General features: G+C 46.7%; 1 protein-coding gene across 1 annotated transcript; it reads left to right on the top strand.

Annotated features, from left to right (window-relative positions):
- Positions 1-42,152: 42,152 nt before the first annotated feature.
- LOC144604296 (platelet-derived growth factor subunit A-like) lies at positions 42,153-103,633 on the top strand. The gene is made up of 6 exons (XM_078418543.1): positions 42,153-42,386; positions 44,522-44,618; positions 59,136-59,234; positions 72,208-72,395; positions 96,299-96,422; positions 102,726-103,633. The coding sequence occupies exons 1-6, from the start codon at positions 42,327-42,329 to the stop codon at positions 102,734-102,736; spliced, it is 579 nt and encodes a 192-aa protein (XP_078274669.1). The 5' UTR covers positions 42,153-42,326; the 3' UTR covers positions 102,737-103,633.
- Positions 103,634-144,179: the final 40,546 nt, after the last annotated feature.

The following is a 144,179-nucleotide window of genomic DNA, read 5'->3' as shown; positions in this document are numbered from 1 at the left end:
ATTTGGTGTCTATGTGAGGTACAAATATTGCAAGCTACTTTGGGAAATCAGATCCATAATCTCACGTTTTTAAGTATGATGAGTCAACTGTGCATTTATTAAAATTGTGCCCGTAATTTGATGCTTTGTTGTTAGCCAAAACCTGCTGAATGTCTTTACTTTGTACAGTGTATGGGTATACTCAATGATAAAATAACATAGGTAGGCACAAAATGCTGGAGTAACTCAGCAGGTCAGGCAGCATGTCTGGAGAACTTGGATAGGTGATGTTTTGGGTCAGGACCCTTCTTCAGATTGATTGATAAAATAACATGTTCGTTTACAACAGAATGGTCTTTAAGGATCTCGACCTGAAACGTCACCCATTCCTTCCCTCCAAGATCCTGCTGAGTTACTCCAGCATTTTGTGTCTATCTTCAGTCTAAACCAGCATCTGTAGTTCCTTCCTACATATTATATAAAATTTGTTTGGGTTTGCAGACTGAAGATACTACATGAAGTATCTTTTGTAATGACATTTCAGCCCTCTTTGGGGTTTGTTTTGCATTCTGTATTTTTCAAAGTCCTTATTGCACACAAAATGTCCTATCTTTTTTCATTTTATCATTTTTTCATCATATCTTCTACAAGATGAATAAAATTTTCATTTTCTTTGCTCATGGTATGTTTCAGATCCAAGAGGTTGCATTTATTTTAGCTTGTAGAAAATTTCTTACTGGATCCAAAGTATGTGGCCTCACATGATATCTCATTTGCCACAGTTTTGCCCACTCATTCCGTTTAAGTGTCTCCAGTCAGCTAAGATGGAGGCAGGCTTTTGTAAGTGACAGTAAGTGTGGCATTGCTGGGAAAGTTTGATCATGTATGAATATTCCTGTACAAGAGTATAACAACACAGTGGCGTAGCGTAGCTGGCTGAGCCAATGCTTCACAGCACCAGAGACCCAGGTTCGATCCTGACCTCAGGTGTCGTGTGTGTAGAGTTTGCACGTTCTCCCTGTGACCTCGTGGGTTTGCTCCCGTTTCCTCCCACGTCCCAAAGACGTGCAGGTTTGTAGGTTGATTGGCCTCTGTAAATTGCCCCTAGCTTGTAGGGAGTAGATGAGAAAGTGGTATAATACAGAACTAGGGTGAGAAAGTGATCAATGGTCGGCGTAGACTCGGTGGGCTGAAAGGCCAAGGGCCTTTCCATGCTATATCTTTAAACTAAACTGAAGAGCGATAGCAAGATGAGATGGTTAACTATGATTAAATGGTACCTGATCCCATTTAGTATATGTTAAACTTGTTCCCCTGCAATGCATGGCAAAGCTTCAGAACATGGAGTAATGGAAGTGATTGGGGAAGGCAGCTACATGTTTGTAGCTCGAAGAGCAAGGGAGGATGAACACGGGACAATAATTACTTGTGATGGGAAATGTTGAAGAGGAGTGCTTCAATTGCAGTAAAGTGCTTTAGGTCACTCTGCAGTTGTGAAAGGTGATATGCTTGTGCAAGTCTTCCTTTGTATTTGAAAAGTATGTTGTTTTATGTTGGTGGTCTCGGATGATAGTTCAAAAATCCTGTTCCTGGGAATAAAAGGCTTAAAATTCTCTGGCACTGTTCCCTTGAAGTACAATATATGCAATTTAAAGATGTTCTCTACCACCGGAGGTCTAAAGCTGCAGATTTTTTAAGTTACATTTTAAATATCAAAACCTGAAAATTAAGCCTAAATAAATATTCAGTAGAAGCTTAAGGTACAATAAATTCCGCATACACCAAATGTATTTATAAAAATGAATTACAATTTTACATTGTTACAATTTCTCTTAACAATTTTTGTTTGTCAGTGAAGAGTGTTGTGGATAATTTAAGGCCCCTCGAGTTCAAGGATAACTTTCCTTCATGGGGCAGCACAGTGGTGCAGCCGGTTGAGTGGCTGCCTCACAGCGTCAGAGACCTGGGTTTAATCTGATATTGAGTGCTCTCTGTGGAGTTTGTATGTTCTCCATATGACCGCGAGGGTTTCCTCCCGGTGCTCCAGTTTCCTCCAGGTGCGGATTCATCCCACAGACATGCAGGTTTGGAGGGTAATTGGCCTCTGTAAATTCCCCCTAATATGCAAGGAGTAGATATGAAGTGGGATAATGTAGAACTAGCGTGACCGGGTGATCAATGTTCAACATGGACTTGGTGGGCCAAAGGGCCTGTTTACATGGCAGTGGAACAGACAGCAGTGGTGAGCCGTTGTGGCGGTGGGGCCTCGGCAGCGGTGAAGCCTTGGCTGCGGTGAAACAGTGGCAGCGGTGAAGTCTCACGGCGGTGGGGCCTCTGGTGGTGAAACAGTGGCAGCAGCAGCGGTGGGGCCTCGGCAGTGGTAAAGCAGTCGATGAGAGGTTGGGAAACTGCCTTGGGGGGGGGGGGGGGGGGGGGTGGGTGGAAGAACAATGGAGGACCTGGCGAGGGGGACCCACCATGAGGAAGTGGGAGAACAAAGGGGGACCCAGCATTGGGGAGGGGGTTGGAGAACAAAAGAGGAGCCAGCGTACTTTGCAACTTTGTCAGCGCCATAGGTGGTCGCTATTTGCATACCTTGGTATGCAAGCAAAGAATTTCACCGCCTTGTCACCTGTGACAAGTATTCCATTCCATGCAGTATCTCCAAACTAAACTACAGTGAAGACTAGAAAATACCTAGGCATAATTTCTTTAAGGTGATGTTTGCACAAGCAGTGTCAAATAGTCAGAACAGCACCAGGTCTTGGTCAAACAGTAAGAAGGTCCAAGATAATTGAAGAACAAGAACATTGGGCTGCATAGTGGTAGAGTTGCTGCCTTACCGCGCCAGAGACCCGGGTTTGATCCTGACTGTGGGTGCTGTCTGTACAGAGTTCATGCGTTCTCCCTGTGACTGCGTGGGTTTTCTCCGAATGCTCCGGTTTCCTTCCACATCCCAAAGACGTACAGGTGTGTAGGTTAATTGGCTTCTGTAAATTGCCCCTATTGTGAAGGATGCGAAACAGGAACATGGAACGTGTACAGGTGATTGTTGCTTGGCGCGGACTCAGTGGGCCGAAAGGCCTATTTCCATGCTGACTATCAAGCTCTATTTCATGCTTAAATGACATCTGCGCACATGTGCTTACCCAGACTCTGATCACATGCACTCTTCACAGAATCACTCTCTTGTCCACATCTTCCTCAACCATTCCCTTTCTCAGCTCCAACTGATGTGCACCCAACCTCTGTTCAGCCATGGATTTCACCCTTTGTCCTTCTCTAGTCAGAACTGTAACTTATCGTCTCCCCAGTCACTCCCCCCCCACCACCCCCTTAACTACTTTAGTGCCTGATGCCAGTGTTGACTCTCCTTCCTCACTTTAGAGATACAACGTGGAAACAGGCCCTTCAGCCCACTGACCAGCGATCACCCTGTACACTAGCACCATCCTACACACTAGGGGCAATTTACAATTTCATCAAAGCCAATTAACCTACAAACCTTCACCTGTGGAATGTAGGATGAAACCCATGTGGTTTCTCTCGGACAAAACCCATGTGGTCACAGGGTGAACGTAAAACGCTGTACAGACAGCACTAGTAGGATTGAACCCGAGTTTCTGGTGTTGTAAGGCAGCAACACCACCGCTGCGCCACTGTGCTGCCTCCCATTGTCTTCTCACCACAAGCTTAGCCCCAAAATCCTTGGGAAGACTCCAACGACCCACGGTTGTTTTTTGCCGGCAGTCTCAAGATGATGAGATTTAGGATGGTGTGTCTGACCGACAAGTTGGACAGTAAGTGACATTAGGACCTCTCCACACTCTGCATTGTCCTATTCCCTGCCTCCTTTGATTCCACCGTCTCTTGTGAAATTCCTCTCTCCTCGCCTGCGAGCACAATTTTACCAATAATCACACCTTGCAAAACAATTATTTAGCAAGCGCCGGATAGATCAGCTACAGAAACGGGCAGAGAAATGGCAGATGGAGTTTGATCCAAGCATGTGTGAGGTGTTGCACCTTGGGAGATAGCAAAATAAAGGGAAAGTATACAGTTAATGGCAAGACTCTTAACAGCATTGCTTTCTGGTGGGATCTTGGGCCCAAGTCCATAGTTCCCTGAATGTGGCAACACAGATAGGGTGGTAAAGGAGGTGCATGGTTTACTTGCCTTTGTAAGGCAGGGCATTGAGTATGTGTCAGGAGGTCATGTTGCAGCTTTATAGGGCTTTGGCTAGGCCACATTTAGAGTATTGCATGCAGTTCTGTTCGTTCCATTATAGGAAGGATGTGGAGGCTTAGATAATGCAGAAGAGGTTTACCAGAATGCTACACGGTGAAATTCTGACAGACAGACTTGCATTATTTTCTCTGGAACACACAATGTTTGAAGGAGACCTGGTCGAAGTATTTAAAATTCTGAGAGGTATAGATAGGATGGACACTGAAACCTTTCCCCAGGGTGGTAATGTCAAAGACTAAAGGGCATAGCTTTAAGGTGAGAGAGGAAAAGTTTAAAGAAGATGAGCAGAGCATGTTTTTTTACACAAGCTACCAGGGGTGGTGGTGGAAGCAGATACTATTGTGGAGTGTAAGAAGCTGCTTAAATAGATAGGAATGCAGGGTTATGTATGACATGAAGGCAGAGGAGATTAATTTAGTTTATTGTCATGTGTACCAAGGAACCATGAAAAGCTTTTTGATGCATGCTACAAACCTGTCAGTGGAAAGACTATGCATTATTACAATTTAGCTGTCCACGGAGTAGATACAGCATAAAATAAATGACGTTTGGTGCAAGGTAAAGTCCAATTAAAGATGGTCTGAGGGTCTCCAATGAGGTAGATGGGTCAGGACCGCTCTCTAGTTGTTGATAGTATGGTTCAGTTGCCTGATAAGAGTTAGGAAGAAACTGTCCCTGAATCTGGAGGTATGTGTTTTAAAACCTCTGTGCCTCTTGCCTGATGGGAGAGGGAAGAAGAGGGAGTGACCGGGCTCCTTGATTATGCTGGTGGCCTTGCCGAGGCAGCGCGTTCCTGTTTAACTCGGCACTACGTTTGGCACGGACATTGTGGGCCGAGTGGCCTGTTCCTGTGCTGTACTGTTCCATGCATATGTAATGTATTGCCCTTGTGTAATGTAGAGCAGCAGAGCCCTACTGCTTGCTCCAAGCCATGCAGACAGGGAGGTGAGACCACCTTTTTAGCTCTCTCCTATTGTTATGTAACCTGGTCGCTGTGACATTTCTTAGCCCTGGCCATGACTTCTATTAATTTTTCCCAGAGATCAAGTGAAACAAAGCTTGGTGAAATCCACATTGCCATCCTACGTGGCAGATCCATGCTGAGAGTTGGGGGTGTGCATAATTAATCTTAATAAACCCTTTGTACTTACTTAAGAGTTTTATGCGGCCAATTCATTTGATGTCTCCTAAACATAGTTCCCTCCTGGAGGCCCGGATAGAGTGGACGTGGAGAGGACATTTCAACTAGTAGGAGAGTCTAGGATCAGAGGGCTCAGAATAAAAGGACGTAACTTTAGAAAGGAGATGAGGAGGAATCTCTTTATCCAGAGGGTAGTGAATCTGTAGAATTCATTGCCACAGACGCTGTGAAGGCGAAGTCAATGGATATTTTTAAGGTGGAGATTGACAGATTCTCGGCATTGGAAGGAACCGCAGGTGCTGGTTTATACCGAAGATAGACGCAAAATGCTGGAGTAACGCAGCAGGTTCTTGGTTCTTGGTCCTCCGAAATATTCCAAATGGAATTTAAACTGGAGGTCAGGCAGCGAAGAAAGATCTCGATCCGAAATGTCACCTATTCCTTTCTCCAGAGATGTTGCCTGTCCCGCTGAGTTACTCAAGCATTTTGTGTCTATTGACAGATTCTTGATTGGTAAGGGTGTCAGGGATTATGAGGAGAAGACAGGCGAATTGGGTTGAGAGGGAAAGATAGATCAGCCATGATTGAATTGCAGAGTAGACTTGATGGGCCGAATATCCTAATTCTGCTTATGAACTTATTATGAACTGCTGCCTCTATTTGTAAACATTGTGTATGCAATATGACAATAAAGTATTCCTCTTGTGTAAAACAAGAAGATAACTGCAAAAAGAGCAGCAATTGATTGAGCGAGTCGGAATACCGTGAAGATTGTGATTGATTGGTCTCTCGAGTTGCATCTTTCCAGCAAAGATGCTTCTAAATCTTTCCTCTAAGTTGTTTTTACTCTGCTGGGCTTTGGAGAAGAACATGGCCAGATAGCGTGGTCACTTCCACACTGAAACTATTCTCCAGAGACGGATGAAGTAATCAGATCCTAATTCGATTCTTTTGTGTGTAAATGTTCAATGGGGGTTTCTGTTGAATACACTCAAACGGATTTTGTTCCAGGCTGTTTCATTGCAACATGCAAGTTTTCAGTGGAAAGGGCTGCATAATTAGGTGGTGAAGTGCTGAATAATGACAATAGTGTATTTTGCAGATGAGATTAATGTAGATTCAATGCTATGGCAACATTGCTGCCAGAAAAGGCAACTCAACAGTGTGAGGCCCTTTACTAAACTTACCTTTTAGGGTCATAGTCATAGATAGGTTTGCCAACTTCCTCACTCCCCAATAAGGGACAAGGTGACCTCACCCAGCCAGTGGCCACGTTCTCCCGCTCCACAATGGTGGCTGCCCGGGACGGAAGGCGGGTTGCTACGCAACCTCCGTTAGGCGGTGCCTAGGCCTACACTGTCAGAGATTGCAACGGCACCCGGGCTATAGTGTCCGGGCCTGCAGTGTCCAGGCCTACTGTGTCCAGGCCTACAGTGTCCAGGCCTACAGTGCCGTCCGGACCTAATACGGGACAAGGGCGGTCCCATACGAGACAAAACAATTTAGCCCAAAATACGGGATGTCCCGGCTAATAAGGGACAGTTGTCAACCCTAGTCATAGAGTCATACAGCGTGAATACAGGCCCTTCGGCCCAACTTGCCCACACCGACCAACAAGTCCCATCTACACTAGTCCCACCTGCCTGTGTTTGGCCCACATCCCTCTAAACCTATTCTATCCATGCACCTGTCTAAATGAAAGAATTTCATTGTTCCATTGTTGGTGCACATGACAGTTAAACACCGAAGATACACACAAAATGCTGGAGTAACTCGGAGGGGCAGGCAGCATCTCTGGAGAAAAGGAATAGGTGACGTTCGGGTTGAGATGCTTCTTCAGACTGAGAGTCAGTGAAGAGAGAAATGAGAGATATAGGTACATAAAATAAATCAATGAAAGATAAACAAAAAGCAACAAAGGTGCAGCCCATAATGGTCCATTGTTGGCTGTGGGGAAGGTGATCATCATTGTTTCATGCTTATCTTTCATTCAGTTGTTCTCTGTACCTTCTATATCTCTCGTATCTCTCTCCCCTGACTTTCAGTCTGAAGAAGGGTCTCAACCCGAAAAATCACCTATTACTTTTCTCCAGAGATGCTGCCTGACCCGCTGAATTACTCCAGCATTTTGTGTCTATCTTCAGTGTAAACCAACATCTGCAGTTCCTTACTGACAATTAAACACGATTGATTCTCTCGACTCTTTTAGTTTGGTTTACAGATACAGCATGGAAACAGACCCTTCTGGCCCAGCGATCGCCCGTATGCTAACAAATCTGCACTTCTTTGCGATGTGAACGGAAACTGGAGCACCCGGAGAAAACCCACGTGGTCACGAGGAGCAGCTAACTCCTGATGTCTGGATCGAACCCGGGTCTTTGGTGCTGTAAGGCAACAATTCTACCATTGCACCACTCTGCCATTGGTCTTAACCAATACTCTGCCCAAATGTAGCTGTGAAAAGTTTGGGTAGCTTATAACCCAAAGATATAAACATTGAGTCCCGACGAGAAACATCACCTATCCATGTTCTCCAGGAATGCTGCCTGACCTGCCTTGTTACTCTAGCACCTTGTGTCATTTTTTGATATAAACATTGAATTGTCCAATTTAGCAACCAAGTTGATCCAGCGTTCGGTGAAACAGTTGCCTAGTCTACGCTTGGTTTCATCGACGTAAAGGAGACCACATCACCGGATGCAGTAGATGAGGTTGGACGAGGTGAACGTGAACCACTGTCTCAACTTGAAGGGCGAGGGAGGAAGCGTAGGGGCAGGTGCGACATCTGTTAACTTCTTTCTATAGACAAAAGGGCACTGGGATCCTCATCAAAGCTCTGCAGCCGAGCTGAGATACAGCAGACGGATAAAGAAGCAGGAAATGGTAACAGCAAACGAGAAAGACATGAGAGGATTTCCGGATAGAAGGAACCATAAAGGATTTGGCAGTGATTACTGATCATACCCCGAAAGCATCTGGTGAGTGTGAAGCACTTATCAGCTGTAAATCAGTGCTCAGATACCTCTGGAGGGCATTGGATTACAAGTCAGAACAAATTATATTGACAGCGTACAGATGGATGGCAACGTTTTGTCTGAAGTATTGTACAGGGTTTGGTTTCGCTACGTGAGGGTGGAAAGAAGGAGCCATGAAAAACGAAGCTTTGAGGTCTTTGTGGAGAGAATCTCAAGCTACCCATTATCACCAAAGGAAACATACCAAGAGGTAGCGTGCCCTCACATCGGGGACCTGGGGTGGGGGTAAAGCATCGAGGAATCCCCTGCAACCTGTTTCTCTCACGGTTCACAGACTCGTCAGCCGCCTGCCACTGTTGCGGGCTGGAAGAGTCTGTGTACCACGTGTACATGAAGTGTGTGAGTCTGTGTACCACGTGTATATGAAGTGTGTGAGTCTGTGTACCACGTGGATATGACGTGTGTGAGTCTGTGTACCACGTGTATATGAATGTGAGTGTGTACCACGTGGATATGACGTGTGTGAGTCTGTACCACGTGTATATGAAGTGTGAGTCTGTACCACGTGTATATGAATGTGAGTGTGTACCACGTGGATATGACGTGTGTGAGTCTGTGTACCACATGTATATGAAGTGTGTGAGTCTGTGTACCACGTGTACATGAAATGTGTGAGATTGAAGCCCCTGGTCCATTATCTAAAGGGGCTGCTCTTTGCCTTCTGGCTGCATTTCTTACCCACCATCCTCATCTTTGGACACCTTGTGCTTTGGGGACAGGGTAGGGCCGAAGATGTCCTGGTTGGGTTGCTCCTGGGCCTGGCCAAGCTGGCCATCCGCGAGTCACGACGCCAGGCGGAAGAGGGCTCTGCCCGAGCCAGCTGCCTGCTTTTCCAGAGTCACATCCGCGCCCGGGTGGTGTTGGAGATAGACTGTGCGCTGTCCACAGCCACCCTGGGGGATTTCCGGGACCGCTGGGCACCATGGGGGGTTGAATGCATCCTCGACAAGGAGTGTAAGATAGTTGTATAATAGTTTATTGTTTGTCTTGTATTATGGTGGTGGGTTCTGTTTTGGTTTTATTGTAATGTACATAGTATTTTAATATTTTAATAAATATTTTTTATTTTTTAAAAAAGAGGTAAAGTGCCCAACGCCAATCCTTGTGGAGGAAGGAACTGCAGATGCTGGTTTACACCAAAGATAGACACTAAATGCTGGAGTAACTCAACGGGACAGGCAGCATCTCTGGAGAAAAATAATAGGTGACATTTCAGGTCAGGACCTTTCTTCAGTCTGAAAGTAGTGATGGGGTGGGGTGGGGGAGGGGGGGCTTGAGGACTGCAGATAAAATTCTAGTGCAGTGTGGAAGCAAAGAATTGCAGGTGTTGAGTTACAACAAAAGGACACAAAGTGCTGGAGTAACTCAACGAGTCAGGCAGTATCTCTGGAGTGCCGACCTGAAACGTCGCCTGTCCATGTCCTCCAATGATGCTGCCTGACCCGCTGAGTTACTCCAGCACTTTGGTACTGCCCGAGAGAAAGACACATTGTTCTTGGTGCTGCCTTTTGAGGTCCAAGACCTTGTTTGTTTTGTAGATATTTGTAAAAAAGGACTGGAACTCCAGCAAAGAGTTGTCCTGGCCAATGTCGACACTTCAAAGTCTGACATAATTCTCCCATTGTGACACCATGCTTGATTAGATTACCATGTTTCCAAATGCGGCATTCTCCATCTTCCAACCTACCTCATTGTGGTACTGACATTTTTCTAAATCTGCACTTTCTCTGTAGCTGTAACACAATATTCTACACTGTGCTTGTTATCTCCTTTGCACTACCTGATGTACTCATATCTGGTATAATTTGCCCGGATTGCCCATAAAACAAAGTTTTTCACTGCATCCCAGTACAGGTGACAATAATAAACCGATAACAATACCAATTAATTCTAACAATTCCCACATGTCATGTGGTGGTGGTGGTGGTGCAAGCAGATACGATATGGGCAAAGGCGTTTAATCGACTTTTAGATAGGTACATGGGTATACAGGGAATAAAGGGATATGGACCATGGACAGGCAGAGGAGATTAGTTTAACTTGGCAAGACACAAAATGCTGGAGTAATTCAATAGGTCAGGCAGCATTCCTGGAGAACATGGATGGGGGACATTTGCAATAGACAATAGACAATAGACAATAGGTGCAGGAGTAGGCCATTCAGCCCTTCGAGCCAGCACCGCCATTCAATGCGATCATGGCTGATCACTCTCAATCAGTACCCCGTTCCTGCCTTCTCCCCATACCCCCTCACTCCGCTATCCTTAAGAGCTCTATCCAGCTCTCTCTTGAAAGCATCCAACGAACTGGCCTCCACTGCCCTCTGAGGCAGAGAATTCCACACCTTCACCACTCTCTGACTGAAAAAGTTCTTCCTCATCTCCGTTCTAAATGGCCTACCCCTTATTCTCAAACTGTGGCCCCTTGTTCTGGACTCCCCCAACATTGGGAACATGTTATCTGCCTCTAATGTGTCCAATCCCCTAATTATCTTATATGTTTCAATAAGATCCCCCCTCATCCTTCTAAATTCCAGTGTATACAAGCCCAATCGCTCCAGCCTTTCAACATACGACAGTCCCGCCATTCCGGGAATTAACCTAGTGAACCTACGCTGCACGCCCTCCATAGCAAGAACATCCTTCCTCAAATTTGGAGACCAAAACTGCACACAGTACTCCAGGTGCGGTCTCACCAGGGCCCGGTACAACTGTAGAAGGACCTCTTTGCTCCTATACTCAACCCCTCTTGTTACGAAGGCCAACATTCCATTGGCTTTCTTCACTGCCTGCTGAACCTGCATGCTTCCTTTCATTGACTGATGCACTAGGACACCCAGATCTCGTTGAACTCCCCCTCCTCCTAACTTGACACCATTCAGATAATAATCTGCCTTTCTATTCTTACTTCCAAAGTGAATAACCTCACACTTATCTACATTAAACTGCATCTGCCATGTATCCGCCCACTCACACAACCTGTCCAAGTCACCCTGCAGCCTTATTGCATCTTCCTCACAATTCACACTACCCCCCAACTTAGTATCATCTGCAAATTTGCTAATGGTACTTTTAATCCCTTCGTCTAAGTCATTAATGTATATCGTAAATAGCTGGGGTCCCAGCACCGAACCTTGCGGTACCCCACTGGTCACTGCCTGCCATTCCGAAAGGGACCCATTTATCCCCACTCTTTGCTTTCTGTCTGTCAACCAATTTTCTATCCATGTCAGTACCCTACCCCCAATACCATGTGCCCTAATTTTGCCCACTAATCTCCTATGTGGGACCTTGTCGAAGGCTTTCTGAAAGTCGAGGTACACCACATCCACTGACTCTCCCTTGTCAATTTTCCTAGTTACATCCTCAAAAAATTCCAGTAGATTTGTCAAGCATGATTTCCCCTTCGTAAATCCATGCTGACTCGGAATGATCCCGTTACTGCTATCCAAATGCTCAGCAATTTCGTCTTTTATAATTGACTCCAGCATCTTCCCCACCACTGATGTCAGACTAACTGGTCTATAATTACCCGTTTTCTCTCTCCCTCCTTTCTTAAAAAGTGGGATAACATTTGCTATCCTCCAATCCACAGGAACTGATCCTGAATCTATAGAACATTGAAAAATGATCTCCAATGCTTCCACTATTTCTAGAGCCACCTCCTTAAGTACTCTGGGATGCAGACCATCAGGCCCTGGGGATTTATCAGCCTTCAGTCCCATCAGTCTACCCAAAACCATTTCCTGCCTAATGTGGATTTCCTTCAGTTCCTCCATCACCCTAGGTTCTCCGGCCCCTAGAACATTTGGGAGATTGTGTGTATCTTCCTCAGTGAAGACAGATCCAAAGTAACGGTTTAACTCGTCTGCCATTTCTTTGTTCCCCATAATAAATTCCCCTGCTTCTGTCTTCAAGGGACCCACATTTGCCTTGACTATTTTTTTCCTCTTCACGTACCTAAAAAAACTTTTGCTATCCTCCTTTATATTATTGGCTAGTTTACCCTCGTACCTCATCTTTTCTCCCCGTATTGCCTTTTTAGTTAACTTTTGTTGCTCTTTAAAAGAGTCCCAATCCTCTGTCTTCCCACTCTTCTTTGCTATGTTATACTTCCTCTCCTTAATTTTTATGCTGTCCCTGACTTCCCTCGTCAGCCACAGGTGTCTCTTACTCCCCTTAGAGTCTTTCCACCTCTTTGGAATAAATTGATCCTGCAACCTCTGCATTATTCCCAGGAATACCTGCCATTGCTGTTCTACCGTCTTCCCTGCTAGGGCCTCCTTCCAATCAATTTTGGCCAGCTCCCGCCTCATGCCTCTGTAATCCCCTTTGCTATACTGTAATACCGACACTTCCGATTTTCCCTTCTGCCTTTCCATTTGCAGAGTAAAACTTATCATGTTGTGATCACTGCCTCCTAATGGCTCTTTTACCTCTAGTCCCCTTATCAGATCAGGATCATTACACAACACTAAATCCAGAATTGCCTTCTCCCTGGTAGGCTCCAGTACAAGCTGTTCTAAGAATCCATCTCGAAGGCACTCTACAAACTCTCTTTCCTGGGGTCCATTTCCAACCTGATTTTCCCAGTCTACCTGCATGTTGAAATCTCCCATAACCACAGTAGCATCACATTTTTGACACGCCAATTTTATCTCCTGATTCAACTTGCACCCTATGTCGAGGCTACTGTTTGGGGGCCTATAGATAACTCCCATTAGGGTCTTTTTACCCTTACAATTTCTCATTTCTATCCATACTGATTCAACATCTCCTGATTCTATGTCACCCCTTGCAAGGGAATGAATATCATTCCTTACCATCAGAGCAACCCCACCCCCTCTGCCCACCTGTCTGTCTTTTCTATACGTTGTGTACCCCTGGATATTCAGTTCCCAGCCCTGGTCCTCTTGTAACCATGTCTCAGTGATCCCTACAACATCATACTTGCCCATGACTAACTGAGCCTCAAGCTCATCCACTTTATTTTTTATACTACGCGCATTTAAGTACAACACTTTAACTTCTGTATTTACCTCCTCTCTCACATCGTTCACAATTGGCCCTGCCCTTAATTTCTTTTCCGCTCTAGAACTTCTGTTCCCATTCTTCCGAGAGTCTTTTGCAATATCTCCTGTATTCCCTTTTACCTCATCTTCATATTCACAATTTGTTAACCCCTCCCCCCCACTACTTAGTTTAAAGCCACAGGTGTCACACTAGCAAACCTGCCTGCCAGAATGTTTGTCCCCCTGCTGTTAAGATGCAACCCGTCCCTTTTGTACAAGTCACCCCGAGCCCAGAAGAGATCCCAGTGGTCCAGAAATCGAAATCCCTGCTCTCTGCACCAGCCCCTCAGCCATAAATTCATACCCTCTATCTCTCTGTTCCTGGCCTCACCAGCACGAGGTACCGGTAGCAGTCCAGAGATAACCACCTTCGACGTCCTACTTCTCAGTGCTTTTCCCAACTCTCTAAACTCCCGCTGTAGCACCTCCTTCCTCTTCCGCCCGACGTCATTCGTGCCCACGTGCACAACGACTTCAGGTTGATCGCCTTCCCTCACTAGGATTTTCTGAAGCCGGTCTGTGATGTGTTGAACCCTGGCACCAGGGAGGCAACAGACCATCCTCAAGTCCCTCCTGCTGCCACAGAATCTTCTGTCCGTCCCTCGGACTATGGAGTCACCGACCACTACGGCTCTTCCAGACTTCGGTCTCCCCTGTCGAGTATCCTTGCCAACAGGTCCGCCACTCGGACTGGAAACGTCTTCTGCCCCGACAGTTCCCAAGAGGGTATACCTATTTGCAATAGGCACAGCCACCGGGGTCTCCTGTAGTCCACGTCCACTCCCCCCTGAAACAGTCTCCCACCTTCGCTCGACCTGGACCCTTGGCGTGACAGCCTCACAATAGGTCCTGTCGAGGAAACTCTCGCATTCTCGGATGGCCCTGAGGTCATCCAACTGCCTCTGCAACTCCACCACACGTCCCTTCAGGAGCTGCACCTGGACACAGTTCTTGCAGGTGTAGCTCCCAGAAGCTCCAGCGACGTCCCTGTCTTCCCACATCCTGCAGGAAACACACCGCACCAACTTTTCCGCCATCACCTTGTGCCTATAACCAGCTCTGGCTTAAAACAATGGTATCCTCCTCACCTCAGCCTCCTCGCCGAAGACTCGCAGCCAAAGACTCGCACTTCCCTCACTGGGCTGCACCTGAACAGGGCTGCACCCTTTTGCAAGTATTGCTTATATTACCAATTAAATTGCCTGGTCGGGACCCTTCTTTAAATTAGTCCCGAAGAATGCTGACTTGAAACGTCACCCATCCATGTTTGTCAGGAGTGCTGCCTGACCCGCTTACTCCAGCATTTTGTGTCCGTCTTCAGATGGGTAGGTAAATTGGCTTCTGTAAATTGCTCCTTGTGTATAGGACACACAACTAGTGTGAATGGGTGAACAATTGTCAGCATGGACTCAATGGGTCGAAGGGCCTGCTCCACGCTGTATCTCTAAACTAAACTAAAATTAAAACTAAGGTGTCACATTGGCAGTTTTGCAATTCTCCAAAGCCTAAGGTTTTCTTTTTGAAGATTGCAACCGATTGCACCCACTCACTACATTACGCAGCGTGGTGACACTGTGTAAGATTCTGAGGGAGCTAGACAGGCTTAGTGTTGAGAGAATCTCTCCCTGATGGAGGAGTTCAGTACAAAGAGACATTGTCTCGGAATAATGAGTTGCCCATTTAAAACAGAAAAAAGACGAAGGAATTTCTTCTCATTGTGTATCTTTGAAATTCTCTGCTCCAAAGAGCTGTGGGTGCTGACTCACTGAATATATCCTGGGCCAAGCTAGTTTTGGACTGTGGGGAGGGGGCTTCAAGAGTCCCAAGAAAGAAGGGAGAGTTCAGGTCAAGATCAGATTAGCCTTAAGGGACTGTTCTTGTTTTTTATTATGTTCTTATAAAAGTTGTGTTCTTGATGCTGTGGCATGAATGAATTTCCATAGTGATTTGCCATACCCACTTCTGAGTAATTCAAAGTGTACTTTCTGCACGGTTTGCTTCTTATGTTGGGCCTTTGTTTTTGGATAGTACATAAGAATGCTGTATGGTAAAGTTTAGTGTCTTGAAAATGATAAGTTGCCTGGCAGGTTGCCTGCCAGAAGTCAGGTCCAGCAGTGTAATAGTGTTATTAATTTGCTACTAGATAAACAAGTTTAGTTTGGTTTAGATAGACACAAGGTGCTGCAGTAACTCAACGGGTCAGGTGGCATCTCTAGAGAATAAGGATGGGTGACGTTTCGGGTTGGTTAGTTTGGTTTAGTTTATTGTCACGTGTACCGAGATCCAATGAAAAGCTTTTTTGATACGAGCTAGCCAGTCAGGGGAAAGACAATACATTGATTGCAATCGAGCCGTCCACAGTGTACAGATAGATACATGATAAAGGGAATTAACGTCTAAATGCGGCCTCACCAACGCCTTATACAACTGTAACATGACTTCCCAATGTCTATATTCAATGATCTGACTGATGAAGGCCAATGTACCAAAAGCCTTTTTGACCACCCTATCTACCTGTCAACAAGCTATGTAGCTGTACTCCTAAATCCCTCTGCTCTACAACTGCTCCCAAAATGGAACGCCTCACATTTCTCTGTATTCAATTCCATCAATTATTCCTCAGCCCATCGGGCCAAGATCCTGCTGCAATTTCTGACAAATCATCTTCAGGCTGAAGAAGGCTCTCAATCCGAAACATCGCCCATTCCTTCTCTCCAGAGATGCTGCCTGACCCGTTGAGTTACTCCAGCATTTTGTGCCCACCTTCACTATCTAAAATACCACCCACTTTTGTGTCATCTGCAAACTTGCTAACCATGCCATGTACGTTCTCATCCAAATCTTTGATATAGATGACAAACGGTAATGGGCCCAGCACCGAACCCTGGGGCACACCACTAGTCACAGGCCTCCAGTCCAAAAAGCAAACTTTCACCATCACCCTCTGCTTCCTTCCATGAAGCCAATTTTCTATCCATTCAGTATTTCTCCTTGAATCCCATGGGATCTAACCTTCCAGAGCAGCCTACCATGCAGAGCCTTGTCAAATGCCTTACTAAAATCCATGTATACAACATTTACTCGTCTGCCTTCATCGGTCTTTTTGGTCACATCCTCAAAAAACTCAATCAGATTCATGGGACACAAACTCTCACATACAAAACCATATTGACTATCCCGAATCAGCCACTGTCCAACTAAATGCCTGTATATTCTTTCCCTCAGAATACTCTCTAGTAACTTTCCAACCATAGACATTAAGCTCACTGGCCTGTATTTCCCAGGCTTTTCCCTACAAACTCTTCTTGAATATGGTACAACATTTGCATCCCTCCAGTCTTCCGTCACCTCACTTATATTTAACGACCACTCATGAATCTCCATGAGGGCTCCTGCAATTTCCTCTCTAACTTCCCACAGTGTCCTTGGATATATTTGATCAGGCCCAGGAGCTTTGTCTATCTTCATACGTCAGCACCTCTGCGACCATAATACTGACTGCTCTCAAGGCACTTCCAGTGACTACCTCAAGATCCCCCATCCTCCTGTCTTTCTCCACGGTAAACACCGAGCAGAATTACTCGTTGAGGACATTACCCTTTTCCCTTTATGTGTTTATAAAATCTCAGTATTATCCTTAATACTCTTGGGATTTTCCTTAATATCTCTTAGGATTATCCTTAATTTAGTAGAGTTATTTGTACTGTACCGTTCTATGTTCTAATTCAAACAAATGGGGCTAGTGTAGATGGGCAAATACGTTAGCATAGTTGCAGTGGGTGGAAGGCCTGTTTCTGTGCTGTACGACTCAATTTCTTACTTTCCAGTGGTAACGAGAGACCATAGTCCCTTCTTGGGAAGACCTGACGTTTGGTTTAGTTTAGAAATACAGCATGGAAAGAAGCTCTTCAACCCTACCGAGTCCACGCCAACCATCGATCACCCGTTCACACTGGTTCCTACACTCCCTCCACTCTCACCCACTCCCGACACACTGGGTGCTCTGACAGAGGCTGATTAACCTACAATAAAGGGACAATTTACAATTTTACCAAAGCCAATTAACCTACAAACCTGTAGGTCTTTGGAGTGTGGGAGGAAACAGGAGCAACCGGAGAAAACCCATGCGGTCACAGGATGAACATGCAAACTCCACTCAGACAGCGCCCAAGGTCAGGATTGAACCCTGGGTCTCCGGCGCTGTGAGGCAGCGGCTCTACCTGCTGCGCCAATGTACCGCTGTTGAAAAGAATGCTTTCTTTATCTCTTCAAAGCAAAGACATTTGAGAGAACCCACCCAACTAAATGAGATTTCAATTACTTGTTGGTGCACAAGATGATTGTGTTTTCCTATCAGCTAAAAAAGATAAACAAATACTTCAATCAGTCCTGCTGTGGCCTCTGAGTCAGTAAATCATGGGTTCAAGTTCTTTTCTAGAAAATTAGCCGCAAAACCAAAGGTTACATTCCGGAGAAGGACTGTAGGAGTGTTGCAATGCCTTTCAGATAAGCCATGGAGTCCTACAGCACAGATACATACCCTTCGGCCTAAGACAACTCAACCAAACCATTCGTCCATCTACACTAGTCCAAAGTCAGTCTAAAGAAGGGTTCTGACCCAAAGCGTCACCTATTCTTTTTCTCCAGAGATGCTGCCAGTCCCACTGAGTTACGCTAGCATTTTGTGTCTATCTTTGGTATAAACCAGCATCTGCAGTTCCTTCCTACACACTAGTCCCATTTGTTTGCATTAGAACAAAGAACTGTACAGCACAGGAACAGGCCCTTCGGCCCACAACGCCTGTCCCAAACATGAAGCCAAGCTAAACTAATCTCCTCAGCCTTGTTGTGATCAATTCCTTGCATACCCACAGGGAGAACATACAAACTCTGTACAGACAACACCCATAGTCAGGATCAACCCTATTTATGCTTTTCATAATTTTATGAACGTCCCCTCAAGCACTAATACACCAGAGAAAAGCATCTAGATGAAACCCACGCGGTTACAGGGAGATCATGCAAACTCCACATAGACAGCACTCAAGGTCTATGCTCTGGCACTATGAGGGTACGGCTTTTCTTCCTGTGCTACACGCTAAAATGATTCAATGTTAGAATGTAACGGGCAGCACAGTGGCAGCTATTAGAGCCGCCTTCTCAGAGCACCAGAGACCCGGGTTCAATCCTGACATCAGATGCTGTCTGTGTGGAGTTTGCACGTTCTCCCTGTGACTGCGTGGGTTTTCTTCGGGTCCTCTAGTTTCCTCCCGCACTCCAAAGACGTAAAGTTTCGTAGGTTATTGGCTTCATTAAAATTGTAAATTGTCTTTTCTGCAGCATAGTGCTCGTGCATGGGGATCGCTGGTCGGCACGGACTCGGCGGGCTGAAGGGCCTGTTTCCATGCTGTAACTTTTAATTCAATTAATAAATCATTAAAAAAGATTAAACGTCCTGTGGGGGAGAGGGTTCTGAAAATTCTGAAAATGTGAAGAGGGCGTCACGGTGGCACAGCGGTAGAGTTGCTGCCTCACAGCGCTAGAGACACAGGTTCGATCCTGACTATGGGGGGCAGTCTTTACGGAGTTTGTACATTCCCCCCATGACTGCGTGGGTTTTCTCCGGGTCCTCTGCTTTCCTCCCACACTCCAAAGGCGTAAAGTCTTGTTGGTTATCAGCGTCATTAAAATTGTAAATTGTCTCTTTTCTGCAGCATAATGCTAGCGTATGGAAATCGCTGTTCGGCATGGACTCAGTGGGCCGAAGGGCCTGTTTCCGTGCTGTATCTCTAAACTAAACTAAACTAAACTTCCCTCTGGTCTCAGTGTTAAATGGGAAGTGCGTGACAAAGTGTGGTTTTGCTTCCATATCGGCGGGGTTATGTTTGCGAAATAATGATCCTTGTTACTGTAGATGTAACAAAATCACCTTGGGAGAAGTTCAAAAGATGCTTTCAAGTTTTAATCAAAACAGGATTTGTGTCTCGGGAGCTTGGCTGCCTTACAACTCTAGAGACCTTGGTTCCATCCTGACTAAGGGTGCTGTCTGCACGGAGTTTGTACGTTCTCCCCGTGACTGCATGGGTTTTTTCAGGGTTTCTCCCACACTCCAAAGACATACAGATTAGCAGTTTAATTGGCTTGGTAAAATTGTAAATTGTCCTTAGTGTGTGTAGGGATAGTGTTAGTGTGCAGAGATCACTGGTCACGCACTGAGTCGGTGGGCCGAATGGCCTATTTCCATGCTGTATCTCTAAAACTTTAAAAAAACGAAACCTAAAACTGTTGAGAGAGGAATGAGGGAGTGTTGCATCGCACAGCGCTCACGACCTCATACCTTCCCATCCCTGCTCAAAGGAGGTTCTGAGACAAAGGACAGACACAAAAAGCTGGAGTAACTCAGCAGGTCAGGCAGCATCTCTGGAGAGAAGGAATGGGTGACGTTTCGGGTCGAGACCCTTCTTCAGACTGATGTCAGGGGAGTGGGCGGGACAGAGGTAGAATGTAGTTGGAGACAGTAAAGGGACTGTCCCACTTAGGCGATTTTAAGGCGACTGCCGACGACTAGGTTGTCGCCGACAGTTCGCCGGGTGTCGCGGGCACGATCGTGAGGAGTCTTCAAAGAATCGTAGTGGATCTCGGCGCGTCGCTGAGAAATCAACCGGATTGAAATTTCTCGGCGACAGCTGGCTTGTCGCCAGGTATCGTTGCTTATTGTGGGCGCTGTCGCCTGCTGTCCCCAGGTTTGCTAGATGCATTTAGAAGCACGTAATATTAAATTAAGTAAAGTCATGTGAAGATACCATAAAATAAATGTGTTTAACCAATTTATTTACCGTCAGGACATTTGACAGGTTGATTGGAGGCGAGAGTTTGACGGTCAGGTAAGCGTGGGAATTTGCGCGATGTTTATGGTCATCAGCGATCACATTTAAAGTGGGCTCCCAACCCAGATATGCAACCCAGAAACCAGATATGCATCTCCCGTACATTTTCAAAGAATGCTCACACTGCACAAAAATCCATTTAACCACTTTTAAAATTAAATTTCTTAATACTGCTAATAGTAAACTGGAAGTCAATCCAGTTTACGCCTTGTTACTGTGAAGCTTGGTTTTCAAGTAACCCGGGCAAGATGTTATATTTCAAAACTCTCAAGTAATTACAAACTTGTCAGTGATTTCAGCGAAGATTAGGACGCCGGAGAAGCATTGTAACGGTGTAATCTCAACCTGACTCGGCATTGTCGTGGTCATTGTCGTAGGGTAAAAGAAAATGTCGGCGATCTGCTCCGACTTTGACAGTCGCCGGCAGTCGCCTAAAAAATCACCTAAGTGGCACAGGCCCTTTAGACTAGTGGGAGAACTGGGAAGGGGGAGGGGATGGAGAGAGGGGGAAAGCAAGGGCTATTTGAAGTTAGAGAAGTCAATGTTCATACCTCTGGGGTGTAAGCTATCCAAGCAAAATATGAGGTGATGTTTCTCCAATTTGCGCTGGGCTTCACTCTGACAATGGGGGAGGCCCAGGACAGAAAGGTCAGTATGGGAATTGGAGGGGGAGTTAAAGTGCTGTGCAACCGGGAGATCAGATAGGTTGAGGCGGATTGAGCGGAGGTGTTCAGTGAAATGATACCTGGAACAGCAGATACCGCAGATGAGGTTGGAGGACGTGCAGGTGAACCTCTGCCTCACCTGAAAGGACTGTCGGGGTCCTTGGATGAAATCGAGGGGGGAGGTAAAGGGACAGGTGTTGCATCTCCTGCGGTTGCAGAGGAAAGTACCTGAGGAGGGGGTGATTTCGGTGGGGACGAGTTGACCAGGGAGTTGCAGAGGGAATGGTCTCTGCGGAAAGCAGAAAGGGGTGGAGATGGGAAGATGTGGCCTGTAGTGGGATCCCCTTGGAGGCGGCGAAAATGTTGGAGGATTATATGCTGTATGCGACTGCTGATGGGGTGGAAGGTGAGGACAAGGGGGACTCTGTCCTTGTTGCGAATGGGGGGAGGGGAGCAAAAGCGGAGCTGCGTGATATCGAGGAGACCCTAGTGAGAGCTTCATCTATAATGGAAGATGGGAACCCCCGTTTCCTAAAGAATGAGGACATCTCCAATGATCTTGCTTGCTTGCTTCTTGCTTGCTTGTTGCAGCGTAACAGGCAGGGTAAACAAAATAACATGTGGATAATATATAATAATAAAAAATTATGGCGGCACAGTGGCGCAACTGGTAGAGCTACTGCTTCGCAGCGCCCGAGACCCGGGTTCGATCCTGACCTCTACTATCTGTGTGGAGTTTGCACGTTCTCCCCCTGACTGCATGGGTTTCTTTAATTTAGTCTACTTTGGCTTATTATTGTTACACGTACCGAGTTACAGTGAACAGCTTTCACTATAAATGAATTCCTCCGGGTGCTCCAGTTTCCTCCCACAGCCCAAAGACTTGCGTGTTTGTAGGTCAATTGGCCTCTGTAAATTGCCCCTGGTGTGTTGGGAGTGGAAATACATAGAACTGGTGTGAACGGGTGATCGATGGTCGGCGTGGGCTAGGTGGGCCGAAGGGCCTGTTTCCAGGCGGTATCCCCAAAACAATAAAAATACAATAACCACAATCCTTGGTAACCATAATAATGCAAAATCCCATCTGCAGTGTAACCAAGGATGGGTCACACTGATTACAATAAAGTACGTTTGAACTATTGAAAGTTGGTTAAAGGAGCAGGAAGATAGGGAGAAGTGAACTGGCAGCTTACATTGTGTCTGAGTCATGACAGTACAGCTGTTAAGTGACCTGGAATGATCTCATCAGGATACAGATATTAAATTCATTTAACAAATTCTGGAATTAAAATGTTAGTTTAGTTTAGAGATACAGCGTGGAAACAGGCCCTTTGGCCCACCGAGTCCGCGCAGATCAACGATCACCCGTTCAATAGTTCTATCTTACTCACTCGGGCCAATTTACAGAAGCCAGTTTAGCTACAAACCTGCACATCTTTGGAGTGTGGGAGGAAACCATAGCACCCGGAGGAAACCCACGCAGTCGCATGGAGAATGTGCAAACTCCATACAGACAGCACACGAGATCAGGATCAAAATGGGGTCTCTGGCACTGTGAGGCAGCAATTCTACTGCTGCACCACAGTGCTACCCTCTGCTATGGTGACCATGAAACAACCAGGTTTCTATAATCCAGCTGGTTTGTGTTCTTTCGGTGGGTCCCCCTCTCCCATCAGGCAAGAGGTACTGACGTGTGAAAACGCACACCTCCAGATTCAGGGGACAGTTTCTTCCCAACTGTGATCAGGCAACTGAACCGTCCTCTCACCAACTAGAGAGCGGTCCTGAGCTACTATCTACCTCATTGGAGATCCTTGGACTATCTTTAATTGGACTTCACCTTGTATTAAACGTTATTCCCTTTATCATGTTTCTGTACACTGTGGATGGCTCAATTGTAATCATGTGTTGTCTTTCCACTATCTGGCACACGTGTACCTCGGCACACATGACAATAAACTAAACTAAACAAAATTAAAAATATAAATCCTGTTGTCTTTAATGGGCAGGGCCGACAGTGACCCTTCAACACCTCTGAAATGGCCTCATTCAGATCGAGGGCAATTAGCACTGGGAATTAAATACCAGCCTTGCTATTGACACCCACATCCTATGAATGAATAAAGGAAAACACATTGCAATTAGTATGGGAACTGAAGCCAAAATAGGGTGTGTTGTTAAACAGACTGTTGTTGTCTGCTCTGTGGTACCTCCCAAGATGAATTTCACCACACCGTTTCTTGCAGGCATGATATTTCTTAATCATTAATCAGTAACATCTGCCATCGTTGCAAAAGCAGCTTTTATTCCCGATTGCTAATAGTCCTTGAAAGGGTGGCCTTCTTCACTCTTTAGTTTTAGCTTTGGAGATGCAGCACAGAAACAGTGCTGACCTGCGATCACCCCGTACACTAGCTCTATCCTACACACCAGGGACAATTTGCAATTTTTACCTGAGGCAATTAACCTACAAACCTGTGCGTCTTTGGAGTGTGGGAGGAAACCGTAGCACCCGGTGAAAAACCATGCTGTCACATGGAGAACGTACAAACTCCGTACAGACAGCACCCGTAGTCAGGATGGAACCTGGGTCTCTGGCGCTGTAAGGCAGCAACTCTACCACTGCGCCACCGTGCCGCACTGACTACATGACTCTTGCAAGACTCGCGATTCAAGTGCACAGGGTTCTGCTGAGAAGGGAGCAGCCTGCCTGTGTCTAAGTCTGGATGGTGTGCGTGAGGAACAGCGGATGCTGGAATCTTTAATGATTCAATACTTTATTGTCACAGGTACCTAGGTACAGTGAAATTCTTAATTTTGTATACAATTCACAAAGTACGTAAAGAGTCAATAGACAATAGGTGCAGGAGTAGGCCATTCGTCCCTTCGAGCCAGTACCGCCATTCACCATGATCATGGCTGATCATCCACAATTAGTACCCCGTTCCTGCCTTCTCCCCATATCCCTTGACTCCGCTATCATTAAGAGCTCTATCTAACTCTCTCTTGAAAGCATCCAGGGAATTGGCCTCCACTGCCTTCTGAGGCAAAGAGTTCCACAGCTTCACAACTCTCGGTGAAAACATTTTCCTCATCTCCGTTCTAAATGGCCTACCCCTTATTCTTAAACTATGGCCCCTGGTTCGGGACTCCCACCAAATCGGGAACATGTTTCCTGCCTCCAGCGTGTCCAATCCCTTAATAATCTTATATGTTTCAATAAGATCCCCTCTCATCCTTCTAAATTCCAGAGTATACAAGACCAGTAACTCCAATCTTTCAACGTACGACAGTCCTACCATTCCGGAAATTAACCTCGTGAACCTACGCTGCACTACCTCAATAGCAAGAATGTCCTTCCTCAAGTTTGGAGAGGAAACCTGCACACAATACGCCAGGTGTGGTCTCACTAGGGCCCTGTACAACTGTAGAAAGACCTCTTTGCTCTTATACTCAACTCCTCTTGTTATGAAGGCCAACATTCCATTGGCTTTCTTCACTGCCTGCTGTACCTGCATGCTTCCTTTCAGTGACTGATGAACTAGGACACCCGGATCTCGTTGTACTTCCTCTTTTCCTACTTTTAATGTCACTTTTAATCCCTTCATCCAAGTCATTAATGTATATTGTAAACAGCTGCGGTCCCAGCACCGAGCCTTGCGGTACCCCACTAGTCACTGCCTGTCGTTGCTTATCTGGTGCTGACAAAGTTACTCAGTACTCATTATTACCCGATGGTCCCTATTTGGTCCCGCACCTCCCCCCATCGCTGCCCCCCACTTTGTTCTTGGCTGCCTGTCCACCTCTCCATGGCCTATCCTTCCCCCCCCCCCCACCGTCTCTCCCCCTCAAACGGTTCACCAGCGAGCTGCCCCTCTCCTCTCCGGCCCTTCAGCTTTGTGCTCCAGAGGCACCTCCCTCAGCCCACCTTGAAGGCGCAGGAGGTTTTCAGTTTAGAGATACAGCGTAGAAACAGGCCTTTCAGCCCACCGTGTCCTCACTGACCAGCGATCACCCCGTACACTAGCACTATCATACACACCAGGGAGAATTTACAATTTTTACCAATGCCAATTAACCTACAAACCTGTGCGTCTTTGGAGTGTGGGAGGAAATCGGAGCACCCGGAGAAAACCCACATAGTCACAGGGAGAACGTGCAAACTCCATACAGATAGCACCCGTAGTCAGGATCGAACCCAGGTCTCTGGCGCTGTAAGGCAGCAGCTCTACCGCTGCGCCACCGAGCCACACTGGGGTTAGACCACTGGACCTACTCCTACCGGCCCTTTGTCCAGCGTCTGCCGGTGTCACCGACTCTCTTCTCCTCCCAGTTCCCGTTTTGGGTTCCTCAGACTGATGTAAACCAGCATTTTGCATCTATCTTCAATATAAACCAGCATCTGCAGTTCATTCCTACACTCCAGGAATGCTGCCAGGCCCACTAAGTTACTCCAGCATATTGTGTCTGTTGTACTTCGTGGTCCGGTATCTGTTATACCTTTGGTGAGACTCTGGACGGACCAGGAGTACACATGTTTAAATGGTTATAATGCTGGAGCTTAACTCCAGGCTGTTTATTCCGTGGCCACCAGGAACCAGAGTGCCCACCTAATCACACCAATCTCTTATATACACATTACTACAAAGGCAAACAAAGTAGTCCTTGTGATACAACAAAGTAGTCCCAGCAATATCACAACAGTGTCTATCTTCAGTGTAAACCAGCATCTGCAGTACCTTCCTGCACATACCACTAAACAAAAGAAAAATGGACTGAATGGGCTTTATTGTGGGTGGAGGCAACGGATGTTAAAGACGATGGATGCGGAGTCAGGCTACAGGAAGGCTGCAACACCTTGTACTGTGCTCATCCACGCAAGCAGAGAGCACTGCATCACACTGCCCACCCGTGCCGAGAACTTCAGCCAGTGAGCTCATTGCTGCAGGATGTGCCGAGTCTTACCTACTGTAGTTCTGGTTTGATGATGATGATATTTTATTGTCACTTGTACCTAACTAGGTGCAGTTAAATTCTTTGTTTTTGTACACAAAGTACACTAAATAATCGCCACAAAGATGCCGACAAAGTTACAAAAGGTCCTCAATCCCTTCTTCGTTTCCCCCCCCCCACCCCCTTACCAAGCTAGGTCCCCCTTAGTTCTCGGCAGCCCCTCCACACAGGGTCCCCCTTAGTGCCTCCCCCCCCCCCGAAGGACCCCCATTAGTTCTCGGTGGCTCCCCCACGCAGGGTCCCCCTTAGTTCTCGGCAGCCCCCCCACGCAGGGTCCCCCTTATTGCCTCCCCCCCCCGCAAGACCCCCCTTAGTTCTCGGTGCCCCCCCCCCCCCCCACACAGGGCCCCAATTAGTTCTCAGCGGCCCCCCAACGTCGTGTCCCCCATAGTTCTCAGTGCCCCCCCTCCCCCCGCAGGACCCCCCTTAGATCTTGGCGCCCCCCCCCCCACGCCCCCCCCCCTTAGTGCCCCTCCCAGGCGAGCCCCCCCTTTCTATGGTGCACTGAGCATGAAGACACTTGCAACAGCTTTGTAACTCTCCAACGTACTGTGGGGCTGCCAAATTTCAGGTGCATCATTGGAGTCTAGCACACTGTTAAAACTGGCCAACAACCTCGCTTTGGTGTGAATCCAACGCAGGGCACAGCAGATATCCTAAATGAACACAGTGCTGTATGATGACGAGAGGTTGGAGTTAATGTAAAGTGAGAGCGCATTCTCCGATCCGGAGAGTCCAGAAGCATCTCTGAAGACAAACATCAACGTGCGTCTGCAGAGAGGTCCCAACTCGAAACACCACCTATCCATCATCTCCAGAGGTGCTGCCTGATCCGCTGAGTCACTCCGGCACTTTTCGTCGTTTTTTTGCAAACCAATGTCTGCAGTTTCTTCTTTCTACATAAGATCATAGCAGCACGGTGGTGCAGCAGGAGAGTTGCTGCCTCACAGCCCCAGAGACCCTGGTTCATTCCTGACTGCAGGTGCTGTCTGTACAGAGTTTGCAAGATCTCCTGGTTCCACATTCCAAACATGTGCAGGTTTGTAGGTTAAGTAGCTTTTGTAAATTGTCCCTAGTTTTTAGAGATACATTGCGGAAACATGCCCTTCGGCCCACCGAGTCCGCGCCGACCAGCGATCCCCGCACATTAACACTAAACTACACCCACTAAGGGCAATTTTTACATTTAACCGAAGATCTCGGAGGATAGAACTAGTGTACGCATGATTACAGGTCGGCGCGGACTCAGTGGGCTGAAGGGCCTGTTTCCACGCTGTATCTTTAAAACTAAAGTCAAACTAAACACAGAAGATCACAAGACATTGGAGCAGAATTAGGCAATTCAGCCCATCAAATCTGCTCCGCCATTCGAACATGGGTAATTTATTTTTCCTGTTCAACCTCATTATCCTGTCTTCTCCCCATAACCTTCTCCCGGTAGCCCTTATTAATCAAGACCCTCAATCTCCGCTTTAAAAATGCCCATTAACTTAGCCTCCACTGAATTCCACAGATTCACCACCACCCTCTGACTAAAATAAATTCCTCCTCATCATCCAAAAGGTATGTCCCTTTATTCTGAGGCTGTGCCCTCTGGTCCTAGACTCTCCCACTGGTGGAAATAACATTGACATGTGTTTCCTGAGTTTGCAGGAAACTTGGATATGAATACTGAGTAAAAGTCTGTATTCAACTCAAGGGGACTTGAATTATTTCAGAAGCTATTTCCATTCCATCTGGACTGGTGATTTCAACCATGAGCATGTTCTTCTTGGTTTGTGGTAACAACATGATTTTTGGTGAAAGTATTAAACAAGATTTACTATGGGATTTACGAGGATATTGCTAGGATTTGATGGCCTGATCTATAAGGAGAAGTTGGAAAGGCTAGGACTTTATTCCTTGGAGCACAGGAGGCTGAGGGGTAATCTTATAGAGTTGAATAAGCTCATGAGGGGAATAGATAGGGTAAATGCACAGTCTTTTACCCAGAGTGGGGGAATCAAAAACAGAGAATAGAGGTATAAGGTGAGAAGGAAAATATTTTATAGGAACCTGAGGGGCAACCATTTCACATGGATGGCAGTGGGTATATGGTACGAGTGGCCCTAGAAGGTAGTTGTGGCAGGTACTATAACAACATTTAAAAAATACTTGGACAGAAACATGGATAGGAAAGTGTAGGAAGGAACTGTGGATGCTGGTTTACACCGAAGACAGACACAAAATGCTGGGATAAATCAGTGGGTCAGGCAGCATGTCAGGAGAAAAGGAAAAGGTGACATTTTGGGCCGAGACCCTTCCTTGGACTGGGAAAGGTCTGGAAGGATATGGGCCAAACACGGGCAGTGGGACTAGCGTAGAGAGAACATCTTGGTTGGCATGGACTAGCGTAGAGGGGGCATCTTGGTTGGCAATGACAAGTTGGGCCAAAGGGCCTGTTTCACTTCCCTATGGTTTTATTACTCAACGAGTCGATGACTCTGTGACATTGGAGGCTGAAGAGCCTGTGTCTGTGCTGCACTGTTCTGTCTTTTGTGATAATCTGACCTTGGACAATAGCTCGATAAAGCAGAGCTAATGGATTATTCAGGTTGCTTGCTGTGGTGGCGGGATGCTTGCCCTTCACATTGCAACTGGCTGTAAAGTTCTTTGGGTGAGGAAAAGATGCCCCAATAGTGCAAGGTTTTTATTTAAGAATTTAATTATTATTTAGAAATATGTCAAGGGTGAGTATATGCCTCATCTCCTGATTTAGCCCTGCATGTAAGTTGGCTGTGTAGGCAAGGGAAGCTGAGGTAATGTTACAGGATCACAATGCATAACTATTCAGCTGTAATGTTGTCTAATGCTGTATATACAATATCTACCGCTGGGAAATGTAATAACTTTGTCGACTTGGTGTCATATTCCCAAGGCTCTGTGTCTCGTCATTGTTGAGGTTGAGTTCACGGAAAGTACTTCTTGTATTATTTTCTTGTTTGATGTCTTCATGGTTGTTAGAGAATGCCGAGTTTATGCCTCACGTGACAGGAAAAGGGGCATGATGTGTGAACTATGATGGGAGCCCTCAGCTGTCACAACATTAGGAGGGGTGGGGATGGAGGCAGGCGGGGTGGGAGGGGGGGTAGGGGAGGAATGGGAGGGGGTGCAATGCGAGCTTTGTGGCATGTTTCAATGGTACGCCAAGTTGCTTGTACACTCGTGGGACTTGATGTGAAATGGAAGGGTTGTCAAGGTGATCTGACCCGACCATCTGAAGGCTTTGGAGACACAAGGAACTGCAGATGCTGGAATCTTGAGCAAAGTGCAAAGTGCTGGAGTAACCCATTCCAACATGGCAGGAGAAGGCAGGGGTGGGGTTGAGAGAGAAACATAGATCACCCCTGATTGAATGACAGTGGACTCGATGGGCCGAATGGCCTGATTCTGCTCCTGACACGTATGACCTTCTATGTAGAAACATAGAATTGCAAATGCTGGTTAATGCACAAAAGGACACAAAGTGCTGGAGTAACTCAGCGGGTCAGGCAGCATCGTTGGAGCACATGGATAGATGGCGTTCCGGGTTGAGACACTGCTTCAGACTGATTGTTGGGGGTGCGGGCGGGGGAGGTAAGCTGGAAAAGGGGAGAGGCAGTCTGAAGAAGGATCTCGACCCGAGACGTCACCTGTCCACGTTCTCCAGAGATGCTGCCTGACCCGCTGAGTTGTGCCAGCACTTTGTGTCCTTTTCAGCAGTTTCTTGTCTTGCCAGCATAAATCGAATGGGCTGAATATCCACCTGTGCCATTGTGAGAGGCAATGGGGTAATTCAACAGAATACTTTAACTTTCAGAATCAACACTAAATTCAACAATTTTAGATAGATAACAGCCCAGCCCCCTATCACAAACTTCCAGCATTCAATTTTTTTCCTCACTGTCCTCTTCTGGTATTGTGCGATATTATTTATCTCCTTATATTCACACCTTCCTCTTTTGTTTTTCACCACCCTTTGTTAACTGTCAGTTTTACAACTTGTGGCTTCACCCTTTATTATTCATTCCTTTTCCCCTCTCTGCTTCTCCAGCCTTTTCTACAACTCAAGTTCCATTTCAAACTTTCCCCAGTTTTGATGAACCATCGACCTGAACTGTCAGCACTGATCCCTTCTCCACAGATGCTGCCTGACCTGCTGAATATTTGGTGGCACAACTGGTCATGTTGCTGGCTCACAGCGCCAGAGACCTGGGTTCGATCCAGACCTCGAGGTGCTGTCTGTACGGTTTGTGCGTTCTCCCTGCGACCGCGTGGGTTTCCTCCGGGTGCTCCGGTTTTCTCCCACATCTCAAAAGACGTGCAGCACTGTAGGTTAATTGGTCTCTGTAAATTGCCCCTAGAGAGTGGATGCGAAAGTGGGATAACATAGAACTAGCGTGAACAGGTGGTTGGTAAGGTAATTGTAAATTACCCCTCGTGTGTAGCAGAGTGCTAGTGTACGGGGTGATCCTTGGTCGGCGTGGACTCAGAGGGCCGTAGGGCCTGTTTCTGCACTGTATCTCTAAAGCAACGTAAACCGTAGAGAGAGTTAGCCAAACCATTGAATACAGTGTAGAATGGCCTCCTTCAGTGTTTAGTTTAGTTTAGTTTAGTTTAGTTTAGAGATACAGCACGGAAACAGGCCATTTGGCCTGCTGAGTTTGCACCGACCATTACCACTACCCTACACAAACTAGGGACAATTTACACTTATACTAAGCCAATTAAGCTACAAACCTGTATGTATTTGGAGTGTGGGAGGAAACCGAAGAACTCAGAGAAAACCCACGTGCTAACGGGGATAACGTAAAACTCCGTACAGACCGCACCCGTAGTCGAGATCGAACCCGGGTCACTGGTCCTGTAAGGCAACAACTCAACCACTGTGCCACCTTGCCACTCAACCACTGTGCCACCTTGCCACTCAACCACTGTGCCACCTTGCCACTCAACCACTGTGCCATCTTGCCACTCAACCACTGTGCCACCTTGCCACTCAACCACTGTGCCACCTTGCCACTCTACCACTGTGCCACCTTGCCACTCAACCACTGTGCCACCTTGCCACTCTACCACTGTGCCACCTTGCCACTCAACCACTGTGCCACCTTGCCACTCAACCACTGTGCCACCTTGCCACTCTACCACTGTGCCACCTTGCCACTCAACCACTGTGCCACCTTGCCATTCAACCACTGTGCCACCTTGCCATTCAACCACTGTGCCACCTTGCCACTCAACCACTGTGCCACCTTGCCACTCAACCACTGTGCCACCTTGCCACTCAACCACTGTGCCACCTTGCCGCCCCTGAATTTTGAAGACACACGCCTCCAGATTCAGAGACTGTTTCTTCCCAGTGTCATAAGAAATACAGTAAAATGTGAATTACTGTAATCTAAAGATAAACCCAAGGCCAAAAGACTAGGGGAACTCCCTGCTTTTCACTGGAATAATTCAGTGGGACTATTTAGACTTTAGAAATACAGCGGGAATAAAGGCCCTATGGCCCACCGAATCTGCGCCGACCAGCGATCACCCCGTACACTAACACTATCCTACACACTGGGGACAATGTACAATTTTTACCGAAGCCAATTAACCTACAAACCTGTACATCTTCGGAGTGTGGAAGGAAACTAGAGCACCCGGAGAAAACCCATGCGGTCACAGGAAGAACGTGCAAACTCCGTACGGATAGCACCCATAGTTGGGGTCGAACCTGGGTCTCTGGCACTGTAAAGCAACAACTCTATTGTTGCGCCACCGTGCCGTCCTGAATTTTGAATACACACGCCTCTGGATTCAGAGACTGTTTCCTCCCAGCCGTTATCAGGCAACTGAACCATCCTCTCACCAACTAAATTCACCAAGTGAATTTATATTCACAGATGAGAACAACATTGGATATGGTCCAAATGATGACACAGCAGACAGTGAACCACTCCCTCGGTGGTTTTCTGTGCGGCTCAGCCTTGATTCCGTGTAGCAGTCTCTTGAGGGGGTCTACAAACCACAACCCAATGACTCAAAGGGAAGGGGATTTCCGACTGAAGAACTGCTGCAGTCATCGCTACATCCTGGATGGGGAGAGTTCACTATTAATTTAGATTCTATTGTCACGTGTACGGCGGCACAATTAACCTGCACGTCGTTGGAATGTGGGAGGAAACTGGAGCACCCGGAGAAAACCCACGCGGTCACGGGGAGAAGGTACAAACTCCGAACAGACAGCACCCGCAGTCAGGATCAAACCCGGGCCTCTGGCGCTGTAAGGCAGCAACTCTACCACTGTCCCACCGCCCTTTCTCATATAAGAGTCAAGGAGTCATGTTACAGCTTTGTGGGACATTGCTGAGGCCACATTTAGAGATTTGTGTGCAGTTCTGGTCACCCCATTGCAGGTAGGATATAAAGTTTTGGAGAGGGCACAGAAGAAGTTTGCCAAATGCTACCAATTAGAGAGTATTTGCTACAAAGAGAGATCAGACTGGGATTGTTTTCTCTGGAGTGGCGTATTAAATTAAGAGAGGCTTAGACAAAGTAGACAGTCAGAACCTTTTTTTCACAGGTGGAAATGTTCAAGTCTAGTGGGCATTGCCTTAAGGTGAGAGGGGAAAAGTTTAAAGTAGATGTGTGGGTCAACATTTTTTATATAGAAGGCCTGGAATGTGCTGCCAGGGATGGTGGAGGAGGCTGACATGATAGTGGTGTTTCTCAGGCTTTTGGATAGGCGCGTGCATATGCAGGGAATGGAGGGATATGGATCACATGCAGGCAGAGATTAATTTAACTTGGCATTATGTTCGGCATGGACTCTGTGGGTCAACGGGCCTGTTCCCGTGCTGTACTGTTCTACGTTCATATGTTTCAGGGCAATAGTTTTCACGACGGCTGAGCTGACTGCTCTCAGCTAGATCGGTAGCTGACTGGAGCTTAAGAACTGTCGATGTTTCAATCAAGTTTCAATTTAAGGAAAAGATCACCAAGGAATGAATTTTGGGTCAAGTTATTCGATGCAGTTCTTGGTGGAGCTCTGCCTTGTTGGCCTGTATAAAAATACATACCTTCAGAGAGGAGATGAGGAGATGGGCCTGAGCTATAGGGAGAGCAGGTTGGGACTTTATTCCTTGGTGCGCAGGAGGATGAGGGGTGATCTTAAAGAGGTATATAAAATCATGAGAGGAATAGGTCGGGTAGATGCACAGTCTCTAGCCCAGAGAAGGGGAATCGAGAACCAGAGAACTTGGGTTTAAGGTTAGCGGGGAAAGATTTGATAGAAATCTGAGGGGTCACTTTTTTACCTAAAGGGTGGTGGATGTAGGGAATGAGCTGCCAGAGGATGTAATCGATGCAGGTACTATCGCAATGTTTGAGAAAAGTTTGAATAGGTACATGGATAGGGTAGGTTTAGATGGATATGGGCCAAATGTAGGCAGATGGGGCTAGTGTAGACGGGGCATGTTGGTCTGTGTGGGCAAGTTGTGCCGAAATCCTGTTTTCACTCTATGACTCTATGAGGACAAACTCCTTTGGCCAGAGTGTGGTGATTCTGTGGTACTCATTGTCACAGACTGCTGTGGAGGCCAAGACTTTGGGTATTTTTAAAAGCCGAGACTGATAGGTTCTTGATTAGTAAGGGCGCCAAAGGTTCCGGAGGGAAGGCAGGAGAATAGGGTAGAGAGGGAAAGATAGATTAGCCATGATTGAATGGTGGAGTAGCCTTAATGGGCCAAATGGCCTAATTCTGCTCCTTTGACTTCCAAATGTATAATCCTCAAATGGCACTCCCAGCGCATTGTACAACAATGCAGTTAAGTCACGCTGACTAATATTATCGTGGTTGCTCCTAACAGGGTCAAATGTGTGGGACATGTGTCCTGAGATTGGGTTGGCTCCAGGGCACCTTGTTTTAATAACCTCATGAGCCAAAGGAATAAGTTGTTCAAAATAAAAAGTAGGTCGGGATGCGCTTAGTAATTAGTGGGTTTGCTGGGAAGGCATTGGATTATGTTACACCCTAATCCAAGAAACATGTCACACGTACACATCTCAATAACCACGAGAAGTGATCTATATGAGACACTGCAGAAAGTGGTTCCAACAAGCATGCAGTCTAACCTCATCAAAGAGATCGCACAAGCACAATGATTGTTCACCAAGACTGGAGAAATTCAGGCTTTATTTTAGTTTCGTTTATTGTCACGTGCACCGAGGTACAATGAAAAGCTTTTGCTGCACGCTAACCAGTCAGCGGAAAGATAATACATGATTACAATCAAGCCATCCACAGTGTACAGATACATGATAAAGGGAAGAATGTTTAATGCAAGATAAAGTGCACTAAAGTCTGATAGTCCAAGGTATTTATTCACAAAATGCTGGAGTAACTCAGCAGGTCAGGCAGCATCTCAGGAGAGAAGGAATGGGTGACGTTTCGGGTTGAGACCCTTCTTCTGAAGGAGGGTCTCGACCTGAAACGTCACCCATTCCTTCTCTCCTGAGATGCTGCCTGACCTGCTGAGTTACTCCAGCATTTTGTGAATAAATACCTTCGATTTGTACCAGATTCTGCAGTTATTTTCTTACACTGATAGTCCAAGGTTTTCCCAATGAGGTAGATGATAGCTCAGGACCGCTCTCCAGTTGTTGATAGGATGGTTCAGTGGCCTGTTAACAGCTGGAAGGAAACTGTCCCTGAATCTGGAGGTGTGCATTTTCACACTTCTGTACCTCTCGCCTGATGGGAGAGGGAAGAAGAGGGAGTGACCTGGGTGAGACATGTCCTTGATTATACTGGTGGCCTTGCCGAGGCAGCGTGAAGTGTAGATGGAGTCGATGGAAGGAAGGTTGGTTTGCGTGATGGTCTGGGCTGCGTCCACATCTCTCTGCAATTTCTTGCGGTCTTGGATGGAACTGTTCCTAAAGCATGTTGTGATACAATCCATTTAAATGCTTTCCACTGCATTTTTGTTCTCTTTTTAATGCATAAACCATGCTACTAAGCAGTTTTGCATGGGCTTTAATGTAACAGCAACAATATACAGTGGAAATTTCACCCAACGGAGATTGGACTGGGGTCTTCTGTACATCACCAATGCACTGCCATCTTTACAGGTAAATGTAATTGTAATGTCGATAAAGATCAATTCTCCCAATCTGGCATTTTTTGGAGTTATCTAAATGCAGGTTAGAACATCAAAGTAGAACGAAACCCAAGTTTTTGGTCAGATGTATATAATGTTGGAAAATCTAAACTGGCACAGATTTTACAAGACTATCCAACGTTGCTACTAAATATAAGTCAAAGATAGACAGAGTGCTGGAATAACCCAATGGGTCAGGCAGCATCTCCGGAGAAAAGGAATAGGTGACGTTTTGGTCAGAATCCTTCTTCAAAGTCTTCGATTGCACTCACTCCAAAGCTTCCACATCCTTCCTGTAACAGGATGACCAGAAACGCACACAATACTCCAAATGTGGCCAAACCAATGTTTTGCAAAGCTGCAACATGATTTCCTGAGCCCATACGCAATACCCAACTGACAAAGGGACCCATCCCAAAATGTCACCTAACCCTGTTCTCCAGAGATACTGCCTGACCCGTTGAGTTACTCCAGCATTTTGTGCCAATCTTTGGTATAAACTGGCATCTGCAGTTCCTTCTTACAAATATGTCAATCCATTTGTGCCATTTATTTTGATTTAAAAAAAATCTGCAACCATTATGACAAAAAATATTCATGGGGTTACCATCTGAGTGTTGCCACTGTGCTTTTAAAAATGCTTCTCCCCCATGCATTATCCATTCATCAGATGGACTGTGTATGGAATGAATCTCGAATTGAAACAATATATTTGTTGAACTGATGCCTGGGATTCTTATCCAGATATCCTGGGATCTCTGGTGCCGGAATTCTGCTTCTGTGCCAGGACCATCCTGTCTTGGACCTTCTCCAGGAAGCCCTGGCTTCTGGTGATCCCGTTGAGTGACTTGGGCCACTTGAGGAATGACTAGCCTGTGAAACAGCCAAGTGTTTCTTTGCTGCTATTTGTGGGTCCTTCCCGGAGGCCAGTGGCGCAGCGGTACAGTTGCTGCCTTACCGTGCCAGAGACCTGGGTTCGATCCTGACTATGGGTGCTGTCAGGGGAAACAGGCACTGCACGTTCTCCCTGCGACCGTGTGGGCTTCCTTCCAAATCCCAAAAGACTGTAAGTCACCCCCGCTTTGTGTGGAGACTGGCGGAAGCTGGAGGGAATGTGTGAGGCAGAAAAATATGTGGCTCAGTAAAATGTGGACACCGGGGACTGCAGATACTGGTTTATACCGAAGATGGACACAAAGTGCTGGAGTGACTCAGCAGATCAGTCAGCATCTCTGGTGGACATGATTTGGCGCTATTTTGGGTTGGGAACCTTCAGATTAGCTCACGTAGGGTTAATGAGGAATGTAGGAATAGGAAGAACACGTAGGAATATGTGGCTTAGTGTAAATGGATTCTTGGTTTAATTCAATGGTTCATTGGTGCTTTATTTGTGACATAAGCACATGCACGGTGAAATATTTTTTGCATATTTACACATCATGGGTGCCGTCATTTTTGCTGCCATTATCCAGTCCAAAGACTGGTCGGCCCGCTCGCTCAGTTGTACTGGAGCAGTTACCACAAACTGACATCCCTCTCCTCTCCTCACCCGGCCACCTTTGTGTCCCGGGGACATCTTCTGCTTTAGCTCGAGGGTGATGGGCCGAAGGGGCCTGTTTCTGCGCCGTCTAACTCTTACGATAATTGGTTCTTGCGTGAGAAGGTACAATTTGCGTGCGTGCTTCCTGGGATAGAAGGATCAAGAAGTTCCGACCTTGGAGACAATGTTACTTGAAAGATCAATGTTGCAGAAACTACTGTAGCCTGATACATATTTTGTCATCTGGGCCTTACGCAAAATTTCAACACTTGTTGTTACTATATATAGCCACAGATACAAATGACTACTGGCTAACTTTCCTACTGCTGTAATACGGTGCACATGTGACATGGTTTTTCTCTGGCAGACTGCTTGAAAGTAGCCTCAAGGGGAAAGTGAATGTAGATCCTGCACTGAGTCATTCTTCATAAGCTGCGTTCCGACCTGTATCCCATAATAGGAAATTGATGGATGCTGAGTTTAATTGACCTTGTTCTTAGCTTGCTATCCTTTTTGACAGGAAGTGTATCACGTCACTTATCCATTTTCCCCAGAGATGATACTTGACCCGCCGGGCTACTCCAGCACTTTGTGTCTATCTTTAATATTTGCCGTGACATTTCCCATTAAGAGTCATCAAGAGCCAAGAGTGTTTTATTTATTGTCATATGTCCTGAAACGGAACAATGAAATTCTTACAGCAGCAGTTGACATGAGTGCAAGGGTCTGTTTCCATGCTGTATCTCCAAAACTAAAAACTTTAAAAACTAATTCCAGTGAGGAGTCATTCTCAAAGGAAGTAGAAACAGATTTATGTGCATTTTTTATTTTCAACACTTACAATGGAAATAATGTTAGTATTGCCAGTTATGCTGTTGGGTGCAATACTACCCTAGGAAAATTGCGATGTAGCTTTCTATCTGCTGAAATTCCTGGAGTCAGATCCACAACATCTTTTGGGCTATTTACTCAATTGGCATGAATGTCAGTGGCAAAGACTGAGCCAGGAACAACTTAGTTTTGAGATGCACATATTGAGGATAGAAGTTGGGAGGTCATGTTGCAGTTAGATAAGATGTTGGTGAGGATTGTGTTCAGTTTTGGTCACTCTGTTAAGGGAAAGATGTTGTCAAGTTGGAAAGGGTGCAGAGAAGATTTACGGGGATGTTGCCAGGATTCGAGGGCCTAGGCTACAGGGAGAGGTTGAGCAGGCTCGGACTTTATTCCTTGGAGCACAGGAGGATGGGGGGTGACCTTATGGAGGTGTACAAAATGATGAGAGGAATAGATCGGGTAAACGCACAGAGTCTCTTGCCCGGAGTAGGGGAATCGAGAACCAGAGGACATAGGTTTAACGTGAGGGGGGAAAGATTTAATAGGAACCAGAAGGATGACTTCTTTACACAAAGGGTAGTTTGTATATGGAAATGTGCAGCCAGAGGAGGTAGTTGAGTCAGGTACTATCGCAAAGTTTAAGAAACATTTAGACAGGTACATGGATGGGATAGATTTAGAGGGATATGGGCCAAGCGCAGGCAGGTGGGACTATAGATGGGACATGTTGGTCAGTAAGGGCAAGTTGGGCCAAACAGCCTGTTTCCACGCTGTATGACTCTACGTACATGGGAGCTACAGAAAGCACAGAGTGGCAATATAAGATAGTAGGGGGCAGAGTTACTGAGGGAAGCATTGAAGCATGGTGCAGCCAAAGCCAAGACTCTGTGGGGGGAGGACCACAGTGCAGGGTCCTTCCACTGCTGGACATTGAGGGGCAGACTCACCGTGGCTCAGTAGTCGAGCGGATGCCTCACAACGCCAGAGACCCAGGTTCGATCCTGACCTCAGGTGCTATTTGTACGGAGTTTGCACGTTCTCCACGTGATCGCAAGGGTTTTCTCCGGGTGCTTCGGTTTCGTCCCACATCCCAAAGACGTACAGGTTTGTAGGTTAATTGGCCTCTGTAAATACCCCCTGGTGTCGGATACGAAAGTGAGATAACATAGAACTAGAGTATGGGTGATCGATAGGTGGCAGAAGGGGGGGCAACATAAGTGGCAATGATATTGTGTAAAGACAGTTGCCAACACTCCTGAGTATGACACTATCCAATGTACAGACACTTCGGTAGACACAAAATGCTGGAGTAACTGGAGTAACCCGAAACGTCACCTATTCCTTCTCTCCCAAGATGCTGCCTTTCCCGCCGAGTTACTCCAGCATTTTGTGTCTACCTTCGATTTAAACCAGCATCTGCAGTTTTTTTTCGTACAGACACTTAGAATGTATTTAGAGTTTTTGCACAGTTTTTTGCTTGTATATATATTTGTGAATAAAGTTTATTTTTGAAATGTAATAAAACTTTTTTTTCTGCGTTTGCAAATACTATTTGAAGTTGCAATCTACTCTTTTTCAGAACTCGTTTGACGCTGTTGTGGTTTCCAGCTAGATAAAATATATATTTAAAAAAATTAGACAACAAAGACAGCATTACATAAAAGCTCAATTAGCCTTATGTCCCATGTGCAGAGAGGAGCAGTTCCTGGTTTAACCTTTGCCGCCGAGACACATGCCAAAGGGGTAGGGGGTGACTTTTGTGACAGATTGAATGTACTTTGCAAAGTGCTTCCTCCGCTAGGTATCAAAGTGCCGGTTCTTGGCGCCACACCACGGAATTATAATATCAATTATTTGTGTGCACCTTGCAGAGCGAGGTGTGCTCGTTTCGTTTCGTTGGGGAACTGATCCCCTTGTTGCAAAAATGAGCTGCAAACACTGAAGAGACTTGCACGGCGGCATCCACGGCTGCAAATGCAGCCCGGTGTCTCAGCGCGCGTCTCGGCGCAACACCGACCCCCCGGTGCAAGTCTGGCCCCACGGGGCTCACTCCAGCCCGGATCCCCGGGCCGGCCGCGGCCGTACAGCATGGAGCCACGTGGGAGGACAAGGAGGTCCAGGACCGGGCAAGGTGTTGGGTGGACATCACCCAGAGCAACAAAGAGGCTCCATCTCCTCCCACACACCAGCCTTCCCCCCACCTCCTCACTCCCCATCCCTCCTTACCCACCTCCTCATTCCTCACTCCTCCCAACTCCTCACCCCCTCCCCATCTCCTCACTCCTCCCAACTCCTCACCCCCTCCCCATCTCCTCACCCCCTCCCCATCTCCTCACTCCTCCCAACTCCTCACCCCCTCCCCATCTCCTCACCCCCTCCCCATCTCCTCACCCCCTCCCCATCTCCTCACCCCCTCCCCATCTCCTCACCCCCTCCCCATCTCCTCACCCCCTCCCCACCTCCTCACCCCCTCCCCATCTCCTCACCCCCTCCCCATCTCCGCACCCCCTCCCCACCTCCTCACCCCCTCCCCATCTCCTCACCCCCTCCCCATCTCCTCACCCCCTCCCCATCTCACCCCCTCCCATCTCCTCACCCCCTCCCCATCTCATCACCCCCTCCCCATCTCCTCACCCCCTCCCCATCTCCTCACCCCCTCCCCATCTCCTCACCCCTTCCCCATCTCATCACCCCCTCCCCATCTCCTCACCCCCTCCCCACCCCCTCCCCATCTCCTCACCCCCTCCCCATCTCCTCACTCCTCCCCATCTCCTCATTCCTCACTCCTCCCACCACCTCACCCCCTCCCCATCTCCTCATTCCTCACTCCTCCCACCACCTCACCCCCTCCCCATCTCCTCACTCCTCCCCATCTCCTCATCCTCACTCCTCCCACCACCTCACCCCCTCCCCATCTCTCACCCCTCCCCATCTCCTCACCCCTCCCCATCTCCTTACCCCCTCCCCACCTCCTCATTCCTCACTCCTCCCACCTCACCTCCTCCCCATCTCCTCACCCCCTCCCCATCTCTCACCCCACTCCCCATCTCCTCACCCCTCCCCATCTCCTCACCCCTCCCCATCTCCTCACCCCCTCCCCACCTCCTCACCCCCTCCCCATCTCCTCACCCCTTCCCCATCTCCTCACCCCCTCCCCATCTACTCAACCCTCCCCATCTCCTCAACCTCCCCCCATCACCTTCCTCATCTCCTCAGTCTTTCCTCATCTTCATGGGGAGAGGTCCTCAACCTCTCCCCATCTCACTCCTCCCCATCTCCATCTTCCTTATCTCCTCACTCCTTTCTCATCTCACCCCCTCCCCATCTCAGCTTACCATCCCCTCGCCCTCTTCCCACCTTCTCCCCGTCTTCTCATCCTGCTCACCCACTCTACCGTCTCCGCCATCACTTACTTCCCCACCCTCACCCTTATCCTCTCCCGTCTCCACTGTCCCCACGTCCTTCTCCCATCACCCCATCTTCTCTCTTCTTCCCTCCACTTACCCTCCCGTCCTCGACTTCTCCTCCCCTGTGCTTGTGTCCAGCTGTTTGGGCGAGGGGAGGCTACAGGGTTAACTACAATACATTAAAAAACATTACTTAAGAAAAGACAATCGACCCCCTTCATTCCCAGGGCCAAGACACAACATACAGCCCGCCAGCAGGTTCCCTCGATCCCTCTCCCTCCCTCCCTACTCGCTCGACGTGATGTGAAGCCCAATTTCTTTTAAACAGCCGCTTCAGTTCGCAGCTTCTCGAGTTTGCAACCGGGAGCTTAAACAAAAAACAAAAAAACCCTAGACCACTCAATCAGTCTCTGTTCCTTTGTGACCCACGGCGTCTCAAACCCTCTCTGTGATCAAGCCCCAAGAAGTTATTCCTCTAACAGGGTTCCAACCACAGCCGACACCTCCAGGGAGAAAGAGAAGGAGCAGGCGTTTAAAAATAAAACAAACGCTGGAGGTGTAAAAACACACATGCAAACAAACAAAAGAAATAAAAAAGTTTAGGACTCTTTCAACTAATGAACCCGTTCTTTAGATAAAGAGAACAAGTTGAGGTTTATAAATCCAGCCCTCTTTTTTCCCCCCTTCCCATCCTTTCCCATAGACAGGTGATAGGCGGTGCACTCACTGTTGGTTCATGGTTTTTTTTCCCCCTGTTGGGTCTAATCGAAACAAATATGTAGATTTACCGGCTGGTGGACTCCTGGTGCCAGAGAGAGGGAGAGAGGGAGGGAGGGGAGAGAGGAGAGAGAGAGAGAGAGAGAGAGAGAGAGAGAGAGAGAGAGAAAAGAGAGAGAGAGAGAGAGGGAGAGAGAGAGAGAGAGAGAGTGCGAGGGGGCAGGCAAACAGAGAGAGGGAGTGAGAAAGAGTGAGTGAGACAGTGAGCGAGAGAGAGAGAGGGAGGGAGGGAGAGAGAGGGAGGGAGGGAGAGAGAGGGAGGGAGGGAGAGAGAGGGAGGGAGGGGGGGAGAGAGAGGGAGGGAGGGAGAGAGAGGGAGGGAGGGAGGAAGAGAGAGGGAGGGAGGGAGGAAGAGGAAGAGAGAAAGAGAGAGGGAGAGAGGCAGGGAGAGAGACAGAGAGACTTCGATGAGGAAACTTACAAGCCCAATGTGAAACAAGGACTGCTCTCTATACTCGTTACTTTTCGCGAGGGATGGTACTGAATTTGACTGCTGGTGGGGCATTACGGAGGCTCCCGAAGGATCGCTGCCTTTACTTGGAACAGACTAAACTCCAGCGAAATGAGCGGCACGTTTTACTTACTGGTCGCACTCTGGTACCTGGCTGGTGGGCATGCTGAGGTAAGCAGTGTTTCTTCCCCCCGCGGACAGGCATTGAGGCAATCTCTCGCAATGTGCCTTTCTCTCTCCCCTCTCCTCCCTCCCTCCCTCCCTCCCTTCCTCTCCCACCCCCTGAAAGTTTTAAAGGGAGGATTTTACTTTGCATTTCACCAAGAATATTGACACGGAGCCTGTTTGTGTTTGTATGTATACACTGAATCCCTGTTGGTTCCTTACTAAATTCGCTGCCAATGTTCATTTTATCCCCCACACTACCTTTCTCTCACTTAGCCGGGAGTCGGAGTGCGTTTCATCGCCCGGGGAAAGGGATATTTTGGCGTTAGACGTTACACTGTCGGTGCTTGACACCACATTTTTCGCGGCAGGTTTCGACTTGCGAAGCGCCACGATGTGCACTTAACAGTCAAATTTTTTTTAAAAACCCCACACACACACACACACACAGGCAAATAGACAGTGGAGGGAGATAATAGAGACGTAGATGGGGAAGGTGGTGGGGGAGAGAAGTTAGGGACACTGCAAATTATCACCGTCTCCAAATCTTTGTGGGTGGAGGGTGGGTGGAGTTGTGTTACTTGGAGGTTGTGGGGGTCCTTGTAGGTTTGTCAGGATTAGGTGTTCGTCTCACCCCCTCCCTTTCACTTTCTCTGTTGCGGTCTGTGCTCGGCATTGGGGGGCTTGCGTGGCTGTGTGTGTGTGTGTGTGTGTGTGTGTGTGTGGGTATGTGTCTCGGTTTGTGTTGGGGACGGTGCGTGGGTATTGTGAGCAGGGTAGTGTTGCATTCAAGTGAGTCTGTGTGTCTGTCTTAGTGTGTCTGTCTCAGTGTGTGTGTGTGTGTGTGTGTCTGTCTGTCTCAGTGTGTCTGTCTGTCTCAGTGTGTGTGTGTGTATCTGTCTCAGTGTGTCTGTCTGTCTCAGTGTGTGTCTGTCTGTCTCAGTGTGTGTGTGTGTGTCTCAGTGTGTGTGTGTGTGTGTGTGTGTGTGTGTGTGACAGTGTGTGTTGGAATAGATGGGATCTGTGTGTGTGTGTGTTGTCAGTGGATGGTCCTGTATTAATGTGTGTGTGTTAGAAGGGTGAGCTCAATATCTGTAAGTGTGTCTGTGCTTGTGTTAAAGGTTGGAGTGGTTCTGTGTGGATCTGTATTCAAGTGAGCCTAAGTGTGTGTGTGTTAGAAGTGTAAGCTCTATGTGTGTAAGTGTGCGTTACAATTGTGAGCACCATGTGTGTAAGTGTATGTGTGCATGTGTTAAAGGCAGTGGTAGTTCTGTCTGGATCTGTATTCAAGTGAGCCTGGTATGTATGTATGTGTGTGTGTGATAGAAAGTGTGTGCGAGTCTGTGTCGCGGTGTGTGTTGGAAGGACAAGGCTGAGGATAAGGGCAGGGGTACTTCAGTGGGGGGGTTTATTCCTGTGTGTGTGTGTGTGTGAGGATCTGTGTCTCAGTGTGTGTGTGTGTTGGAGGGGCTGGACTGGAGTTGGTGGGGCGAGACAGGGGTAATTCAGTGGGGTTTTATTACTGTGTGTGTCTCAGTGTGTGTGTGTGTGTATGTTGAGGGATTGGTCTGTATATAAAGTCAGGGGTAGTTCAGCGTGGTGTTTTATTCCTGTGTGTGTGTGTGTGTTTTGGGGAAATGGGTAGAAATTGCTTCTCCCCGGCACAATCCTTTCAGTTTGAGCGAGTCTTCCAATATCAGTCAAGTAACAAGTTGCACAAAAGTCATAAGGAAACAAAAGCGCCGAGTGCTCACAATTAGCAGAGTGACTGAGTGCCCACTGCACCACTCGGAGTCTTTATTCGACGACTGTTTATGAACGAGAGGGAGTCGAGTGCAGGCCACTGCAGGACAGGGGGAAAGCTTTTTCTTGCATGCGGGTAACAGCAGAGGTGCCGGGCGTACGAAGTTTAGGCTGGGCATAAAGAGGAAAAAAGAACCTCAAACCCACGCCACTTCATTCCCCATTTCAACCTCACCACGAGTTCTGGATTGCCCTGGACTAATAAACCTGGCGTTTGATTGCATGTGCGTCAAATTTAAAAAAAAATAACCCTCACAAGCACAGTAGAAGCTTTCAAAAGAGTTCACCGTCGATGACTTTCAAGTTACTGCACGCTAATTTGTCCATTTTATTTGAAGGAAACAGAATTTCCCCCAGAATTGTTGGAGAAATTGGCGCACAGCGACATCACAAGTATCCGTGATCTTCAGCGCCTCCTAGAGATTGAATCCGTAGGTAAATTATATTTCAATGCTTATTATATAGAGATTGTGTGCATTCTAGTTTCTCCTACCCTTCGGCTGGAACCGAGTTATTAGCTACATAACAGCACAAGGCACATTTCGCAATGGCCATCTGTCTTCGTCTTTGTGTAATGAAAAACTTGCCTGTACCAAAAGGTCAGATTCCAGTCATAAAACAAAACAAGGCACACAACAGACACAGAGACTGATAGTGGCTCTGGGAAGAAATGCCCGATAACCTTGCCTTCCACTCACACTCGTGAATGGGTTATTTGGAGAAGAATTCTCGATTTTACCCCATAGGAAAGTTTATTGTTGGGTACACCGAGATACAGTGAAAAGCTTTTATTGGTTGCTAACCAGTCAGCGGAAAGACAATCCATGTCTGTATCGGGCAACTGAGCCATCCGACCAACAACTAGAGGCCAGTCCTGATCGACATCATGAGAGACCCTGGGACTATCTTTGATCGGACGTTATTGGCTTTATCTTGCACTCAACGTTATTCACATCATTCCCTTTACCATTTATCTGTACACTGTGGATGGCTCAATTGCAATCATCTACAGTCTTTCTGCTGACTGGTTACCACACAACAAAAGCCTTTCGCTGTACCTCGGTACACGTGACAATAAATTAAACTCAAATTCAAACTAAACTGAAACTCAAACATGATTACCATTGGATAACAGCTGGGAAGAAGCTGTCCCTGAATCTGGGGGGTGTGCTTTGTCAAACTTCTCTTCCTTTTGCCTGATGGGAGAGGGGGAGGAGGGACTGGTCCTTGATTATACTGATGCCTTTACCGAGGCAATGTGGTGTAGATGGCGTCAATGGAAGGAGGTTGGTTTGTGTGATGGTCTGGGAGAAAATGTAATGTCTTTGGAAGATATAATGTCTTGGGCCAAGGCCATTGTCAAAGACACTTTCCCACAGTGAGTCAGAACTGGGATGATAATCTGGCATGTTTGCTGTGTGATCGTTGATTAGAGTCTGTATTCAAATAGACGGATGCTGTCTGTTAGACCACCCCTTCCCAAGACCCTTAGAATAACCAAAATCAGCATGAGGTAAAAAAAAAATAACCAGAGAAAAACGAGTGTTGGTTGATTCAAAATATCTTTTGGAGTCATAGAACTGTACAGCATGGAAATAGGTCCTTCAGCCTATCTTATCCATGCCAACCAAGTTGCCTAATGGACCTAGCCCCACTTGCACCTGGCCTGTATCCCTCCATTCCCAAACTTCCCCGTCCCTAAGTGTCTTACCCACCTCTACCACCACTACTACCACCAGGGGTGGCACGGTGGTACAGCAGTCGAGTTGCTGCCTTACAGCGCCTGAGACCCACATTTGATCCTGACTATGGGTGCTGTCTGTACGGAGTTTGTATGTTTTCCCTGTGACTGCATGGGTTTCTCTGGGTGCTCCGGTTTCCTCCCACATTCCAAAGATGACCAGGGTTGTACGTTACTTCGGTAAGAATTGTAAATTGTCCCTGGTGTGTAGGATAGCATTAGGGTAAGAGGTGGTCGCTGGTCGGAGTGGCTCCGCTGGGCTGATGAGCCTGTTTCCGCGCTGTATCTCTAAAACTAAACTACTAGTTCCATATACGCATGATTCTGAAGACAGGTTCTGACCTGAAACATCACCTAATCCACAAATAATTAATGTCATTATAATGGTTGCAGATTTAAAAAAAATCAAAATAAGTGGCACAAACGGATTGACTTATATTTGTAAGAAGGAAATGCAGATACTGGTTTATACCAAAGATAGACACAAACTTCTGGAGTAACTCAGTGGATCAAGCAGCATCTCTGGCGAACATGGATAGGCGATGTTTTGACCCTGGCCATCACCTATTCATGTTCTCCAGAGATAGTCCCTGACCCATTGAGTTAGTCCAGCACTTTGTGTCTTTCGTCCATTTACGCACCATGCTCAGTGTGAAAAAGTTGCCTCTCAGGTTCCTTTTAAATCATCCTCTCTCACCTTAGGCCCTTTCCTTCAAGTTTCCGACCACCCTACCCTGGGGGAAAAAAAATATTTGTATTTTATATGTTAAACACAGAGCTCCCATCTCCAGCAGCGATTCAGTGGATTACAGTAATAATAAATGTTATAACAGGCAGATGACTTAAAAAGTAGTTTCTAGTTAAAACATTTTATATAAATGCTAATAAAGAGCATAATCTAGTGAAATACAAAATGGTGAAATTACCTCATTACTATGTTCTCCAGAGATGCTGCCCGACCTGCAGAGTTACTCCAGCACTTTATATTCTCTTCAGTACCACACAGCTTTTTAATGATTTAGTGAAATACAGATGTAGTTATTTAAATCCAGTGTTAGTTCAGTTTATTCCAATAATATCGTTTCTCCATCCATAACTGGGGCAGCAGAAGTTAAAACGACCACAGAACTATTAATTTTACAGCTTTTGTCTGTAATTACGTAAATGGATTTAAGCCCAAACAGGTACTTAGAGGGCAATCTCGAAAATACTCCCATAAGCGCAAAGAACTTGCAACTTTACGGCATGTTTCGCACTTCGTAGCAATGCGGTGTTTTTGTCACTGTTGTGTGGAAATATAAAGGTGAGGTTTAGGTTTGTTATTATCATGTACAATGAGATACTGTGAAAAGCCTCGTTTTGCAGGCTGTCGAATTAAATGAAATAACACATAAAAACAATGGAGTCGAAATCAAGCACAATATGTTGAGTGGAGGGAAAGGTACAGAATGTGGAATATAGTTCTCAACATTATTATGCAACATTTGCAGAGATGAAGTCTAATGGCACAAACTGCAATAAAAGAAAATTTCTGAGCATGGAACTTGGGAGATCATGTTGCTGTTAAATACGACATTGGTGAGGCCACATTTAGAGCATTGTGTTCAGTTTTGGGCACCATTTTATAAGGAAGATATTGTCAAGCTGGAAAGTGTGCAGAAAAGATTTACAAGGATGTTGCCAGGACTCGAGAGCCTGAGCTGTAGGGACATGTTGAACAGACCAGGACTCTATTCCTTCCAGCGCAGGAGAATGAGGGATGACCTTATAGAGGTGAACAAAATCACGAGAGGAATAGATCAGGTAGATGTACGGAGCCTCTTGTCCAGAGTAAGGGAATCGAGACATAGGTTTAAGGTGAGGGGGGAGAGATTTAATATGAACCTGAGGGATAACTTTTTCACACAAAGGGTGGTGGGTGTATGGAACGAGCTGCTGGAGGAGATAGTTGAGGCAAGTACTACAGCAATGTTCAAGAAACATTTAGACAGGGTATGTGGATAGGACAGGTTGAGAGGGATATGGGCCAGACACACGCAGGTGGGACTAGTGTAGATGGGACATGTTTGTCGGTGTGGGCAAGTTGGGCAGAAGGGCCTGTTTCCACACTGTAAGACTCTGACTCTGTGACGAAAAGACAAATTGTTTTGTTTGAGTGGAGATTCTGTAAGTAGGAAAATCTCTTTCAGTGCAACGGAGAGAGAATTGCTGGGATGCTCCCGTGCAGTGCTAGAATAGACTTGATTGGCTGAATGGCATCTTCCATGTTGTAATGTGTCATAGCCATAGAGTGATAGAGCGTGGAAACAGGCCCTTCAGCCTAACTTGTCCACTCCGACCAACATGTCCCATCTACATTAGTCGCACCTGTCTGTGTTTGGCCCGTACCCCTCTAAACCTGTTCTACCCATGTAGCTGTCTAGATGTTTCTTCAGATCAGTTCAGCACAGGAACAGGCCCAAGGGCCACAATGTCTGTGCCGAATTTAATAGAATTAAGTAAAAATAGAAAAAAACTCAATGACATCAGGAGCATTTCCATTCATTCCACATACAAAGAAAATGGCTGAATGCATTCACATTTCTCGAGTGTGTTGAGGTATGGCAAGTTAAACTGAACTCATCTGCCTGCACATGGTCCATATCCCTCCATTTCCTGCATCTGCACGTGCCTATCCAACAGCCTCTTAAACACCATTATCCTATTTGCCTCTACCACAACAACTGTCAGCATGTTCCAGTCTCCTGCCATCCTCTGTGTAAAAAAAACTTGCCACGCTCATGTCCTTTAAACTTTGTCCCTCTCACTTTAAGGGCGGCACCATGGTTTTGTTTCTCCGTGAAAAGATATTTGGACAGGTACATGGACAGGAAAGGTTTAAGGGGTGGAAGAAGGGTCCCAACCCACTGTTACTTCAGCATTTTGTATTTGGTTATGGTTTAGGGAGATACGGGCCAGAAGCGGGCAAGTGGGACTAGCGATGGTGCTAATGTACAGGGATCGCTGGTTGGCGCGGACTCGGTGGGCCAGCACAACTGTTTCTGTGCTGTTTCTCTAAACTAAACTAAATGAAGCCATCCACAGTGTATAGATACAGGGTAAAGTTTCTGGTCACAGTGGTTAATGCTGAGTGGTATTCAAGAGTATGGGAAGAAGCTGTTCTTGGACATGCTGGTCAGGTTTTCAAGCTCCAGCACCTTCTTCCTGATGGGAGGAGCGAAATGAGAGTGTGGCCTAGGTTGTGTGCGTCTTTGATGAGGCAGCAACTCCTGTAGATCCCCATAGATTTACACATGGGTCAATTGGGCTTTTATTATCACATGTGCAAAGAGCAAACACATAGTGAAATTCTTTTCTTACCAGCCGTCCAATTGTGTTTTTGTGGACTGCCCCGGGCAGGCTGGAGTCCGCTGAGGCTCATTCACCTTCAGTATGGTTGAGTGCCCTGCCAATTGTACTGGCAAAGGTCACATCCGAAGAATGATACTTGGGCAAGGTTTGACTTACAGCCAATTGCCATCCCCAAGCACATCCCCGATCAGCAAGTGTACAGAAATACCCCACGGATCCCGCATGCAAGAGGCGCCATATTTTGGTGCCATTTTCAAAGTCTAGTCTGTGCTCTTGTTGTTATGAGCGGTGCCCGTTCCAGACAAGCCCCAGGCTGCAGCAAGACTCCAGCCGTCGCCTTCCTTGGACGTGCGGGTCGACCTGCAAACCGACGTCTCTCTCCTCGCCCGTCCACCTTGGGGCCCCTCCCGCAGCTGACCTTGACCACCCCGTACACTAACACTATCCTACACACCAGTGACTATTTACAATTTAACCAAAGGCAGTTAACCCAATTAACCTACAAACCTGTACGTCTTTGGAGGAAACCGAATCACCCGGAGAAAACCCACGCAGCCACAGGGGGAACGTACAAACTCCGTACAGACAGCACCCGCAGTCAGGATCGAACCTGGGTCCCTGGCGCTGTAAGGCAGCAACTCTACCGCTGCGCCACTGTGCCGCCCCTGTGTTGCTGATCGAATTGTGTGACATTAAGATAGAGATAGTGAGATACAATCTGGAAACAGGCCTCTTCAGTCCACCGAATCCACACTGGCCTTTGATCATTCTGTTATCCCATTCCCTCATCCACACCCTACACACCAGGGGTCAATTTACAGATCCAGGATAAAGGGAATAACGTTTAGTGCAAAATAAAGTCTAGCAAAGTCTGATTAAAGATAGTCCGAGGGACTCCAATGAGGTAGATGGTAGGCCAAGACTGCTCTCTAGTTGTTGATAGGTCGGTTCAGTTGTCTGATAATAGCTGGGAAAAAGTGGAATTCTCTGCCTCTGAGGGCAGTGGAGGCCAATTCTCTGAATACATTCAAGAGAGAGCTAGATAGAGCTCTTAAGGATAGCGGAGTCAGGGGGTATGGGGAGAAAGCAGGAACGGGGTACTGATTGAGAATGATCAGCCATGATCACATTGAATGGCGGTGCTGGCTCGAAGGGCCGAATGGCCTACTCCTGCACCTATTGTCTATAAGAAACTGTCTCCGAATGTGGATAATAATCTAGTGTGACAATCATCCCGGCCGATTGTTCCAAGTTTGAACACTGCACTTTGTAAGGAGACTGTATGTTTATGTGCGTTATCAATATATGTATACATAATTTATACAGCGGTATGAACATTGATTTCCCTAATTTCAAGTAACCATTGCATTCCCTCTCCTCCGTCTGTCCCCCACCCTAGTCATCTTGCTCGTTTCCCTTCGTTATCACCTCTTCCACAGCCAACAGTGGTCCTGGATACACGTAGCTGCCGGCTCCGATCTGCTTTGTACCTTTTCACACCTCTACTTTCCCTCTCCCCTATAACTCTCAGCCTGAAGAAGGGTCACGACCTGAAACGTCACCTGTTCCTTCTCTCCAGAGATGCTGCCTGATCCGCTGAGTTACTCCAGCTTTTTGTGTCTACCTTCGGTGTAAACCAGCATCTGCAGTTCCTCCCCACACATGCTTTTGTGTGTTTTTGTGGACTGTCCCGGGCAGGCTGGAGTCCGCTGAGGCTCGTTCACCTTCAGTATGGTCGAGTGCCCTGCCAATTGTACTGGCAAAGGTCACATCGAAGAATGATACTTGGGCAAGGTTTGACTTGCAGCCAAGCAGGTGAATCAGAGCCCAGTTACAATGGGTGCAACAGTGCGGGAGGGGAGGGATTTTCCTAATCTCATTCACCGGCCTGTTCCTTAGCCTTCTTTATTTTCACAATGTATATTCTTTGGGCTTTCAAACGCCGATTTGCTTGTCAGTAATTTATTCACGTTCGGCTTCTGAAGTCTGCCTCCAATTCTTCTGTCATACAGTTTCCGTAACTCTATCTGGTTCAGCGTTGCTCTGTACCAAAGCCGCCTGCAGCCATGATTTCAAAACAATTGTACACATAATTTCATGTCAAAAGCATTTGATTGATTGACATTGATTAATTGAATGATATAGCATAGAAACAGGCCCTTCGGCTCACCGAGTCCACACCGACCATCGATCACCCATTTCCCTGTTATTCCACTTTCTTATCTACTCCCTACGTACTAGGGGGCAATTTACAGAGAGCCAATTAACCTACAAACTCACGCATGTTTGGGATGTGGGAAGAAACCGGAGCACCCGGAGGAAATCTGCGAAGTCACAGGGAGAACGTGCAAACTCCGTACAGACAGCACCCAAGTTCAGGATCGAACTTAGGTCTCTTGTGCTGTGAGGCAGCAGCTCTACCAGCTGTGCCACATTTATTTAGGCAATTTCTGATGTGAAAACTCAAAGAGGTCTGTGGCATTGGGATTAGTTCATGCTGTATCTGTAAAAGCCCCTTTAATTGGATTTGCTGGGAATGACAAAACAAAAAATACTATCTTTAGTAAGATAGACACACAAAGCTGGAGCAACTCAGCTTGCCAGACTCTGATCTGGTGAGTTATTCCAGCTTTTGGTGTCTATCTTTGGTTTAAACCAACATCAGCAGTTCCTTCCGACACAAATCCTGTTGTGCACACTCCAAATACTGATGCTACTAGACTTTAACAAGGCACTGCTAGTGGTTATAATTAGGCAATATAACAATTGATCTCAGTATCACTTTCTGTCAGCAGTTGAAACATGGAACATAGAACACAGTGTGTTTTTAAGCATACAGCACAACAATAGGCCATTTAGCCCATTGTGTCTGTGCTGAACACGAGCGCAGGATGATGAGGGGTGATCTTATGGAGGTGTATGTCCATGTGAGGAATAAATAGAGTGAATACACACAGTCGTTTACCCAGAGTGGAGGAATCAAGAACCAGAGGACAAAGGATTAAAGTGAAGCGGGAAATATTTAATAGGAACCTGAGGGGCAAATTTTTTACAGAAAGGGTGGTAGGCACATGGAATGAGCTGCCGGAGGAGTTAGTTGAGGCAGGTGCTATCACAATCTTTAAAATCATTTGAACAGGTACATAGATAGGATAAGTTTGGACAAACGCAGGAAGGTAGGACTAGTGTAGATGGAACATGTTGGTCGGCATGGCCAAATTGAACCGAAGGGCCTTTTCCACACTATTTCTCTGAGTCTATGATACCAAGACCAACTCTCATCTGAAGATAGACAAAAAATGCTTGAGTAGCTCAGCGGGACAGGTATCATCTCTGGATAGAAGGAAGGGGTGATGTTTTGGGTCGAGACCCTTCTTCAGACTGAGAGTCAGGGGAGAGGGAGACACAAAGATAAGGAAGGGGAAGGTGTCAAAATGAGACATTGAAAGAGATGGAGATCAAGGCGAACGTTTCGCTGAACACCTCCGCTCAGTCTGCCTAAACTCACTTGATCTCCTGGTTGCTAAACACTTTAACAACCCCTCCCATTCCCACAATGACCTTTCTGTCCTGGGCCTCCTCCATTGTCAGAGAGAGGCCCAACGCAAATTGGAGGACCAGTACCTCATATTTTGCTTGGGCAGCTTACACCCCAGCGGTAGAAATGTTGACTTCTCTAACTTCAAGTAACCCTTGCTGTCCCTCTATCTCCATCCCTCCCCCTTCCCAGTTCTCTGACCAGTTTGACTGTCTCCCTGATTACATTTAATCTCTGTTTGCTTTGTTGGCACCTTCTCCAGGCCAACAATGACCTATTCTACATTTTCCTTAATCCCCATCTCTTTTGATGGCTCGCTTTGACACCTTCCCCTTCCTTATCTGTGCCTCCCTCTACCCTGGCCATCAGTCTGAAGAAGGATCTCGAGCCGAAACGTCACCCATTCCTTCTATCCAGAGATGCTGCCTGCCCCGCTGATTTACTGCAGCATTGTTTTGCCTATCTTCGGTGTAAACCAGCATCTGCAGTTCCTCCCGACACCATCTCTTATCTGCCTGGACATCATCCATGCCCCTCTATTCCCTGCACATCCATATGCCTGTCCAAAGGCCTCTTAACTGCCACTATCGTATCTGCCTCCACTGCCGACCTTGGCAGAGCGTTCCAGGCACCCACCACCCACTCTGTGCGAAGGAACATGGTCTGCACATCTCCTTTAAACGTTGTCCCTCTCACCCTAATACTACGCCCTCTAGTCTTGGACATTTCCATCCTGGGAATAAGATTGAAAGGGTGTAGATTTCTTTGTTTTGCACAATTGAGAATTTGAGTGGGGGATTATTGCAGGTCTGATTTTAATCTGATTTTCCTTTGGGTTTTATTCCCTCCTGTTCTCTGCCTCAAATTCTCTAAGGAAAAGATAACATCTGGTGTTTTTACACATTGAATGAATTGTGTTGCACCTTATTAATAGAATATATGATATGTGAGGAAACAAGGCACTGCAGATGATGGTTTACCAAGGAAAGAAACTAAAAAGATTAGTAAGCGTGTCAAAGGTTACAGGGGGGGGGGCAGGGGAATGGGGTTGAAGGGGAAAGATAGATCGGCCATGATTGAATGGCGGAGTAGGCTCGATGGGCCAAAAGGCATGGTTCTGCTCCTATGACTTATGGACATGCTGGAGTAACTCAGGGGGTCAGGCAGAATCCCTGGAGAACATGGGTAGGTGACCTTTCTTGATCCTGACCCGAAACGTCACCTATCCATAATCTTCAGGGATGCTGCCTGACCCGCTGTGTTACTCCAGCACTTGATGTCTTTCCATATCATTTATGAGGGTTTGTGAAGGTTAATATTCAGTATTGTATTAGTTACAATAGATTGCATTGTTTATTTCATTTTAGTAAAATGTGAGGTATTGTTTTATTGTTTACCTTTTGATGTGATACTGTGGGTCATTGTTAGTTCGGTGCTACACTTAGTGAAGAAATCATAAAATAAGCTCCCACACGCGTATGGAAGTGTGGTGACAAATGTCGCTTGGTTTGCTTGGCTATTCGCTTGGGTAGCTTACAACCCAACAGTATGAACATTGAATCCTACAGTTTTAGGTGGCTTTCCATCACCCCTCTCTCTCCTACGCACCAGCCTAGTATGCACCCATTTCTCCCACTATCCCGCCCCACCCCCCCCATTTTCCTCTTCCATCCCGTCCCTTTCCACCTATATCCTTCCCTTCCCGTTTTGAATTTCATTCCTCTTCTTTCCTTTTTGTCGCCTTTTCATCTCTAGCCTTTGTCTACCCATCTGTCAATCAAACCCTCCCTCACCTGTACCCACCTATCACTTGCCAGGCTTTGTTTCGAACCCCATCTCTTTTCCAGCTTTCTCCCCCTTACTACAATCAGTCTGTAGAAGGGCTCTGACCTGAGATATCAGAACCTGTTCCCCAGCATGGCAAAATCAAATACTCTCGGTAGAAAGTGGGATAAAGTAGAATTGTTCCTGTGCAGCACTGGTCTAGTTATGTTCCCAGGATGGAAATGTCAAATACTAGAGGGCGTGGCGTTCAGGTGTGAGGGGCAAAGTTTAAAGCAGATGTACGGGGCTTCTTTTTTACACAGAGGGTAGTGAGTGCCTGGAATGTGCTGCTAGGGGTGGTGGTGGATGTAGATACAATAGTAGTGTGTGAGACGTTTGGATAAGCACATAGATATGTAGGGGATGAGGGATATGGGTTATGTGCAGATGATAGACACAAAGTGCTGGAGTGATTCAGCGGGCCAGGCAGAATCTCTGGAGAAAAAGAATCATTGACGTTTTTGGTGGGGATATTTCCTCAGACAGAAAGTGGAGGTGTGGTGGGGGGGGGGGGGGGGGGGGGAGACACTGAAGGCAAGAACTGGCCAGAACAAATCATGGCCGGAAACAGATGTCCTCAGGAAGGGTCGAGCCCATAATGGCCCATTGTTGGCTGGGAAGGTGTGATTACAAGGATGCAAACAGTGGAACTGGTAGGACGACTGAGGTGGGGGACGGGGGAAAGAGGGAAGGGGAGGGAATGCAGGAGTTACTTGAAACTGGAGAAATCAACATAGATTATGTGCAGGTAGATAAGAGTTGGTCCATGTTCTTCAGAACTCGCTGCCTAACTCGCTGAGTTATTCCTGCACTTTGTGTGTTTTTTTCTCCATAAACCAGCACCTGCAGTTCCTTCCTTGTGCCTCCAAGTTGTGACGTTTTGCCCCTTAGCTTTTTGCTGAGTTAACCAATCTCACAGATGGGTAGCAGACTGGAATATTAGAGATGACCATAACAATTGTACATCAGCGAAGCTACACTGCTTTTAAAGTGTATATAAGTGTTTTTGCCGAAGCAAGTTACACAGTTTTATCAGTTCTGGTCGCCCCATGACAGGAAAGATGTGGAGGCTTTGGAGAGGGTGCAGAGGAGGTTTACCAGAATGCTGCCTGGATTAGAAAGTTTCAGCTGCAGGGAGAGGTTGGAGAGACTTGGATTGTTTTCTCCGGAACGTCGGAGGTCGAGAGGAGACTTGATCGAAGTATATAAAATTATGAGAGGCATAGATAAGGTAGACAATCAGTACCTTTACCCAGGGTAGAAATAACCCGAGTGAGCATAGCTATAAGGTGAGAGGGGAAAGGTTTAATGGAGATGTGCGGGACACATGGAGTGGTGGGTGGCTGGAACACCTTGCCAGGGGTGGTGGTGGAGACAGATGGTAGCTAGGTATATGGAAGAGCAGGAGATAGATGGATATGGATCATGTACAGGCAGATGAGATCAGCTTAACTTGGCTTCATGTTCAGCAAACATATTGTGGGCTGATATCTACATGCAAGTATCTGCATGCGTATTTGTATCCTCAATGAAGGGATATGGATGTGTACACAATTGTCAGTGAGGAGCTCAGGGGAGAACCTTTCATGCCCTTGTTTTGCTTCTCTACTCTTTAGACTTTTAAACTTTAGAGGCCCTTCAACCCCCCCCCCCCCCACGTCCGCTCCGCCCAGCGATCACCCCGTACACCCGCACTATCCAACACACTCGGGACAATTTACAATTTTACCAAAGCCAATTAACCTACAACCCTGCACATCTTTGGAGTGTGTGAGGAAACAGGAGCACTTGGAGAAAGCCCACGCGGTCACAGGGAGAACGTGCAGACTCCGTACAGACAGCACCCGTGGTCGGGATCGAACCTGGGTCTCTAGCGCTGTAAGGTAGCAACTCTACCGCTGCGCCACCGTGCTCAAGACTCGTGCTTGAACATGACCTGTACTACAGCAAGTAGCGCTGTTAGGAAGTCAGTAAGATGGCAGACTCATCTTTAATCACTAGCACTACATGTACTGAAGTCAATAGAGCTGATTACAGACAGTTAAATCCCAGGAATTGCACTATGTATTTAGCATTAGCATCCAAAGGCTTTTTCTTTTCTAATAGTGGAAAGCAAGGTGAGAAAATGCCGTTTAGTTTAGTTTCGTAATGCATCTACTGGTGTATGGAACGAGCTGCCGGAGGAGGTAGTTGAGGCAGGTACTATATATATATATTCCTTTATTCATCCCACACCGGGGAAATGTACAAATTTCATCAGTGAAGCTTCACTGCTATCATAACCTTTAAGAGACATTTTGGACGTACATGAATAGGATAGATTTAATCGGTTATGGGCCAAGTGCGGGCAGGTGGAACTAGTGTAGATGGTGCATGTTGGTCAGCGTGGGCAAGTTTGGCTGAAGGGCCTGTTTCCACGCTGTTTGACTCTAAATAAATCTTGAAACAGTCCCTTCGGCCCGCCAAGTCCACGCCAACCATCGATGACCTGTTCACACTTGTTCTATGTTATCCATTTCTCCCCTAAAAATTAAAAAGATAAAATGGAAAGTAAAATAACAAAATAAATAGAATAAAATAGAGATAAACGGCTCACTGAATGCATGAGATAAATAGGTGATACTATTATTATAAATGAGCAAACATCTGACTTCCTGAGTTAGGACTCTATGAAATGTGCTGTCTTTGAATTACCACGGTGTTTTTTTCTATATTGGCATAGTTTAATCACTGAGCAGCAGTACATCTTATATCTGAATCTACACAAACCGTGTTTTCTACATATTCAGATCATGTGAATGTTGGTTTTACAAGGTTTTGCACATTAAAAAAATCCTGTTGCATCCATATTAGTGAGTCGGATCATTGAATTTTCCAATTTTAGGTAACTTCAACCCCCTCCCCCCCTCGTTTCTTCCCCAAACCCCCCCAATTCTTCCCCACTCCCTTCCCTCTGCCCAACCTGGACTCACACCGATTTCTCCCCTCCCCCTCCACCTACATTCTTTCTTCTGGCTTCACAATTTGCAACTCTTCAATCTTTTTGTCTCACACCTTTTTTCATCTCTCTGGCCAACTATCTGCCTATCTACCCCCCTGCCCTCCACCTATGTTTACCTGTTACCTGCCACGCTTTGTCCTGCCCCTCCTGTCTTCCAGCTCCCCCCCCCCCCCCCCCCCCCCACCATCACTCTGAAGAAGGCTACTGAGCCAAAACACCACCTATCCATGTTTTCCAGAGATGCTTTCTGACATGCTGAGTTACTCCAGCACTTTATCTTTTTTTAGTTAGACAGTAATTACATTGTCAGGTGAGATAAGGAGGCCAACAGGGCAGAGGGCCTCTGCTTCAATCTAATTCTTGATTAGTAAGGATGTCCAAGGTTACAGGTAGAAGGCAATAGAATGGGGCTGAGAGGGAAAAATAGTCTAGCCACAATCGAATTGCAGAGCGGACTCGGCTGGCTGAACGGCCTAATTCTGCTCCTCTGTCTTAATGACTTTGGACTTTAGAGATGCAGTGAGGTAACAAGGCCTTTGGCCCACCGGGTCCACGCCGACCAGCGATCACCCCGTAAACTAGCACTATCCTGCACACTAAGGACAATATAACAATTTTACCAAAGCCAATTCAACTACAAACCTGTACGTCCTTGGATTGTGGGATGATACTGGAGCACCCAGAGAAAACCCACCCACATTCCTGGTACAGACAGCACCCATAGTCAGGATCGAACCTGGGTCTTTGGCACTGTAAGGCAGCAACTCTACCGCGGCACCACTGTGTAGGCCTGATGTTTAATTAGTTTCCGCTCAAGTAGCAAATATGGTGAAGCTTGTTTTGGCCAAATCAGTCCTACTGAAGTTCGTTTGTAGCTTCATCCCCAGGGCCATAGCTGCTATGTACCGGTCCTGTTGAGCTGGATGGTCACATCGCACAGTGAACCGGCACAGACCTACTTGAACTTTATACTGTTTTAAAACTGTTTCTAATTTTGTTTCACTGGGTTGTATAAATTTATACTGATTCGCTAATTAATTTATTGCATCGTATGGAAGGCGCATTCCCAATCTCGTTGTACCCCTGTACAATGACAATAAAGATATATTGTATTGTATATTGTATTGTATTGTATTGCATTGTGTTGTAAACAATTAGTTTAGCTTAGTTTAGAGATACAGCATGGAAACAAACCTTTGGCCCACCGAGTCCACGCCAACCAAACCGGAATTATCATCTGAATTCCTGGGATCTTGGTCGGAAACATGCACCTTTGAACATCAAATGAGGATACACTGCACCTTGTAGTTAAAAGATCACACAGTTGGGTCTTGTTTGAGATTGAATCTGTGAGATATGAAACATGTGTTGTGGTTTCTCCATAGAAGCACAGATATAAATCAACACCAACTATTGAAATATCTGCTTGATCGTTAACATTGTCAAACATCAAATGATACAGCTGTTCCAATTGGCTTTGTGTTTCTTATACTACAGGCGAAGACGATCGTCTGGGCTCAAAGTCTCACAGTATTAATACAGTAAAACATGAATACACAAAACGCTCAGCACCTATAAGGAGAAAGCGAAGTATTGGTAAGTTTGATTTTAACATGTTATTTCCCACAGATCCTTCAAGTGTAAATTTGTTTTGGTGTGCAGTGATCTTGACTTTGCAAGGTTTTCTGCATTTTTTTTAATATTGTTGCATCCGTATTAATTAGTTGCTAATTATATTGATGCACATATTTCCTGACTACGGTGACAAACTAGAACGTTGAACAGTGTGCGTGTAAAAGTGATTACATTAACACATAGAACAGGCCCTGCACAGGAACAGGCCCTTCAGCCCACAGTGTCTGTGCCAAACATGATGCCAAGGTCAACTTTTATCTGACTGTGTATAATTCATATCCCTCCATTCCCTGCATACCAAGCATCTATCCAAAAGACCCCTGAACGCCACTATCGTACTGTATCAGCCTCCACCACCATCCCTGGCAGTGCGTTCCAGGCACCCACCACCCTCTGTGTTAAAAATAAAACTTGCCCCGCACATCTGCTTTAAACTCTGCCCCCCTCAATTTACAGCTATGCCCTTTGGTACCTGATTTTTCCATAGTGGGGAAAAACGTTCAGACTGTTTACTCTATCAATGCCTCATAATTTTATATACTTCTGTCAGGTCTCCCACAAACTTCACCTTCAGTGAACCACATTCATTATTGCATTATATCAAGTAATTGACTTCAACAAGCGGTAATGTGGTTCTGAAATTTGGTTTTGAATTGCTTGTAGATTTTATGTGGGCAATTTCACTGTGACATGGAGACTTATAGAGTCATAGAGATGTACAGCGCAGAAATAGGCCCTTCAGCCCAACTAGCCCATGCCAACCAAGATGCTCCATGTAAGCTGGTCCTATTTGCCTGTGTATCCCATTGAAACTTTCATTAGACTTTAGATTTTATTTTACTTTAGAGATACAGCGTGTAAACAGGCCCCTGACCCACTCTCCATACTGCTCAACGATCACCCCGTACACGAGTACTATCCTACACACCAAGGACAATTTACAATTTTACAGAAGTCAATTATCCTATAAACCTGCATGCTTTGGAACGCGGGAGGAAACTGGAGCACCCGTAGAAAACCCACGCGGTCACATGGAGAACGTACAAACTCCGTACATACAGCACCTGCAGTCACGGGTGCTGTAAGGTTGTAACTATCGCTGCATCACTGTGCCACTCAAAGAGACTTACAGAGTCTGAATAGGCCCTTCGGCCCAACCTGTCCATGCCCACCAAGATGCTCCAACCAATCTAGTCCCATTTTCCTGCATATCTCTGCCTGCTTGTGTACCAACGCGTATCCAATTGGACAGCACAGTGGTGTAGTGGTAGAGTTGCTGCCTTACAGCACCAGAGACCCCTGTTCGATCCTGACTACGGGTGCTGGCTATATACAGTTTGTACCTGCTCACTGTGACTGGCTTTTCCTCGGGTGCTCCGGTTTCCACCCACACTCCAAACACGTACAGGTTTGCAGGTTACTTGGTTTCAGCATAATTGTAAATAGTCCTTAGTGTGTGGGATAGTGCCTGTGTACGGGGTGATCGCTGATTGGCATGGATTCGGTGGGCCGTAGGCCCTGCTTCCGTGCTGTATCTCTAAAGTCTAAAGTCTACAGTAAAGTATCTCTCTAAACCTTTTTTCTCCATGTACCTATCCAATTTGCCTCATTTTTTAAAATCACTCAGAATTTTAGCTCTCATTTCCTCAGTTAAGGTTTAGAGGTGAGATTTCTCTGCACTTTATAGTAGGTGCCTTGTTGACTTTGTATGTTGCTATGGAATAAAGGTGAGGTGCTGCTGCCTCTCAGGTCATGTGACATGGCTGCTGAAACTAGTCGCTTGGCTGTTCCTCCAGCCTCTCGAAACCACACAGAAAGGACACAAAAACTCCACCTGCACATGTTATCTGGAGCAACTCCAGGTAGAATTTGGCTCAAGGACACAGCACACCTTGTGGTTGGCTTAATGTTGACAAAGTGTTCAATCTTCTCTTGTTGTTTATGCTGTTACCTGAACTTCTTGATGTTGCTGCCCTACCATATACTGAAAGTAGTTTCAATAGAGGCCAACCCATGAAGAAAGCTTCAACAGGGGAAATGCGCAACTCTTTGTTTTTTCACCAATTATTTCCTTCCTTGATTTGTTCTCACCTCCCTTTAGATTTTAGAGAAACGATAATCAGAATCGAGAACGAAAGGACATAGGTTTAAGGTGAGCAGGAGAAAGATTTAATGGAAGCCTGAGGGATAACCTTTTCACACAAAGTGTGGTGGGTGTACGGAATGAGCTGCCGGAGGTGGTAGTTGAGGCAGGTACTATCATAACATTTAAGAAACATTGATAGGGTAGGTTCAGAGGGATATAGGACCAAAGCAGGCAATTGGTAGTGTAGAAGGGGCATGTTGGGCTGTGTGGGCAAGTTGGGCTAAAGGGCCAGTTTCCACGCTGTATGGCTCTACGACTATGAGATACAGTGTGGAAACAAGGCCCTTCGGCCCACTGAGTCACCGACCCACGATAACCCCCATTAATGAACGGCATCCTACATACTAGGGACAATTTACAATTTACAGAAGCCAATTAACATAAGGACATCTTTGGAGCTTGGGAGGGAAACGGGAGCACCCGACGGAAACCCACACAGTCACAGGGAGTACTGCAAACTCCGTACAGACAGTACCCGTTGTCAGGATCGAACCCAGGTCTCTGACGCTGTAAGGCAGCAACTCTACCACTGCGCCACCATGCCACCTCGCCAGGAAATGCCTGCATGTCCCATGTGTGGGTGGAAATGGTGATGGTCAGACTGTGCACTTGCACAATGTTGCAGGCATTTCAGGAGAGCAAACATTGCATAGGGAATTGGCCGATGGTGTTTTGTTCCTTGAGGCTGTCTAGTTTGACACTGGGCAGCAGAGACATCAGTTCATCAGGGCAGCACAGTGGCACAGCTGGTAGAGCCCTGCAGACGTTCATGTGTTCAAACGTTCATCAGTCATAGGAGCAGAAGTAGGCCATTCGGCCCATTGAGTCCACTCCGCCATTCAATCATGGCTGATCTATCTTTCCCTCTCAACCCCATTCTCCTGCCTTCGTATCTCTCTAAAGCAACTCTAATAAACAGAATATTCACATGGTCCCAACATCTGAACCAACACCACACTGTGTCAAACCTGAGTCATTCTCATTGTCACTGTAATGCAATTATATTTTGATCAATAAATATTGGAATTATTTATTGATTTATAATTCTGTAGCCATTCCCTACTGGACTGACTTTTGTTTGTCGGGAGTTAGGTGCCAGAGAATCAGGGATATCTTTACTTTAGTTTGGTTTAGTTTAGAGAAACAGTGCAGAAACAGGCCCTTCAGCCCACCGAGTCCGCGCCGACCAGCAATCCCCCTGTACATAAGCACTATCTAATGCACTGGGGACAATTTACAAATCCTTACGAAAGCCAATTAACCTACAAACCTAGACATCGGTGGAGGGTGAGAGGAATCCAGAGCACCCGGGGAAAGGAAACAGGGAGAACGTACAAACTCCGTACAGACAGCACGCCTAGTCTGGATCGAACCCGGGTCTCTGGCGCTGTGATGCGGCAACTCCTCCGCTGTGCCACCGTGCTGCCCCATCTCTATCGAACAACCCGTGAAAGATCCCCTCCTCAGTGTGTGGGGTTGTGGAATCAGTATTTAATGATGGTCAGTAGTCGAAGCATTGTAATGAATGTTAGGAAGTGCCAGGGTGTAGGGTTTTATCTGTAATTCCCAGCCTGGTGAGTCACCTGCATACTTTAAATCCATTAACGCAGGGGAGGGGGTGGTGAGGCACTGTTTAGAGAGTTAGTCAGCTCAGCACAGGAACGGAGGCATCCTGCTAACTTTCCTGTTTAACAGGCAACAGAGCAGGACAACCGAGAATCAAGGAGCATTCTTAAAATAAAATAAAATTGGGACGAAGAGGGGAAAAAAAAGCAAAGTTTACTTGTAGGGCTGCAAGGTTTCTGGAGATTGGATTCCGTCGGTGCTGATAAGACACTGAGCTTTGTTCCCAGTGCTCACGGTGCTGTCTGTGTCTGTAGCTGTGTTCCTGGCGTGTAATGTGCACCTGGGTATCCATTAACCAGAACATAATTAATGATTTTGTCAGCAAACATTGCAGTTCGTGAGGAAGAGGATGTTTGATTTCACATGGCATAAGAAGTCCTTTTGGAAATCTAACTCGCTGTTGGGCATAGCCCCGTCTAAAACCTGGTAACATTATAACCTAGGGTTATAATAGTCTGAAGAAGGGTCTCGACCCGAAACGTCACCCATTCCTTCTCTCCTGAGATGCTGCCTGACCTGCTGAGTTACTCCAGCATTTTGTGAATAAATACCTTCGATTTGTACCAGCATCTGCAGTTATCTTCTTACAACCTAGGGGGTCAGGTTATACCTCCAGATTCAGGGACAGTTTCTTCCCAGTTATCAGGCAACTGAACCATCCTATTACCAACTAGACAGCGGTCCTGACCTCCCATCTACCTCACTGGAGACCCTCGGCTATCATTGATCAGACTTTACTAGACTTTATCTTGCACTAAATGTTATTTCCTTTATCTTGTATTTGCACACTGTGGACAGCTCGATTGCAATCATGTATAGTCTTTTCACTGACTGGTTAGCATGCAACCAAATCGCTCCCTAGTTGTTGGCAGGATGGTTCAGTTGCCTGATAATCGATGTGAAGAAAGGAGCTGCCTGACCCGCTGAGTTAGTCTCAGTCATACAGCATGGAAACGGGCCCTTCGGCCCGACTCGTCCATGTCGACCAAGATGTCCCATTTAAACCACCCATTTGACAGCTTTTAGCCCATGTCCCTCTAAGCCCTTCCTATCCACGTACCTGTCCAAGTGTTTTTTTTAATGTTGTGAAAAATCTGTGATGAACGGCTACTTATTGATCATTGTGTGAATAAATTAAATTAAATTTCATCCCATTGCAATGATGTAATGATAGATTCCAAGCCCTCCTTTCTGAAGTAGGGTCTCGACCCGAAACGTCACACATTCCTTCTCTCCAGAGATGCAGCCTGTCCGACTCAGTTACTCCAGATTTTTGTGTCTACCCTCCTTTTAAATCTGCGGCATTTACAAAAGAGAGTTTTAAAATGAATGCATGGGCTTCGTTAGCCTGAGTAAGTGGAGTCTTTGTTCGAAGAAGGGTCCTGACCCAAAACGTCAACTATCCATGATCTCCAGAAATGCTGCCTGACCCGCTGAGTTACTCCAACATTTTGTGCCTTTCCTTGGATTTGGTTTAGTTTAGTTTACAGATACAACGTGGAAACAGGCCACGCTGCTCATCGATCGCCCGTACACTAGTTCTATTTTATCCCACATAGGTGCCCTGCTCACGAGGGGCAATTTGCAGAAGCCAATTAACCTACAAACATGCATTTCTTTAGAGTGTGGGAGGAAACTGGAGCACCTGGAGAAAACCCATGCGGTCACAGGAAGAACGTACGAGCTCCACACACAGACAGCACCCATAGTCAATATCGAACCAGGGTCTCCGGTGTGATGTGAGACAGCAACTCTTTCGCCCTAACTAGCATCCGCAGTTTCTTAAGATAGGCACAAAGTGCTGGAGTAACTCAACGGGTCAGGCAGCATAGAGTCATAGAGTCTTACAGCGTGGAAACAGGCCCTTCGGCCCAATTTGCCCCACACCGGCAATATGTCCCATCCACACTAGTCCCACCTGCTTGCATTTGACCCATATCCCTCTCAACCTGTCCTATCCACATACCTGTCCAAATGTTTCTTAAACGTTGCGATAGTACGTGCCTCAACTGTCTGCTCTGGCAGCTCGTTCCGTACACGCACCACTCAGCATCTCTGGAGAAAATGGATGGCTGGCATTTCGAGTTGGGACCCTTCTTCAGACTTCTTGTTTCTCGTTTCTATAGCCTTTCTAAGCCCTTTGTTACATTGATAAGCATAGTACACAAGGCTGCAGAATTCTTCCTTTGTTTTTCCCCTGTAATGCGGTGCGTAATATGAAAAGTCTCTGCAGTTAAATGGACTTTAAAAAAATATTTTCCCCCTTGAATTTTTCTCTACAATGCTCTGTTGTTCTTTGGACTTGGAACGTGCTGTGGAAAATCCTCCTTCAACAAACCTGCCCCAGTAAATTCCTTAAATTCAACTTCAAGTCCCAGCGTGCGACACAGAGTCTGAAGACTCATTGCCCTCCTGCAGAACTTGTTTATATCTGCACCCTTGTTTGCAGACACTCTGGATTGTTCAGTGTCAGCTCGAAAGATTTCCATTTGTTACGTTTGAGCAAACAATAACTGACTTCCAACGGTAGTCAGAACTGGGAGAGTTGCCCATCGTGGTCGATGATCAACTGGGATATAACTAAATGTCTACGATGTTTAATTCACTTACATGCTGGAACAGACCTTAGAGTGCATTTATTATACAGAAGTAGCATTTGACCTTTTTTGAAGCCTTTTATTCCCTGGAGTGCAGGAGGATGAGGGGTGATCTTATAGAGGTGTACAAAATCCCGAGAGGAATAGATTGGGTCAATGCACAGAGTCAAAACCCCTCTTTACCTGCATCAACTTATTACCTGCAGAAACAAGGAACTGCAGATGCTGGCTTACACAGGAAGTCCCACCTGCCTACATTTGGCCCATATCCCTCTAAAACTGTCCTATCCATAAACCTGTCTAAATGTTTCTTAAACATTGCGATAGTCCCTGCCTCAACTACCTCCTCCGGCTGCTCGTTCCATACACCCACCACCCTTTGTGTAAAAAAGTTACCCCTCAGCTTCCTGTTAAATCTTTCCCCCCATCACCTTAAACCCAGTTTCTCTGATTCTCGATTCCCCTACTGTGGGCAAGAAACTGTGCGTTTACCCGATCTGTTCCTCTCAGGATTTTGTACACCTCTGCAAGATCCTCCTGTGCTCCAAGGAGTAGAGTCCTAGCCTGCTCAACCTCTCCCTATAGCTCAGGCCCGCGAGTCCTGGCAACGTCCTCGCAAATCTTCTCTGTGCCCTTTCCAGCTTGACAACATCTTTCCTGTAACATGGTGCTCAAAACTGAACACAATACTCTAAATGTGGACTCTACAATGTCTTATATAACTGCGACATGACCTCCCAATATTCTTTAGGAGAATGACTGCAGATGCTGGTACAAATCAAAGGTATCACAAAATGCTGGAGTAACTCAGCAGGTCAGGCAGCATCTAGGAGAGAGGGAATGGGTGACGTTTCGAGTCGAGACCCTTCTTCGGACTGATGTCAGGGGGGCGGGACAAAGAAAGGATATAGGATATAGGAGACAGGAAGATAGAGGGACAACTGGGAAGGGGGAGGGGAAGAATGGGACAGAGGAACTATCTAAAGTTGGAGAAGTCAATGTTCTGATGCTGCCCAAGCGAAATATGAGGTGTTGTTCCTCCAGTTTCCGGTGGGCATCACTATGGCACTGGAGGAGGGCCATGACAGAAAGGTCAGACTGGGAGTGGGAGGGGGAGTTGAAGTGCTCAGCCACTGGGAGATCAGGTTGGTTAAGGTGGACGGTGTTGAGCGAAATGATCGCCGCACCTGTGTTTGGTCTCGCCGATGTAGAGAAGTTGACATCTGGAGCAGCGGATACAATAGATGAGGTGGCTGAGCACTTCAACTCCCACTCCCAGTCTGACCTTTCTGTCATGGGCCTCTCCACTGCCATAGTGAGGCCCACCAGAAATTGGAGAAACAGCACCTCATATTTCGCTTGGGCAGCTCACAGCCCAGCGGTATGAACATTGACTTCTTCAACTTTAAATAGTTCCTCTGTCCCTCTCTCCCCCTCCCCCTTCCAATCTGTCTTCCTGTCTCCACCTATACCCTTTCTTTATCCCTCCCCCCTGACATCAGTCTGAAGAAGGGTCTCGACCCGAAACGTCACCCATTTCCCTCCCAATATTCTATACTCATTACTCTGACTGATAAAGGCCTATGTGCCGAAAGCCTTTTTGACCACCCCATCTACCTGTGATGCCACTTTCAAGGAACTATGAACCTGCACTCCGAGATCCCTCTGCTCCACAACACTCCCGAGAGCCCTACCATTCACTGTGTAGGTCCTGCCCATGTTAGACTTTCCAAAATGCAACATCTCACATTTCTCTGTATTGAATTCCATCAACCATTCCTTGGCCCACCTGCTCAACAGATCACGATCCTTTTAAAGATCAAGTTAACTCTTAATTAGCCTGTGACATGGGTCAGTGGATTGCTCCGTGTAGAGGAGGGCAATGAGAGGGGTCTTTGCAAGGAAACGTTAAACAAACAAAAGCTGTGCATCGGGAGGGGGAGTGGGGATGTGAATGAGCAATGTTAGACATGTCAAAACTGAAACACTGGAGGGAGAACAATATGCTTTTATTTTCACTTGAGTTGGGGTGTGGAGGCAATCGACAGGCCTGTAAAAATGGCGTACTTAGTTCCGTTAGATGGACACTACTGCAAGTCAGGCACCTCCATCCTCGGTATGAATTCATGCCGACCATAACATAAGGCCCAGGCACAAAAGGACAGAGTGCCGGAGTAACTTAGCGGGTCGGGCAGCATCTCTGGGGAACATGGATAGGTGATGTTTGGGGTCGGAATCCTTCCTCAGTCTGGAGACTACCCCTCTCCCCCTCATCATAAGTCATTGTGGAAGTGCCCATTAGTGAATAAGTTTACTCAAGCAGGGAGTAAACCAAAGCATAACCCACCAGTAGATAACACTTGTAGAAATGTATATAGAGAGAGGAACAGACAGATGATTCATGGTGGGTCAGAAAGTGCATGGGTCTGTCTGAAGAAGGGTCCCGACCTGAACCTTCGTCTGTCCATTTACCTCCACATATGCCGCCTGACCTGCTGAGTTTCCTCCAGCAGATTGTCTTTTATCTTTAATCAGACTTGCTATAATTGGACCTTATCTTGCACTAAACATGATACCATTTATCTTGTATCTGTACACTGTGGTCAGCTCGATTGTAGTCTTTGCACTGACTGGATAGCACGCTACAAAAAATCTTTTCACTGTGACAATAAGCTCTTCTAAACTAAGCTTTGTAGGAAAATAACTGCAGATGCTAGTTCAAATAGAAGGTAGACATAAAACGCTGGAGTAACTCAGCGGGTAACTCAGCGAGTCAGGCAGCATCTCAGGAGAGAAGGAATGGGTGACGTTTCCGGTCGAGACCCTTCTTCAGACTAAAAGTAGGGTCTCGACCCGAAACGACACCCATTCCTTCTCTCCTTAGATGTTCCCTGACCCGCTGAGTTACTCCAGCATTTTGTGTGTACCTTAAACTAAGCTTTGGGTCAGTAAGTAAACTGCGGATTGCTGCAATGAACCAAAAGATCAATTTCTCCAACCGCAGAGTGTGTTGTTTATTATGAGTGACTCACTTTTCATTGTTTTTAAGGAGGATTGTAGTGATATGACAGAACACACACAGCCCTCTTGACTGCATAAGTTATGAATGCTAGGAATAATGCTAATTAGGTTAGGACTCTATTCCTTCGAGCGCAGGAGGATGAGGGGTGATCTCATAGAGGTGTACAAAATCATGAGAGGAATAGATCGGGTAAACACTAGAGTCTCTTGCCCAGAGGAGGGGACATAGGTTTAAGATGAGGGGGGAAAGATCTAATAGAAACCCGAGGGGTAACTTTGTCACACAGAGGGTGGCGGGTGTATGGAACGAGCTGCTGGAGAAGGTAGTTGAGGCAGATAGTATTGCAATGTTTAAGAAACAATTGGACAGGTAAATGGATAGGCCAAGTTTAGAGGGATACGGGCCAAAAGCAGGCAGGTGGGACTAGTGACGGTGGGACATGTTAGTTGGTGTGTGAAAGTTGGGCCGAAGAGCCTGTTTCCATATTGTATGACCCTATGACTCTATAATGATTTGTAAAATTTCTCGGACATAAAATGAGGTGTTATACCCCAAATAAAAACAGAAATGCTCAAAATATTTAGCAGATCAATTTGGTGTGTTACGTGCAGTTCTGCTTGACAGGAAGGATGTGAAGGCTATGGAGAGGGCGTGGAAGAGGTTTACCAGAATTCTGCCTGAATTAGAGGGTATTGGCCAGAAAGAGAGGGTGGACAGACTTGGATTGTTTTCTATGGAATGCCGGAGGTTGAGGGGAGACCTGAGAGAAGTATATAAAGTTATGAGGCATAGATAGGGTAGACAGTCAGAACCTTTTACCCAGGGTAGAAATGTCAAAAACAAGACGGCATAGTTTTAAGATGAGGGGGGCAAAGTTTAAAGGAGGATCGCAGGGCAAGGTTTTTATGCAGAGGGTGGTGGGTGTCTGGAACCATTTTAGGTGCATCGGAGGGGTGTTTTGATGGAGACAGATAAGTCCAGGGCAAGTTTTTACGCAGAGAGAACGTATTGCCTGGGGTGGTGGTGGTGGTGGAGGCAGATACGATAGTGGCTTAGATAGGTACATGGAAGTGCCGGGAATGGAGGGATATTGATCAAGTGCAGGTAGATGAGATCAGCTTGGCATTATGTTCGGCGTGGACTTTGTGGGCTGCACAGTGCTATGTTCTATGTCATGCAGCATCTCTGGAGAGACGGGTCGAATTAGTGTTTCACATTTGATGATGTTTCCTCTTAAACTCTTTCTCAATGTCCTCTGTTCAAACTCTGCTGGTGCAGCTGAGTAAATAGGGAAGTCCAATGTCAATGGCCAAGGTGAGATGCTGAGCTTGGGAAGCAAGGGAGGGAGGGAGGGAAGCTTGTGGCAACTTTCCTGCTGATGTCAGGACGGGTCGGCCCAGTGTGATATTGAGCCATGCAAGTTATGGAAGGAAGGCATTGCAGCCTTCCATGTCAAGGCTTTGACCATGTGGCACATGGTTCTTCTTTGGCTGCTCTTCACCCTGCCACGCTGTCTTAGAGTAAATAATTGTATTTGGGTTGAAACCAGGAAAAATAATTTTGCACTGAGGTTACAGACTGCAAAGTCATAAGAGTTGGATAACTTGGAAACAGGCCCATTGGCCCAGTAAACCCTTGCTTACATCACACACCCATGGTACAGGCAAATGGAACTAGCATCTTGGTCGGCATGGACTAGATGGTCCGAAGGGCCTGTTTGCGTGCTGTATGACGCTGACTCTCTGTAACTCTATTCCAATTTTATTCTTCCTGCATTCTCAACAACTCTACACTGATTCTACCACTGACTTACACACTAGAGGTAATCCAACCCAACAAACCTGGACATCTTTGGCAAGTGGAATGAAACCAGAGCATCTGTAACAGGTGGAGAACGTGCAAACTCCACACAAACAGCATTGGAAGTCAGGATTAAACTCGGGTCACTTGTGCCCTGAGGTGCCAGCTCTACTATTTGCTCCCGTGCCCTGCCCTAAAATATCAAATTCATAAATTCGTAAGTCATTGGAGTAGAAGTAGGCCATTGGGCCCATCATGTTCCCCTCTCAACCCCCCCATTCTCCTGCCTTATCCCCTTAACCCTTGACACCCTTACGAAGCATCAATAAAAGAGGCACAAAGTGCTGGTGTAACTCTGCGGGTCAGGCAGCATGTCTGGAGAAAATAAATAGATAGATGATGTTTCAGGTTGGGACCAGCCTTTAGTCTTCAGACTGAAGAAGGGTCCTGACCCAAAACGTCACCAATCCATTTTCTCCAGAGATGCTGCCTGAGCCGATGAGTTACTCCAGCATATTGTGTTCACCTGAATTTTATTTGATTTTCATTCAGCTGGTGGAGCTGCTGCCTCACAGCGCCAGAGACCAAGGTATGATCCTGATCTCAGGTGCTGTCTGTGTGGAGTTTGCATGCTTTCCCTTTGACCGTTTCCTCTGGGTGCTCTGACATCATCCCACATCCCAAAGACGTTCGGGTTTGTAGGTTAATTGGTCCTCTGTAAATCACCCCGAGTGTTTAGGGAGTGGAAGGGAAAATGGGATAACAGAAATGGTGTGAACGGGTGATCAATGGTTGGCGTGGACGGTGAGCCGAACTACCTGTTTCTGTGCTGTATTCTAAAAGTAAAACAAAACTTTTTTTTTGCACTAGTTTTGTTACATTTTTGTTGCACCAACAACTTTGGGGGTTTAATTTAGAGATCCAGCCGTTTCCATGTTGTATCATTAAACTATGCTATAACTAGGTTCACACACGATTGACGAGTTGGATACATGATGTTTTTTTAGATTTTTAGATTTAGAGATACAGCGCAGAAACAGGCCCTTCGGCCCACCGGGTCTGCGCTGCCCAACGATCCCCGCACACCAACACCATCCTACACCCACTAGGGACAATTTTTACATTTGCACAGCCAATTAACCTACATACCTGTACGTCTTTGGAGTTTGCTCTCCAGTCTCAAATCTGCCTTCGCACCAAGCCACTGTTTGTGGGAAGGAGCATGGAAAAAGGAAGGGATAAACTGGAAAAACAGTTAATGAATGGGCGCCCCAGTAGCTCAGCATGTCTTAGACCTCCAGAGACCCGGGTTCGATCCTGTGACCGTGTGGGTTTTCTCTGGGTTGTCCAGATTCCTCCCACATTCCAAAGACGTACAGGTTTGTAGATTAATTGGCTTCAGTAGAATTGTCCCTGGAGCGTAGGTGTACGGGGGATTGCTGGTCGGCGCGGACTCGGGGGTCGAAGGGCCTGTTTCCGCACTGTATCTCCAAAACTACGAAACTAATAAATGAATAACCAGATGAAAAAAAGTTTTCAGCACTTTTTTCCAAATAAGCTTTGATGACTAATTTCTCCTCTGTGCACTTGGAATTCACATTTTGTTGGTGTTGAAACGAGGGTTGCAAGATTTGAATGCTTTCTCTGTTTATGAAGAAAAAACGTCTCGAGAGTTCAAAGGAAATTGTCTTTTACAGTTTGATTTGTGCCAGCACTGAAAGCCACTTTGTTGAAACTTTTCAGAAGAAGCTGTTCCTGCAGTGTGCAAAACGAGGACTGTCATTTATGAGATACCTCGCAGTCAGATAGATCCGACGTCTGCCAACTTTCTAATATGGCCCGCGTGCGTGGAAGTCCGACGCTGCACAGGCTGTTGCAATACTGGCAGCGTGAAGTGCCAACCGTCTCGGATACATCACCGCAGTGTCAAGGTGAGGAAACAAAACAAAACAAAAAATCTCTGCACAGCCCCCCCTCCGCGATTGAATTCCACTCACCCGTAATCTCATCCTGGGCTGTTGGAGGAGGGGAGCGGGGAGGGAAAATTGGACCCAGTCCACGTTGGCATGGGGTGTGCGAAAAATAGTTTGACTTCATCTTGTCCATCTTGTAATAAGTCTAAAAGCAATTTTAATTGGTTCCTTTAAGGTCTGGAGAATACATTTTTGAAAAAAAATAAACAAAGATACAGTCTGTCTGTTTTTGGCAGAGGGAAAATGTATGGAAAATAGATCATTTATTCGCTACAGTAGTTTAGCTGAAGAGGAGGGGTAGAGAAATCTTAGACATTTGAACGGCATTTTATGTAATAAAATGAATTAACTTTACGTTTTTGACCATGAAACAGTAGTTTTTATGGTGTTGCCATCAATATTAGTGAATTGCAAAATCATTATATTAATGTGGTAATCATATAGTTGATGACATTGGGACAAGATATTTAACATTTGAAATGTGAATTATTCAACATCAGGGTAGAACACAAAGTCCATTGTGCAATTTTTTTCAAACAGACCACTTTTTCTAATGGAGATGGCAGGAGGGAGAAAGTATTTATTTGTGTTTTTTCTGATGATATATTACAACATGGCCTTTGATGTAATTAATTGTGTTCAGATTTGAATGGAAGCATTTCTTTCTTTTTTGAAAATGTATTTCTTGATGAATGGTTCTATTTGTCAGAACTGGGCGATTCTCTGCAAGTGCAAAGAGACGGTAGTTTCCATGACACATGGCTCAGAAACAGTTGCGAATGAGGGTCACATCTGTGTGCGAGCTCAATTTTCTTAGTGACCCAGTCAATTACTTGTAACTGAATAAAATTAGCAACATCATTAAAAGACTCAATTTTGTACAGTTAGTGGCTTAGAGAGATTAGAACTGTTCAGAGGGCTTGTCAAAGCTTCTGAAGCAACAGTTTAGTTTCGTTTAGAGACACAGCGTGGAAACGGTGGGGCGGCACGATTGGGCAGCGGTAGAGTTGCTGCCTCACAGCGCCAGAGACCCGGGTTCGATCCTGACCGTGGGTGTTATCTGTACGGACTTTGTACGTTCTCCCCGTGACCTGCATGGGTTTTCTCCGGCTGCCCCGGTTTCCTCGCAAACTCCACAAAGATCCACAGGCTAGTCGGTCAATTGGCTTGGTTTCAAATATAAAATTGTCCCCAGTGTGTGTAGGATTGTGGTAATGTGCGGGACTGGCTGGTCTGTGCTGTAAGGCAGCAACTCCACTGGCATCCTTTTTTTCTTGTCTTTGGGATGTGGGAGAAAACCAAAGCAGCCACGGGAGTCAAGGGCAGCACGGTGGCGCAGCGGTAGAGCTGCTGCCTCACAGCGCCAGAGACCCAGGTGACCGCGTGGGTTTTCTCCCTGTGCTCCAGTTTCCTCCCACATCCCAAAGACATTCAGGTTTGGAGGTTAACTGGCTTTGGTGAAAATGGTAAATTGTCCCTCGTGTGTAAGATAGTGGATAGTGTTAGTCGCTTGCCGGCGCGAACTCGGTGGGCCAAAGATCCTGTTTGTGCACTGTATCTCTAAAGTAAAGTAAAAGAAGCCTACGCAGTCACAGGGAGAATGTGAAATCTCCACCCAGACAGCACCCCGGGTCAGCATGGAACCGGGGTCTCTGGTGCTGGGAGGCAGCTGCTCTACCCGCTGCACCACTTACCAGATATTTTCATCAAGCCATTGAACAGGTTGTTTAATTTTGGGGCAACACCTGTTACTCAACTAAGTAATTAGAAGATCTCCCAGGCTTCAACAAGCTGGTTTTATCAAAGGGCCACCATAATTTATTTCATTACTTGACTTTTAATGCCCCAAATATCACGGTGGATTTAAACACGTGTTTCTAGATCAACAGTCAAGAAAAATGGCCACCATGGTGGGCATACAGGGAACTGTAGATGTTGGTTTAGAAAAAAAGACACAAAGTGCTGGAGTAACTCAGCAGGTCAGGCAGTGATTTTGGTCAAGAAACGCTGCTTGACCCGCTGAGCTCCTCCGGCACTTTGTGTTCTGTGCAAGATTCCAGCATCTGCAGTTCTCTGTGACTCCATAACCGGCTAAATCCCATTCATGGGTGTGTCAGGCTTATTGGACGAATAATCTGGGTGTCCGGAACGATGATCTGAAAATGCAAGTTCAACTTGCTGGGAAATTTAACTTAAATTAAGTTTCATCCAAAATGAAAACAAAAGTTTGACCATCAAACATTAGGCCGTTGTAAAAAAGACATCATGTTCACAAATAATTTATGGTGGTGCAGGGGTAGAGTTGCTGCCTAACAGCACCAGAGACCCGTTTTTGATGTTGACTACGAGTGCTGTCTGTACGGAGTTTGTACGTTCACACTGTGACCGCGTGGGTTTTCTCCGACTGCTCAGGCTTCCTCCCACATTCTGAAGATGTGCAGATTTGTAGGTTAATTGGGTTTTGCAAATTGTCCCCAGTGTGTAGGATAGAACTAGTGTAAGGTGATCGATGGTCAGCATGGACTCGGTGGGCCGAAGAGTCTCTGTCCATGCTGTACTTCTCAATTAAACTAAATTAAACTAATTGGGGAGATAATTCCGCTTCGCTTATCTGATCAGGTCTATGTGCGACTTCAATCCAACAAGTGTTTGATTCTCAATTGCCCACTGAATAGTCTTTCAATTCTAAGGGATTTGGGGGTGGAGAAGTGATATTGATCTTGCCAGTGACACCCACATGCTTAGAGTGAATAGGATTTCAAAAATAAATGCTCAGACATACTAAAGAGAAGACGTACTGTCTTTGTGGGCAAAATGTCGGAGGTTGCCTTACTGGCTGAGTGTTCTACACAGTAGAAACAAAGAACTGAAGATGCTGGTTTATACCAAAGATAGACACAAAATGCTGGAGTAACTCAGTAGGTCAGACAGCATCTCTGGAGAAAAAGGATGGGTGACGTTTCAGGCCAAGTCAGGTTCTACATTGTGTTTCACCAAAGCATTTGCCGATAAATTGGTGATCTGATGTGTTGAACAGGTTATACCTGTCGTGCTATTGGAAAAGAGGGCGGCACGGTAGCACAGCTGGTAGAGCCGCTGCCTCACAGCGCCAGAGACCCGGGTTCGATCCTGACCTCGGGTGTAGTTTGTGTGAGTTTGCACCTTCTTCCAGCGACCGCGTGGGTTTCTCCTGGGTACTTTGGTTTTCCTCACATCCCAAAGACGTATGTGTTTGTGGCTTAATTGGTCTCTGTAATATTGCCCCTAATGAGAAAGGTAGAAGTAGTGTGAATGGGTGATTGATGGTCGGCCTGGCCTCGGTGGGCCTATTTCCATGCTGTATTTGTAAAAAGTAAAGCTAACAAAAAACTGAAAGTCACTAAGAGAGATTGCAAAATTGAGACAACCTTATCTAAAAATGATTATTGTGGTTTACTGCCTTAAAAAGTTAGATGGCATTAAGTAAGATTGAAAAATTTGGGCATTCTTGAGTGAGGCCACACACAAATTGGAAGAACAGCACCTCAGATTTTGCATGTGTAGCTTACAAACCCGGGTATGAACGTTAAATTCGCCAATTTTTGATAATTTATACAAATAAGCTGGGTCGAAACTGTCCCTGAATCTGGAGGCATGTGTACTCAGACTTCTGTACCTCTTGCCTGATGGGAGAGGGGAGAAGAGGGAGTGGCCGGGGTGAGACTGGTCCTTGATTATGCTGGTGGCCTTGCCGAGGCAGGGTGAGGTGCAAATGGAGTCAATGGAAGGGAGGTTCGTTTACGTGATGGTCTGGGCTGCATCCACAACTCTTTGCAATTTATTGCAGTCTTGGGTGGAGCTGTCCCCAAACCATCCTGTGATGTATCCCGATAAAATGGTCTTTACGATGCATCTGTAGAAGTTGGTGAGAGTAGTTGGGCACATGCCAAACTTCCTACGCTTTCTAAGTAGAGGCGTTGGTGTGCCCTCTTGGCCATTGCTTCAATATGGGTGGTCCAGGACAAGTTGTTGGAGATATCTACTCCTAGGAATTTGAAACTTTCAACCATCTCTACTTCAGTGCCATCAATGCAAACCGGGGTATGTGTACCACTTCACTTCCTGAATTTGACCATTAACTCCGTTGTCTACGTGTAAATGGAATCAATGGGAGGGTGGTTAGTTTCTGTGATGGTCTGGGCTGCGTCCACAATTCTCTGCAATTTCCTGCGGTCTTGGATGGAACTGTTCCCAAACCATGCTGTGATGCACCCCGATAAAATGCTTTCTACGACGGATCTGTGATATAGATGAAGGTCATGCCTGGTCCAAATTTCCTTCAGTATTTAATGAATGAACAGATTACATATTGAGGACCTTGTCACGTGTGAAATACACTAGAAACATTACATCACCATTGGAATGAACTACGACAAGGATTGCCTGGTCCAATTTCCTGTTGGGTGGAACTTCAATAGAAAATAGAAGACTAACATCTCAAAACATTTCCAAAGCCAATTTACTCTCACACACACACACACAAAAATTGGCACAAATTGAGCTTTTCCCTTCTATGTTCTGGGATATTGTATTTGGCCTTAACACCAATGACCTTAGGCGGGGTATATCCCAACTCAGTCAGAAACTATTCACCTTGTCCTGAAATGCCTATGGGTGGTGCAGCGGTAGAGTTGCTGCCTTACTGCACCAGAGACCCAGGTAGATCCCTGTGACCACGTGGGTTTTCACTGTCCGATCCTGATTAAGGGTGCTCACTTTACGGAGTTTACATGTTCTCCCTGTGACTCTCAGGTTTTTTTGCCGGGTGCTCCAGTTTCCTCTCACATCCCGAAGACATGCAGGTTTGTAGGTTAATTGGCCTCTGGAAATTGTCCCTTATGCAGAATAGAAATGGTGTGAAAGGGTGATCGCTGGTCGGTGTGGACTCGGTGGGCTGAAAGGCCTAAGGGCCTGAATCCATGCTGGAACTCTAAATTAATGTCCTCTAAGACCCTGCCAAGATGCCTCATAAGTTTAGTTTAGTTTAGAGATACAGCGCGGAAACATGCCCTTCTGAATCCGCACCGACCAACGATTAAAACCGCCCTACACACGCCAGGGACAATTTTACGTTCATACCAAGCCAGTTAACCTGGAGTGTGGGAGGAAACCAAAGATCTCGGAGAAAATCCACGCAGGTCACGGTGAGAACGTACAACTTCCATGCAGACATGCACCCATAGTCAGTATCGTACCCGTGTCTCTGGCGCTGTGAGGCAGTAGCACTACCGCTACGCAACCGTGTCGTTCGTGAGTCAAAGGAGCAGAAATAGGTCATTTGGTCCATCGAGTCTACTCTGCAGTTCAATCATGGACGATCTATCTTTTCCTCTCAACCCCATTCTCCTGCTTTCTCCCCATAACCCTTGACACCCGTACAAATCGATTCATTCATGTGAAAGATAGCCGCAAAGGTGCATAAACATGGAGAGCTATTCCAGGATCATTTGGTGCCTTTTGAAAAAGGAGGAAAAGCATTTGGCGAGTTAACCTTGACAGAAATCCAACTCATTTTATTTTTTATGCACAGAACAATGAAATAGAAATCCCAGGGTAAAATGTGTCCGGTTTCCTTAGCTACCACCTGTGTTATAAGGGAAGGATGGGAGGAGTGGCAGATTGTTCAGCGAGATACAGCTTTTGGATTTGTGTTGTAATATAATTTAGTGGTATGTGCTTTGTGCAGTAAATTCTGCCAGAAACACTGACCAACCATATTTGCACACTTCTTTCTGCTAACTCTGTAAGCTGCTTTGGCCCCCATATCTGAGGAAAGGTGTGCTGGCTTTGGAGAGGGGCCAGAGGAGGTTTAGTTTAGAGATGGCGTAGAGAATCAGTGCGGTAATAGCCCCTTCGGCTCACCGAGTCCGTGCCGACCAGTGGATTCCTGTACGCTAAAGATAGACACAAAAAGCTAGAGTAACTCAGCGGGACAGGCAGCATCTCTGGAGGGGAATGGGTGAGGTTTCGGGTTGAGCCCCTTCTTCAGATGTGTCCTGTACACTACCTCTATCCTACACACTAGGGATAGTGACAATTTACAATTTTTACCAAAGCCAAATTAACCTCTAAACCTGTAAGGGTTTGGAGTGGGGAGGAAACCGGAGCACCCACGTGGTCCAGGGGAGAGCATACAAACTCAGTGCAGACAGCATCCACAGCCAGGATTGAACCTGGGCCTCTGGTGCTGCTTCACAGTGCCAACCCAATCATCCCCGGTTTACGAGAATGATGGGCTATGGGCCTGAACTCGCTGGAGTTTAGAAGGTTGGGGTTTGGGGGGGGGGGGGGGGGGGGTTCAGTGACACTTTCTGAATGATGAAAGGCCTGGATAGAGTTGATGGGGAGAGAATGTTTCCAATAGTAGGAGAGACTAGGACCAGAGGGCACAGCCTCAGAATAAGATGATGTACCTTTAGAATGGAGACCAGGAAATTTTTCTTTAGCCACAGGGTGGTGAATCTGTGGAATTCATCGCCACAGATGGCGGTGGATGACAAGTCTTTGGGTATTTTTAAAGCGGAGATTGATAGGATTAGTAACGGCGTCAAAGGTTACGGGGAGAGGGCAGGGGAATGGGGTTGAGAGGGAAAACAAGATTAGCCATGATTGAATGGCGAAGCAGACTCAATGGGCCGAATGGTCTAATTCTGTTCCTATGTCGTATGAGCTTCAGGTCTAACAGAGTGATCCGCCTACATTACATTGATGGTTTCACTTAGCTATGTGCCCACGTTGTGAGTATGACAGGCTGCATGGTGGCACAGTGGTAGAGATGCTGCCTTACAGTGCCAGGGACCCGAGTTCGATCCTGACTACGGGTGCTGTCTGTACAGAATTTGTACCTTCTCCCTGTGGCAGCGTTAGTTTTCACCAGGTTCTCCAGTTTCCTCCCACACCAGAGACGTGTAGGCGTGCAGGTTAATTAGTTTCTGTAGATTGCAAATTATCCCTAGTGTGTAGGATAGTGATAGTACAGGGTGATCGCTGATCGGCGAGTGGACTCGGTGGGCTGAAGGTCCTGCTTCCGTGCTGGCTCTCCAAAGTCTAAAGGTTTACCGATTAAATTCTACAGCCTGTTACTCTGAAGAGCTAATCACTGTGCACATGATTAGACCCTGCTAACCAAAGATCTAAAAACGCTGCCCTTTCAGTGCCTGCGAAAGCCCTGACCAACAACTTGACTTCAGTTGTTAATTATAGTCTCCTTTGCAGTAGCAGGTGTTTCGGAGCACATATTTCAGGAATTTTATTGTGTTTTGCTTTGCTTTGACTTGTAAAATGAACTGTCTGAAGTTCTATATAAATCTTCTTCCTCAAAACAGCTTTGCCCAAAGGGAATATAAGTGTTTCTCTGTTTTGAGTTGTAGTGTAGGTAGATGACATTTTCTGACTGACAGCATTCTTGCATTCAAGATCTATGCTGAGAACTCTGCACCATGTGATATAATGTTTAAACAAAGTGATCTTTTATTAAAAGCTGAAAATAGGCACTTGATTCTTGGCTTGAGAGCAGAGAAGATTTACGAGGATGATGCCAGGACTCGATGGCCTGAGCTTTAGTGAGTGCAGGAGGATGAGGGGTGATCTCATAGAGGTGTATAAATTCATGAGAGGAATAGATCGGGTGGACGCACAGAGTCTCTTGCCCAGAGTAAGGGATTCGAAAACCAGAGGGCATACATTTAAGGTGAAGGGGGAAAGATTTTATAGGAATCTGAGGGGTAACATTTTCACACAAAGGGTGGCGGGTGTATGGTTTAGTTTAGTTTAGTTTATTGTCACATGTATCGAGGTTGAGTGAAAAGCTTTTTAGTTGTGTGTTATCAGCAGGAAGACTGTACATGATTGCAATGAAGCCGTCCACAGTGTACAGATACAAGATAAAGGGAATAACGTTTAGTGCAAGATATACTGCCAAAGTCAAGTCAAGTCAAGTTTATTTGTCACACACAAACCTTTCCTATCCATGAACCTGTCCAAATGTCTTTTAAGTGTTGTTATAGTACCAACCTCAACTACATCCTCTGGCAGCACGTTCCATATACCCACCGCCCTCTGTATGAAAAAGCTACCTCTCGGGTTCCTGTTAAATCTTTCACCCCCCCCCCCCCCCCCTCACCTGAAACCTATGTCCTCTGGCTCTTGATTCCCCTCATCTGGGCAAGAGACACTGTGCGTTTACCCAATCTATTCCTCTCATGATTTTGTACACCTCCCCCCTCACCTTAAACCTATGTCCTCTGGTACTTAATTTCCCTACTGTGGGTAGAAGACTCTGTGTAAACATAAAAGATTCACCCTATCTATTCTCCTCATGATCTTGTACACCTCTAAACCTCCTAGAGGCTGATACACAATAAAGGTTCAGATCTCTTTTGTTGAATCAGTTAGTTTTATTGACACTTATGACACAGAAGGAGTATCTTTGGTTCACGGTGAACAAGCAAAGCTATTTAGACTAATCCCACTTCTCAGCCCTTGTACATTAAAGTGCACATTCAGGAACCTTTTAAGTGTGATGAGTGTATCTGCCTCCACAACTCTTTGAACCTAGGGAACTCCAGATGCCTATCTTTCTTCAGATGAAGAACTGTTTCCTCTGCTCCCCACTAATCCCTGGCCTGTTATCTTAAATCTATGCCTTACCGCTATTGATTTTCCTGCTGAACGGAATGAATCTTTTGTGCTTATGCTGTCGAGGTCCTTCATAATTTTACACACCTTGATTACACCTTTTATCTGCTCCCATTGGGCTGTATAAAACAGCCCCATTATCTTTCCGCATAATATTTTAAGCATCCCAGGCTGAGTGCGTGGAACTGTGGGCAGAATAAATTGGGATTAGTGTAGGATCAGTCAGTATAAATGGGTGCTGAAGAGTTGCACTCGATGTGCTGAAGGGCCTGTTTGGTGCTGTACATTTCTCTGGCTGCCTCGATCTCCCCTCTGTTGTGCCTCTCTGCTACATAGAGTAACAAATATAGTAAATAAAGGCAGAGTGGTGCAACTGTAGAGCTGCTGCCTTGCAGCGCCAGAGACCCGGGTTCGATTGTGACTCAGGGAGCTGTCTGTGCGGAGTTTGCACGTTGCCCCTGTGACCACGTGGGTTTTCTCCGGGTGCTCCGGTTTCGTTCCACACTCCAAAGACATGCAGTGTAGGTTAATTGGCTTCTGTAAATTACCCCTAGGGTGAATGGAGTGGATGAGAAAATAGGGGTAAGACCGGACAAGTATAGGGGTGTGAACTTGGTGGGCCGAAGGGCCTGTTCCCACGCCTCATCTCTAAACTATACTAAACCTCTCTCTTTGCCCCTTCGGATGAAAGATTCGGACCCAAAACGTGAGCTGCTTCACTTTCCCCAGAGGTCGCCTCAGTGTTTCCAGCAGTTACTGTTTATATTTCTGATTTCCAGCACCTGCAATCCTTTTGATTTTCATTTACAGTGAGAAATCTGTTCTCCATTGACACATCGGTGAAATTCTTTCAAGTCCCGCGTGTGCTGGGCTTGGATTAATTCGATAGCAGGCGTCTTCTTGGAAGATCAAGGGTTAATGGCCTTAGCACACCGCGCGCACCGGTTGGAAACAAATTAAAGGGAAAAGCAGATAAATTCAGGAGAAGTGATTAGGTGAAAGCAAGGCTTTTAAGACCGTGGATATTTGAAGGAAGGGAAAAATATTAGGGAAGGCTGGAATTTACGATAAAGCATGAGAAGATGTGACACATCTTGTGGTGATATTTTTAGGACGATGTTTGCAGCCGGGCAAGATGCATCAAACAACATTCAAGGCAGCAACTATAAAAGCACATAAATAACTTGATTGTCCTTGTTCTGCTGACTGCTTCTTAAACATTCATCTCCCCCACACCCGCCCAAAGAAATCACTCGAGTAGTTTCATAAACTCTGCAGCCAGTTTGGATTGATTCTTAGCTCAGTGTCAGCTTTGAAAGCACACAGAAACGTTGTAGATTGTAACGAAACTCCAAGCCAAATTCCTTAATAATTAAAATTGAGACCTGCCAAGCCCACACATTATCAGCGCACATGCACATACCAAATCTTACACGCACGCAGATAGCCGGAGCAGAACTGAGACACTGGCAGACAAGCCCCTGCTTCCATTTGCTCCACTCCATCAAGAGCAGCAGGTTTAGGGTCTTGAGGGGCCGAAGAAAGGGAGGAATTTGCAAAAAGCAAAGCTAATGCAACAGCTAAAATCCGAAAAACCTTGCATTTAAACCTCAGACAATTGCTTAAAACCATTAGCAGCTTAAAGCCTGCTTTACTGCTCAAGGCTATCTCAGAGGCATTGAATGTTCAGTGTAGAGTACAAGTTCTGAATACCTTCTGGGTTTTTTTCTTTGAACTAAAGATTGCGGCTTCAGACGCGCAAATTGTTCAAATTACACAGCCCAATGACTTGTAAGCTTGGTGCGATTGTGTGCGTGCATATGTGTGCGTGTGTGTATGCGTGTGGGCTCGTTGTTGTCTGTGTGTGAATATCGAAATATACATATGTTTGTGTGTTTCCTTGTGTCTATGCATATATCTATGTATATTTATACATAGAAACATGCAAACATGTGTATGTGTTTATATATATACACACACCCATGTGTTTGTATGGGTCTACGTATATACATATCTCTTGTATATGTCTATGTGTATAGCCCTGTGTTCAATCCTGGCTACAAGTGTTTCCAGTATGGAGTTTGTACGTTCTCCCCGTGACCACGTGGGTTTTCTCTGGGTCTCTGGTTTCCTCCTACATTCCAAAGACGTGCAACTTTGTAGGTTAATTGGCTTCAGTTAATTGTTCCCAGTGTGTGGGATAGAACTAGTCTGCGGGTGACCACTGGTCGGCATGGACCCGGCGGGCCGAAGGGCCTATTTCCACGCTGTATCTCTGAACTAAACTAAACTAGTTCAATTAGTTTAATTCTCCCATTTAAGTGTGCCATAAGCACCAAGTCTTAGCAGACTTAAACCATGGTTGATCATATATCTTAGTTTTTTGTCCCACAGTCACAATCAGTTTTCCCTGCAATGGAATATTGTGAATTATTACCCTTTGTGTATTAAAGGACACAATGTGCTGGAGTAACTATTGGAGAAGTTATTAGTAATTAGTACAGGCATCATAGGTTATGGGGAGAAGGCAGGAGAAAGGGGTTAGGAAGGAGAGATAGATCAGCCATGATTGAATGGCGGAGTAGACTTGATGGGCCCAATGGCCTAATTCTACTCCTATTACTTATGTTCCTTATGAAGAAGGGTCCCGACCCGAAGCATCACTTATCCATGTTCTCCAGAGATGCTGCCTGATCCGCTGAGTTACTTCATCACTTTGTCTGCTTTTGTGTGCACCAGCATCTGCAGTTCCTTGTTCCTACCATTTGGATAGTTTAGTGTAGATATACAGCATGGAAACAGGCCGTTCGGCCCGCTAGGTGAATGCCTATCATCGATCGCCCTGCAATACTAGTTCTATGCTATTCCACTGCCTACACATTTGGGGCAGTTTTACAGACCAATTCACTTGCAGAAGACAGACGCAAAATGCTGGAGTAATTCAGCGGATCAGGCAGCATCTCTGGAGAAAAAGAATAGGTGACATTTCGTGTTGGAACCCTTCTTCCGACCTCGTCGACCATTGATCACCCATTCACACTACTGTTTTATTCCCACTTCCACATCCACTACCGACACACTAGGGGCGATTTACAGAGCGGGCCGATTAACCTACAAACCTGCATGTCTTTGGGATGTGGGAGGAAACCGGAGCACCCGAGGGAGACGGTCACAGGGGGAATGTGAAAACTCCACACACACACTCACACAGACAGCACCCGAGATCAGGATCGAACCCGTGTGCACGGCGCCGCGAGGTAGCAGCTCTACCAGCTGCGCCACTGTGCCGTACGTTATTGGGAGGAATGAACCTTGTGCGAAATATTGGTGCCAAATACATTTATAGGTCCAACATAACTTCTTCCATCTATGATTTTAACTAATGGCAGCTTATTGCGTACTTGCATGCGCACTTGCATGGAGAATAAGAGTGGATTAATGACTGACAGTACATTCTCAATGAAACATCTGCTGAATGATGCAGCAAAGTAATGAATGTGTTCAGAACATATTAGGTTATTGTACTTAGCTTTTGCAAACATTTTCCAGTCAGACAGTGTTTCAGTAAACCCGTGTCTCGAGTTACTGGCACTGAGTTAATGGTCAGCCATGCTTCATTCTGCAGCAAATGCTACTAAGATAATTGGAATTTAGCCTTTTAACACTGTCTGGAAAAAAAGGATGGATTAATCTTTTTTTTTTATGTGGTTATGGGCTAATAATCTGTCATGGGAAGTTTGCTAAAACTTCACAGGGCAGTTTTAAGTAACAATTGGGAATACCGCAGGATTTGGTTGAAAGGGCAGCTCTGGGTGCTTTTATTTTGTAAACACTAGATCCAAAGGAAGATTTAGTATTATTTCTACTCTCTGCTCAGATTAGTTAGGGTTATGCATTCGTTGATCCGCTGGTTCAAAGCTTGCTTCTGCACCTGCCCAGAGCCTCAACAGCTGGACACAGATCCCCGACTAAACTCCCTCCACGTATCACGGCATGCTTTGGGAACAGCTCCGTCCAAGACCATAAGAAATTGCAGAGAGTTGTGGACGCAGCCCATACCATCAAGCATACCGACCTCCCTTCCATCGACTCCATCTACACTTCACGCTGCCTCGGCAAGGCCACCAGCATGATCAAGGACTAGTCTCACCCCGGTCGGTCACTCCCTCTTCTCCCCTCTCTCATCCAGCAAGAGGTACAGAAGTGTGAAAATCCACACCTCCAGATTCAGGGACAGTTTAGATTTAGATTTTTAGATTTAGAGATACAGCGCGGAAACAGGCCCCTCGGCCCACCGAGTCCGCGTCGCCCAGCGATCCCCGCACATTAACACTATCCTACACACACTAGGGACAATTTTTACATATTACCCAGTCAATTAACCTACGTACCTGTACATCTTTGGAGTGTGGGAGGAAACCGAAGATTTCGGAAAAAACCCACGCAGGTCACGGGGAGAACGTACAAGCTCCGTACAGACGGCGCCCGTAGTCAGGATCGAACCTGAGTCTCCGGCGCTGCATTCGCTGTAAGGCGGCAACTCTACCGCTGCGCCACCGTGCCGCACGGTACTACTTTTGGAAGTCTAATTCGCTGTTGGGTGTAGCCCAGCCTAAAATTCGGTAACATTATAGCCTAGAAGTTAGATTATATCTCCGGATGCAGGGACAGTTTGTTCCCCACTGTTATCAGGCAACTAAACCAACCTATCACCAACTAGAGAGCAGCCCTGACCGACCATCTACCTCATTGGAGACCCTCGGACTATCTTTAATTGAACTTTACTGGGCTTTGTATTGCACAAGACGTTATTCCCTTTACCCTGCATCTATACACTGTGGACGGCTTGATTGTAATCACGTATAGTCTCTCCTCCGAGTGAATAACACACAACAAAAATGCTTTTCACTGTACCTAGTACCAAACTAAAAAATGCTCTGACCATATCACAGCTCCATAATTCTTTGTTTATTCGTTTATATTGCAGCACCACAGACTCGATCTTACTTTAGACTAGTGCTAAGCAAGTGTGTCAATAATCTTCACACAGTTCTGTCTCTCGCACCTTGCGTCCAAGTTGCTTGCTGCTGGCTTCGAAGGGCTGTGGTTCAAATGCGTGCAAATGGGCCCAGGCCACTCTGCCAACTATGATTGTTGATGCTACAGATTTCAGTATTGTTGAGCATAGACGATTATACAGCAGGGTCACAGGCCATTCAGCCACCCCCACCATTCTCCACTCTTCTCACCCAAATCTCTCCGCTGTTACCTACACCCAAGTATGCTTGTCCAGCCTCCCCTTACATCCAACTGCAGTATTTATTGTAGTGCACTATGTTCACATATTCCGTCGTGCTGCTGCAAGCAAGAATTTCATTGTTCTATGTGGGACATATGACAATCAAACACTCTTGACTGCCACGTACACTCACACTTAACTCTTCCTCATTAGGTTATTCTGTTATTATACTTCAATATTCTTTTACGCCACTCAGATATTGCACTATAATCTTGCGCCATTCTACTGCTTTGCGGGCTCTGTTTTATTGTATCTCTAGAGTTACAGCATGGAACCAGGCTCTTTGGCCCACTGAGTCCTTGCCCACCAATAATCACCCTGTGCACTTGCACTATGCTACACATTAGGGACGTAGCAATTCACAGAACCCATTTAACCTACGGACCTTTACGTCTTTGGAGTGTGTGAGGAAACCAGAGCACCAGGAGAAAACCCACGTGGTCATAGGGAGACCATATGAACTCTGTACAGAGACAGCACACGAGGTCAGGCTCGAACCCGGGTCTCTGACGCTGTGAGGCAGCAGCTCTACCTGCTGCATCGGAGGGACGCATGTTAGTTGCAATGTGTTTGCAGATTATGTATGTAGATTGTTAGTTTAAATAAAAAAAGTGTGAGTAATAATGTTCTTCTGAAACTGGATCGGCTAAATGTGATGAAATTTAAAAAAGACACAAGGTGGTGGAGTAACTCAGCAGGTCAGGCAGCATCTCTGGAGACCATGGACAGGTGGCGTTTTGGGATGGGACACTTCTGATCCGAAACATTATCTCATAGAGTCATACAGCATGAGAACAGGCCCTTCGGCCCAACTTGCCCACACCAACCCACATGCCCCATCTACACTAGTTCCACCTGCCTGCGCTTGGTCCATATCCCTCTAAGCCTGTTCTCTTCATGTACTTGTCTAAATGTTTCTTAAACGTGCCTCAACGACCTCCCCCAGCAGCTTGTTCCATCCACCCATATTCTCCAGAATGCTGCCTGATCCGCTGTGTTATTCCAGCACTTTGCGTCCATTTTTTTAAACCAGCATCTGCAGTTCATTATTTCTACATTAGTTTAAATATGTTAGTCTATGTTGCTTATGTGTGTGTGCGTGTGCGTGTGCGTGTGCATTTGCGCATCTTTGTGTGTGTGTGCATGTGTGCGTTGTACGTTGTGTGTCTGTGTACAAGCCAATTCAAAGTGTGCGCAGACCTACTGCTGATGACTAGTCTGTCTGAGTTCTTTGCTGATGGTTTGAGCAGCAGTTATTGTTTTTGATCGTAAGGAACAGAGACCATTGAGAAGGAGTTTAAAAAAATAGTGGTACACTTTTTAGTAACCTTAAACCATTATGTAATTCTTCATATTTTTTCACATTGGAAACTGTCCCGCATTCAACAATACAATGCTTCTATCCACATTACAGTAGAGGGAAGGAGTATTTTTATTCAAAAGTGTATAAATTTGCAATGCATTGCAAATTTTTTGGAAATTTCGCACCCATTTAAAAAAAAGACCAATTATCCATATAATGTTGCATAGGCATGAAGTTAATAATTAAACCCACAAATTGCTGAAGGAACTCAGCGAGTTAGGCAGCATCGCTGGATGGAATGGACAGGTGACGTTTCGGGTCAGGACTCTTCTTCAGACTGATTGCAGAAGGGGAGGGGGGGGGGGGGGTGGTGGGGAGAAAGCTAAGAAAAGATGCAGATTTAATTATCCAGGCTAGAGATGAGTCAATAACTTTCTAGAAGTGTCTGGAACAGATTGGCGACGCAAGAAACCGCAGGTACTGGAATCTTGAGTAAAGTGCTGGAGGAAGCCAGTGGGTCAGGCGATTCGGGCCAGGATCCTTCTTCACAATGTCCCTTGAGCTCCTCCAGCAGTTTGTTATTTGCACCAGAACAGAATGGTCTAAAATAGCAAAGATATTTCCATTGAAAATCAAATAAACGGCAGATGCTTTTGGAAGGTCTGTTCAGAAGTCTGATAACAGATGGGAAGAAGGTGTTCCTGAGTCTGGTGGTGCGCGCTTTCAAACCTCTGTATCTTCGGTTTGATGGGGGTGGGGGAAGAAAGGAATGATCGTGGTGGGACAAGTCTCTGGTTATGTTGGCTGCTTTCTGGAGGCAGCGTGAAACGTAGATGGAGTCAACAGTGGAGAATCTGATCGGTGCCTTTGGTTTCTCCAATGGAGAGGAGACCACCCTTATGAGCAACAAGTATGATACGGGACAATTACAAATTACAGAAGCCAATTAACCTACAAACCAGTACGTCTTTGGAGTGTGGGAGAAAACCAGAGCACACGGAGAAAACCCACGGGAAAATGTACAAACTCCGTACAGACAGCACCCGTAGTCAGGATCGAACCCAGGTCTCTGACGCTATAAGGCAGTACCTCTACTGCTGCCTACTAGATGGCCTGAAATTTCATCTGTCCATTTCCCTCCACACTTTGTGTTTTGCTTAAGATTCCAGCATCTACAGTTCCTTGTGTGCACTATCTCAGATATGTTACCAATTCCTAATGATTATTTGTAAATGTGTGTGGTTTGTTAGACTACCCGGAGTGTTACAATGCACTGCCTTGTAGAGGCTGACCTGAGTGGCTGGCCTGATAGCAGTAATGGTACCATTTGGTTGTCCATGCTGACCAACATGTCCCCATCTACACTAGTCCCATATTTCATGACAATCCCAAACTTGTGAGTGCTATTTTTCAGCTACTTGCTACATCAGTTGGATGACCTCAGGGCGATCCGGGAAAACGAGAGTTTCCTGGACAAGACCTACAGTGAGGTTGTCACACCAAGGATACAGGAAGGGCGAAGGTGGGTGACTGTGAGAAAGAGGAGCAAACGTGGAGTGCAGGAGACCCCGGTGGCTGTACCTACTGAAAATAGGTACACCCTCTTGGGAGTGGATGTCGCGACAAGATTGAGTGGCAGCCAGGGCTGTGATTCCAACCCTGGTGCCGAGGCTCAATGGGGAAGAGTGACGTCAGGCAGAGCCATGGTGGTGGGAGACTCCATCGTCAGAGGTGCGGACAGGAGATTCGGCGGCAGCAGGCGAGACTCCGGGATGGTGTGTTGCCTCCCTGGTGCCAGGGTCCAGGACGTCTCGGGGCGGCTGCACGGCATCCTCAGAGTGAGGGGGAGCAGCCGGAGGTTGTTGTGCATGTTGGCACAGGTGATATAGGTCGGAAGGAGGTTCCGCAACAGGAATTTACGGAATTGGGTGGAAGACTGAAACCTGCAGGGTAGTGATCTCAGGATTGCTTCCAGTACCTCGTGCTAGTGAGGGTAAGACTAGGAAGATTGGAGAAATGAATGCGTGGCTAAGAAGTTGGTGCAGGGGGCAGGGATTCAGATTTCTGGATCATTGAGATCTCTTCCGGGGCAGGGGTGACCTGTACAGAAGGGACGGGTTGCACCTAAACTGGAGGGGGACCAACATTCTGGCGGGAAAGTTTGCTCATGCTACACAGGAGGGTTTAAACTAGATTGGCGGGGGGTGGGATCTCGTGCAGGACAGAGGCACGTGAGAGGCTAGACGTTGGTATGGAGGGTGGTGTAGGAAAGGTTAGTGGACACAATAGGCAGGTGAAAGGTGGAGAGCGCGGAAGGAGGGTTGGTTTAAACTACATGTATTATAATGCAAGGGGTCTGACGGGTAAGGCAGATGAGCTTAGGGCATGGATAGGTACGAGCGACTGGGACGTTGTAGCCATGACCGAAACCTGGTTCGGGGAGGGGCAGGACTGGCAGCTCAATGTTCCGGGGTACAGGAGCTTCAGGAGAGACAGGGGTGAGGGAAAAAGAGGAGGGGGGGTTGCATTGTTGGTTAAGGAGGATGTCACGGCTGTGTTCAGAGGTGACATTACGGACGGTTTGTCTAGTGAGGCTAGATAGGTGAAGCTGTGGAAGGGATGGTCACCTTGTTGGGGGTGTACTACAGACCCCCGAATAGTCAACGGGAATTAGAACAAATGTGCCTGGAGATTGCAGACAGCTGCAGGTCAAATAAGGTTGTTGTAGTCGGGGATTTTAACTTTCCCAATATAGACTGGGAAAATCATAACGTGAAGGGTTTAGATGGGGTGCAATTTCTCAAAAGTGTTCAGGAGAGTTTTCTTAAGCAGTGTGTGGAGGCCCCCCACACATGGATCTAGTATTGGGAAATTGGGAAGGGCAAGTTAACGAAGTGTGTGTGGATGAGCCTTGTGGGACCAGTGACCACAGTTCGATGAGGTTTAAGAAAGTTATGGATAGGGATGGGGAGGGCCCACATGTTAAAATGGTCAACTGGGGTAAGGCCAACTTCGAGGGTATGAGAGAAGGTCTCTCTCAAATTGACTGGAGAAGGTTATTAGAGGGGAAAGGAACACCGGCCAAGTGGGATGTTTTTAAACATGTGCTGAAGAAAGCTCAGGGTGTGTACGTCCCCTTTAGAATGAAGGGCAAAGCAGGAAAACGTAAGGAAGCTTGGCTGACGAGGGAAATTGAGACGTTAGTTAAAAACAAGAAGGATGCAAGGGACAGGTGTTGGCAGCTGGGATCAAGTGCATCCATAGAGGAGTTTAGGGAACTAAGGAGTAAACTAAAAAAGGAAATCAGAAGGGCAAAATGGGGCCAGGAGATAGCTCTGGCGGGTAGCATTAAGGAGAAGCCATAAGGAGAATACATAAGGAGGAAAAGGGTAACTAGAGAGAGAGGGGGGCCTCTCTGGAATCAAAGCAGTCGCCTCTGTGTCAGGAGATGGGCAGGGTCCTAAATGAGTATTTCCCCTCTATTTACCGAGGAGAAAGACAGTAGGACGGAGGAACTTGGGGCAGTCACTGGAAGTGTCTTGAGAGCAGTCAGTGTTACTGTCGAAGAAGTACTGAAGGTACTGTCGTGTTTGAAGGTAGACAAATCTCCAGGGCCTGATCTGATATATTCAAGGACATTGTGGGAAACTAGAGAGGAAATTGCGGGAGCCCTGGTTGAAATTTACGAGTCGTCCTCAAATACAGGAGAAGTGCCGGAAGACTGGAGGGTGGCAAATGTACCTCTTTTCAAGAAGGGCTGCAGGGAAAATGCTAGGAACTATCGGCCGGTGAGCTTAACATCTGTAGTTGGAAAGTTACTGGAGAGTATTCTGAGGGATAGGATATACAGGCATTTGGATGGGCAAGGGCTGATTAGGGACAGTCAGCATGATTTTGTACGTCGGAGGTCGTCTCACAAATCTGATTGATTTTTTTGAAGACGTGACCAAAAATGTCAATGAGGGCAGAGCTGTAGATGTCGTGTACATGGACTTCAGTAAGGCATTCAACAAGGTTCCACATGGTAGGCTGCTCTGGAAGGTTAGATCGCATGGGATCCAAGGAGAGATAACTGAATGGATAGCAAATTGGCTCCATGGAAGGAAGCAGAGGGTAATGGTGGAAGGCTGCTTCTCGGACTGGAGGCCTGTGACTAGTGGTGTGCCTCAGGGTTCGGTGCTGGGCCCATTACTGTTTGTCATTTACATCAATGATTTGGATGAGAACATACAGGGCAAGATGAGCAAGTTTGCTGATGATACAAAAGTTAGTGGTCTTGCAGACAGTGAAGATGGTTGTGAATGATTAGAGCAGGATCTGGATCGTTTGGCCAGGTGGGCGGAGGAATGGTTGATGAAATTTAATCCAGAGAAGTGTGAGGTGTTGCATTTTGGGACGTCTAACAAGGGCAGGACCTACACAGTAAATGGTAAGCCACTGGGTAGTGTTGAAGAGCAGAGGGATCTAGTAGTACAGGTGCATGGTTCTTGGAAGGTCGAGTCACAGGTAGATAAGGTGGTCAAAAAGGTTTTTGCCACTTTGGCCTTCATCAGTCACAGTATTGAGTGTAGAAGTTGGGAGGTCATGTTGCAGTTATATAAGATATTGGTGAGACCGCATTTAGAATATTGTGTTCTGTTCTGGGCACCCTGCAATAGGAAAGATATTGTCAAGCTTGAAAGGGTTCAGAAACGATTTACGAGGATGTTGTCAGGACTAGAGGGTGTGAGCTATAGGGAGAGGTTGAGCAGGCTGGGCCTCTATTCCATGGAACGCAGGAGGATGAGGGGAGATCTTATAGAGGTGTACAAAATCATAAGAGGAATAGATTGGGTAGATGTGCAGTCTTTTGCCCAGAGTAGGGGAATCGAGGACCAGAGGACATAGGTTCAAGGTGAAAGGGAAAAGATTTAATAGGAATCCGAGGGGTAACTTTTTCACACAAAGGGGGGTGGGTGAATGGAACAAGCTGCCAGAGGAGGTAGTTGAGACTATCCCATCGTTTAAGAAACAGTTGGACAGGTACATGGATAGGACAGGTTTTGTGGGATATGGACCAAGCGCAGGCAAGTGGGACTAGTGCAGCTGGGACATTGTTGGCCGGTGTGGGCGAGTTGGGCCGAAGGGCCTGTTTCCACGCTATATCACTCTATGAGTCTATGACTATCAGAAAAATGTTATTGAATTCAAACTCATGCCTGTTAATCTAGTAACAGAGCCATTACATTAGAGAACAAAGAGGGACCGACATGACTTTAATGAGTACTTTTTGTAACTTTGTCGGCACCAGAAACGTGGCGACACTTTTTTGTGTTTTGTGCATTGCATGCAAAAGACAAAGTTTCACTGTACCCAGGTGCATGCGACAATAACGTATCATCATCATCATCATCATCATGCGACAATAACGTATCATCATCATCATCATCATCATCATCATCATGTCACTTAAAATAAATAGTAAAGAATAACAAAGTGTGAAGAATAATATAGCAATATTCTTCGGAAACAAGATAAACCAAATATGGAACAGAGAAGTGTTGGAATAACTCAGCGGGTCAGGCAGCATCTCTGGAGAACATAGCTAGGTGATGTTTAGGGTCTAGACCCTTCTTCAGATAGTTGGGGGTAGAAAGCTGGAAGAGAGGTGGGGGCAGGGTAAAGCCTGATAATTGTTAGGTGGAATAAAAAGGACAGAAAGTGCTGGAATAACTCGGTGGGACAGGCAGCATCTCTGGAGAACATGGATAGGTGATGTTTTGATAGGTGGACTATTCTTCAGACTGACCCGCTAAGCCACTCCAGCACTTTTTGAAGAAAGGTCACGACCCGAGATGCAGTTCGACCTGCTGAGTTGTGTGGACTCCAGGACTTTGTGTGTTTTTATTTGTAAACCAGCATCTGTAGTCCCTTGTACCCACATTAATTTGCATGCCTGATAATTCTGGCTTTTCAAAAAATATTTTCAATTGATGTGATCCTGGCACAGCCGACCTCAGTGTTTAAAGCTTGCTGGCTAATGTGTTTGCTCAAGGTTATTTTGTGAGTTGTTTTGGCAGCCTGTTGTGGAATTACATCACCAGGTCATTGGCTTCAATCAAACAATGCTCAAAATATAGGCCGTTGCCAGAGCTGGTTGCCACCTTGAAGTAGGTGCTGCTGACTGGAATCAGGTCATTTTTAATTCATTTGATCTCTGCACGGTGGCGCAGCGGTAGAGTTGCTGCCTCGTAGTGCCAGAGACCCAGGTTCCATCCTGTCCTTGGCTGCTGCCTGTACGGAGTTAAGATTAGCTTAGCTTAGTTTTGTTTATTGTTACGTGCACCGAGGTACAGTGATAAGCTTTTGTTGCGTGCTAACCAGCCAGCGGAAAGACAATGCATGATTACAATCAAGCCATCCACAGTGTACAGATACATGATAACGGGAATAACGGGAAGAAGGGAACTGCCTGTACGGAGTTTAGTTTACAAAATGGGTAGGAAGGAACTGCAGATGCTGGTTTAAACCGAAGAGAGACAAAGGGAATAACGTGAATAACGTTTAGTGCAAGATAGTCCAGTAGCCTGATTAACGATAGTCCGAGGGTCTCCATTGAGGTGGATAGTAGCTCTCTAGTTGTTGGCAGGATGGTTCAGTTGCTTGATAATGGAGTTTGCAAGTTCTCCCTGCGATAGCGTTTCCTCCAGGTGCTCCAGTTTCTTCCCACATCCCCAAAACGTGTGGACTTGTAGGTTAATTGGTCCTCCATAAATTGCCCCTAGGCTGTAGGGAATGAATGTGAAAGTGGGATAACATAGAGCCAGTGTGATCAGGTGATTGATGGTCAGCATGGACACGGTGGGTACCGCGGTGGGCTTGTTCTCAAGCTGTATCTCTAAACTGAACTAAACTGAAATCCTCAAATCCAGCATTGTGCTTGTCTCCTCATGGGATACTGAGGGGGAGCTCCACAGCATTCGAGTTTTATTTTCCAAATGCAATGCATTGCCCAGAGGTCAACTTATATTGAGACCATGTGACCATAAGATATCTGAGCAGAATTCGGCCATTCGGCCCATCTAGTCTGCTCCGCCATTCGATCATGGCTGAACTATTTTTCTCTCTCAACCTCGTTCTCCTGCACTCTTCCCGTAACCTTTGACTTCCTTACTAATCAAGTACCCATGAATCTCCACTTTAAAAATACTCTTGTAAATGTGGAATTTGACGTTAGCCTACTGTGTTGAAACATTTAGACATTTAAAAACATTACTATATTATTCTTCACACTTTGTTATTCCTTTCTATTTATTTTAAGCGACATGATGATGATGATGATGATGATGATGATGATGATGATGATGATGATGATGATACTTTATTGTCACATGTACAATTCTTTATTTTTTGCATACAATGCACAAAGTACATAAAAGGGTCGACACGTTTCTGGTGCCGACAACGTTACAAAAAGTACTCATTGGAGTCACGTTGGTCCCTCTTTGTTCTCTAATGCAGTTGCTCTGTTACTCGATTTACAGGCGTGAATTGGAATGGGTAGGAAAGGTTTTGAAGGTAGTGGGCCAAATGCAGGCAGTTGGAACTAGTGTAGATGAGGCATGTTGGTCGGCGTGGGCAAGTTGGCCAAAGGGCCTGTTTTCACAGTATGTCTGTATGACCCCATGACTTGGCCTCCACCGCCGTCTGTGGCAATGAATTCCACAGATTCACCAAACTCTGGCTAAAGAAATTCCACCTCATTTCCATTCTAAAGGTACACCCTTTTATTCTGAGGCTGTGCCCGCTGGCTAGAGACTCGACCGCTACTGGAAACACCCTCTCCACATCCACTCTATCTAAGCCTTTCTAGTTGTCACTCAATCGTCACTTTGTAAATCTTGAATTTGCGACAGTGTATAATATTACACAAGGAACTGCAGATGCTGGAATCCTGAGCCAAACACAAAGTGCTGGAGAACAAGGAACTGCAGATGCTGGAATCCTGAGCCAAACGCAAAGAGCTGGAGGAACTCAGCGGGTCAGGCAGCATCTGTGGAGGGAATGGACAGACATTTCGGGACAGGATCCTTCTTCTGTCTGAGCTGAAGCATTGTCCGTCCATTCCCCCCACAGATGCTGCCTGACCCGCTGAGTTCCTGTAGCACTTGGTTTAATTTATTTCATTTTAGAGATACAGCATGGAAACAGGCCCTTCGGCCCACCAAATCCATGCCAACCAGCGATCACCCTGTACACTAGCAGTACCCTACGCACAAAGGACATATAACAATTTGCAGAAGCCAATTAACCTACAAACCTATACGTCTTTGGAGTGTGGGAGGAAACCAGAGCACCCGGGGGAAACCCACGCGGTCACGGGGAGAACGTCCAAATCCCGTCCAGACCGCACCTGTAGTCAGGATCGAACCGGGGTCTCTGGCGCTGTAAGGCAGCAACTCTACCGCTGCACCACTGTGCCGGCCATGGTGTTCAGCCACAAGTAATATGTACTTTTTTAAACTCCTAACCTGAGTTTTGCTTTCTGTAAAACGCACTTGTGATTGTGGTATTTAACGATTAACCTTCTCTGTTGACTTGCAGGTGGCAAAAGTGGAATATGTAAGGCGCAAACCAAGATTAAAGGAGGTTATAGTGAGGTTAGAGGAGCACTTGGAGTGTACATGCACGGGGCTACAGTCCACTTCAGAGCACAGAGAACATGAAGGTACTTTGCTGAGTTTAAAACGATGTCCTATATTAATATGTCTAAAATATTTACTTTGACCAGACTATTAAATATTTGATCTTTTTTTGCTAAAATATCTGTATAAAAATAAATCATTTGTAGCTTCTTCAGCAGTTTCTGAGCTTTCAGATTAATTGGTAGGGTTGCCACCAGGAGTGTTAGTTTTCATGGGATGCGTACAATGTCACCCGGTTGTAGAAAGTAATCCACAGAGTTCAGTTGGTCGCGTGAAAGGGCGGCGCGGTGGCGCAGCGGGTAGAGCTGCCGCCTCACAGCGTCAGAGACCCGGGTTCGATCCTGACATCGGGTGGTGTCTGTACGGAGTTGTGTGAAGTGGCATCCCAACTTTCCCACACCGACCAACATGCTTCATCCGCACTAGTCCCACCTTCTTGCACTTGGTCCACATCCCTCCAAACCTGCACTATCCTTGTGTCTGCCCAAACGTGTTTTAAACATTGAAAGTACCTGCCACAACTACTACCTCATTCCATACAGCCACCACCCTTTGTGTAAAAGAGTTGCCCCTCAGGTTCCTATTAAATCTTTCCCCCCCCCACCTTAAACCTATGTCCTCTGGTTTCCTGGTTCCCCAACTCTGGGTAAAAGACTGTGCATTTACTCTTATCAATTCTCCTCTGACCTTATACACACACCTCTATAAGATCACGCCTCATCCTCCTGTACTCCAAGGAATAAAGTCCTAGCCTGCTCAACACCTCCCTGTAGCTCAGCCCCTCGAGTCCTGGCAACAATCTCGTAAACCTTCTCTGCACCCTTTCCAACTTAAATGTGCGGGTTCATAGGTTAATTGGCCTCCGTAGAAATTGCCCCAAGTGTGTCGGGAGTGGATGTGAAAGTGGGATAACGTAGAACTAGTGTGAATAGGTGGACAGCATGGACTAGGTGGGTCGAAGGGCCTGTTTCCATGCTGTATCTCCATGCTATCTCTAAGTTTCTGCACAGTGTACTGGCGTCCAACATGTACTCCCGTTGAAAGCGGGAGGCGGAACACAACATAAAGCCGCTATTAAACAGGGTGTTTAGCAGGAAGGAACTGCAGATGCTAGTTTCTATCAAAGATAGGTACAAAATGTTGGAGTAACTGAGCGGGTCAGGCAGCATCAACCCTCGAGTCGCCCTGGCAACACTCCCTACACACTAGGGACAATTTGTATGGTGGCCAATTCACCTACAAACCTGCATATGTGGCTGGACCCAAAACGTCACCTATTCCTTTTCTCCAGAGAGTCTGAGGAAGGGTTTGCCCTGAAACGCCACCTTCTCTCCAGAGATGCTGCCGAACCTGCTGAGTTACTCAGCACTTTGTGTCTGTCTTGGGCGTTTAGCACTTGTGACAGGATGATTTATACCCACAACAGTCTATATTTCCTGGCTTTGATAATGTAAAAGCTTTGGGTTTGAAGTTTGCCCTGTAATATGAAGAAAGGTAATCACCTGCTTGTATGTAAGCCCTTTGTCCTCTATCTAAATGAAGGGCAGGGTAAAGGAATGATAATTTGTTGAAACAATTTGCAGTTTTGAACTTGTTAATGTTTGAAGCATTGGACTCCTTATCATACATGAGGCAGCTGTGTGAACAGGAGGAGGACATTTGGCGAAACTGGGAACTGCTGATGTCGGTTTACAAAAAAAGACACAAAGTGCTGGAGTAACTCAGCGGGGTCAGGCAGCAAACCCCTCCCCATCCCCTTCTCTCCACCGCCCCCCCTCTTCCCTGTACCCCACCAGGATGTGCACCCATTTCTCCTTCCCCTTCTACCGTTATTCTTTCCTCCAGCTTCACAATTTGTGCTCCTTTATCCTTACCCCACATATTTTGCTTTTTCATTTCTGGCTTTTTTTCAGACCATCTGCCTATCAACCCCCCTCCCCCCTTCAACTGTATTCATCTATCCAGTCTGAAGAAGGGTCCCGACCTGAAACGTCACCATCCTTTTGCTCCAGAGATGCTGCCTAACCCACTGATTTACTCCAACACTTTGTGTCTATCCACCTATCACTCACCAGGCTTTGTCCTGCCCCCCCCTCTCTTCCCGCTTTCTCCCCTCCCCCACTCCGCACCACAATCAGTCTGAAGAAGGGTCCTGACCCGATACTTCACCTATCCATGTTCTCCAGAGATGCTGCCTGAACCTCTGAGTTCCCACGGCATTTTGTGTCTTTTTTTAAAAGATTATTTCGCTATTGGGGATCCATATATTTAATCCTGTTTTCCTGCATCCTTATTCCTTTACTCCCATGTGGGTCAATAAACTCCTGAGTTTCTAATTTTGTTCTTAATTCACATTTAAGTTCACGTGTTAACACCACAGTCTGTTGTTAATTCTTATTTGAACTTTGAAAAGGAATGGAGCTATCCAATAAATTTACAAGCAATGTAGATTAAATAGAAATGGCCATCCAATAGATAACAAATAAATTCACAAGCAATATAAGCAAAACAGTCACAAAATGCTGGAATAACTCAGCGGCTCAGGCAACATCTCTGGAGACCATAGACAGACAACGTTTGGGTTGGAACTCTTCTTCAGCCAAAAGGGTCCCAAACTGAAACGTCACCCATCCTTTTTCTCCAGAGTTGTGCCTGACCCACTGAGTTACTCCAGCACTTTGTATCTATCTTTGGGATAAACCAGCATCTGCAGATGTTTGTTTCCAAGTAAAACAGAAATGGCTGTGCAATGGCTGCCAAATAAATTCACAAGCAATATAAGTAAAACATAAATGACTATTCAATAAATTCAGAGGTAATACTTGGGCGGCTTACAACCCAGCGGTATTAATATTGATTTCTCTAATTACAAGTAACCCTTGCGTTCCCTCTCCCTCCATCCATGCCCACCCTAGTCGGCCTGCTAGTTTCACTGTTCGCATCCATATAACCCTTCGTTATCACCTCTTCCACAGCCAACAATGGTGCCAGATACACATCAGTGTCGGTTCTGATCTGTTCCGTATCTTTTCATACCTCTAGTTTCTCTCTCCCTTAACTCTCAGCCCGAAGAAGGGTCTCGACTTGAAACGTCACATAGTCCTTTTCTCCAGAGATGCTGCCTGACCCGCTGAGTGACTCCAGCACTTTGTGTCCATGTTCTCCATCCATGTTCTCCAGAGATGCTGCCTGAGCCGCTGAGTGACTCCAGCACTCTGTGTCCATGTTCTCCAGAGATGCTGCCTGACCCGCTGAGTGACTCCAGCACTCTGTGTTCGTGTTCTCCAGAGATGCTGCCTGACCCGCTGAGTGACTCCAGCATTTTGTGTCCATCTAAATAAAACAAAAAATGGCTATCCAATGAATTCACCAGCAATATAAATGAAACAGAAGATAGCCACAAAAAGCTGGAGTAACTCAGCGGGTCAGGCAGCATCTCTGGAGAAAAGGAATAGGTGACATTTCGGGCCGAGGCCCTTCTTCAGACTCCAATAAATGCACGTCATGTAAACGTTAGAAAGCTGTACAAATATTGTGAACTTTAATGAACCAACTGAGATTTACAATGAGGTTTCCTTGTTCAGCTAACCCTTATTTTAGGGAGGAGTCACTCAAATTAGACTTTAGACTCGCGCACATATAGTGAGTTGGTGGTAACCCTGTGTATTGGAAGTATTATCGAGCTGCTGAATTAGTAAGACTGTGATCCATGTTTGGTTAGTGGCTGCTCTGGTTCTTGCCGAGGTCTTTTAAATTCCAACACAAGTGCATTTTCTTAGGCCCTATCACCAACCCAAAGCGTTTAAAAGGAAGAAATAGTGAAAAAATTAAAAAACGGAAGCGTAAAAAGTTAATACTGTCACCTGACAAGGATGTGTTGCCAACATAACAGCTCAGCGACCTGTGCAGGTAGGACCTGTTGAGCTGACCATCTGATAGGGGCCAGCGAACATCACAAGAGAAATGAATGATCAGATGCTATAATTTAACACAATCACATTCCAAATCTTAGCACGTCTCAGCCTGAGAGTGGGAAGAAATTATTTTTTGATTGGCTTGACTGATTGTGCCCTTTGGGTAGATTCCTGTCCTGGAAGTTGATCACTGCTTATGTTTTCTCTGCACTGATTTGCAAAGGCATGTGTCTGCACCATTCTAATCTGGCTTCCTTTATCTGTACTTTTGCTGATTGTTGACTGCCTGATTTCTCATCCACGTTTCCAAATCCGTGCGCGCAAATTGATCTTTCTTTTGTGAGAGGGCGCCGTACTATTTTAATGATGTTTTTTAATTTTAAAATGTGTATGTAAAATAATTTTATGCTTCATCATGTAGATTGCAATAAATGTGTAGGGAGGAACTCCAGGTGCTGGTTTACACCACAGATAGACACAAAATACTGGTAACATATAAGATTATTAACGGGGTTGGACACGTTAGAGGCAGGAAACATGTTCCCAATGTTGGGGGAGTCCAGAACAAGGGGCCACAGTTTAAGAATAAGGGTAAGGCCATTTAGAACGGAGATGAGGAAAAACGTTTTCAGTCAGAGAGTTGTAAATCTGTGGAATTCTCTGCCTCAGAAGGCAGTGGAGGCCAATTCTCTGAATGTTTTCAAGAGAGAGCTAGATCTTAAGGATAGCTGAGTCAGGGGGTATGGGGAGAAGGCAGGAACGGGGTACTGATTGAGAATGATCAACCATGATCACATAGAATGGTGGTGCTGGCTCGAAGGGCCGAATGGCCTACTCCTGCACCTATTGTCTATTGTCTAACTCAACGGGTCAGGCAGCATCTCTGGAGAAAAGGAATAGGTGACTTTTCGGGTCGAGACCCTTCCAAAACGCACCTAATGTGCGGGGAGAGGATGGGAAAGAGGGATAACATAGAACTAGTGTGAACTGGGTCTTTGGCATTGAGTTAGAATCTCTACCAGCTGCGCCACTCTACCACCCTTATACCCGATGGTGAACTTAATACCCCATACATCTGACGTCTATGCTATTAATCTGCACCTTTAGTTTTTCGAGATGCAGCATGGAAGCAGGCCCTTCAGCCTACCGATTCCACACTGACCAGCAATCTCCCCGTACACTAGCGCCACCCTACACACTTGCAACAATTTACAATTTGCAAAAGCCAATTAACCTACAAACCTGCACGTCTTTGGAGTGTGGGAGGAAACCGGAGCACCCGGAAAAAGCCCACGTGGTCACAGAGAGAACGTGCACTCTGTGCAGACAACCCCCCGTAGTCAGGATTGAACCCGGGTACCTGCTGCACCATCGTGCTGCCCCGAGTTGTATTTTCCCCTGACTTGAGTTACCCAGGGAGTGAATGGAGGTTGTTACAACCCTTTGATAGACACAAAAAGCAGGAGTAACTCAGCGGGACAGGCAGCATCTTTGGAGAAAAGGAATGGGTGACGTTTCAGGTCGAGACCCTTCTTCAGACTGAGACTCAGGTGAGAGGGAAACGAGAGATATGGAGTGTTCGTAGATCAAATGTATGAAAGATATGTAAAAAGCAACAATGATCATGGAAAGGTGGAGCCCACAATGGTCCATTGTTGGTTGTGGGGATGTTGATACAAACAGAGGCTAACTAGTACGATGACTAGGGTGTGGGAGGGACTGAGAGAGAGAGGGGATGCAAGGGTTACTTGAAGTTAGAGAAATCAATATTCATACCGCTGGGTTGTAAGCTGCCCAAGCAAAATATGAGGTGCTGTTCCTCCAATTTGCGTTATAGCCCTTCTTTGGCCCTCAGCAAGGGAGCGAAGAAATCAGGCAGGATTCCATCGCCCTGATCACTCTGCCAGGGCTCCCGGTGGAAAGCACTCTGGGTCACTGGGTATGGACAAAATTGGAGTGGGTTGAATAATGACCTCTTTGATGGGTTAACAAAGAGCAGCCAGTTCCTGTGGAAATATCCCCATCATGAACTTCCCCTCTGGGAGAGCTTTTTGGGGGAGAGGCCGCGAAGTTTAGATCGAAGTCTTAAAAATAAATCTCTCCTTCTCCGTTAAACAGTGGCATTGGTTGAATATCTAACTGCAATAAGCTTTATCGCAGCGCGAAGCAGCTTGCAAGGTATCTGGTCTGTTATTAACACAATGTTATGTCTGGTGTTGCTTGACCACAAAGTGTACACACGTGGGCTTGGGTGAGGGAGATGGAGACTGAATCAGCGTTACAGGCACACGTCACCATCATGCCTCTTTTGCTTGCGATATGCCACAATGCATGCTAATTTGGGGGCTTGTCACAACGGAACAGGTGGTGTTGGATTCCCCCCATTAATTCCTGATCTCTCCTCTCTTGCAGATGTAAGGTGAAAATAAGCTATACCGTAATGGAAGGCAAGGACATACACCCTTTCGTTACATTCCAAAGTCTGTACCTCAAAGGTGCTTTTATTTTGACTCATTTCCTTTTTGCCCTCAACAAAAACTCTTTCCCCCCAGCAAACTGAAAAACGGACAATTGAAAAAAAAAAGAAGTGGACTTAACACTGCGGCAACAAAGAGGAAGTGTGTGGCCCGACGGACTGATACAACACTGCATCTTCTTTATTTTATATATATATATATATATATATATAAAACACACGTTAAAAAGAATCAAACAAACAAGGCATTCACGAGAGTGCAAGGAATATCGGAAAATGCTGCTGACAGGATGTGGTTTCGAGTGAACGGAGGATTATATAATGAAGAACTTCTATAATGGTGCTGTTAATTGGAAGGCTGTGTGTGTCTCTCTCTCTGTGGCTTCAGAGTGACAGACATATGAGAGGCAGAGCTCAGGCAAAAAGCCGTCAACTCCCTGACCAGAACTATCCACAAGACTATGGAGCGACCTTGCACAGTGTTCTATTTTTTTAAATGAACTACACAGTTTCTTGTGTGGGAGGGATGGGCGGCATTGAGAAGGGATGTCTTTGACCGTGTATATTAAGCTTGCTTCTACTGGATTATTTTTAGTGTTTTATTATTCAGTGGACTACTTGTATATTTTATTGCATTTAGGAGACTGCACAGGTACAACTTTGCAGCACATTGTTGATTTGTTTTACTGGAGGAATATGATCTTTAACCCAAGATATTCAGAAAATTGCAACAACAAACAAAAAAAAATGTCAGGAAACTCTTTTCGGTTCAATGTTTTCTTTCATCTCCTCTCCTTCCTACTTTCTAATTTAAATCATTTCAAGTAAAATTATTTTGCATTAATAAATGATACAAAAAAAGCAGCTATCTCTGGTTCTGCACAGTGCAAAATGTTATACTTGTTTTATTTTGACATTCATTAATATTGCATTTTATGAGTTCTCATTTTCTTAAAAGGAAAAGTATTTTCTAACATTTATTTCACTTGTGTGAAATAGTTAAAGAGTATCTGTTGAATTGAACGTTATAACGATGTGAACAGCAAGGACTACAAGAAGCTTGACTTTTTTTTAAAATATGTGGTCGCGACATTAATTAAATATACCCAAGAAAGTGACGTCTATGGATTGGTGATGTGATTTAAAAAATACCATTCTCATTGGATTTTAGACTTTAGAGATACGGGCCCTTCGGCCCATCGAGTCCACACCGACCAGCGATCACCCCTTACACAAGCACTATCCAACACCCCAAGGGACAATTTACACTTTTTTTTTAACCAAAGCCAATTAACCTACAAAACTGTACGTCTTGGAGTGTGGGTGGAAATGGCAACACCCAGAAAAACCCACGCAGTCACCAGGGAGAACGTGCAAACTCCGTCCAGACAGCACCAGAGGTCAGGATCGAAGCTGGGTCCCTGGCATTGTAAGGCAGCAACTCTACCGCTGTGCCACCCAACCAGGCCACCCCATTGTTGGGACTTGAATTTCTAGGTTTAGTTTCATTTAGTTTAGCTTCAAGATACAGCATGGAGACAGGCCCTTCGGCCCACCAAGTCCATGCCGACCATCAATCACCCGTTCACACTTGTTCGATGTTATCCCATTTTCTCATCCACTCCCTGCACATTAGGAGCAATTTTACAGAGGCCAATTAACCTGCACCCTTGTGCAAATTAATTGAATCCAGCAGACACGCGGATATAACAAGTCAATATACATGTCGCAGGGCTCTCTTTTATGCAATATCATCGCAACCATCATCTACTGCATTCTATGTCCACCATGATTCTTTATCAAGTCTCTGACATGGTTTGGCATGGAATCGACCAGAGTCTGACAGTTTCCGAGGATCTTTTCATCTTAATGCCACAGCTGAATTATGTCCTTGATCAGCTTCCGTCTCCTGGGACAGTCCTTTCCTTTCAGTCTCAATGGTTCAATGGTGCTTTATTGTCTCGTGTGCACTGCCCAGTGAAATTCTTTATGCATAGATCACACATGCACGAGTCGGCGTTTTGTGGCGCCATTTACAAATAGTCCAAAGTCCGCTCCACGCGCTCGATGTACTGGAGCGGCTCCCGATCCAGGTAAGCCCCGGGCTGCTGCAGGGCCTCCTCCATCAACCTCGACCAGCTCTGCCCGCCAACCCACGTCCCTCTCCTCGCCCGGCCGCCTCTGTGTCCCTGGGTCCAGGAGGCAATGCCCCAGGAAATGCAGGAAAAATGTTCCCGATGTTGGGGGAGTCCAGAAGCAGGGGTCACAGTTTAAGAATAGGGGAAGGCCATTTGGGACTGAGACAAGAAAAAACCTTTCCACCCAGAGAGTCGTGAATCTGTGGAATTGGTGGAGGAGGCCAATTCACTGGATGTTTTCAAGAGAGAGTTAGATTTAGCTCTTCGGGCAAAGGGAATCAAGGGATATAGGGAGAAAGCAGGATCAGGGTACTGATTTTGGATGATCAGCCATGATCATATTGAACGGTGGTGCTGGCTCGAAGGGCCGAATGGCCTACTCCTGCATCTATTTTCTATGTTTCTTCTATAAGCGTTTGACTCCTCATGTCTGTCGTCGCCAGCAGTTCCCTCTTCCTCAGCTCTGGTCTTCGGGGTGAGCTCGGTGGTTTACAAACTCCACTCCCCCCCCCCCCCCCCCCCCACAGGCCGCGGCCCGCTGAGCCTTCCTTTGACTGGCCACTGTACATTTAGTTTAAGTTTTAGTTCGTCTTAGAGATACAGCGTGGAAACAGGCCCTTCGGCCCACTGAGTCCGCGCCGACCAAAGATCTCCCATGCACTAGTTAGACCCTACGCACTAGTGACAATTTGCAGAAGCCATTTGCCCTACAAACCTGTACGTCTTTGCAGTGGGGGAGGAAACTGGAGCACCCGGAGAAAACCCACGCGGTCACAGGAAGAATGTACAAACTCCGTACAGACAGCACCTGGAGTAAGAATCGAACTCGGGACTCTGGTGCTGTGAGGCAGCAACTCTACCGCTGCGCCACTGTGACTGGGACATGAACACACAATTTTATATTACCATTTTATTGCTTCAGAGGTCCAGAGAATGCGAGTTCCAGTACCTCAATGGGATGTTAAAAATTCAAATTCAAATTTACAAAATAGAAACAAGGAATTGCAGATGCTGGTTTACAAAGCAAAAAGACTCAGAGTTCTGGTGTAGCTTAGTGGGTGACCCAGCATATCTGAGGAACATGGATAGGTGACGTGTTGGGTCATCTCACCTTCCCTAGCCAACAATGGACCTACCAGGCAACGGCCTGCCTGAGGTCATTTGTGGCCGGCCCTAATTTGTCCTCCAGCTCTTCACCTTTCCACCACCTCCTCCTACTTTCAGTCTGAAGAAGGGTCCCGACCCGAAATGTCACCCATCCTTTGTCTCCAGAGATGCTGCCTGACTAGCTAAGTTACTCCAGCACTTTGTGTCCATCCACCTATCACTCCAGACTATTGATTTGGTTTATTAATGTCACCTATCAAGATGCAGTGAACTCACTCTCTTCTATCCACCTATCACTTGCTAGGCTTTGTCCCACCCTTACTGCTCGTCCAGTTTTCTCCCCCTGCCCCTCCCACCACAATCAGCCTGAAGAAGGGTCCTGACCCGAAACGTCACCTGCCCATGTTCTCCAGAGATGGTGCCTGACCCGCTGTGTTCCTCCAGCACTTTATGTCTTTTTCTTTCCAGTTTTCGATGGTTAGCTTGAGATCGGGAGAAAGTGAATGTGGGACTCGGTTGTCACGAAGAAGCAGTTTTGCCAGCAGGTTTTCAAAGCAACTAAGTCGGAGAAATAAATGAGGAGTGAATTAAATCAATTCCAATAGAAGTCGCTTAGATTTTAGGAACCTAAGGAGCAACTCTTTTTAGGAACCTGAGGGGCAACTTTTTCACACAAAGGGCGGTGGGTTTATGGAACGAGCTGCCGGAGGAAATAGTTGAGGCAGGTACTGTCACATGATTTAAGAAGCATTTAGATGTTACATGGACAGGACAGGTTTAGGGGGATTTGGGTCAAACATAGGCTGGTGGCACTAGAGTAGAACGGGGCATGTTGGTCGGCATGGGCAAGTTGGGCCGAAGGGCCTGTTTCCACATTGTTTGACTCTATATTGGTTTCCCAGCACGCTGCCTTCAATGCCTTGTGGCTAATAGTTTACTACATGTCTTATCACTTCCTCCTGAGCATTGAACCGTGTTTGATTCGGCCACTTGTAGGATCAAATATCAATTTCTATTTGTGAAATGTGATTCTTGTCACGTCTGCCACATCAGGAGAGAAGTACTTTAAGGGCGAGGTTTGTCAGTTCATCGTAGCTGGGGGCTGGCTAAGTGAATTGGTCTTGGCACCACGTCAGCACAGATGTTGTGGGCGGAAGGGCCTGTTCTTGTGCTGCGCTGTTCTATAGCTGCCTGGGGTACAGTTCAGTGGCAGGAATTTGCACTTGTGCTCATCGACTGCATTTCAGTGCATGCACATCTCTGTGAGTCTGAGACGTTGCATTTGTTCAGTCGACAGCCACACCCTTTGTGGTCCGCTGCTGAACGCGGTACAACATTCACACAGCAGGAAGATTGATGGTTATATTTTAGACTGGATTTTTTGTTGGGACATTGACTTCAAACCAGTTCCAGCATTGTGAACAGTTTGATGAAAGTTTGGGAGAGATTGTTAGAAACAAAGTGTTGGAGTAACTCAGTGGGTCAGGCAGCAACCCTGGAGAAAAAGGATGGGTGATGTTTCGGGTCGAGACCCTTCTTCAGACTAGGACTTTATTCCTTAGATCAACAGGAGGCTAAAGGGTGACCTTATAGAGTGGTATAAAATCATGAGGGGAATTGAGAGGGTGAGTCTTTTACCCAGGGTAGAGAAATCAAGAGCCAGAGGACATAGATTTGAGGGGCAAGATTTAATAGGAACCTGAAGGGCACTTTTTCCCACACAGAGGGTGGTGGGAAAATGGAATGAGCTGCCAGAGGAGGTAGTTGAGGCAGGTGCAATAACAACATTTAAAAGACACTTGGACCGGGTAGGGAAGGTTTAGAGGGATGTGGGCTATGTGCGGGCAGGTGAAACTAGTTTAGATGGGGCACCTTGGTCGGCATGGGCAAGTTGGGCCAAAGGGCCTGTGTTCGTGGTGTTGGACTCTATGACTCCAAAGCACTATGGAAGTCTATTATGAGGCAGAAAGCGGCATGTTTAGCATTTAACTGGGCTGTGGGTTATTAGGGTGGAAGCGGGTCAAAGACTAGAGGCCATAGCTTTAAGGTCGGAAAGGGAAAGTTTAGAGATGTGCGAGGCATGATTTTACATAGGTAGTGGTGAGGGATTGGAGCACTGTGCGAGGGACGATGGTGGGGGCAGGTACAATAGTGGCATTCGAGAGGCTGAGAGCTAGGCACATGGATATGCAGGGAATGGAGGAGTATGAGTCACGTGCAGGCAGAGGAGATGAGTTCAACGTGGCATCTTGGTCCACACAGACATTGCAGGCACAAGAGCCCGTTCCTGTGCTGTAATGCTCCATGTCCTGAGGTGGGATTGAGGCAACGGATCTTCCAGCTGCACACGGTTTCATGGTTTGGAAGTTCTCCACCTCAACCCCTTTCCCCCTCCCCCTCTCCTCTCCCCCTCCCCCCCCCCCCCCCCCCCCATCACATCAAACATCAATGTGCTCACGATCCCGCTGTGAAGTGCAACGTTGGTTGAATATGTCATCATACGAGCGAACCGACTTTACCCCTGGTTCTCACAACCACAAAGCACCAGCAACTTCAATGAAATGTGATATTTATACACTTTGGAGTTAATCCTTGTACTATTTCTGTTAACTGCTGCTTTGGACTAAATCTGCTTTTGGTTATGCTGGAAAATGATTAATCTCCAGGACAGTTGTACACTAACACTTTCAATTCCTTTGTCTTTCATGGGATGTGGTCCAAATATATTTCCAAAAAACTGCCTGAAGTTCCCTGTGTTTATTTCTGTCTTGCTAAGACACCCTTCTCAGGTAAACATTGAACGGTGAATTCTCCAATGTCATGTAACTCCCCCTGCCCCTACCTCCATCCTGCGCTCTCCTCCAACCCCAGTGAGCACACAATTTGCCCACTATCTGCCACCGCCTGTCACCCATCCCCTGTCACCCTGATCCTTTCCCCTCCTTCATACGACTCATCTCCCATCCCCGAGTCCCTCATTTCTCTTTTATTCCCCCGTCTCTTTCTTTCCCCCTCGTCCCCTATATCCCTCCCTCCAGCTTAACATTTCACCCCTCTTCTCTCCTCACCTTTTTGCCTCCTCTTCCGCTCCAGCCTTTGTCACTCATTCCACCCATTTGGCAATCAAACTCTCCTCCTCCCCATCCCTCTCAACTGTATCCACCTATCACTTGTGTAAGTCACTCATAGGCTGGTGTGCAAGGCCGCATCGGACGCCAAACATCCTTTGCACCACCTCGCCCAGGGACCTCAATGCCTGTCATCTCGTCACCCTTTCTCCCGTCATGCAGCGACCCTCTGTGGCTCCGGTTTCAACATACTAGGAGCATGGAGAACCAGCTGGGAACAGACATCGCCACCTCCTCAATTCACTGTCGCACCGAACACCACAGCCCCACCCGGCTCGGACACGCCCCGCAAAGAGTGGGTCGCCCTGAACCGGCTCCGCACAGGGGTCGGCCGGTTCAATGCCAACATGCATCGTTGGGGGTTGAGTCCATCAGCAGCCTGCGTGTGTGGAGCAGACCAGCAAACAGCGCAGCACGGCATTTTCGACTGCACTGTCCTCCGCCCCCCTGGTGGAGGGGTAGACCTCATGGCCCTCGACAACAGCACATTGCACTGGCTACAGCGCCTGGAGGGCGTTACATAACCTCTGATGCCTCAAACGCAAGAAGAAGAAGACTTGTGTAAGAAGGAACTGCAGATGCTTGTTTATAATGAAGATAGACACAAAATGCTGGACTAACTCAGTGGGTCAGGCAGCATCTCCGGAGAAAAGGAATAGGTGACGTTTCGAGTCTGAAGAAGGGTCTCGACCCGAAACGTCACCTATTCCTTTTCTCCAGAGATGTTGCCTGACCCGCTGAGTTGCTCCCAAGATTTACAAGGTGTATCTCCACCTATCACTTGCCAGACTTTATCCTGATCCCACGTCACTTTTCCAGCTTTCACAGCCCCTCCCACTCCAATCAGTCTGAAGAAGGGTCCCGACCTGAAACGTCTGTCCATTCTCCTCCACAGATGCTGACTGAACTGCAGTACCTCTTATTTTGCTTGGGCAGCTTACAACCCAGTGGTAGGAATGTTAATTTCTCTAATTTCTAATAACCCCTGCATTCCCTCTCTTCCCCCCCCCCCCCCCCCCCCCCCCACTCTAATCATCCTAATGGTTCCACTGTTCGCATCCCTGTATCGCTTTGTTATCGCCTCTTACCCAGCTAACAATGGGCCATTATGGGCCAATGTGTTCTGGCCCATTCCTACCTCTCGTTCCCTCCCTCCTCTACCTTCAGTCTGAAGAAGGGTCCCGACCCGAAATGTCACCCATCCGTTATCTCCAGAGATGCTGCCTGACCCGCAGAGTTACTCCAGCACTTTGTGTCTATTTGCTGAGTACCTCCAGCACTGTGTGTTTTGCTCAGGATTCCATCATCTGCAGTAACCTGCGTCTCCAGGTCGTTTTGCGTATGGAACCCTTCTTCGGTCTGAAATTCAAAACATTTACTGTGTCTCTGAATGGTAATAGGGCACGATTTCACGCAATGCGGAGTTGAAATCAGCTAAATGAACATGGACAGGGAATTGGATCGCTGCCTTTTACGGACTGCAAGATGCTGCCAGTCCATGGGTTTGGTCCCAGGGACATTAGAAGGGTTGCTTTGAAGTTGTGGTCTTAATTTTCCATAACAATGAAAGAAACAAAAGCCTGCACATTTCTGAAGCACCTTTCACGGCACTCTGACATCCCAAGATGGATCAATTGCACCTCTTGACCTTCAGCATCTGCGTCTCGTCATGGCACGATTGCTCTGAGTAATTATACTTTGATAAGTCTGCACCTCGTTTTGTTGGCGGTTGGCTCTACTTTATATTCCTGGCTGCTTAAAAACGGAGGAGTTATGCCCTTTAATTTTTGCAGGCACTCTCAATGTACGCTCCCCACAATGTTCCATGTATTCCGAAGCGAATGAATTTCTTTACGTTCCTCGATAAGGCACAGTACACCGATTACTAACCGTGGGAGAGTTTAAGTCCCAGCACCGAGCCTGTATGTAGGCTAGCATCATGGATTTTCATCAAATTATTTGACATATGAAGAAAGACTGGATAGACTCGGCTTGTACTCGCTGGAATTTAGATGATTGAGGGGGGATCTTATAGAAACGTACAAAATTCTTAAGGGGTTGGACAGGCTAGATGCAGGAAGATTGTTCCCGATGTTGGGGAAGTCCAGAACAAGGAGTCACAGTTTAAGGATAAGGGGGACGTCTTTTAGGACCGAGATGAGAAAGTTTTTTTTCAAACAGACAGTGGTGAATCTGTGGAATTCTCTGCCACAGAAGGTAGTTGAGGCCAGTTCATTGGCTATATTTAAGAGGGAGTTAGATGTGGCCCTTGTGGCTAAAGGGATCAGGGGGTATGGAGCGAAGGCAGGTACAGGATATTGAGTTGGATGATCAGCCATGATCATATTGAATGGCGGTGCAGGCTCGAAGGGCCGAATGGCCTACTCCTGCACCTATTTTCTATGTTTCTATGTTTCTATGTAATGGTTTGTAGGTTATGTTGTAAATTGTCCCTAGTGTATAGGATAGTGTTGGTGTACGGGGTGTGTCCCTAGTGTATAGTGCTGGTGTATGGGGTGTGTCCCTAGTGTATAGTGCTGGTGTATGGGGTGTGTCCCTAGTGTATAGTGCTGGTGTACGGGGTGTGTCCCTAGTGTATAGGATAGTGTTGGTGTACGGGGTGTGTCTAGTGTATAGGATAGTGTTGGTGTACGGAGTGTGTCCCTAGTGTATAGGATAGTGTTGGTGTACGGGGTGTGTCCCTAGTGTATAGGATAGTGCTGGTGTACGGGGTGTGTCTAGTGTATAGGATAGTGCTGGTGTACGGGGTGTGTCTCTGTATAGGATAGTGTTGGTGTACGGGGTGTGTCTCTGTATAGGATAGTGCTGGTGTACGGTGTGTGTCCCTAGTGTATAGGATAGTGCTGGTGTACGGGGTGTGTCCCTAGTGTATAGGATAGTGCTGGTGTACGGGGTGTGTCCCTAGTGTATAGGATAGTGCTGGTGTACGGGGTGTGTCTAATGTATAGGATAGTGCTGGTGTACGGTGTGTGTCCCTAGTGTATAGGATAGTGTTGGTGTACGGGGTGTGTCCCTAGTGTATAGGATAGTGCTGGTGTACGGGGTGTGTCTCTGTATAGGATAGTGCTGGTGTACGGGGTGTGTCCCTAGAGTATAGGATAGTGCTGGTGTACGGGGTGTGTCCCTAGTGTATAGGATAGTGCTGGTGTACGGGGTGTGTCCCTAGTGTATAGGATAGTGCTGGTGTACGGGGTGTGTCTCGGTATAGGATAGTGCTGGTGTACGGGGTGTGTCCCTAGAGTATAGGATAGTGCTGGTGTACGGGGTGTGTCCCTAGTGTATAGGATAGTGCTGGTGTACGGGGTGATCGCTGGTCGGCCCCGAATCGGTGCATCGAAGGGCCTGTTTTTGTGCTGTATCTCTAAAGCTAAAAGCTGAAACTGAAACTACGTATTGAGTATAGAGGTTGGGGTGATAATGTTACAGTTGCTAAGACTGAGGAGCATCCGCCCCTCCAAGACCACCAACCATGAATCCAACTCCGCCCCAAGGATGGAGCCAGCTTTCCTGACAAGCTTGTTGATCCTGTTGGTGTCCACGGCCTTCGCCCTGCTGCCCCAGCACACGACAGCGAAGAAGATGGCACTGGCCACCACCGATTGGTAGAACATCTGCAGCATCTTACTGCAAACGTTGAAGGAGCTGAGCCTTCTCAAAAAGTGCAGCTGGCCCTGTCCCTTCTTGCACAGGGCCTCAGCGTTCCTTGACCAGTCCAGTTCACTGTCCAGGTACACTCCAAGCTTGAGCTGGTGGTGCGCACTTCCAACCTCTGTATTGATATCCCGCTTGGTGGGAGGACAGAGAAGAAGGAATGACTGGGATGGGACAAGTCCTTGATTACTAAAACTCCAGAATTATTTTGGAGGCTCTGAGATTTAAAAATTAACCTTTAAAACACCAAATTCCTCTTGAAGATGTAAGGAACTGCAGACGCTGGAATCCCGAGCAAAGCACAAAGTGCTGGGGGAACTCAACGGGTCAGGCGTCTTCTGCAGAGGGAATGGACAGGCGGCACTTCAGGTCTAACTATTACTAGTTAGCAAAATACCACAAATGGAAATGTGATATAGTAGGTCGACCCACAAGCCTAGCGTGACCCCATTTTACAATGAAGAGTTTATTTTTCCATGTTAGCTGTGGGCAGTCAGAGCGATGTACCGGATGATCACTGACGGATATTGATTGGAAATTACCCCCCAGTTTTTATGGGGATGTCACCAGGACACAAGGGCCTGACCTATCGGTGGGGATTAGTTTAGTTAGTTGTTTAGTCTAATTTAGTTTAGTTTCATTAGTTTAGTTTATTGTCACTTGTACCAAGGTATTGTGAAAAGCTTTTAATGCGTGCTAACCAGTCAGTGGAAAGACTATGCATGATTACCATCAAGCCAAGCACAGTGTGCATATACATGATAAAGAGAATAAGGTTTAGTGCAAGGTGAAGTGCAGTAATGTCCAAATGGACAAACTAAGAGTTTGTTCCTTCGAGCACGGGAAGCTGAGGGGTGATTTTATAGAGATGTATATAGTCATGAAGGGAATTGATAAGGTGAATGCAGTCTTTTAGCAGTTTTGGTCTCCAAATTTGAGGAAGGATATTCTTGCTATTGAGGGCGTGCAGCATAGGTTTACTAGGTTAATTCCCGGAATGGCGGGACTATCATATGTTGAAAGACTGGAGCGACTAGGCTTGTATACACTGGAATTTAGAAGGATGAGAGGAGATCTTATCGAAACGTATAAGATTATTAAGGGGTTGGACACGTTAGAGGCAGGAAACATGTTCCCAATGTTGGGGGAGTCCAGAACAAGGGGCCACAGTTTGGAATAAGGGGTAGGTCATTTAGAACGGAGATGAGGAAAAACTTTTTCAGTCAGAGAGTTGCGAATCTGTGGAATTCTCTGCCTCAGAAGGCAGTGGAGGCCAATTCTCTGAATGCATTCAAGAGAGAGCTGGATAGAGCTCTTAAGGATAGCGGAGTGAGGGGGTATGGGGAGAAGGCAGGAACGGGGTACTGATTGAGAATGATCAGCCATGATCACATTGAATGGCGGTGCTGGCTCGAAGGGCCGAATGGCCTCCTCCTGCACCTATTGTCTATTGTCTATTTTACCTATGGAAGGGGAATCAAGAACCAGAGGACATAGGTTTAAGGTGAGAAGGGAAGATTGAATGGGACGAGTGGGCCGAAGGGCCTGTTTCCGCGCTGTATGACTATTACACATGCCCAATCACTCTTTAGTTTATTCAGTTTTAGTTTTAGAGATACAGCGTGGAAACAGGCCCTTCGGCCCACCGAGTCCGCTCCGACCGGTGATCCCCACACACTAGTACCATCCGACACACTAGGGACAATTTACAATTTTGACTGAAGCCAATTAACCTACAAATCTGCACGTCCTTGGAATGTGGGGGAAAACCGGAGCACCCGGGATAAATCCACACGGTCACAGGGAGAATGTGCAAACTCCACACAGACATCACCCGTAGTCAGGATCGAACCCAGGTCTCTGGCGCTGTGAGGCAGCAACTCTAATGCTGCACCACTGTGCCGGCCCCACTCTTGTGAAGCCTGGTTTAATGAGTGCAAGGCATTTTTGGATGAAGACTGCCTTTCTGTTGAAGACCTATCACTTCTGCCTATATACAGGTTCACAGAGGCTCCATCTAACATGCAAGGACATGCCTGGCCCGATAGCTGTGCAGCTCTGAAGTGCAAACAGCTGCTACAGTTTATTCCGAACAAAATTCTTGGCTCTCTTGTTGTTGGTTATATAATCCTCCCACTTCTAACGCATGGCAAATCTACACAGCGACAGATTGCATTCCTGAGAGCTCAGTTGCGATGCAGCAGTTAAAGTAGTGGACGGGTAATCCAGAGGCCTGGCGAACAACTCAGAGTGGTGAGTTCAAATCCCACCATGGCAGTTGTGGAATGTCATGAAATTCACTGAATAATATGAAACAGGAGGATAGGCCTGCACGGTGGCGCAGCGGTAGAGTTGCTGCCTTTCAGCGCCAGAGACCAGGGTTCGATCCTGACCACGGGTGCAGTCTGTGCGGAGTTTGGACTTTCTCTCCGTGACCGCGTGGGTTTTCTCCGGGTGCACCGGTTTCCTCCCACACTCTAAAGACGTGCAGTTTTGTAGGTTAATTGGCTTCTGTAAATTGTCCCTGGTGTGTAGGGACTGAAACTAGGTTAAGATAGAATTAGTGTAAAGATGATCATTTGCAATGGGCTCAATGGGCCTGTTTCCATGCTGCATCTCTAAAGTAACGTAAACTAAATTGGACCTTAGTAATAATGAACACAAAACTGTAGAATTGTTGTGAAAAAAAGAGACCACGTGCTGGAGTAACTAGGCGGGTCAGGCAGCATCTCTGGAAAAGGTGACATTTCGAGTCAGGACCCTTCTTCGACCTGATTGTGGGAGGGAGAAGAGAGCTGGGAGGGTGGGACAAAACTCGTCAAGCTTTGGGATACAGCATAGAAACATGCCCCTCAGCCCAGCAAGTCCACGCCGACCATCGGTCACCCATTCACACTAGTTCGATCTTATCCCACTTTCTCATCCACTCCCTACATTCTAGCAGCAATCTTTGCAGAGGTCAATTAGACAATAGACAATAGACAATAGGTGCAGGAAGAGGCCATTCGGCCCTTCGAGCCAGCACCGCCATTCAATGTGATCATGGCTGATCATTCTCAATCAGTACCCCGTTCCTGCCTTCTCCCCATACCCCCTGACTCCGCTATCCTTAAGAGCTCTATCCAGCCTACAATTAGCCTACAAACCCGCACACTTTTGGGATGTGGGAGCAAACTGGGAGAAAACTCAAACGGTCACAGGGAGAACGTGCAAACTCCACAAGGCAACACCGGAGGTCAGGATCGAACCCTGGTCTCTGGTCAGCTGGGAGGCAGCAGCTGTGCCACTGTGCTGTCTTAAGGTGACAGGTGGATGCAAGTGAGGGGCTTTGTCCTGCTTCCACCTCTCTTCCAGCTTTCTCCCCCACTACTGCGATCAATATGAAGAAGGGTCCCAACCCGAAACGTCACCTATCCATATTCTCCAGAAATGTTGCCTGACCCACTAAGTTGCACCAGCACTGTTTCAGGAAGTTTAATTAATTTATTGTCACGTGGATCGAGGTACAGTGAAAAGCCATTTTGTTGCCTGCTATCCAGTCAGCAAAAAGTGACCCTTGATTACAATCAAGCCGTCCACCGTGTTCAGATACGCAATAAAGTGAATAACGTTTAGTGCAAGATAAAGTCCAGTAAAGTCTGATTAAAGAAAGTCTGAGGGTCTCCAATGGGGTAAATGGTAGGTCAGGCCCACTCTCTAATTGGTAATAGGATGGTTCAGTTGCCTGATAACAGTTGGGAAGAAACTGTCCCTGAATCTGGAGGTGTGCGTTTTCACACTTCTGAACCTCTTGCCTGATTGGAGAGGGGAGAAGAGGGAGTGACTGGGGTGAGACTGGTCCTTGATTATACTGCTGGCTTTGTGTCTGCACTGTCTTGCATCTGCACTGTTGTGAAAGCCTAGCCTGTTCATCAATGACCAGGACAGAAGGAAACCTGTTCTTGCTCTGACTGGACCAGGTATGACACCAGGCCATTGTGTGTGATTGCACTGAGTACCCAGGTCCATTACACAGCTACGACCTACAATGTGCAGGAAGGAACTCCAGATACTGGTTTACACTGAGGATAGACACAAAATGCTGGAGTAACGCAGCGGGCCTGGCAGCATCTCTGGAGAGAAGGAATAGGTGACGTTTTGGATCGAGACCCTCCTTCAGACTGCGTCAGGGAAGGGAGAAACTAGAGGTATGAACAAATCAGAGCTGGCACCGAAGATTCAGGAGAGGTGGAGCCCACAAAGGTCCATTGTTGGCTGGCGAAGACGTGATAACGAAGGTACATGAACAGTGAAACTAGCAAGATGACTGTGGTGGGGGAGGGATGGAGAGAGAGGGAATACAAGGGTTACTTGAAATTAGACAGACCAATATTCATAATGCTGGGTTGTAAGCTGTCCAAGCGAAATATGAGGTGCTGTTCCTCCAATTTACGTGTGGCCTCCCTTTGACAGTGGAGGAGGCCAAGGATAGAAAGGTCAATATGGGAATGGGAAGGGGAGTTAAAATGTTTGGCCACTAGGAGATCGTGTAGTCCAAGGCGGACTGAGTGTAGTTCAGCGAAACGGTCTGCGCTTGGTCTCGTCGATATATAGGAGTCCACATCGACAATGGTTGTAAAAAGATAATGCAGCAACGCTTTCTCAAGAGCAATTACAACCAGGCGATAAATACTGGCCTTGCCAGTGAAGCCCAGATCCCAAACACCCAATAAATTAAACAATACTCTTCAAAAGAAACTATAATAGTTCACAGATTCGTAGAGTCACAGAGCATGGAATCAGGCCAACTAATCCAGGCCAATCAGTACTTCTATCTGACGATGATTCAGGTGGCGGCACGGTGGTGCAGCGGTAGAGTTGCTGCCTGTCAGCGGCCGATTCACGGGCTGTGTCCTGACTATGGCTGCTATCTGTACGCAGTTTATACGTCCTCCCTGTGACCTGCGTGGGTTTTATCTGGGATCTCCGGTTTCCTCCCACACTCCAAAGACATACAGGTTTGTAGGTTTATCGGCTAGGTATAATAGTAAATTGTCCCTAGTGTGTAGGATAGTGCTAGTGTGCAGGGATCGGTGCTGACTCGGTGGGCCGAAGGGCCTGTTTCCATGCTGTATCTCTAAACTAAAGTAAACCAAACTAAAGTGCTCATTCAACTACGTCTTGTATAGTATAGATGGTTTCTTGATGGTCAGCATCGACATGGTGGACCGAAGGGCCTGTTACTGTGCTCCTTGCTCTATGTGTGTATGAAAGTCTATGTGTCATGAAAGTATCTGCCTCCATTACCTTCTAATGCAGTGCTGTTTCCATAAGACCATCCAGCCAGGAGACAATAGGATAGCCAGTATTAGGCCATTCGGCCCATCGACTCTGCTCCGCTGTTTGATCATGCAGCACCATTTGGAATATTCTCAAATGGTTTGCAGCTACCGAATATTTCCGAACACAGCCACCTTTGAAATGTTCAAAACACAGCAGCTCAGAGAATAACGTGATAGTGGACCAGGTGAACCAGCAACTGGTTTACAAAAGTGCCTCTCTCCCTGGTGCATCTCTAGACTAAACTACGAGATGCTGGAATAAAAAGACGCAGATTGCTGGAGTAACAGTGGGCCAGGCAGCGTCTCTGGAGAACCTGGATGGGTGCCGTTTTCCGCGCTGTATCTCTAAAGTCTAAAGAGAGCGGCTTGACCCGGGATTGTTCCTCAGCCGAAGAGTCACAGCAGCAGAGATCAGACGACAGGAAAGAATGGCATCTATATTCAAACAAACAAAGACTGGAAGTGCGGCGATCACCAAAGGTCAAACACCAAGGAAGGGCGAAGGGCGACGTGGGATTAGCCGTCAAACAAAGCCTGTGACCTCCTGGCCTGACTTTGCTACTTGGAGGAATGAGGAATGATGAATGTCTCCCAGCCGCACAAAGGGAGGGGTTGTGAGGGGGCGCGGGAGCCATGTGGGAAGTAAACAAGGGACGAGAGAAACATCCAGAAGAAGCGAGGTCGCGTTTCCTTGTCTTGCTTGGACCTCAGTGAGGGCAAGGTTTGTTAAAGGAGCACACAATAGCCCAGGTCTGAATGTTGACGCATCGGCCGGTAAACATCAAGTCAAAAGGGGCCGTGAGGCATGACTTAGCACGGGAGCTGGCTGCTTAATCTTCACCCAATGTCCGTCTGAGTATCACTCAGCCCACAGTCAGATAATGTAAACAGTGCCAAACAGAAGGCACTTCTTCACGGGCTGACAAGATGTCCCCTTTGTACTTCCATTTTGTGTCACTGATCTGTAGCAGTTTTGTGACAGAATACTTTGACGACACAGCTCAAATCTGTTCCAGTCATAGACTCATAGTCATACAGCATGGAAACAGGCCCTTCGGCCCAACTTGCCCGCGCTGACCAACATGTCCCATCTACATTAGTCCCACCTGCCTGCATTTGGCCCATATCCCTCTAAATCTGTCCTATGCAGGCACCTGTCTAATTGCTTCTTGAACGTTGCGATGGTCCCTGCCTCAACTACCTCCTCCGGCAGCTCGTTCCATACGCCCACCACCCTTAAGTTACCCCTTAGATTCCTATGAAATCTTTCCCCCTTCATCTTAAACCTATGTCCTTTGGTTCTTGACTCCCCCACTCTGGACAAGAGACACTGTGCGTCTACCCAATCTATTCCTCTCATGATTTTTTACACCTCGATATGATCACCCCTCATCCTCCTCCGTTCCAGGGAATAGAGTCGATATCGTCTCATCTCACTGCTAGTCACAACGTCCATTTATGGAGACACAAGTTTAATCGATGGTTAGAGCAGATTTGTTGGGCCAAAAGGCCTGTTTTGATGCCCCATCTCTAAACTTGTCAGGCTGATGGAAGCCCCAGCATTAAGCTCATCCATACTCCACCTAGCTCACCTGTCAGCACAGTTTGGTATCATTCCGGCTAGTCCCACTGACTCACCGATTATCCCTAAAACAATAAATCCATTAAAGCCAGCGAGACAATCAGAAATTTGTTTAATACACACTAGGAGGGCTTCTGAAAATCTGGCATTAAATTACCTCCTGATTACACAGGGTTATTACAGCGGATCAGAAGAGAAAGGCATGGTGGCCAAGCTATAATAGACCCCTCCACCTTGCCAAGAGAACGTACAGCTACCACGCTGTCCGTTACTGTCTCCGCCATCATTTCCTGCCTTGTTTATTGTGGTGACGGACTCACTGATTAAAGCCATCGGAACACCCTTCTTAAAAAAGGACACAAGTGGGTCAGGCAGCATCTCTGGAGAACATTGATAGGTGGCGTTTTCTGTCAGACCACTCCTTCAGCCACTGTATTCACGGTCAACTGTGCATTTCTTTAATTGTGCCGTTGCTGATAATCGTTTACAGGCCGCCAGCATGTGTACAATGACATCTTCATACTAGATAGCCTCTAAATGAGTCCGATTTACATCTTGACAATATCCCGATCCCTCAAAATGTGCAGGAAAGAACTGCAGATGCTGGTTTAAATCGAAGATGGACACAAAATGCTGGGGTAACTCAGCAGGACAGGCAGCATCCATTCCTCTTCTCCAGAGATGCTGCCTGTCCCTCTGAGTTACTCCAGCATTTTGTGCCGCTCCCGATCCTCCAACCTACCTCTTAGCGGAACTTGCACATTTTTTAAAGTGCACTTTCTCTGTAGCTGTAACACTTCATTCTGCACTCGGTTTCCTTTCTCTTGTGCTCATGTATGGTATGATCTTGCCTGTTCGTATAGGTTTGTAGGTTAATTGGCTTAACATTGGCCCACCGAGTCCGCGCTGAGTGGTCACTATAGTATACACTAGCACTATCCTACGCACTGGCAACAATTTACAATGTTTTTACCGAAGCCAATTAACCTACAAACCTGTAGGAAAGAACTGCAGATGCTGGTTTAAATCGTAGGGTGAAAACACAAAATGCTGGAGTAACTCAGCAGGACAGGCAGCATCCATTCCTTCTCTCCAGAGATGCTGCCTGTCCCGCTGAGTTACTGCAGCATTTTGTGTCAAACTACAAACCTGTACATCTTTGGACTGTGGGAGGAAACCGGAGCACCTGGAGAAAACCCACGCAGTCACAGGGAGAACGTGCAAGCTCCATACAGACAGCACCTGTAGTCATGATTGAACCTGGGTCTCTGGTGCTGTGTGGCAGCAGCTCTACCAGCTGTGCCACCGTGCCCCATACGTTTCTTGTATTAATTCTCCAGTCTGAATGCCCATTCCATGATCATAGATGTGGAACCCTTAGTCTTCATCAGCTCCTGCCAAGGAATTCCTTACGCCCACTCTCGTTTAGTTTAATTTATTATTGTCACTTGTACCGAGGTACAGTGAAAAGCTTTTTGTTGCGTGGTATCCAGTCAATCGGAAGACTATACATGGTTACAATGAAGCCATCCACAGTGTACAGATACAGGATAAAGGGAATAACGTGACCAGGGTGAGAATGGTCCTTGATTATGCTGGTGGCCTTGCTGAGGCAGTGTGGTGTAGATGGAGTCAATGGAAGGGAGGTTGGTTTGTGTGATGGTCTGGGCTGTGTCCACAGCTCTGTGTAATTTCTTGCGGTTTTGGATTGCGCTGTTCCCAAACCTTGCTATGGTACCTACCGATTAGATGCCTTCCATCTGCGAGGAGGTAGGGCTTTGGTTCAATGTTTCATTGGAAGGTTTAACTTAAGTCGTACAAGTTGCACATTGGACAATCTGCCCAATGTTTTGTGACCGAGTCTTTGGAGTGAAGCTTGAACCCAGATCCTTTTGACGGAATGCAATACCTACCTGAACCACGCCTTCGAAAGATTGTAGGTATCAATGATATATCCAAGCACATAGACCTTTAAACCATGGGCGGCTTCAGTCAGTCCATGAGATAACACTGATCCCAAAATAATATTTACAACTCTAATTCCATTCCTTAAATGGACTACAGTGTTTCTCTTTCTCCCGAAGAAAATACTATCTGAAGTCGCAAACATTGCCAAGGCAACCACAACAACAGAGACAAAGCCAATCATTGTATATTGCTTCGTGGAAATGTCCTCTCTATGATATCACTATTTCATACAACCATAAACCTCATCTCACTTTTTCTTTGTTCTGACTTTTGAGGGAGCGCAAAATAGGGAGTGATAGGGAGGGGTTGAGCAGGCTGGGACTTTATTCCTTGGATCGCAGGAGGATGAGTGGCCATCTTATAGAGGTGTACAAAATCATGAGAGGAATAGATGGGGCAGATGGACAGAGTCTCTTGCCCAGAGTTAGGAGAATCGAGAACCAGAGGACATGGGTTTAAAGGTGATGGGGGAAAGATTTAATAGGAACCTGACGGGTGACCTTTTTACACAAAAGGTGGTGGGTGTATGGAATGTGCTGCCGGAGGGGGTAGTTAAGGCAGGTATTAACGTAATGTTTAAGAAGCATTTGGACAGATACATAAATAGGACAGGTTTAGAGGGATATGGGCCAAACGCAGGCATGTGAGACTAGTATAGGTGGGGCATGTCGGTCGGTGTGGGCAGGTTGGGCCAAAGGGCCAGTTTCCCGGCTGTATGACTCTATGACTATGATAATAGACAATAGACAATAGGTGCAGGAGGAGGCCATTCGGCCCTTCGAGCCAGCACCACCATTCAATGTGATCATGGCTGATCATTCAATTAGTACCCCGTTCCTGCCTTCTCCCCATACCCCCTGACTCCGCTATCCTTAAGAGCTCTATCTAGCTCTCTCTTGATTGCATTCAGAGAATTGGCCTCCAGAGAATTGGCCTCTGAGGCAGAGGATTCCTCAGATTCACAACTCTCTGACTGAAAAAGTTTTTCCTCATCTCAGTTCTAAATGGCCTACCCTTTATTCTTAAACTGTGGCCCCTTGTTCTGGACTCCCCCAACATTGGGAACATGTTTCCTGCCTCTAACGTGTCCAACCCCTTAATAATCTTATACGTTGCGATGATTTCTGTACGCACCCATCTTGCCAGCTATTACACATGGTCTCCTCCATCCACTGGGTCCTTTTCCCTTGCTTGACTGATGTTACCAGTTTATTGTCAGGCACTAGTTATTAGTCCTGCACTCCTCCCTCACATCCATCTAGAGTCATCCCAGCAGCCCGAAGGCTCAGCTGACCCGAACACTCAGCAGACCGTGGTACCGGGAGGGAGCCGCTGGAGACGACACACGCGTGGAGCAGGGGCCGGTGGAAGGGCGAACTGGGGTGACGCCTCCAGCACCTTCGAGGTCGGCTTCAGGAGGCGCTCCCGGGACACGAGGATGTCCGGGCGAGGAGAGGGGCGTCGGTTCACGGGCTGAGCCGGTCGAGGGCGATGGAGGAAGGCCCTGCAGGAGCCTGGAACTTACCTGGATCGGGAGCCGCTCCAGTAGAGCGAGCTTGCGGGCGGACAGGACATTGGAAATGGCGCCAAAACATGGTGGCGCCTGCATGTGTAAATGTGCAGAAAGAATTTCACTGTGCAGTCGTACACGTGACAAATAAAGCACCGTGAATCCATTGAACCTCCTCTAACCTCATCTAGTGCATTCAATGCTCCTGGTGTGGCCTCCTGACCAGAATGCTGTCAGGATTAGAGGCGTCTCTGGAGGACATGGATTAGACTCAAGAAGGGTCCCAAACCGAAACATCACCTATCCATGTTCTCCAGAGATGCTGCCTGACTTGCTGAGTTACTCCAGCATTTTGTGTCTTTTTTCTTATGAAGCTATATCATGTCACCTCCTGGCTCTTATACTCAATGTGCCCTGACTGATGAAAACAAACATACCATATGCCTTCTTTACCACTCTATCTACTTGTCTTGCCACTTTCAGGGAGTAGTTAGAGTAGTAGAGAAGGCATATGATATGACATATACACATACCTACTGAAGCACACACCCACCTACACACATCCTTGAAAGCACATGTACACATGAACACATACTGGCATGCACACACCCACACACAGAAGCATATACACATATCAGCAGAAACACTATACCTCCCTAAAATACACACAACACATATACACAGATACAAACTTATACACAACACATACACATATAAACACAAGACACACACATACACACATGAATATACATACAAACACACACATACAACGACATATACACATACAAACAAACAATATACAAAGACATTCACCACATAAACACACAGTATACAAACACATACACACACACACACACATGAACACACATACACACACACAGAAACACACGCACACACATACAGAAACACACACAAACACATGCACGTTCAGAAACACACACACACACACATGAACACACATACACACACACACACAGAAACACACACACACACACACACACACACACACATACAGAAACACACACACACATACAGAAACACACACACATACACACACATACACACAAACAGAAAAACACACATACACACACATACACACAAACACATACACAGACACACACACACACATACAGAAACACACACACACACACACATATAGTGAAACACACACACACACCTTTCCATCCACTAGCAACTTCTAGAGAGCTTTCTCTAGGTGCAATCCTGTCATGGCTATCAGGTAGAAAGAGTCAGCCATATCATCTTGCAGACTCCTAAACAAACGTCAGAGAAGGTAAGAGATAAAAGAGTGGGGGGGGATTACATTTTTGGAGGGAACTCTGTGCTGGGAAGAGGAGTAGGTGGTGCGGACGATATGTCAACAGCTTCTACAGTAACATGGGAGAATGTTAAACGTGTCGCTGCTCACACTGAATCACAACTCACCTATAAGTGATGTTTCACATTCTTCTCAAAATGAAAGGAAAAGAAAGAAACAAAGCCCTCTGTCTGCTTTAGAAAATGTTGGGGCAATCTGTAGTTTAGTTCAGTTTAGTTTAGTTTAGAGGTAGAGCGTAGAAACTGGCCCTTCAGCCCATCGAGTGGTCACCTGTTCAAACGGGTTCACCTGTTCAAACCAGTGGTCACCTGTTCAAACGGGTTTTATCCTACACACTGGGGACAATTTACAGAAGCCAATTAACCTGAAAACCTGTACGTCTTTGGAGTGTGGGAGGAAACCGGAGAACCTGGAGAAAACCCATGAGGTCGCAGGGGGAACATACAAACTCCGTACAGACAGCACCCGTGGTCAGGATCGAACCCGGGTCTCTGGTGCCGTGAAGCAACGTTTAAAAAAAAAATGTAAATGTTAAAGATACGTTTTTATGAATGGGTTGGGTACAGGATTGGGATATTTGTTCCCTGGACAATTATTTGTCAAGACAAGGGCATTGACTCTAACAGCACTGGATTCACATCCTCACATAATTGCACAGAAAATCCCTGATGGAGAACTTAAAAACACATGAAACCTTTGTGGTCAAAGGTGATGTTATTCCAGGAAGAACCTTCTTTGTCCCATGATCACCCACATATATAGATCTGAAGAAATCGATGGTTAAAATGTTACAGAAAACTCTGGAGAAATTGGAAGATTTGCTCCATTAATTCCCTGCACATTCCGTCAGAAGAATTTTGCCTGTTAAGTAAATAAGAGATTTTGCATCAATCTTATCGGCTCGTTGCAAAACTGGGAGATTATTGCCTTTGATGTCGCGAAGTTCACGAGAGCTTTGCAGAAATCTTAAAGAGAAGAAATCTGAAATCTGAAAAGGGGAGAAATTAAAAGAGTGGTAAAACCTTCACATTTCACAAAGAGTGGAAACAAGTGGTTATTTCAATACGAGATTCATTCACCAGGTAGAGGAGCAAACAAAAAATTATGTGATCCTATTTTTTGGGGGGGTCTTCTGCAAGAGGCACCTAAAGTCTTAGCAGGAGCTTTTGCAAAGAAAAACAGCTCCGTCAGCAAGCATGCTCGCGTTTGCTTCACAGACCAGGGGAACACACACGTCGAAATGGGAAGATCACCTTACAGCCGAGGCAACAGCAACACTTTCACACACAAGGAGACAGGGATCAAACGCATCTTCAAGCCCTTTGCAATCCAATATTTATTGCTGATTTCACTTAATGCGCCAGGAGGATATGTTTGAGTGCAGATGGAAAAGGTTCAGTGCCACTGCTTACCAAGAGAGCAATGTTCTTTGCACAATACTACATAAAATCAACATAGGAACTTTTCCGTGATTCCTTTAGAGATCTCATGTCATGGCATGGCCATGGATTAATTTCTTTCACCATTTGCAAGCCACCCTTAACGCAGGAAAGCACGAACCTGCTCCATATGCCTCCATGTTCATTGGACTTTATCTTGCACTAAAGGTTATTCCCCTTATCCCGCCTAGGTGTTAGATTATACCTCCAGATTCATGCCCAGCTGTTATCAGGCAACTGAACCATCCTCTCACCAACGAGAGAGTGGTCCTGACCTACCATCTACCTTTTTGGAAACCCTCGGACTATCTTTAATCGGCCTTCACTGGACTGTATTTTGCACCAAACGTTATTCCCTTTATCCTGTATTTGCACACTGTGGGCGGCATAATTGTAATCATGTGTAGGCTTTTCACTGACTGGACAGCACACAATAGACAATAGACAATAGGTGCAGGGAGGAGGCCATTCGGCCCTTCGAGCCAGCACCGCCATTCAATGTGATCATGGCTGATCATTCTCAATCAGTACCCCGTTCCTGCCTTCTCCCCATACCCCCTGACTCCGCTATCCTTAAGAGCTCTATCCAGCTCTCTCTTGAATGCATTCAGAGAATTGGCCTCCACTGCCTTCTGAGGCAGAGAATTCCACAGATTCACAACTCTCTGACTGAAAACGTTTTTCCTCATCTCAGTTCTAAATGACCTACCCCTTATTCTTAAACTGTGGCCCCTGGTTCTGGACTCCCCCAACATTGGGAACATGTTTCCTGCCTCTAACGTGTCCAACCCCTTAATAATCTTATACGTTTCGATAAGATCTCCTCTCATCCTTCTAAATTCCAGTGTATACAAGCTTAGCTGCTGCAGTCTTTCAATATACGACAGTCCCGCCATTCCGGGAATTAACCTAGTAAACCTACGCTGCACGCCCTCAATAGCAAGAATATCCTTCCTCAAATTTGGAGACCAAAACTGCTAAAAGACTGCATTCACCTTATCAATTCCCTTCATGACTATATACATCTCTATAAAATCACCCCTCAGCTTCCCGTGCTCCAAGGAACAGTCTTAGTTTGTCCATTTGGACACTACTGCACTTCCCCTTTATCATGTATATGCACACTGTGCTTGGCTTGATGGTAATCATGCATAGTCTTTCCACTGACCGGTTAGCACGCATTAAAAGCTTTTCACTGCACCTTGGTGCAGGTGACAATAATAAACTAAACTAAACTAAACTTTCCATGCATACCCATGTGCCCACCTAAAAGCCTGTTAAACACCTCTACCATATCTGCCACCACCACCACCACCACCACCACCAGCCCTGGCAGTGCGTTCCAAGCACCCACCAACATCTGTGTAAAAACCTTGCCCCACACATCTCCACCTACCACCTGCCTCTCACCTTAACGCTATGCCCTCTGGTCATTGACATTTCCACTCTGTTAGAAAGGTTATGACTGTCGGGAAATAAGGAACTGCAGATGCTGGTTTACCCTAAAAGAAGACACAAAGCGCTGGAGTAACTCAGCAGGTCAGGTGCATCTCCGGAGAACATGGATCGGTGCTGTTTCGGGTTGGGACCTTTCTTCAGTCCTGTCCCAAAATGTCATCTATCCATGTTCTCCTGGGATGCTGCCTGACCCGCTGAGGTACTCCAGCACTTTGTGTCCTTTTGTGTTTTAACCAGCATCTGTAGTTCCTTGTTTTTGCAAGATATAAAACTTTGCCCTTCTCACCTTCAACTGTGACCATCTTCTGCCTATCTATCTTCTTCTGACTATCTACCCTAACTAAGCCTCTCATAATTTTATATACTTCTATCACGTCTTCCCTCAATCTCTGACGTTCGAGAAAAGAATCCCAAAAATTCTGGTTTGTCCAAACCAGACATCATTCTGATGAACCTCTGCTGTACCCTCTCTAAAGAAAGTGACACAAGCAGCACAAACATCATCATCATCATCATAAAGGGCGGCACAGTGGTGCAGCAGTAGAATTGCTTCCTCACAACGCCAGAGACCCGGGTTTGATCCTGACCACGGGTGCTGTCTGTAAGGAGTTTCTACGTTCTCCCTGTGTCTGTGTGGGTTTTCTCCGGGTGCTCCGGTTTCCTCCCACGCTCCAAAGGCATACAGGTTTGTAGGTTAATTGGCTTCGGTAAAAATTGTAAATTGTCCCTGGTGTGTGTAAGATAGTGCTAGTGTACGGGGTGATCGCAGGACAACGCGGACTCGGTGGGCCGAAGGGCCTGTTTCCTAGTCTAAAGCTTAAAGTTTGTACTTGTAGTTGCACAAATATGTAAACAGAGTCAACACCAAAATAAACAACCCCCCCAAAAAAAAATTGGTATGTAAAAAAACAAATAACAATAACGCAAAGACAAAAATAATGTCCCCTAACTCCATGTAGTTCGGAGCTTATTGTCAGGTTTTGCAATCATATAAGTATTGTAATAATAGGAATAGTATAAAATAAGGGGGAACAAAAAGCTAATTACTCATGTCTAGATTGTAAGTAAATGACCAGAAGTGTGAACGGGGACGTTTCAGCTCAAGAGTCAAATGCATTTCACTTCTAAGGAGAACATTGTCTGTCACCACTCGTGGCATTAAGGTGAAGGGGAGGTTGAGAGCTGATTGACATACAAAAGGAGAAAAGACTATCCTTGTTTTTCTTGAAGGCAGTGGTAGAAATTCCTTTCAGACTGGTTCATTAGCCTTTCGTCTACAGCTTAACAAAGATTTCATTGCATTCCAGCCCCACAAAACGTCCCGATGATAAAGCCCTTTTGGAGGAAGTCATTTCAAGGTTAGACATTTCTGAGCCTCTGCCTCGCAGCGCCGACCTGCAGTCCTCAATGCACAGCGGAAGCAAAGCAGCCGTCGCAGGTCTTGCTGCGCTTCAACTGAATCTGCAGAGCAGAAGGCAATGGTTCAGTGTTCAGTTTAGAGATACAGTGTGGGAACAGGCCCTTCGGCCCACCGGGTCCACACCGACCATCGATCAATCACCCGTACACATTTTTACATCCTACTTTTACATCCTACTTTTACATAATAACACACTAGGGGCAATTTACAGAAGCCAATTACCCTACAAACCTGCACGTCTTTGGGATGTGGGAGGAAAACAGATCACCCGGAGGAAACCCACACACAGATAGCGCCCGAGGTCAGGATCGAACCCGGGTTCTGGCGCTGTGAGATGGGTTTTAATTATACAAAATTCGCCAGCGCACAGAGGAGCGGCGGTAGAGTTGCTGCCTTCTAGCGCCAGAGACCCGGGTTCCATCCTGACTACGGGGGCTAGCTGTACGGAGTTTGTACCTTTTCCCCGTGATAGCGTGGGTTTTCTCAGGGTGCTCCGGTTTCCTCCCATACTCCAAAGACGTGCAGGTCTGTGGGTTAATTGACTACGCTAAAAATTGTAAACGATCCCTAGTGTGTAGAATGGTGCTAGTGTACGGGGTGATGGCTGGTCGCTGTGGACTCGGTGGGCTGAGGGGGGCATGTTTCAACAATGTATCTCTAAAGTGTAAGGTGTAAAAGTCTGAGCCAACAGAAGTCAGCAGGCTTGGTATCTCAAGGACAACCCATCATTACTGGTAGACCCGTGAAGATGGGACCTGAAAACCAGCACATCCCTTTGACACACCCAGCCATTCTCCCCCCAGCACATCCTTAGCCAGACGACAGTTGATGTGATTCCTAATTGGGAGGATATCGATAATTTGGAATCTGAGGTAAAAATATTTTTCTAGCTAAATGCAAAGAAGATGGAGAAAGTTTGGCTGGATAGATCAAGGTTCACAAGTTCATAGGTTGTAGGAGCAGAATTAAGCCATTCGGCCCATCTAGTCTACCGCCATTCATTCATGGCTGACCTATCAACCCCATTCTCCTGCCTTCTCCCCATGACCCGTGCTAATCAACCCGTACTAATCTAGAATCTATCAATCTCCGCCTTAAAATTATCTAATGACAGTAATGAGTTCCACAGATTCACCGCCCTCTGACTAAAGAAATTCATCCTCATCTCCTTTCTAAAGGTACATCCTTTTATTCTGAGGCTGTGCCCTCTGGTCCTAGACTCTCCCACGACTAGTGGAAACATCCTCTCCACATCCACTGTATCCAGGCCTTTCACTATTCGGTAAGTTCCAATGAGGTTTGAAGGTTCCCTGCCTTTATCCACAATTGGAGTAAAGCTGGTCACTGAAACCGTGGGGAAAATACACAGCAAAAATATCCGTACCTCTGCTAATGGTTTGGGATCCTTTGCTCATCCTTAATCTCTTCAAACCCTGTAGCTCCCTGCCAATTTGCTGCATTTGGAGAATTGCACACAGTTCTGCTCACCCCCAATACAGCATATTAAAAAAAGGACCACAAAATGCTGGAGTAATTCAGCAAGTCAGGCAGCATCCCGAAAGAACATGGATTGGTGACGTTTCGGGTCGGGGCCCTTCTTCAGACTGAGAGTCAGGGGAAATGGAAAACCAGAGATTACAGACGTTAAATAGAACAAATGAATGGAAGATATGCAAAAAGCAACGATGCTCAAGGAAAGGTTGAGCCCACAATGGTCCATTGTTGTCTGCGGACGAGGTGATAATGAGTTATACAGAGAGTGAAGCTCAACAGGATGACAGTGAAACTGGTACGATGGCTAGTGTGGGGAGGGACGGAGAGAGAGGGGATGCAAGGGTTACTTGAAGTTAGAGAAACCAACATTCACACAGCTGGGGTGTAAGCTGCCCAAGCGAAATATGAGGCGCTATTCCTTCAAATTGCGCTGGGCCTCACCCTGACAGTGGAGGAGGCCCAGGACAGAAAGGTCAGTGTGGGAATGGGAAAGGAAGTTGAAGTGTTTGCTACACATTATTGTTTTTCTTCCAGTTTGTTTCTTTCTGTAATCACTGCGAGCAACAAAATATATTCTTCCCAGCAATTGCAGCCAGCTGACTGTTCTAGACGGCGAGGAAAATTGGTGCAAATAGTTTCCACACATTGTAATGAGGGAGGATAGCACGAGATATATCGCACGGATTAAGCCTCTGTGATCCATTTAATGCTTTAATTAGCAATTTACAGAGGGATAATCAGACAATTAAGCGTATTTAGGGAAGGGTTCGGAACTGAATTATCAACCCAAAACAATCTCAGATCCAAGTGTAGAAGTGGGGGAGGTCGTGTTGCAGTTATGTTAGATGTTGGGAAGGCCGCATTTAGAGTATTGTGTTCAGTTCAGGGCATCAGGTTGTAGGAAAGATGTTGCCAAGCTGGAAAGGATGTTTTACAATGATGTTGCCAGGACTCGAGGGTCTGAGCTACAGGGAGAGGTTGAGCAGGCAAGGACTCTATTCCCTGGAGCGCAGGAGGATGACGGGTGACCTTACAGAGGTGTATAAAATCATGAGAGGAATAGAGTCTCTTGTTCAGAGTAGGGGAATCGAGGACCAGGGGGCATAGGTTTAAGGTGAAGGGGGATAGGACAGGTTTAGAGGGATACGGGCCAAATGCAGGCAAGTGGGACCAACATAGATGGGACATGTTGGTCGGTGTGGACAAGGTAGGCCGAAGGGCCTGTTTCCGTGGTGTGTGACTCGATGAGTCTATGTGCCTCTGCCTTGGTGTAACATGGCTACAGGGAAGATATGTTTGGATAAGCTTTTTCTTCAAGGGTGACTGGCTCCTTTTTATTTAGGGAGTTTGTTACTGCCTGCACTCTAACAGAGAACAAAGTTTGTGTCTGCTTCATCAAAATTTTTATTGGAAGTGATTTGGCTTACGAACAAAAAAAAAACTTCTTTTATATTTACGTTGCGCACGGAGGTGTTGATTTGAGCAGATGATCACGTTGGGTAACATAACATATTATGAGAGTTTGACGGCACTGTGACTATATTCGCTGGAGTTTAGAAGAATTAGGGGGGACTTCATTGAAACCTACAGAATAGTGAAAAGCCTGGATAGAGTGGATGTGGAGAGGATGTTTCCACTAGTGGGAGAGTCTAGGACCAGAGGTCATAGCCTCAGAATTAAAGGACTTTTTTTTAAGAAAGAGGTGAGGAGGAATTTCTCTAGTCAGAGGGTGGTGAATCTGTGGAATTCTTTGCCACAGGGAAAGTCAGTGGATACCTTTGAGGCAGAGGTAGTTAAATTCTTGATTAGTACAGGTGTCAGAGGCTATGGGGAGAAGGCAGGTGAATGGGGTTAGGAGGGAGAGAAAGATCAGCCATGATTGAATGGCGGAGTAGACCTGATGGGCTGAATGGCCTAATTCTGCTCCTATCACTTATAATCTTATGATCTTATGAGTGTGCACATGTGTAATCTACACAATATAAAGCCCCATAGAGTCAGAGTGTGGAAACAGGCCCTTCGACCCAACGCCCACACCAACTGAAATGTCCCATCTACACTAGTCCAACTTGTCTGCATTTGATCCATACCCCACATAAGCTGTCTTATCCATGCACCTGTCTAATTGCTTATTAAATGTTGCGATAGTTCCTGCCTCAACTACCTCCTCCGGCAACTCGTTCCATACACCCACCACCCTTTGTGGGAAAAAATTACCCCTCAGATTCCTATAAATTCTTTCCCCCTTCACCTTAAACCAATGTTCTATAGTTCTCAATTCCCCTACTCTGGGCAAGAGACTGTGCGTTTACCCATCTATTTCTCTCATGATTTTATACACCCATCTTGCTTATTTTGATCTTGGGAGGAGAGATATCTGTTTCTCCATTCCCAGTGATAGCTTTCAGGTTCCAGATCATGAGTTACTTTACATCTGCAATTGTAGATTCACATCATCTACCGCCTTTGCCTGTTTGCCTCGGTACACATGACAGTGAACTGGGGCGGCACAGTGGCGCAGCGGTAGAGTTGCTGCCTTACAACGCCAGAGACCCGGGTCTCATCCTGACTACGGGTGCTGTCTGTACGGAGTTTCTACGTTCCCCCCGTGACCGTGTGGGCTTTCTCTGGGTGCTCCGGTTTCCAAAAATGTGCAGCTTTGGAGGTTATTTGGCTTCGGTAAAATCGTTAAACAAAGAACCTTGTGTGTAGGGTATTGCTGATGTATGGGATGATCGCTTCGCTGGCACGTACTCGATGGGCCAAAGTGCTTGTTTCTCTGTTGTATCTCTCAAGTACTGAATGTTGGGGGAGTCCAGAACAAGGGGCCACAGTTTAAGAATAAGGGGTAGGCCATGTAGAACGGAGATGAGGAAAAACTTTTCCAGTCAAAGAGTTGTGAATCTGTGGAATTCACTGCCTCAGAAGGCAGTGGAGGCCAAGTCTCTGAATGCATTCAGGAGAGAGCTAGATAGAGCTCTTAAGGATAGCAGAGTCAGGGGGTATGGGGAGAAGGCAGGAACGGGGTACTGATTGAGAATGATCAGCCATGATCACATTGAATGGCGGTGCTGGCTCGAAGGGCCGAATGGCCTACTCCTGCACCTATTGTCTATTGTCTGTTGTCTATTGAAGGGAGTGACTGGGGAGAGACACGCCCTTGATAAAGATGGTGGCCTCGCCTAGACACTGTGAAGTGTAGATGGAGACGATGGATGGGAGGTTGGTTTGCGTGATGGTCTGGGCTACATCCCCAAATCTCTGCAATTTTTGCAGTCTTGGATGGAGGGCAATCGTACTCGACTTTGAGCGATCGCCAATGACGAAGACCATGGCCAGGACACCAGGAGAAACCCTCTGCCTCTTCTTCCAGTTGTTTCAAAGGACCTTTTGTCCCCAAGACAAGAGAGTCTTGTCTTTGCGTCTCACTAAAAGGCCGCTCCTCTGATCGTGCAACACTCCCTCCGGCTTTTCGAGGAGAGGAACGGTGCTCTATAAACGTAGAAAATAAGGACAGATGAGAGTTTATTCCTCAGGCATATGGCTATAGTTGACATGGTTGGCCAAACTAAATACAAAAACAAGGTAAAAGGAAGTTCAGAAACTGGTCGGCAGTGAAAATAGAAGTTGAGGTTTGGAGTACAGGGAATAGTAAATGAAAAATATACAACAACTTGCTTTGATAAAGTTTCTTTAACATGGAAAATAATGACTCAACAGTGCGATCTTAACACGGGTGCCAGGCCACGAGAGGAAATATTAAGAGGAGTGTCCAAACATTTGGTCAAGGGGAGGATCTTGGAGGGTGGGAAGAGGAAGAATGGGAGGAAAAGGGTGTGATGGTAAGGAGTGGGGGAAGAGAGCGAGGGAGAAAGAGTGGGAGCAAGAGAGCGAGGGAGAAAGAGTGGGGAGAAGAAAAATGAGGATGAAAAGACATTTGGACAGGTACATGGATAGGAAAGGTTGATAAGTCCGTAAGATGTAGGAGCAATATTTGGCCATTCAGCCTATCAAGTGTACTCTGCCATTCAATCATGGCTGATCTGACTTTCCCTGTCAACCATATTCTTCTGCCTTCTCCCCTCAACCTTTGACACCCTTACTAATCAAGAACCAGTCAATGTCCGCTTTAAGAATAAGTTTTGGAGGGACATGGGCCAAACATGGGCAGGTGGGACTAATGTACATAGGCTCTCTTGGTCTGCAGGGACAAGTTGGGCTGAATGATCTGTTTCCACGCTGTATGACTCAATGGTTCTCTGAATCAATGATAAGTGAGGAGCAGTGAGGAAACTGGAGAGAGAGAGAGAGAGAGAGAGAGAGGAGGTGTATAAAATCATCAGGGGAATAGATAGAGTGAATGCACAAAGTCCTTAACTCAGAGTAGGAGAACCGGAGGACATGGATTTAAGATGAGAGGGGAAAGATTTAATAGGAACCTGAGGGGCAACATTTACACTCAGTGGGTATATGACACGCTGCCAAAAGTGGTAGTTGAGGAAGATACTAAAACAGCATTTAAAAGATATTAGGACAGGTAGTATAAGAAAATAACTGCAGATGCTGGTACAAATCGAAGGTATTTATTCACAAAGTGCTGGAGTAACTCAGCAGGTCAGGCAGCATCTCGGGAGAGAAGGAATGGGTGACGTTTATACAGGTACATAGATAGGAAATGTTTAGAGGGATAGGGGAAAAAAGCGGGCAGGCGGGACTACTATAGATGGGCACCTTGATCAATATGGGCATGTTGTACAGAAGGGCTTGTTTCCGTGCTTTATGATTTAGTGACTGTGAGAGTGGAAGGGTGTGAGAGAGAGAGAGAGAGAGAGGGAGGGAGAGAGAAAGAGGGAGAGAGAGGGAGGGAGAGAGAAAGGGGGGAGATGGTCTGGATGTGACTTTGTTTTGCGAGGGGATACTGGTGTGTAGACAACATCCACAGAGTCATAGTCATACAGCATGGAAACAGGTCCTTCATCCCAACTCATCCATGACGACCAAAATGCCACATCTAAGCTACTATATTTTGCCTGCTTTCGGCCCGTATCCCTCTAAACCTTTACTATCCATGTACTCGTCCAAGTGTCTTTTAAATGCTGTTATAATACCGGCCTCAACTACCTCCTCTGGCATCTCGTTCCATATGCCCACCACCCTCTGAGTGAAACAGTTGCTCCTCAGGTTCCTATTAAATCGTGCTCCTCTCACCTTGAGCCTACGTCCTCTGGGTTTTGATTCCCCTACCCTGGGTAAAAGGATCCAGTGGTTTCACCCCATCTATTCCCCTCGTGATTTTATACACCGCTGTCCCCAGCTTTCCTGACTTGCTCCGATCCCTGAGAAGGTTTTTTCTTCCGCCTGCAAAAATAGTTCTTCATTCAATAGCATGTTAGCAAATGACAAAATGTTGGGGAATCTGCCGACAGGCTCGAGTCTTATGACCTTGGAGCACCCTCTCCCGAGGGGAGAAGTAGGCGGGGGGGGGGGGGGGGGGGGGGAGTCCAGATGGAGAACTGATGATGTATTGCCGCCAAGCATATTTCTGTCGCTGGCTACCCGTGCAATTAATGCTGCTCCTTCTTGTTAGCAAGGAGAAATCTGCTTCCCGTGTTGAAAGCGAGACTTCCCTGCTGTTGACGGGAACCTGTCCTCAGGGTGTGGAAGGGAATTCCGAGGGTGGAATAGCTTGTGTTTTGGTGGGAGGGGAGTGGGGGGGGAGGGTAGTGGGAAGTATGAATGGGATATGGTGCGAGTAAGCTGAGTTGCCGAGAAAGGCCACAGATCAAATTATATTGCGTTACCCTTGTTTTTGCGGTTCCCACAGCCTATGTGGTCCTTGCGGCTAAATAGACCACTTGCTGATTTAACATGCTGGTGCCTCTTAATTCCATGAGAGCACTTGGACCCGTATGTTATTCCCAGAACGGCCACGTTGTGATTCAGTCGTACCTCGTTGATTGATACTATTGTGGAGGGGATTGTAAGGGGTTCCTGTCTGGGGAGGAACTGCAGATGCCGGCTTACACCAAAGATAGACACAGAAAGCTGGAGTAACTCAGCGGGTCAGGCAGCATCACTCAGGCAGAGAAAAGGAACAGGTGACGTTTCGGGCTGAGGCCCCTCTTCAGACTGAGAGTCGGGGGAGAGGGAACCGAGAGATATGAAAAGGTGCATAGAACAAATGAACGAAAGATATGTAAAAAGACAGTTAAAAAAAACATGGTCTCTGAGCCAGAGGGCAGGAGGAATCACAGAGGGGGAGCAGTGAGGGAACCCTTGTTGGAGAGAGGAGGAGAACTCCTTCAAAGTAGGCATACCTTGAGGAAATTTTGCAGTGGAGCAGACGAAATGTGTAGGAAGGAATCGCAAATGCTGGTTTACAGTCTGTAAGCATTTCTTACTGGTCAGCATTGAGGATAATGTTACAAATGATGGCACTGGGCCTGTACTCGCCGGAGTTTAGAAGGGGGGACCTCATTGAAACTTACCGAATAGTGAAAGGCCTGGATACAGAGGGTGTGGAGAGGATGGTTCCACTGGTGGGAGAGCCTAGGACCAGAGGGCACAGCCTCAGATCACAAGGATGTTCCTTTGGAGAGAGAAAACTGTTCTGATACCATATAATTGGTCATTACTGAAGCCCTTGAATCACAATATATCCTTTAGAAAGCAATATTGATGTCGTCAGCAGCAGGGCCGTCTTAACGCATGGGCCTGATGGGCACTTGCCCGGGGGCCCCACGAGCATAGGGGCCCCATGCTGATCTGTGTATGTTAAGTGACTTGCAATAAATAAATACTACTTTAAAAATGTAAGTTCAATAAGTGCTTTTTTCGCAACATTTTCGGTCACTAAGTGCTTCTCACAGCGATCTGTAAGTGCTTTTCGCAACAATGTAGCACCCTAAGTCCATCGCTAAGTGCTTTTCGGTAAGTGCTTTTCGCCGGCACGACAGGGGGGGGGGCTGGTAGGGAAAGGGGGGTGGGGGAGAGTAACGGTAGGGGCCCCAGTACACTGCTTTGCCCGGGGGCCCATAATGCTGTAAAAACGGCCCTGGTCAGCAGTGATTCAAAAGAATGCAAGGCACTGGTCAGACTGTGTTTGGACCGTTATGAGCAGTTTTGGGCCCCATATCTGAGGAAGGATGTGTTGGCATTGGAGAGGGTACGGAGGAGGTTGACGAGAATGATCCCAGTGACGATTGGGTTAACATATGATGAGCGTTTGACGGTGCTGGGCCTGTACTCACTGGGGTTTGGAAGGATTTGGGAGGGACCTCATTGAAACTTACCCGAATAGTGAAAGGCCTGGGTAGAACGAATGTGGAGAGGATGTTTCCACTAGCGGCAGAGTTTGAGACCAGAGGGCATAGCCTCAGAATAAAAGGACGTACCTTTAGAACGGAGATGAGGAGGAATTCCTTTAGTGAGAGGGTGGTGGATCTGTGGAATTCATTGCCACAGACGGCGGTGGAGGCCACGGCATTGTGTACTTTTAAGGTGGGGATTGGCAGGTTCTTGATTAGTGAGGGTGTCAATAGTTACAGGAGAAGGCGGGAGAATGGGATTGAGTGGGGTTGTTAGGTCAGGTGTGATTGAATGGCAGAGTAGACTCGATGGGCCGGATGGCCTAATTCTGCTCTGTGACCTGTTGGGGCAGAGCAGGTACCGAGGTGGAACAGTCAGACGCTCAATGTTGCTTCAGGAAAGCAGTCAATATATTCAAGGACCTTACCCATGCTGGTCATACCTTCTTCCAGGTCCTGTCAGGCAGAAGGCATGGAAGCTTGAAAGAGTGTCTTTGTCTTTCTTTTTTTCCTACCAAAATGGATGCCCCTATCTATTATTACCCGGTCAGGCAAGGGGTTGGTAGTGAACAGACTTCCTCTCAGGAGTAATGTTAGGACATCTTAATACTTCGTAGACAATGTTTGGAGTCAGGACCCTTATTTCGACTGAAGAAGGGTCCTGACCTGAAATGCCGCCTGTCCATTGCCACCATTGACTGCATTACACTTCATGCTGCCACGGAAAAGCAACCAACACCATCAAAGATCTTTCACCCCAGTCATTCCTTCTCTTCCCCACTCCCGTTGGGCAGAAAGTACAGAAGCTTGAAAGCACACACCACCAGACTCAGGAACGGCTTCTTCCCCTCTGTTATCAGGCTTCTGAACTGCCCTTCCATAAGCTAGGGTACTGTCCGATTCACCTCTACCCCATTGTAGACAATGGACTTTGTCTCTGGTGTGCTGCCATGTCATGGAGTCATACAGCATGGAAACAGGGCCTTCTCTGTACCCTTTCCATCTTGACAACATCTTTCCTGCAACATGGTGCCCGGAACTAAACACAATACTCTAAAGAAGTTCAGTCTGAAGAAGGGTCTCGACCCGAAACGTCACCCATTCCTTCTCTTCCGAGATGCTGCCTGACCTGCTGAGTTACTCCAGCATTTTGTGAATAAATCCATTTGTACCAGCATCTGCAGTTATTTTCTTACAATACTCTAAATGCGGCCCCACCATCGTCTTCTACAAGCGCACCATGACCTCCCAGTGATGCTGAGAACCATGTTCTGCACTCTGTATCTTTCTATAGACGCTGCACTGTTCAATTGAGACAGGGTGCGTTGGGATGTCCCGAGGTCTAAAAAAGTGCAAGACTTTCTTTTCGAATCTTTCTGTTCAATCTTTCTATCCACCCCTCCCCTTTCTGGTATCTCGATCGCAAGCTGCCACGCATTGCCCGACCATGACACGGAGTAACACTCAGCACCGACTGGGAATAGACGCGGGGGATTTCTGGTCTGGTCTCGCCGTTATCCTCCAAATCCCCGGGAAGACCCAGCCAAGCTTCTGAAGCATCTCCCTGGGGAAAGGCGACTGGCTGCACACAGCTCCGTTGCTATGCAAGTTGGGAATCACAATTACAAAGTAACTTTTTTTCCAGGCTGAGATATTTGACTTTGGCTGCCAGGGATTGCTGATGGGCTGGCACACTGACTTGGAAATGACTGGGAGTGTTTGCACAGGTTGAGAGGAACTATCTGTGAAGGGATCTCGGAGCCCTGGGCTGGAGTGTGTAAAGAACGCAGGATTGTTGAGGGGGGGAGGGAGCATGGTTAGTGACCATAGACTTTAGAGATACCGCGCGGAAACAGGCCCTTCGGCCCACCGAGTCCACGCTGACCAGCGATCACCCCGTACACGAACACTAGGGACAATTTACAATTTTACCAAAGCCAATTATCCTACAAACCTGCACGTCTTTGGAGTGTGGGAGGAAACCCACGCTGTCACAGAGAGAACGTGCAAACTCTGTGCAGACAGCATCCGTAGTCAGGATCGAACCCGGGTCTCTGGCGCTGTCAGGCAGCAACTCTACCGCTGCGCCTTTGTGTCGCCCCTAATGATGATGAGTAAGTAGCAGTCGGAAGAAGAAGGGGGAAATTAGTAAATGTTAGAAATCCGGATAGGGATGGAGGAAAGGGGAAGTGGGGGTTCATAATTCTGGAAATCCTAACGCGGCCTAGAAGGTGGCACAGTGGCCCAGTGGCACAGTGGCCCAGTGGCACAGTGGCCCAGTGGCACAGTGGCACAGTGGCCCAGTGGCCCAGTGGCCCAGTGGCCCAGTGGCCCAGTGGCAGAGTGGCCCAGTGGCAGAGTGGCCCAGTGGCACGGTGGCCCAGTGGCCCGGTGGCCCAGTGGCCCAGTGGCACAGTGGCACAGTGGCACAGTGGCCCAGTGGCAGAGTGGCCCAGTGGCAGAGTGGCACAGTGGGTAGAGCTGCAGAATCAGAGAGCCGAAAACCTGGGTTCCATCCTGTCCTCGGGTGCTGTCCGTGTAGAGTTTGTACGTTCTCCCTGTGACCACGTGGGTTTTCTCCAGGTTTTTCTCCGGTTTCCTCCCGCATCACCAAAGATGTGTAGGTTTGTAGGTTAATCGGCCCTCTGTAAATTGCCGCAAGTGTATAGTGAGTGGATTCTAAAGTGGGATAACGTAGAACTAGTGGGAACGGGTGATTCGTGGTCGGAGCGAACTCGGTGGGCCGAAGGGCCTGTTTCCATGCTGGATCTCTAAACTAAACTAAGCTAAATGTCTAATGATCACTGCAGTGATCCATGTATCAGACTCCCTTCAAATTCCCCCGACACCACTCCCACGCTCCAAATACGTGCAGGTTTGTAGGTTAATTGGTTTCTGTAAATTGACCCTAATGTGTTGGATGGAACTAGTGTGTATGGGTGATTGCTGGTTGTCACGGACTCGGTGGGCCGAAGGGACTGTTTCCACGTTGCATCTCTAAATTAAACTAAACCACCCACTCTCAATATGCGCATGAGATTCTTTCTCATTTTTTCCGCCTAAATTCAAGTGAAAAAAAGTTTCTCCCCCCTCTCCTCTCCTCTCCTCTCATCTCCTCTCCCCCCCCCCTTTCAAGGGACCAGGGATTAATGCAAAATATGACGGATTCCTGAAATTTAGTGGTTCTTTGTTCCACTGAAGCAGCTGATGAAATATGAGTTGGTGAAACCAAGCCCGGGATCAGCTTTCTCTCCTTTACCCTCTTGGCAGCTGGATGCATTTTAACTGAAACATCTGCCTTGTTCATTTCTGAAACACCAGGTTGCCCCTTGGCTGGGAAACATCAACAATTGCTCTGCCGTCCCACCCCCCACTGTCTCTGCTAAACGTTTGTTTTCCACGTTGCTCTCGGCGGCTTAAGGTTTCAGCGTTTTGGGATTTTAAGCGGAATAGTCTTCGGCAAGGGTGGAGTTAGTTGGTGTTGACAGTGGGCTTTTGTATCGCAGTGTTGGCCGTCCAGAGCCAATTCAAAGGTACTTTATTGTCGTGTGTACTTAGGTGCGTTGAAATGCTTTGTTTTGCAGACAACCCTGGATAGAGTGGATGGGGAGAGGATGTTTCCGCTAGTGGGAGAGAGTCTACGACCAGAGGGCACAGCCTCAGAATAAAAGGACGTACCTTTAGAAAGGAGATGAGGAGGAATTTCTTTAGCCAGAAGGGTGGAGAATTTACGGAATTCATTGCCACAGACGGCTGTGGAGGCCAAGTCAATGGATATTTTTAAGGCAGAGATTGACAGATTCTTGAATGGTACGGGTGTCAGGGGTTGTGGGGAGAAGGCAGGAGAACGGGGTTAGGAGGGAAAGGTAGATCAGCCGTGATTGAATGGCGGTGTAGACTGGATGGGCCCAATTGACAAATTCTGCTCCTACAATTTATGAATTTATGAATTATGAACCCGGTAAAATGAGGCAGCAGACGTCACCAGGGCAGTACACAAGAGTCTGGCGCCACATTTCTGGTGCCGACAAAGTTACAAAAGGTCCATCGAACAGTTTCATCTGCTGCTCGCGGTGGTGAGCCAGATCTGCCATCGTCATGGCAGCAGACGGCCCCCCCCGAGGGGTTCCCCTTTATCTCAGCGCCCCCCCCCCCCCCCCCTCCGGCCCTCACCCCCTTTGTTCTCAGTGACCACCGGTGAAGGGCAGTGGAGATGGGATTTAAGTAAGGAGGTCGAGTGGCACAGTGGCACAGCGGTAAAATTGCTGCCTTACAGCGCCAGAGGCCCGGGTTCGATCCTGACCACGGGTGCTGTCTGTACGGAGTTTGCCCGTTCTCCCTGTGATCGCGTGGGTTTTCTCCGGTTTCCTCCCACACTCCAAAGACTCCAAAGGTTTTGTAGGTTGGATTGTAATTGGCTTCTGTAAATAGCCTCTAAATAGCCTGTAAATAGCTTCTAGTAGGAAAGAACCAGTGTACGGGGTGATCGCTGGTCGGCGCGGACTCAGTGGGTCGAAGGGCCCGTTTCCACGCTGTAACTGTAAACTAAAACTATACTTAAAGGAGGTGGGGCAGGAAGGGGGGGGGGGTGTGGGGGAATGTGAGGCGGTTTAGGCTGAGAATCTCAGAGCTTAGGAAGTGAACAGCTGAACGCAGAGGCCACGAGGTGGGAACGATGAAAAGGAGGGAGGATGGAGAGGCCGCGATGTGTTTGATAACTTTGCTCCTCCTGCAGGTGGGCCCAGGCCTGCAGGTGGCGGGATAAAGCTGACGTCTATTCCATTGCAATGGCAACGTCCTGGTTGAACTTTGCAGTCACATTCATTCGCATTCTGGGCAGATTCTGCATGCATTCCATTCCTCTCTGCAAATCTGCTCTTGTTTTTTTTTTTTTTATCCCCCTCTGAGAAGTTCTCAAAATGCAGCTGCTCAAAGCGTGGGCCCCGTTTTACACAAGACACAAAGTGCTGGAGGAACTCAGCGGGTCGGGCAGCGTGGGTGGAGTGGAAAGGACAGGCGACGTTTCGGATCACACTCTGAAGAGACGTCCTGACCTGAAATGTCGTCTGCCCTTCAGGTCCCAACTGAAACAAGGTAGACTTGCTGCCTCACGGCGCCAGAGACCCTGTCAGGTTCGATGCTGACTACGGGTGCTGCCTGTACGGAGTTTGCACGTTCTCCCTGTGACTGCATGGGTTTTCTCCGGGCGCTCCGGATTCCTCCCGCACTCCCAAGACGTGTAGTGTTGTAGGTTAATTGGCTTCTGTAAATTGCAAATTGTCCCTAGTGTGCGGGATGGTGCTAGTGCACGGGGTGATCGCTGGTCAACACAAACTCAGTGGGCTGAAGGGCCTTTCCACGCTATATCTCTGAAGTCTAAAGGTCTAAATTTCATGTCAGGACCCTTCTTCAGACTAAAGAAACTTCCCAACCCGAAACGTCGTCTGTCCATCAATCTGAAAAAGGGTTCCAACTGAAACATCATCTGCCTGCACGTAATCCATATTCCTCCATTCTCTGTGTATCCATGTGCCTATCTAAAAGACTATCTATCTCTCCCTCCGAACCCTATTCTCCTGCCTTCTCCCCATAACGCCTGACACCCGTACTAATCAAGAACCTATCTATCTCTGGCTTAAAAAATATCCATTGACTTGGCCTCCACAGCCGTCTGTGGCAATGAATTCCACAGATTCACCATCCTTTGGGGATCGCTGGTCGGCGTGGATTCGGTGGGCCTGTTTCCACTCTGTATCTCTAAACTAAATCAAACTAAACTAAACTTGCAAACGTCACTATTGTATCTGCCTCCACCACTGCACCCAACAGCACATTCCAGGCACCCACCACCCTCAGGTTAAAAAAAACCTGCCCCTGCACATCTCCTTTCAATTTTGCCCCTCTCGCCTGAAAGCACTGCCCTCTAATATTGCTAGGCTTTGTCCCACCCCCACCTCTAATACCAATTGCTAGGCTTTGTCCCAACCCCACCTCTCTTTGCCAGCACAGTTACTAACTGTGTGGGTATCCTCAAATCAATTTAAGGAAAATATTCTGTGGTAAATGATGAAAAACAATTCCAAGTATTTTAATTTAAAAATATGCTTTTGATAATTTGGTGAGGCCACATTTAGAGTATTTGTACAAGACGTTGGTGAGGCCACATTTGGTGTATTGTGTTCAGCTTTGGTCACCCTGCTATAGGAAAGACGTTGATAAGCTGGAGAGGGTGCAGGTAAGATTTACAAGGATGTTGCCAGGACTCGAGGGCCTGAGCAAAAGGGAGAGGTTGAGCAGGCTAGGACTTTATTCCTTGGAGTGCAGGAGAATGAGGGGGATCTTATAGAGGTGTATAAGATCATGAGGGGAATAGATAGGGTAAATGCACAGTCTTTTACCGAGAGTAGAGGAATCAAAAACCAGAGGACATAGGTTTAATGTGAGGGGGGAAAGATTTAATAGGAACCTGAGGGGTAACGTTTGTACACAAAGGGTGGCAGGTGTATG

This window comes from Rhinoraja longicauda, chromosome 21 (genome assembly GCF_053455715.1).
Source record: "Rhinoraja longicauda isolate Sanriku21f chromosome 21, sRhiLon1.1, whole genome shotgun sequence".
NCBI classification, from domain to species: domain Eukaryota; kingdom Metazoa; phylum Chordata; class Chondrichthyes; order Rajiformes; family Arhynchobatidae; genus Rhinoraja; species Rhinoraja longicauda.
Note: the sequence above shows the minus strand (reverse complement) of the source record. Positions and strands in the feature narration are given on the sequence as shown.

Bases quoted from the DNA above. Each gene is read 5' to 3' on its own strand.
- LOC144604296 (XM_078418543.1), top strand. From the start codon at position 42,327: ATGAGCGGCACGTTTTACTTACTGGTCGCACTCTGGTACCTGGCTGGT. The intron at 42,387-44,521 runs GTAAGCAGTGTT...TTTTATTTGAAG, and splicing joins TGGCTGGTGGGCATGCTGAG to GAAACAGAATTTCCCCCAGA. The intron at 72,396-96,298 runs GTGAGGAAACAA...GTTGACTTGCAG, and splicing joins TACATCACCGCAGTGTCAAG to GTGGCAAAAGTGGAATATGT.